This window comes from Pinus tabuliformis, chromosome 6 (genome assembly GCF_031772625.1).
Source record: "Pinus tabuliformis cultivar Carrire ecotype Pingquan chromosome 6, CPIR1, whole genome shotgun sequence".
In the NCBI taxonomy this organism is placed as follows: domain Eukaryota; kingdom Viridiplantae; phylum Streptophyta; class Pinopsida; order Pinales; family Pinaceae; genus Pinus; species Pinus tabuliformis.
Genome location: NC_142292.1, coordinates 1,651,654,935 through 1,651,799,113, shown reverse-complemented (window position 1 = coordinate 1,651,799,113; position 144,179 = coordinate 1,651,654,935). Strand labels below are relative to the sequence as shown.

At 36.3% G+C, this 144,179-nt stretch overlaps 1 pseudogene; it reads left to right on the top strand.

Moving 5' to 3' along the window:
* The first annotated feature begins 36,523 nt into the window (after positions 1-36,523).
* On the top strand, positions 36,524-125,965 carry LOC149265294 (uncharacterized; annotated as a pseudogene).
* The last annotated feature ends 18,214 nt before the right edge of the window (positions 125,966-144,179 follow it).

The following is a 144,179-nucleotide window of genomic DNA, read 5'->3' as shown; positions in this document are numbered from 1 at the left end:
AACCAAGTGAAAGCATATTATTAGCCAAGCAGATAGTGACGATGGAAGGAGAAAAACCAAGGCTCATCTACGGAAGAGGCTGATAGAATGGCAATCACGAGGGTTAAAATGGAGATGGGTTCATTTTTACAAAAACTTGAACCTTAGGGAACTATGTTTGGATTCAATTTCAGCTTTACACAAGATTGAAATGAAAAACTATGCTTGCATTCAGTTTACATGCCCCTAGCATGGTTCATTTTTACACAAGCTTTAGCCATAGGGGACTATGCTTGGATTACGTTTCATGTTTACAGAAGCTTGAAATGAAAAACTATGCTTGGATTCAGTTTACATTCCCCCGGCATGATGACTCGATTCTAGGTGCATGCCCCCCAAGCTTCATTGCATTCACCTAAGTAGACTACTACTGGCTATTAGGTGGATTGAATGAAGGTTCATTTACGGGATCAAGTGAAGGACTCGACTGGGATTTTACGAGATCTACTCAAAGACTCGAATTGGAACTTTCTTCCAGGGGACCTTGTTTAATGAGCTTGACACAAGACAAAGAACTCTACTCAGATTCCTTATTTCATTTTTTAACGAGCTTGACACATGACAAGGAACTATGCTCATATACGTGTTTCATTTTTTAGTTAGGTTGACACAGTAAAAGAAATATCCTTAGATTCCTTGTTTCATTTTCTAACGAGCTTGACACAAGACAAGGAACTATTCTCATAGCCTTTATTTCATTTTCTAACGAGGTTGACACAAGACCAGGAACTATACTCATATTTCTTGTTTTTTTTTTTAACGAGGTTGACACAAGACCAGGAACTATCTTCATGATCCTTGATCATGATCCATAAGAGGTCATGCCTTCCATTAAGTTCTCATCAGATGGGAGAACAATGCTCTAGAAGGGATTCGTAGCAAGGAATACATTAGAGAGATCTGGTTCTAATGCCCCCAGTACATAATGCAAAACATCACAGAATTAATCGTCAGTTGATGTAGGCATGGAACGGGTTGCCACATAATTGACTCGTGGCGGGGAAGATACCATTGGGACAAAAGGACTATTTAGGGAAGATGGTTGAATGGAAGCGCCATATTTGGAATGGGAAATGAAATCTGGTCAATGGTGACAATTCTGCCTTCATGTGAGAAACACATCACTCGAAAGAGTGTTGAAACAATAGCTCCCATGTTATAAACATAGTCATGCCTAAGAAGTAAATTGTAATCTAAAGGGCCTGGGAATTCCATCTCATTGAGATAAACAATTTTTCCTTCCAAAGTAATAGGCAAATGAGGAAGGATCCATAATGGTTGATTGGTTCCTCTATTAAAAGCCAACAAATTTTGGGTAAAAGGCACAAGTGGCAGTGAACCGAGCACTTGCCAAGCAGTGGAGGAAAGGATACTCACAAATACACCTTCATCTATAATAATGCCAGGTAAAATCATATTACAAACCTGTATTATGATTTGGAAAGGCACGTAATAAGGAAGACGACATCCTTCTAGTCGATTCCAATCACAGGAAGTGACCAGACTACTTGGAGGGGGTACTGTAAGAATGGAAGAATTACCCCCTTGGGTTACGAGAATGGGAGGATTTTCCTCCTGCCTTGATGGAACAGGAGGGTTGCCTCCAAGCTCATTGGAATCTGAAGAAATGAAAAGAACCTGAGTGGTATCATATTCACTCCCTTCGGGAAAGGTACGATTAACTGAAGGTGAAATCGGGTCAATTATTTCCTTGAGCTATGATTGGTCAGGTATAGACTCATGGGATTCACATTCAGATAGAATGGGTTTGAATGATGATTGATTTTGGTCAGTCACTTTATCAACTAGTGAACGATTAAGGGAGAGTCTCCTGTAACCAGATGGAATTCACTGCAGAGAAGTAAGATGGTTATCTAACACTTTTTTGGCTTCATCCAAATAGGGACAAAGATGAATGGGGTGATTCCCTTCACATAACCTACAGGGAAACTTAAACTTAGCCTTCTTTCTATGAAATTTATTACCACTAGTTGATGGTGTGTCACCAACATGATCTCTAAAAGTTGATGACACAGGATGATGTGAACGAGAAGACCATTATTCTAAGATATGAGGAATATCAAGACATTTCAAAGAAGATGGTCTCCAATACAAAGTTTGCATGGATATCGAACTTTGTGAGGCTTATCAGACAGTTTCTCATTAGAGGTTGCATTCAAATAAATGGTTTCTTAGTTGCTCCCCAAGAAAATTTTCTTATTCTTCTTCTTCTTCTTCTTCCCTTTCTTCTTCTTCTTAGCCACTTGGTTACTAGTACCAATACTTTCACCAGGCGAAGAGGAAGAAGGGGAGGAAGAAAAAACTGAGGAAGAAGGCAAAGGATCAACTTTAGGATCAATCAGAGGTTGATTTTGTCTAGTTGGAGGAATACTCGATTACGGAGACCATACTAGAAAGCCAATGGTAAGTCTCGGAAGGGACAATGTAGCCATATAAGGAGCACCAATATTTTCGAAAGGAGGAAAATGACTAGGATTCCCATCAAAAGGAATTCCTTGATTGGTGGACTTTGGATTTTTCACCATATGTCTCAACCTAAGATAAACTAAGGAGTGATTGTGGAGGATGTTATCCTTGGTCAATTAAATTTATTTTGATAAAAATAACAAAACAAAACAAAAGAGGGGTGATATAGGAAAAAGGATTACCAAGTAACTATGAACTATAGAATACCTCCCGGTGAACCGAGAAGTAAGGGAAGGCAATCTCCCTGAATGTTGTGTTTGGTGTATCACAGTGTACAAGGAAACTAACTCGGTTACCTAAGGATGGATAGAAACCTAGTGTTGTCCTCCCATATATACCCGAAAGTATGTGGAGGGCCAATCCGTATTAGTGCTATCTAATGCGAAACTGCACAGTGAGAGCATTCCCATATACTTTATGTACTGTAACACTGCCCTATATACCTGAAGGTACGTGGATGAGCTACGATATACTCATGTACGTGGAATGAGGTATCGCACTCGGAATGTATCACATACAAGTTAGTGAAAACTGCTATGTTTTACGATGCTGGAACATGTCTCTAACCTAGAACCTCTAAATGTTATGCGTTAAGTTACAATGCTCCATTAGGTTAATTAAGATGAATTTTATGTTGATATTCCTTGGAATTTGCCTTTGAAGGTTCACTACGTGATGTATGTTTGAAATTCCAAGAATGAAACTATTATGATAAACATTCTTTTCATTCAATTTGAACAATGAAAACCTTAGCTAGGAAGGGATAGAGCAATCCGATCTTTGACAAAGAGAAAAGAGAACATCTAATGCAATTTCCCTAACTATTCCTATCAAGCATTCACAAGCTACAATATTCACAATGCGAATTTTTCTTTTCAATTCCCTTAATGTTGAAATGAACAAAAGGAAACTAATGCACATAGAATCAATCAATCTTTTTTCAAGAACAAAGACTTTACGACAGTTCCTTTTCGAAAGAAATGAAGACTTTTACGACACTTTCTTTTGAACAAATATTAATTGACTATAAACTAACTTTGACAATGAATTGATAGTGATAAAGAAATCATCTAAGAAACACTAAACAATCAAGGCCAAAGTAGGGCTGGCAAAGGAAACACAAATTGATTTCAGAGACACAAGCATCACTGACCTTTCAACAAGCAGAAACAGAAGGAATTTTGGCAAAAAATCAACTCAAAGGAGGGATTTTTGTCCTAAGGAGGATCAGCACAGCCTTGAATGGGAGACAGTGCACTTCAGAGCACTGTCCTCAAGCCAAGGGTGCTCTCCAACGCTCTGTCTCTAGACCAAACCTATGTTGGTGCCAGAGAGGCCATCGTAGGGGCTTATAAGCACAATTTTCACCAAAAAACACTTCAAAAAGGGTTGAAACTAGATCAATGGAAGCAAGTAAAGTCTACTAGAGTGTACTAGGATGAAGGTAAACTACCAGAATGATGATCGCTCCCCAGTGGAGTCACCAATTTGTTATGAGGAGTTTTGCATCTACGGATAAATACTAATTCCCTAGGTAAGTAGCTATACCTAGAACAACAGATTTAAAGCGCTTATCTTTTTTCTATAGACAATAAATAAGACAAGGGAATAGAAGGACCTACTTGTTCTTTCGTTTTCCTTTTTTCTCCTTTGTATGGCTCCCGTCACTCCTCCGTGAACTTAACTCGCTTAGAAAGTACCTGCAAGCATAAACAGAAGATAGAGAATCGATCAAAGCAATAGATCTATTGACTATAAGTAAATGGAATCAGATACATTCACACATATAAACGTCATATATCAAGATAAGCATATGGAAAAAATTGTAAACACCTTTACTAAGTAGAAGGAAGAATTACAACCATGAAGTCTGATATATTGTCACTCTTCCAACTTGGGTTCCAAGCGACATCACATCAATGGCACAACACTCTAGTAGCATAACAGTACTTGCTTATAATATCGATCCTCACACCAATATTATCTCCTTAAAAATTATCAAAGTCCAGCCCCTGATCACTTAGATGAGTGCTCAATTTATAGGAAAATGTAGGAGGTTTGGTCATAAATGATGGTATTGAATGGCCTTCCAAACTTACAGTTAGTTTCCATGGAGGAAGGGATGAGAGGATAGGAGGTTACTTAACTCATTCTGTATTCATTTTCGACCTCATAGGAGATGATAAGTGTGGGAATCTTCTAGATTGCTCTAGAAGATAAGAATATTCCTAGAACCCTATGATGATTTCGCTCAAAATCGCCTAGCGTAGGTCAAAGTGGGACTAAGTGTTATGGAAAGCACCTTGACATGGGCCTACATGCACTAAAGCGCACTTACCCCTGACCAAGGCTACGCTGGTCCCTCAAGGAGGCAATTCTGGAGGGCTTCAGGCCAAGAAACTCTCAAGGAAGGAGGCATTCAAAGTGGTGACTTCTCTAGTGCATGTAGCAACTGAATTAGTGTTTGATGAGCCCCAATGGTACTATTCTGAATAATGGGAGTGATGTGCCCAAATGGATTTGTAATAGTGTGGAAGGGTAGTAGGGATTATATTCTTCATTCTATCCTCTTCATTCATCTCTCTGATAGGGAAAACTTCATTGTCCCTATTTTCAACCATATTTTGGGTAGGTGAAATGTCTTATTCTTATTCCCTAATAGGGTCTTTAAAGATTTCAGGCTTCTAACCTAGAGGGTCTTCCAACTCCCATGTAGTGAGAGAGAGAAGTTGAAACTCACCGAAGAAGAGTGAAGGTTGAGTGTTTGAGGGTGTGGGGGATTTTGGTAAGACTTTTCCTTTATTATCCCTACTCCTACGAGGCATGGATTTTTTTTATGCTACTTTTTCGAAACCTGTATGCAAAAATGAAAACAATACTTAAGAAGAAACAACATATACTTAGACATCTTCCAAGAAACGGTGCCAAAAAGTGGTGATCCATGGTATTGCACCAAGAATGTTGCAACTCCCAAGGGCTCCTCAAATCAAATTATCAACCCAGGGTTCGCACAAACTTCAAGGTGACAATGCTAAATGCACAACAAATAGGATTCCACTCATGCCACCCTTAGTTATCACATTTGATCAAACAATGCTGAAAGACCCTTCCCTATAGTGAATTAGAATGAAATATTGATAAAAAGAACAAATTGGAAATTGCTTCTAGTTATGAAAATAGAAATGCCATTGTCTGAACTTGTAAAACCATAACTACTGAATTCATGAAAAGACAAAAGCTAACCTACTTTCATAAATGAAGTTATGTTATCTTGAAGAATTCATCGAATTACCTCATCTACTTGCATAAAGGAAACTAATTTATCTTGCATAATTCATCAAAATACCAATCATAATTGCAGGTAACATCTATCTAGTTCATACTTTCTCATAAATCAATAGCCTACTTGCATGATAAAAAAATAGCTCAACTATGTTTTTGCAGTAAATACATGGAAGGTTTGGAGTGGCCTACAAGATTTTCCTGATCATATTATTAGAACTCAGGGTCATTTTGCATCTATGCTAAGTAAAAATTATAGTGTGGGTCAAAACTAATGAAGAAAAAGGCTGCTATAGGCTTTCTATAGGAAATCGCTATAGGATTCTTGTAAGGCTATAGGCATGCATGTAATGCTACAAGAGGGCATATGAGTGCTTTTTGGGGGTGAAAACATTGGCTGGAGGGCATGGATAGGGTGATAGTAGTTGAAGAAAATGAATGGAGGTTGGTTTGAGCGCCTAGCCAAGCTCAGGACCTCCCAAAGGCTTGTCTTTCACTAGGATGAGTGCCCTCGATCACCTATACAGAATAACTTATAAAACATTGTTTTCGGGACAAAGTTTGGAGGTGGAAGGATAATATGAAAGAGCTCAGGATGGAGGTGGTGAAGGTTCCCTTCCTTTGCAGATCGATCAACCCTGCAATAAATCACATGCATGCATCCATTTATCATTTACAAAATTAAATAACTTATGATGGAAAAGATGAGTTGAATTTAAATGACATCTAATTCATGCAAACCATTGATCTAATCATTGAAATAACTTCTAAACTACAAAAATAAAATTTAAAATAGGACAAACAACACTAATCTATTTACAATAAATCATAGACACAATATTTTTGGGTTGTGGTTGTGATACCTTCCATTCATTCTCTGACAAGAGAGGTGATGTAGAGGTTGCAACCATAGGAATTTATAAGTTAAATTCTACTGAAATGCAAGAAACTATGAACTTATTGTAATTAAGAAGAAACATAAGTAAAATAAGAGGGACCAAAGCCTCTAGGTTGGGCCCAAACCCAAGGGTCTCAGCCCTCTGAAACTAACTTAAATGTATCTTAAAATCCAACTTCTCATTATCAAAAAGTGTAGGTCTAATACATCACATAAAAGTTTAAAATAACAATGTCAATGCTTGGTGCTCCATAGATACACCTAGCTTAACAAAAACTTTGAATCCTAATTAGCTATTCCTCTACTTTTTTTATACGAAAGGGTCACTGAAGCATCTCCCTTGAAAGTAGGAATGGTTCCCTCCGTGATCTTGAAAATGGTGGATCTTTTCCTTCTTGATTTTCACTTGGACTAGGAGTCACTAGGCTGCCAATGAACTCAAACTGGTGAGTGAGGATATGGTGATCCCAAGCCGTGTTTAGGGAGTTAAAGAGGTGGAAAAACTCTCGTGACATATCTAATTTGTCTCCATTAAGCCCTTACATAGTAATAGCCTCAAATGCCTCATTTTCCTGCAATTAAACCAAATTAGGCCACATATTATGACAAACACCTTTTACTTCCCTTATTAGCATAATATCATGAAAAATGTTGGAGGATAGTTTTAAGGTTGGAGGATGGCATATTAATCTTCAAAATGTATCTATTGATGTGAATCATCAATAATTACCACACACTCATCTTTGTGCATTGTTCAGTTACCTGATTGTGCTTCAGCTGATATCCTTTCACCGTTGCGATATTTGACATAGGCATTAATTGAAAATGCTGGAACTTCAAGTAATAATCAATATTTCCCTTAGGGAATGGAGTATTCATACTAAATAATGTACCTCCCTATGTCTCCACCTTACCTACCATGATCCTCCATGTACCTTATCTCTAGATGATTCCAAGTACACCTTGTTGTAATGAACTTCCCTTGTGTTGATTACGAGCCGACCGTGGTTTCCAGTTCTTGTTGTTCATTTATCACTTCTTGGGGTTTGGACCCTGCTGAGGTTTGTCACCTTTGCTCTGATCCCCATTTGATTATGTTTTCTTGCCCACATATCCAACTCAACTAGGCTACCACAATCAACCTTTTTTTTCTTGCTTGAACTTCCTCACATTCATATTCACCCGTTACAATAATCCCTTTGGTGCCCTCATTGTCCAACATGTCCGCCAACTTGTTGGTTGTTTTACATACGATGTTGAAATTAATGGTATGCATGCTAGCCAAGTGTCCCTGAATTCACTGAATGATCTAGCTCAAGATCCAATACTTTGAAACCTTCCTATGTTGGTACCATGCTGAAGTTGCTTTGCCACCCTAATTACCAAAGTTGAATCTCCCTCAATTGTGCAGTGGTGGATGTTGGTTATGACTAGAATCTCTAACACTTGTTCTAGTGAATGGAACTTCACTACATTTTTTGTTGCCACACCCAAATGAGTGTAATATAGTTTGAGGACTTTACCAATGTTGTATTGAATTTCCCCTCCCGCTCTAGCTCAAATTGGGTTTCCTTTCGAGGCCCCATCAAAATTCAACTTTAGAAATTGTGTCACTAGGGGTAGCCATGTCGTTGTGGTCCCCTGAAATCGTAGTTCCTTCCTCCTATGAGTAGGTGAATGTATTCCTTTTATACCTAATTCTTCCAAAATGATGTTTTCTTGGTCTATAGGATTATTATCTCCAATATGTTCCCCACCACTAAGGATTTTTTCCTGTAATTGTTGCAGCATTTGGGAAATTGATCGAGGTCGGGGAAGCCTTGTCCTAGAAAATCCAATGGTTTCTCTCCTTCTAGTTCACCTAGATCAAAAATCCAAGTTTTAAACTCCAGAAAAGATTAACCACTTTGTTTTTTAAAATTTCTCCTCTCCATTTGGTTAATGCATCTTGAATCATATCTCTGTGTTTGTGTAATTATCAAAAAACCTGAGAGACCCAGACCCATAGAATATCCATGTAGTGACATCTATTAAGGAGGTGTTTGGTAATTTTACCCTACTTTTGGAAAAGGCTGCAGCGAGAAGGATCTGAAAATCCCCTGCAACATAGGTTTTCCCAAGTGAGAATCTTAATGTGCATAACCAACTAGCTAAAAAGTTTGATTTTTGTCAATTGAGGGGTTTACTAGAGCTTGATCGACTTTGGCACTGCTACATCTTGCTAGTCCTCGAATAGATATCTTTGGTATAACTTTAGGGTAAATTGTATCCCTTCCTGCCTTCTCCATTTTAGTTGGTCCTCATCCTATGAGTGAGGTATTATTCTTTGTTGGAGTTTCTCATCGATGCCTTGGGCTATTTGGGTCAGCGATAGTTGCTCGTAATCATTTAGGATGGTCCACTTTCTTGATTTCTGGTGGGTGCCTCCCAGGTCCCAGTACTGGTGAACCACCCATTTTCCTTCTGTTTGCAGCACCTCCTAGAGGGTTATTCTTGTTGGTATGTCTAGTCCTAGTTGTTTTTTCCATACGTCCTACCAAAATAACATTGTTATGTCATTCCTTATCTCCAAAAAATAATGAGCCTGTATTAATCCTCGATTTCACTAAGCCATGTTCCATGAGGTAGATCCTTTCATAATATCTTTAAATATGATCAAGGCTTGGGAGTGCCAACGTGGAGCATATTTTTATTTCCAAAATATTAGCCAGGGGAGTTGACATCTTTAATCCATATCCTCCATAATATTTCTCCAGAGAGAACATTCATTCTTTTCGTTTCTTGGAGGCCTAACCCTCCCCTGGACTTCGATTTGCAAGTTTTTTTCCCAACCCATAAGAGCACATTTTTTTTTCCTTTGCCCCTCCATTAAAACTTTCGTTGGATTTCTTTGATTTTTTTCAGAATTCCTTTGGGAGCTAGTAGCACTGATAGTAAAAACATAGGGATTTCTTGTAGGACTGCTTTGGTTAGCGCCAATTCTCCTGCTAGATTTAGGGCTAGGTAAGTCCACCTCCTAAACCTATGTTGTAATTTTGATATTAGGGCATACTAGGTTGAATTCTTACCTTCTTTATCTGTTATGGGAACTCCTAAGTACTTTGATGGCATGGTTTTCTTTTGAAAACCTAAAATGAGGGTGAGGTTTCTTTGCACAACAATGTGAGTATTGAAGAATAAAACCATTGACTTAGATATATTGACCCATACCTTATGGCTGCTAAAAAGTCCTCTAGGATCTGATTATAGGCTCTTTCCTCCTTGAAAATGGGAACTCCATGAAGCCTTGTGTCATCCACAAATTGTTGGTGGGTGTTTGGTTTGCATTTAGAGTAAGGTTGTAATCCTTTGATATCCCCTACAACAGTTGCTACTTTTATAGCTATGCTGAGACCCTCCATTTCCAAGACAAAGAGAAAGGGTGTTAACAGATCTCCATGCCTCAGGAATCTTAAGGGAGAGAAAGGTTGCGATGAATCCCCATTGACCATGATTGAGAAGCTAGTAGAGGTGACTAGAGACATTATCCACTGGATCTAGTTATGTCGAAATTTTAAACATTTTAATAAGTTATCGAAATAATCCTAGGTTAGCTTATCATACACTTTAGTGATATCCAGTTGCATTATCATTCCTGCCTTTTTTTGTGCTTTAAGGGAATGAATGGTTTCCTGGGCCTGGATTATATTATCAAGGATCTGCGTCCCTTCCATAAAACCAACCTGTACTTCCGAGACCATAATTGGAGGAAAAAGTTTTAACCATTTGATAATAACTTTTGTGATAATTTTATAGATTACGTTCCAGAGAGAAATAGGTTGGAACCTATCAGAAGATTTGGCTTCTTTTTCTTTTGGGACCAAAGTTATGAGAGTAGCATTAAGGCATTTTATAACTGTGGCTGATTCGCGTGAGTCTTCTATTGCTTCAACAATTTCTTGACCTACAATTTCTCAACATGCTTTGAAAAAATCAACTATAAAGCCACCAGGGCAAAGCAATTTTCCACTGGGAATATTCTGCACTTCCTATTCCACTTCCTCAATTGAAATTGGCTTGTTGAGATTCTCATTCTTCTCCTCTATGATTATTTTCAGAATGTTCTTTAGGATTTTTCTTATGGCCTCTTATTTGTCTCTTGGAAGTTATGTTGTGATGTCCTAGAGATGGTGGACCAAATTTTTTTCGATCTCCTAATGGGAGTGGAGCATCTTCCCTTCCTTGTCTTTTAATTTCGAGATATTGTTGTGATTTATGTGACATATCATGGTAGGGTGAAAGAATTTAGTGTTCTCACCATCTCGAAGCCACCACACCCTTGATTTTTGTCTCCATATTTTCTCTTCTTGTCTACATCGTTGTTCCCATTCCCGCTAAAGAAAGAGTTCCTGAATTTTATTTTCCTTTGTGAAGCCTTCCTCCACTACATATCTTTGAAGTACCTCTATTTTTACTTCTATACCTTTTTTTGCTTGGAAAATATTACCAAACTTGTGTTTGTTTCACATTTTAATTTGTTCTTTGATTTGTTTCAGTTTATGTTGTATCATCAACATCTTGGAGCCTCTTGCAACTCCTTCCTCCTGCCACCATTACTTCACTTTCTCTACAAAATTGGGGTGGTCTAGCGAAAAGCCTTCAAACCAGAAGGGTCGGTTTTTTGGAGTGCCCATGAATTGGGCAACTAGAGTTACTGGCCAATGATCTAATCCACTACTATAAAGGATGTTGGTCTTTAGGGAAATACCTTGCAGGATCAACTCCTCTGAAACTAAAAAATTGTCTAGCCTCGAAGTAACCATGTGTTCCCCCCTTTTGTTTGTCTAGGTATACATACCATTTGTAGTCTCTAAGTCCACCAACTTCATACCATCAATAATATTATGAAATCCTTTGGAGTCCCTGTCTGGTCTCCTGGATCCTACTTTCTTTTATTCCAGAGAAAGAATCATATTGAAATCTCCATTCAGGATCCATTTTTTGGTTACATACCTCCTATGAAGGGCCTCTAAAAACTAGATAAAATTATGTTTTGCATCAATTCATTGAGGCTATATACATTGGTGCATAGAATAGGATCTGGGGAGCCTATGTATTGTAAACCAGAGACAATGCATATTAGGTAGCTTCAGAGGAAACAACGTGAATGTTTTCAGGGTTTCAGAGTGTTAAACTTTCTCGTATTTCATTTCTAGCTTCTATGTCTACAAAGTCATACTTAGACCAAAATTTCCCTCTGCTTATTTCCCAACACCTCCAGTGTTGTGTTGTCTATTTTCATTCCTCTTTTCTAATGGATCTTCGTAGGGGTTTGGTTTCTTTGGGCCTTAATTTTGACTCCCACTCCTTTCACTTCTCCATGCGCTCGTTTGGTGCCCCTCATTTAGGTGTTTTCCATATTAAGGAATAGATATTGCACATGATCAATTTGGTTTGTAGGTATCATATCCATCCTTTTCATTTTCCATTGTTATAGTATTTGAGAGAGATCCAATCCTTCATGCTACATTATTTCATTCAGATGTGGGTATTTTATCCCTTCCTCACTAGGTGTCATGTCCAGATATTCATCCTATTGCTGGGGTGGGATTGAATATCATTCCTTCACTAGGGGTTGAAAAGGTTCTTTCAAGATTTCTTCATTTGCAGGGGGATCACTCTTTGTAGGTTCCTTCTCCAGAAACTCCTACTCAGGGTAAAGCTTTGTTTCCTCCTTATCTATTTCCTCAACCATAACTCCATATTGGTTCTTTGAATCCTTATTTCCACTATAGTTTCGCAGTTGTTTTTTTCCTCTCTGCTTTCCCCCTGGTTCAAACTTTAGTGAAGCCTTCAAAATCCTTTTTTGGTCAGGGTTTTGTTTGCTCTGTCTTGAAGTTTAAAGAGAATTCTCTGAAAAGGTTCCCATGTTCATGGCATCACCAAAATTAGAACAAGATCTGCTCATAGTTAATGTTCTAATTCCATCTCTCATCATGTAATTCAAGTGTTATAACCTCTAGCAGGGCTCCATAGATTTCCATTTCCACACAAATCCTTGCATACAATGTGTATTTCCCTATTGGGTTGCCTCTGAGAGTTTAAGAAAGCACCCCAACAAATTTATTATAGCTTTAAGGGTTTTTGGGAGCTAATAATCTAGGGGTAGTGAATATAGCCTGATCCACACTGGAAATGAAGTAAACGTTTCTTGTTATGGAGTGAAAATATCCTTCTGGGGGTGCATATATAACCTTGTAGATGATAGAAAATAGAGTCCTCCCTCAAATATACAATATTTGTCTTCAAGGTTAGTAACTATAGTCGTAAATAAGTCTTTAGACCCTAAGTGAAGGTCTACCTCCCCTTTCAGCTTCCACACATAAGTAATCCAGGTCCATAGAAGTTTCACATTGGCCCAAATCCCCATAAATATGCATATTAATGCATACGTCTTAATGTGGTCCCTGTGAGCTTGGGTTTGTGGGTTCGTTAGGACCACCTTTGGCCTTAGTGTTGACTTGGGTTTGCAATCCCCACTTTGGTTGACTGTGCAAACCATCGTTCCTCCTCTACTTCTACACCTTTCCTCACATTGAGATTTGTGTGGGCTAACTCCATATTTTTCGCTTTTCCCTGACTGATACCAATACTAATCCCACTTGACTCGTTGGAATACTTTCCAGTCACCCCTTGGATGCATTTCCCCCTATCAATCAGAATGTTGCGGTAGGAGGGGGAAAAGCTTCCCATCGAGGAGCTTCCATGTGGCTTCAGAACCTTACAGTGAATGGGTTTCCCACCTTTAACCTACCAGAATGCTTCATGTAGAGTTAATCATTTAAATTTAAGTAATTTTTTATAACATGAATAAATCCAACATAAATTTACCTCATTTTAGTTGACCACTTATTACTGCCCTAATTCAAGCTATATTAGTTTTGCAGGACTTTTATTCAACACTTGGAGCATTAATTGTATGAATTAGGTATTTGGTTCCCATTACTTCTTAGTGTGGATTGACCTACAATTATGTTTATGCCGAGAAATTTTTGTATGTTATTGTTAGTTGATCTGTTGCAAAAGTTTGGACATATTTCTAAATATATGGAAAAGAATTTTAGGCTCTTAGTCTCACCACTTTGATATTATTGACAAAACCTCAATGTCTATCATCTCTTTGGTTAAAATATGAGTGTATATGAACTTTTATAAACGCATATCGCACGAATAATTTCACCCGTATATGTATAGCAGTAACATGTTTAATATATTTACTCAATTATTCTAAACATTCCTAGCAATCAAAATTATTCTCGAATATATTTTTATTAATTTTTACACCCCCGATTTCATACTTGATCATGTATTAAACTAATATCTTATGTATTTATACGTGATGTTTAATAGAGTAAAATATAATATTGTGTGTAATTAGTTTTCTAAATTTTACCCTTTAAATTTATCTAAAGAATCTTCAACAAAGAATATTCTATATTAACTATATTCCCAAATGTTAGAGCCAAACAAGATTGAGAAAAATTATTTATAAAATATGACATTTAATATTTTCCAATTTTTTTGAAGCATCTATAGTAGATGGGATATCAATGGAAAATTTGAGATACATCCAAGAACCAATTTTTCATATGGTTTGGGGAGTAAGTAGATCTATTCAAAGCCCATATCGTTTTAGTTATCATCCATATGAATACAACCATAAAACACATCTTCTATGACAGTCTTTGTTTCCTCCCTTGTGGCACAAGGTTTCTCTTTTGAGAAAAAAAATATTCCTTTTGAGAGATAACTTCATCCATTTTCTAAGGAACCCAAGCTGAGTGAATTAGTCTCCAAGACCCATTTAGCGTTAATCAAAGAAATCTCTGAAACATTTTCCTCAATTTTTTCTTGAACAATTTCAAAGAATAGTCGATAACCACATAGTCGAATGTATGACACCTCATGCACCACCAAAATGAATCCTAAAATTTATCCAAAAATTGACTATATTATTTACCCTTACCTATTGAGCGAGCCCAACTAACCATATTCGATTTTGTAGAATCACAATATGAGATGAGGTTTTCTTGTTTGTTTGGTCTCATCATAATTAATGATGCTTCATATAATTTGTAAAGTATATTAGCCTATTAAATAAAATAAAATAGGCATAGGAATGTATGAAATAGGGGATGGAATTCCACTTGATGTGAGATTTAATGAGTGATTTCTACATTAATTTTTATTTATTTATTCGAATCTAGTAAATTGTAAATGTTTAGACATATTAATTCATGAGTTATTCCACCAAAAGACTATAGGTTTTTATTTCCCTATTAACCATTGTTAATTTAGAATTGACCAATGCAGGTTATAATGTTTTATGCAATTTTTTCTAGAGCATAATTTCTAATGTGAGTGGTAGGCACTAAGTTACCCCACAACACTTTTTTTAAGTGAATTTTTAATTTTTCATTCAATTAATTTACATATAATCAAGATTTAACCTCTTTCTCTTCAGTGTTACCTTCCCTTAATTCAGTCGTATGATAGCTAATAATAATTTGTATGTTTTCTTGTTACCATTAGTCATTAGGAAAACTGAAATAGGGCATATTAAAATAGAATATTGGTTGATATTTGCATTGAACATGTTGGATTCATGAATTTGAATTTTTTCATCTATGGAGATGTCTCGAGGGTTTTATTTTGTAAGCCAATGTTTTGGAAAAGTTGTGGAGTAGGATATGACTCACAAATAAAGCATGTGGAGGTTATTGAGGCTTTCAAAAAATTTGTTGATGGAAAATCATTGCATTCCAGAAAGTGGGATGTATATGTTATGATGGGTTGAATATTAAAATAATAAAATGTATAACAATTATGCCTGTATATTAAAATATGAAAAAAGTTGGAAATAATTATAAATTTGTTATAAATTAATAAGATAATTTTGTGTAAAGTGGGATAAACATTGACAGTTACTCTCATTCTATAAAAAAAATCAGGATTATTTTTAGTTTAATCATATAATGCCATCACATACTAGTAACTGACCCATTCTTATTCAGTCCTTTGTGAGTAGTAGTAGCATGTATGGTTGATAGTTGACCCATTAATATTAAGTTCTTTGAGGTTAACAGTAGTCCATATAGTTTCATATTTATGTATTTCCATGAGGTCCTTTGGTGTCACATGTGGAATTTACTACTAGTGGTTGATATACTCTCATGAAGTTCTTTGAGGTCACTAGTGGCCTTTACAGTTGAGGATTGATCCATTCCCATTAAGTCCTTTTTGGGTAATGAGTGACCTCTTCCTTTGGGGTTATGAGAGGTCTTTATTATTGGAATTTGGTCCATCACCATTGAGTATTTAAGGGTTAGTAGTTGTGTCTATTACTAACATTGATTCATTCCAATTGGGTTCATTGGGGTTATGAGTCACCTTTTGTTTCACATGCTAATTCATTCACACTGAGTCCTTAGGGGCTAGAAATGGCCTTTGTGGGTGGTAGTTCATTTATTTCCATTGAGTCCATTCAAGTTACAATTGAGCTATATTTCCAATGGATAATTCATTCCCACGAAGTCCTTAGGAGTTAATAATGGCCTCCATTGTTAGTAGTTGATCCATTCCCATCAAATATTAAAGACTATTAAAGGCCTCTATAGTTGGTAATTGATTTATTATTGTCATGTGATTTAGGGTTACAACTGGTCTTTATGGATGGTAGTTTATCCATTCACATGTGTCCTTAGGGTTTAGCAATGATCTATGTGATTAGTGAATGATCCATTATCATTAGTTATTTCTAGTTAGGACAATTCTCTACAGTTGGTGATTTATATATTCCCATCAAGTTGCAAGGGTTAGTAGTGACCTATATGTTGGAAATACTGAGAGGGGGGGTCAATCAGTATTTCCCCTTCTTTTTTTTAATTGTTCTAGCGATTTCCAAAAGCATATATAGATATGTATATGTATACATAGAACATAGAAATAAACAACTGTAATTAATGCTTTCATTAAAACTCAAGACAATGCAATGAAATAAATACAATATAAGTATATATATGATTGTGAATAGTTGCCAAGCTCCAACTTGGACTTCAGTGAGGCTCCAACCTCTAGAGCACCAACATTGTTTTGCAATGGTTTTGCACTTAGGAGCACCTACCCCCAATGACTTCAGTCCTGTTCAGTTTTGAGACTCCAACCCAACCTTGGTATAACTTGGTATGCTACTACACTCTATTCAGCTGAGTTTCTCTCACTCCTACTCTCGTGCCTCTGCTACTTCTACTACCTCTACATCCTCCACTGCTTCTGCTACCTCTTCTGCCTCTGCGGCTTCTGCTACCTCACACTCTGGTTCTTCACCAAAATAACTACTACGACAGTTCTCTGTTTTTACTATTTTTTTCATTCCCCATGCCTCTGTCTCTTCATTTCCACTTACCATTGCCTCTTTTTCTTCCTCCTCAATCGCCGTGGCTTCCTCTATGCTATGAAAGTTTACCGACTCTCTGAGGACACGTAGATTCATTTGAGAGGTCCAAAACTCCACGGAGAACACATATTATTACTTACGACTGTAACAACGCTGCTTTGACAATGGTTGTGGGCATGCACGGAATTTTGTCTTCGGTTTAAATGGAGGCGTTATGCCCCAATCGCACTCTCCATCACTCTGATGCACCCTCCTGAATCATCAGACCAATTACAGACCAGTTATCATAGTGCGTAGGCCAAAAACACGATTACACAGGAAAACACAGGCAAAACAGTGGAAATGAGTGAAGGGCAGACTTCAAGGTGTGTTACACCCATGTTTATTTCTGCATCATCTTCGCGATTAAATCACAATTGGTGATTCGTGACTCCTGGGGATCCTTTATATTTTGGACCCATGACTCCACCGATGGCCGATGGCCGATCCTCCACTGCTCTGATGAACTAGATGCGATGTGGTATTAAACCATGGTTTATATGCCCGTCAGGTCCACAACCTTATCACAATCGGCGCTTTCATGTAGCAAGGCTTCTCAGCGTGTGATTGACGATGGATGCGATGAAGGTTAATTCATATTTAATCTAGCGACGGGTCCATATGCGTTCATCACAATCGGGGGTTTCCCTTGGTGGAGGTCTGATGCGATATCGCTACTCGCGGTCGCACATCGCAAAGGTCTAGGTCTAGACCTTAACGTAGACCACTCCTTTATAGTGATGCAATATGAGGTACCGGACTTGATATGTCTCAGCGCTCCCGTGTATAAGGTTTTAAGTCCGCAATCTGCCTCCGATAGTGTATTTGCCTGTATATGCATAGTTTTGCCCATCGATAGTGTTAAAGCATATATACCAAAGTCTTTCTGCCTCCATTTGCATTAGATGCATATACATGTAGTTTTTCCAACGGGTAAATACATATATATACATGTCTTGCATCCATTTGTTGCCTCCATTTCACCTCCATTGCTCCTCCGATGGCTCCCGATGACCCTGTTAATTGCATGCATATAAGCTCTCCGATGACCCTGTTTCTCTGCTTCCTCCGTTTGCTCTGTGTGCTCCTCTTCTTTGGCATATATATATGACATATACATATATGGCTCCTCTGTAGCTCCGATAGCTCTATTTTGGCATATATTTGAGTTCTGCTCCTCTTGGCTCCATTTGCTCCTCCAATATTGCCATATTGACATCAATGACAATCTGTGTCCAATAATCTCCCCTTTTGTTATTGATGGCAATATTCTTCTACTCTCCCCCTTTGACATCAATGGAAAAGGAATGCATATGGACTCCCCCTGTCAAACTGCTCCCCCTGTCCTACTACATCTTTATGAATGAACTTGAGGGATGATAAAGAGATAACCCCCATCTTTTGACGCAGATGTTCGAATGCTTCTCGAGGAAGAGGTTTTGTGAAAATATCAGCTATTTGTTCCTTAGTACTGATATATTCCAGGACAATGTTTTGTTCAACTCCTTGCTCACAGAGGAAATGATACTTGATTGGTATGTGTTTGGTTCTTGAGTGCATCACTAGATTTTTGCTGAGACTGATAACACTTGTGTTGTCACAATAGATGGTAATCGGTTGATCGGTGCATATGTCGACATCTTTTAGAGCTTTCTTCATCCATAGTATCTGAGTACAATAATCTGCTGCAGCAATATACTCGGCTTCGGCTATGGAAAATGATATTGATGATTGTTTTTTGTTGAGCCAGGATACTAAACAGTCTCCTAGGAAGAACGCATTTCCACTAGTACTTTTCTGATCATCTATACTTCTAGCCCAATCAGCATCGATGTATGCAGTTACAATCAGCGTTGAGCTCTTTGGGTACCAAATACCGAAATCAGAAGTTCCTTTCAAATATCTAAGAATTCTTTTTACAGCTAATAAATGGGATTGTTTGGGAGCAGATTCAAATCTTCCCACCATTCCTATTGCCTGCATTATGTTTGGTCTTGTAGCTGTTAAATATAGAAGGGCTCCAATCATTGACCTGTAATGAGTTGCATCTACTAGAGGGGAGTCATCATCTTTGCTCAATCTACAGTTTTTGGTTATAAGTGTGCTCATGGGTGCATAGTCCTCCATTCCATTTCTTTTGAGCATGTCTTTTAGATATTTGGTTTGAGATATATACAGTCCTACTCTGGTTTGAGATACTTCAAGTCCAAGGAAGTGAGATAGCTCTCCTATCATTGACATCTCAAACTCTTTTGACATGTTTTGAGAAAATTCATGGCTCATTTCATCATTATTTCTAGAAAAGATCAGATCATCGACATAAACAAGAGTAACTAATAACTTACCTTCATCTGTCTTTATGTATAGATTACTTCCAGCCACTACCTTTTTGAAGCCTTGTTGTTGTAGATAGTGATCCAATCTTGCATACCAAGCTCTAGGAGCTTGTTTCAACCCATATAAAGCCTTTTTCAACTTACAGACTAAGTTCTTTCCTTCTGTTAGATCAAAACCTTCTGGATGCTCCATGTAGACTTCTTCCTTGAGTTCTCCATTTAGAAATGCTGATTTCACGTCCATTTGAAAGATTTTGAATCCTTTTGAGCAAGCAAATGCCAAGAAAATCTTGATAGCTTCCATATGGGCTACTGGTGCAAATGTCTCTTCAAAATCAATTCCTTCAATTTGTGAATAGCCTTTGTAGACAAGCCTTGCCTTGTTTTTGATAACTTGTCCTTCCTCATTCATTTTATTTTTAAACACCCATTTGGTTCCTATTAGGTTTTTGTCCTTTGGGCGAGGTACCAGCTCCCATGTCTTGTTATTCTCAATTTGGGACATTTTTTCTTCCATGGGTTTTACCTAATGAGGATCCTTACTTGCTTCTGCAAATGATTCTGGTTCTTTCATAGATAGAAGGGCAATGACTTTTCTCTTGGGTGTAATTGTTATCCTTCTTCGGGCCTGCACACCTTCATCTCTGTCACTAATAATCTTCTCTTCTGGATGGACAAACTTCATCTTTGAAGGGGTATGCGGTGGTTCTTTCTCCTCTTCTTCTTCCTCATCTATTTCTTCTTCTTCAGGTTCTTCTTCTTTAGGTCCTTCTTCTTCAATGAAAAAATCATCTTCATATTCTTCAATTTATTTTTCTAGAAGTCCTTCATCAACCTTTACATCAATGCTTTCCACTATTTTCTTCAGTCGAAAATTGTAGCACTTGTAAGCCTTGCTCCTTGTAGAGTATCCAAGAAATATCCCTTCATCAACCCGAGAATCAAACTTTCCTGGTGAGCCATCATTGATTTTTATGAAGCACTTTCTTCCAAAGATCTTGAAGTACTTTACTAAAGTTGGTCTTCCTTTCCATAACTCATAAGGTGTTTTTTCACAGTTTGGTCTCAATTGAGTTCGATTTAATGTATAGACAACCATCCCTACTGCTTCTCTCCAGAATTTCGACTGCAAGTCTGCTGCTAGTAACATTGTTCTTTCCATTTCTTGCACTGTTCGGTTTCTTCTTTCAACTACCCCATTTTTCTGAGGTGTTCTAGTATCAGAGAATTCCATTTTAATTCCATGAATATTACAGAACTTACTAAACTCATTTGATGTGAATTCTCCCCCTCTGTCTATTCTAAGGCACTTAGTTTTTGAATCTTTTTCATTTTCTACAAGGGATTTTAGATTGTTAAAAAATTCAAAAGTTTCAGATTTATACTTTATAAAATATATCCACATCATTCTAGTATAGTCATCAACAAATAACACAAAGTACCTTTCTCCTTGGAGTGCCTGATTTCTAGTTGGTCCACATAGATTAGCATGGATGATCTCCAAGGGTTTTGATGTAGAGAGCTCCTTTGTCTTGTAGCTGGTTCTTTTTTGCTTTCCATGTTGACATGGACCACATACTCCTTGATTTGGTTTGAACAGCCTTGGGATGTCTCATACAACTCTAATATTGCTGATATTAGCTAGATTTTTTAAGCTTGTATGTCCAAGTCACTTGTGGCATAGCCAACATTCATCTGTCTGACTCAGATAGCATTTATTTTCCTGAATATTTTTTAGAATGTAAATGTTGTCTGGTGTTCTAACCCCTTTCGCCACAAGTTCCCCTGAGGAAGAGTTCCTTATTTCACAGTCTTTGGTGTTGAAGACAACCTTATGTCCTTCATCACAGATTTGGCTGACACTCAGGATATTGTGTTTGAGCCCATCTACTAGGAGAGCATCTTGAGATTTTCCTTTTCCATTGATTAGAGCAACAGTTCCTTTTCCCACAATTCTGGCAGATCCACTTCCAAAGGACACATTTCCTTCCTTTTTGCTCAATGAGACAAACTTCCTTTTGTCTCCTGTCATGTGTCTGGAACACTCGCTATCCACAAACCAATGATTTCCATTATTTTGAGCATATAGAGCTAGGCCACATTTATCCATGTTGGAATTCTTACTGCTTGTATTTCATCCTTTGAGTGGTTAGTTTTGTTCATAGTGTCAATTGTTGTAGCAGAATGAGCAAATCAGATCGAATTTGGTCAAGGGATTAAATGAATTGAAGGTTTTGATTTGTCCCTGCCTTTTGGGGGCATGTGAATTGATTATTCGGTCCTTTAGCTTAGGTGTTTCACTTCTGCGGGCCATGAAATTTCTGGCTTGATGACCGAAGTTTTTACAGTGAAAACAGTGTCCAAGAAAGATGGTTTTGTACTTGTTGAAGTAGCCATGGTTTGAGTCGATTTTCTTCCTGGGAATTACTCCTGCCTCATTCTTTGGATTTGAGATGGGTCCGTGGTGGTGTACAGGTTTGTATTTGCTGTGGTATCCATGATTTGACTCCACATTCTTCTTTGGAGTAATTCTCTCTTCATTATTTAGATCTGGGATGGGCTTTTGATAACATACATTTTCTTCTTTTGGATTGCAGGAAAGTGCATTAGCATAGATTTTTGCACTATTCTTAGTGCTTGAGGATTCTCCTTTGAAACCTATTCTAGACTTGTCATGTTGGGGTTTCTGACTTTTAAGAATAGTCTCGAGTATTTGAGAGCTTTTACAACCCTTTTTAATTTGCTCCAACTCCTTTCTTAGAGACACTATTTCGGCCTCATGTTCTTCAAAAGTCTCTTCTTTTTCTTTTAGCTTTGCTTCCAGGAGATCTTCTCTCCATTTTGTTTCCTCATTTTCCACCTTGAGAGAGATGATTTTATTCCGTATTTTTTTGTTTTCTTCAATGGCACTAATTAACAGTTCATCTATATTTCCTTCCAACCCTGAGTCATCATCATTTGTGAATGCCATGAATAATGTTTCTTGGCTTTCATCATGGTCACTTTCCACATCTGATTTCTTTTTGATGACCATAAACTCATCCTCATCGAGCTCATCTTGCTTAGAGAAGAAGTTCTTCTTATTGAACCCTTTCTTTTTGTGTGCCATTCTTTTAGAATTTCCTTCATCATCACTATCATGTTTATGAGGACATTTTGCTGCATAATGACCTATCTTTCCACACTTAAAAAAGATAAGAGGGTGCTTGCCTTTAAGCTTAGATCCTTTCTTAAGCTTTCGTACAAATTGATCCAATTCGGTTTCCAGATTGGACTCACCACTATAGTCATTCCTTTCTTTCCCCTTCTTTAAATTTGAAGCCTTGAATGCTGCATATTTGGGGCTAGGGCCACCTTTCCTCATCTCATAGGCAGTGAGGATTCCATGGAGTTCATCCAACTTGAGGGCATCTAGATCCTTTGCTTCTTCTATGGCATTTATTTTGGAGTCAAATCTGTCTGGAAGAGATCTTAATACTTTTTGAACAATGGTACTTTCTTCAATTTTTTTGTCCAATCCTTTAAGAGAGTTGACCACTTTAGCTACTCGGAGAAGGTATGATGCAATATCTTCTTCATCTTCCATCCTCAGGCTTTCAAATTGTCTTTTGTGAGTTTGAAGCTTTGCCTTCTTGACTTTTGAGTTTCCATCATATAAGCCAACTAGCTTGTCCCACATTTCTTTGGCAGAGTCACAGTTCATGACTTTTGTGAACTCGGAATTAGTGATTCCACTAGTGATGGAGTTTAAGGCCTTTGCATTTGCAATGTAGGCTTTCCTCTCATCTTGATCTGTTGGAAAAGTGGTAGGCATATGATACTCATTTTGAACAAAACGCCAGACTTCAAGTCCAAGGGACATTATGTAGTAGGTCATTGTCTTTTTCCAGAAACCAAATTTAGTGCCATTGAACAGAGGAGGTCTGCGTGATGCTTCATGATTTCTCATCATGGCTGTGGATCCTTCTTCAAGCTGTTAGGCTAGTATGAAGAAGCCTGCTCTGATACCAATTGTTGGAAATACTAGGGGGGGGGGGGTGAATCAGTATTTCCCCTTTCTTTTTTAATTGTTCTAGTGATTTCCAAAAGCATATATAGATATGTATATGTATACACAGAACCCAAAAATCAACAACTGGAATTAATGCTTTCATTAAAACTCAAGATAGTGCAATGAAATAAATAGAATATAAGTATATATCTGATTGTGAATAGTTGCCAAGCTCTAACTTGGACTTCAGTGAGGCTCCAACCTCTAGAGCACCAACTCCGTTTTGCAGTGGTTCTGCACTTAGGAGCACATACCCCCAATGACTTCAATCATGTTCAGTTTTGAGGCTCCAACCACTTGGGGTCCAACCCAACCTTGGTATAAATTGGTATGCTGCTACACTCTATTTAGCTACGGTTCTCTCACTCCTACTCTCCTGCCTCTGCTGCTTTTGCTGCCTCTACAACATCCCCTTCTTTTGCTACCTCTTCTACCTCTACTGCTTCTACTACCTCACACTCTGGTTCTTCACCACAACAACTACTACAATAGTTCTCTATTTTTACTATTTTTTTTCATTCCCCATGCCTCTGTCTCTTCATTTCTACTTACCATTGCCTCTTTGTCTTCCTCCTCGGTCACCGTGGCTTCCTTTGTGCTGTGCAAGTTTACCGACTCTCTGAGGACACGTAGATTCATTTGATAGGTCCAAAACTCCACGGAGAACACATCTTACTACTTACGACTGTAACAGCGCTCCTTTGACAATGATTGTTGGCATGCACAAAGTTTTGTCTTCTGTTTAAACAGAGGCGTTATGCCCCAATCACACTCTCCATCGCTCTGATACACCCTCCTAAATCATCGGACCAGTTACGGACCAGTTATCATAGGCCTTTCGGCCTAAGAACCCTGTGCAGGCCAAAAACACAATTACACAGGAAAACACAGGAAAAATAGTGGAAATGACTGAAGGGCAGACTTTAGGGTGTGTTACACCTGTGCTTATTTCTGCATCTGGTCCGTGATTAAATTGCAATCGATGATTCATGACTCCCGTGGATCCTTGATCTTTTGGACCCATGACTCTGCCGATGGCCGATGATCGATCCTCCACTGCTTCGATTAACCAGATGCGATGTGGTATTAAACCATGGTTTATATGCCTGTTGGGTCCACAGCCTTATCGCAATCGGCGCTTTCATGCAACAAGGCTTCTCGGCGTGTGATCTGTGATGGATGCGATGACCGTTAAGTCATATTGTAATGTAGCGGCGTGTCCACATGTGTTCATCACAATCAGGGGTTGCCCTTGGTGGAGGTCCGATCTGATATCGCTATTGGCAATCGCACATCGCAAAGGTCCAGGTCTAGACCTTAACGTAGACCACTCCTTTATAGCGATGCGATATGAGGTACCGGACCTGATATGTCTCAGCGCTCTCGTGTATAAGGTTTCAAGTTCGCAATCCGCCTCCAATAGTGTATTTGCCTGTATATGCATAGTTTTTCCCGCTAATAGTGTTAAAGCATATATACCCAAGTATTTCTGCCTCCATTTGTGTTAGATGCATATACATATGGTTTTTCCGATGGGTAAATACATATATATACACGTCTTGCATCCATCTGCTTCCTTCATTTCTCCTCCATTGCTCCTCTGATGGCTCCCGATGACCCTGTTAATTGCATGCATATAAGCTCTCCGATGACCCTGTTTCTCTGCTTCCTCCATTTGCTCTGTGTTCTCCTCTTCATTGGCATATATATATGACATATACATATATGGCTCCTATGTAGCTCTGATAGCTCTATTTTGGCATATATTTGAGTTCTACTCCTCTTGGCTCCTCTTGGCGCCATTTTCTCCTCGAATATTTCCATATTGACATCAATGACAATCTGTGTCCAATACTATCTACCTAGTAGTTGGATGAATTCCTATTTCATATTTTGGTGTTAGCAATCATTCTTGTTTCAACGAGGGAAAATGTATTCTTCAAAATAAAATTTATAAACTAAGATAGAATCATCTTAACTACTAATCAATTTTTGGATGAGAATTTTGAATTTTGATTCTTCTTTTTCTTTTTGTAATCCTTTCGAGTTATGTTGACTTCTTTTTTTAATAATTTTAATTTTGAATTTATCTTTTCTAATCCTTCCAAGTTACATTGGTTTTGTTTTTTAATAATTTTTGTTCAAATGATATCTATTTTTAGTGGAAATATAAAGCCTAAATTTTATAGATTTATATTTTTTTTGTAGTATATTTCCTTTTACATGATAATATTTCAATTGAAAAATCACCTCCTAAGTAGTGACTGATTGTGATGTTAGGACACTCATTTTGCATTTTATCACCAATCAATGTCATTGAGAGAAGGATGACCATTTCCACAATTATATTCAACAATTAATAGTCTTGATGGTTCTCCATTTAATTTAAATTAGTTCATTTTTTGAATTTGTCTTATCTCCACCACATATACATTCCTAACAATTAATTTCATTAAGCCTATAGGTGTGTCTATTTACTTAATTTAATTATGAATCATTTTTAGGTGGATGGCAAAGATTTAGCCTCTCAAGAGTATTCTAGAATATTGGAAGTAATAATATGGACGAACCCTTGATATTTATCTCACAATTACCTATACATTTTTTTTTCATTTTAAATAAATTGATTGATTAAAAAAGTGTGATATGAACATGAGTGATTATTTTTTGAGCATGTGGTATTAGTAATCCATGATATCCACTCATAGCCTTGTAACAAAATATATTTACAGGTTAAGAACCTCCATGATAACGTGGGGGTGAATCTTGTTACATATCTTTTGAAATGTATATATGTTTAGTTCATATATTAATTATTTTTATAATTAGTAATAATAATAATGTTCTAACTTAGTTAAATTTTATTTTTATTTATAATTTTTGGGGATGTGAGATGTATCATGAGGTAAGTGTTTTGTATGGATTCAAATGTTTCCATATCTAAAATCCAAATTTTGCACTTTGTAAACCTTAATTATGCATTTATTTATCAATTTCATTTAATACATGTTATTTAGTAATGTACACATAGGATGACAAAATGAAATAAAAAACTTGTGAATTAAATCAACCATAGAAGGAAATGATTTTTGGATCTGCATCCTCTGCTTCTTGATTTTTTTTTTGTTAGTATTCAATGCAGCTTCTTCCAATGGTGCCCCCATGGGGGTCTGGAGGAGGCCCCTCCTACAAAAATACAATTTCTTCCAATGCCAGTTGGGATACCTCGGGAAAATTTAGCAATTCCTTAGCTCACAAACCACAACCGAAGGAAAACCCATGTAATACGACCTATAATGAAGCTACAATTTCTACCTCTTCTACTCCACCAAAGAACAATCCAAAATATGATTCTTCCTACCTTCCTCAGAAAATCAAATCTCCTCCCTTGGAAATCACATTAGAAAAAATAGTGGAAAAAATCGAATATATGAGAAAGCACATGGTAATATGGAAATTTGTAGGTTTCTAACCATAAAAAAAATCCTACTCAACTAGATCTGAAAGAAGTGGACACTCAAAGGGGATCTTGACCTCGAGTTGGGTTCTAAGGGTTTCTTCATGGTCTACAAAGTCTGCAAAAGTATTCCAGCAACTAGGACAAAACAAGACAACTACTGAAGGAGAAAATCGCAAAATAGGAGATATTGGGAAACCAATCAATAAAAAACCTATCCAATAAAATATATGCATGCACAAACGATTGATAAATATTGATTGGAGGATCTAGAATTAGATGATAACACTCAATTTTTCCCTATGTAGAATATTTTGAGGCAATAGACCTACAAAAATTGATCTGCAATCTCTTATAGAGGAATGGAGAAACAAAGACCCAACATTTATTCCCAAGGAGCAAGTTCAAATCATCACAAGAGAATCAAGTCAAAATCAAGACCTAGTTCTTTGTCAAGCTCATGAACCAGGTAATACCCCTAGCCACATCTTTTTTTTCACGGAATTAAAATAAATGCTCCCACATATCAATTGAATATTTTGAAAGAACCAAAGAAAAAAGGGAAAAAAAGCAATAGTCACTTACTACATGAAATAGGGGATTACTTGGTGAATACTGATAGAGTGTTACCAATGAATGTCATCTTTCAACCCTCCTCAAAAAATCATCAATGAAATTCATCTCTTGTAATGCTAAGGGTCTTAATGAGAAATCCAAGGAAAGATTCCTAAAAAACAAAATCCGCCAAAATCACCCAGACATTTTGAATATTTAGGAAACAAAATGATCTTTCGAATTTGTAATATCCTAGTTATGTGACTCAAGAATCTATTGGTTAAAGTTTTAACTATAGTTAAAATTGAAAATTTGATTGATGAAATTAGCATGTTTGTTATTAAAAAGAAATGTGTATTTATCTATATATAAAATAGGCAATGAAATTGTATTGTTCTAATAGTCTTGAGAATATGTTAAGGACTATCATGTAGAACTAAATCCCTAATAATCATAGAAATGGTTGGAGAATTAGTTATGGTACCCCAAGATGGGGGAAGAAAAAAAGGGAAAAATTCCTCATTTTTTCCCATTCTGAAAAAAAGAGGAAAAGAGAAAGGAGGCAACTAAAAAATTACATATACCAGAGAAAAATGGTTAGATATAATTGCCACGAGTATGGAAAAATAGCCAGAACAAATAAAAATGACTGGAGCTAAATGCCATGAGTCTTGATCTAATTGGAATTATTGTGGGAGAGAAATATGGTAATTTCCAAATAACAATAATGGTAGAGAGAGAATGGTGGAACCCTAAAATAAAATTACGGTGTTTCTTGTGGTTGAAGAAGAGATACACTCTAGAATTGTTCATAAAACTTACAGTGTTATGCAACCAGCTCACAAAATAGAAGAAAATATAGATCAATGACTTCAAAATCAACCTCTTTGAGTGAGAAACCTCCTTTACATTACACAAATGAACAATTCTTGGATGATACTAAGTACAATACCTCCTTTGTATATATATGAGTCTAAGGGGTCACAATATAATCAGAGCCGACATAACAATAATAATGTAAGGGCAAAACAATAACAATAGTGGGCTTCTATGGGACAAAATAATAACAATATGGGTACAACATGGGCACAACAATAACAATACGGGCTACAACAACAATACTAATAAGGGAATACACTAGCATTATAGGTACCTAACATGCCCCTCTCCTTTAGAAAAGTGTCATCCTCAATGCTTGAGTAGTTTTAGATGCTTTTGTATAAAATTCTCATCCTCCCATGTGGAATCTTCAATGGATAAGTTCTTCCACTTGATGAGATACTCTGAAATTGATCAATTTTGTAGCTGTCAATTTCTTTCTTCTGTGACTTCTTCATGTTCCAATATGATTTTTCCTTCCTCATCAAGTTTTTGCAATATTGTTTGAACTGGGAGCTTGTCACCTATAACCTTATTTAGACCATAGTACCAATATTTTGCAACACTCGGTGCACTTGGGAAGCTGCAGGAAGCTCCAATTTTTAGGCCATAGTACCAATGTTTTGCAACACCTTATATGGACCATAATACTTTGGTGATAATTTATTATCCTTCTTAGCTTGCTTGAGGGACATTTGTTCGTATGGTTGTAGCCGTAGAAATACCCAGTCACCTACATCAAAAATTCTTTCGTTCCAATGTTGATATGCCTGTTGTTTCATTCTATTCTGCGCCAAAATGAGGTTATCCTTTAAGATTTGGAGAACTTGTTGTTTATGATCAATGTGATCTTCCATTGCTTGAAACTTAGAATTTTCTCTTAAATATGATGTGATGGATAGTGGGTGATAACCATAAAGTGCCATAAATGGGGTCATTTTTGCTATAGTCTGGAAGGAAGTGTTATACCACCATTTAGCTAGAGGAAACCATTTGAACCATTGTGTCTGTTTATTAGATACAAAGCAATAAATATATCCTTCCAAACATTTTTTTACTATCTCAGTTTTCTAATTAGATTGAGAATGATAAGATGACTATGAGCTAACTGAGTACCCAAACAAGAAAATAATTTTGTCCAAAAATTTACAGTGAAAATGGGATCTCTGACGCTTACAATAATCTACTGGTTTCCATGTAGATTTTTAATTGTTTCCACAAATGCAGTAGCAACTGTACTGCATTTAAATGGATGAGATAATGCACAAAAGTGTGCATACTTGGTAAGTCTATCAATTACCACCATGATGACACTCTTTCCTTCAGACTTGGGTTCTCCCAAGGTTGACTTCGAATGGGTAAAGGTTGTAATAGACCCAAGGTCTTAATTGTTTCAATTTTATTTTGTTGGAAAACCAAACATTCCGCCACAAACTTTTGAATATCAGATTTAAGGCCATCTCAAAAAAATTCCTTGTTAACCCTGTGGTAATTTTTTTAAACCCTGAGTGCCCTCCTAACGGAGAGATGTACAATTCCATAAGAATCTTTTGTTTGAGTTGGGAATTCTTATAGAGGTATAAGCGATATTTGCACCATAACGAATCATTTTTCCAGCTAAATATATCAAATGTACTGGGGTCTTGTTGTAACTTTTGAATGAGTTCCCACACTTCTTCGCCATTCTTCCATTCATCCCTTTCTTTGTTTATCCAATTTGGTTGGATAATAGAAATGGCGCAAAGAAATTCTTCCATATCGTCATCCTTTCTTGAGAGTGCATATGCATCAACATTTTTCTTCCCCTTTTTGTAGATGATTTCAAAGTCATAACCCAACATCTTTGTGACCCATATTTGTTGCTCTTCTAAAGATAATCTTTGTTCTACAAAGTATTTAAGACTATCATGATCTGTTTTTACCTTGAAGTCTCTTACCATTAAGTAAGGTTCCCATTTCTTAAGTACATGTAGTATTACCAACATTTCTTTCTCATAAGTAGTTTTGTGTAAGAACTTTCATTTAATTGGATGACTTTTGAAAGAAATGGGTCTTTATTCTTGCATTAAAACAATACCAAATTCTGAAGAATGGAAATTCAGGGTAAATCTGAATTGGAAAATGCGCGCTCTGAGATGATGGACAGCGGCCCCCTCTGGTTTTGCCCTTAACCGCCTGTGCTTGCCGCGCCTGGCAGCTCCGCTGCTGGGCCGCAGCCCCCTCTGGTTTGCCCTTAACCGCCTGTGCTTGCCGCGCCTGGCAGCTCCGCTGCTGGGCCGGAGCCCTGCCCTGGTCTCGTGGCCGGAGCCTCCTGCTCTCCCGAGCTCGGGTTTCTCTCCTCGGGCCTCCTGGCCCTGCAGCTGCTCTGTGGCAGTTGCGCCCTCCGCCCTTGTTTCTTAAGGCTCCTGCCTTCTCCTCCTTCGATCTCCTTGCTCCCCGCTGCCCTCTTCTCCTCTTTTCGGAACCATGCCTCAGTCTCAGGAGCATTCTGAAATGGAGAAAGCATTTGCCTCACTTGTCCCAGAGACCAATAAGGAACGAATCCGTCCCACAGCCTCAAAGTTTATTAAGAAACTGGATGAAATACCGGAGATCCCTCTGCCCTCAGCGCTACCTAGAAGAGCTGCTGTAGCTCTAGCAGACCGTGGATTAGTTGGACAATTCACAGGATTATGGCCTTCCCCTCGCACGGTACAAAAATGGGTGGAAAGGAACTGGAATGCGATGGTCCAAGGGAAAATCGCCATAAGATTTTGTGGAAGGGGATTCTACACCTTCCTCTTTGAATCAGTGGAAGATCGCAACCTCATATTCAGAAACGGACCTTACTTCATGGATACCAGAGGACTTTATCTCAACCGATGGACTCCTGATTTTGATCCAGAAATGGATGTCCCTAATGCGGTCCCGGTTTGGGTTCGTCTGCCACATCTTCCGCTCCACTGCTGGGGAGATGAATCTGTTCGTGCTATCGGAAATGCTGTGGGGAAATATGTGGACAGATCGGAACCAAAGGAGAATATGTATGCTTGTGCGAGGATATGCGTAGAAGTGGACCTAGGTAAAGGCTTACCAGAAGCAGTCAAACTCAAAGTCGACCATTGGACGCACATTCAGCAAGTGGATTACGAGCAGCTTCCCTTCAAATGTAAGGTATGCCATGAATATGGTCATTTTGCTAACAGATGCACCAAATTTAGATCAGAGGATAATAGTAGCAAAGAAGCTCCCGAGGAAGCATGGGAAATAGTCCGGAAAAAAAAAAAATCAAACCCTCTGCAAGATACAGCTGAGCCCTCATTGAAAAATCCCCCCTCCTCCATGCATCCATCCAGCTCAGGGCCTCCACCCCCCTCCTCCATGCATCCGTCCAGCTCAGGGCCTCCACCCCCCTCCTCTCAGCAAGTAACTTCCCCCTCTCCATCTTCCCCTCCACGGCCATCTGATCCTCCCATTCCCCCGTCTTCAAACCCCTTTGCATCCCTCTCAGTGGATGAACCCTCTCAAGAACCTGAGCATCAATTTTCTTCACCCCCCCATATCCCTCAGCCTTCACCGGATAATACCTCAACTAGAATCACAAGAAGCCTTTCAAAGGATCTAGTTGTTTCCAATGAGATTCAGAAAAAACATGGACCAGGAAGGAAATCGGCAAAACAGCATAGAGAGGAAAGTGCACAAAAGGATATTGCAATGGGATCACAGACGCCAATCGAAACCTTCATACTAGGAATCTCGGATAAGGAAAACAACCTCAAAGGTAAAGAGAGGCGAGCACCTCTGCACAATACAGGTAAATAATGATGAAAGTGTTGTCCTGGAACAGCAGGGGACTAGGGCACCCCTCCAAAAAAGCTGCCCTCATGGAGTTAATCCGCAGTGAAAAGCCAGATATCCTACTTGTTCAAGAAACGAAACTAAGTCAGATCGAAATCAGCAAACTCATCGACCAGCAAAAGCAGTATGAAGGCTGTACCAGCGAAGCTAGGGGAGCTTCAGGGGGTATTTTAACAATGTGGAATGTAAACAAATGGAGCTGTAATATGACCAAAACACAACAGCATTGGGTAAGCACTAAGCTGGAAGACAAGGACAATGGCAAAGAGGTAAAAATCTACAACATCTATTCTCCCAATCATTTTAGGGAAAAAGAGATCTGCTGGACCACCTTAGAAGAAGAATTAGATGGAGAAAATGATAACAATCTCATCCTAGCAGGGGACCTAAATCTGATCTTACACTCAAATGAAAAACGAGGGGGGAACTTTACTGCTGACCAATGTCGAAACAGGCTGGAACGCATCATGCATGATAAAGATCTAGTGGATCTAAAGCCCAAAAACCGCAAGTATACATGGAGTAATAGGCGATTGGGAGCAGGTAATATAATGGAACGGCTTGACCGTTTTCTTGTCAATATTACCTTCCTTTCCTCCTTCTCTATCGGTCAATCTGAAATCCTCAACTCCTCCGCTTCAGATCATTTCCCCATCACCCTTACTCTACAAAGTCAAAGCCATCTTGGCGCCATTCCTTTCAGATATTCCTCTCTTTGGAATCAAATCCCAACAGCCCGAGACATAATTAAGCAAGCTTGGTTGCAACATGTGGAAGGCTCCCCTATTTTCATCTGGGAATCGAAAATCAAGCAAACAAGACAGGCGTTAAAGGCATGGGCAAAAATCAACTACAAGGAACCCGAGGCAGCAAAAAAAGAAATCAAACAGGAGCTTGAAAAAATACAGCAAAATATTGAAGTGGAAGGACTCACCCAGCAAGCCAGGCAAAATGAAATCAGATTGTATGCAGCATTAACTCAAACTGTTAGAGAAGAAGAGAGCAAATGGAGATTAAAATCTCGGCAAACTTGGTTACGTGAAGGTGATAAAAACACCTCTTATTTTCACAAACAAGCCACGATAAGGAAAACAAGTAACACAGTGAACACAATCCGAGATGGAGAAGGGAATATACATGAATCTCAAGGCGCTATCAAGGAAGCAGCAACAGCCCACTTTAAAATTCTTTTAACCAAGGACCACAATGAGGTGGACTATGCAAACTTTCTCCAGCACATGAGCAGAGAAGTCACTCCAGAAATGAATAACAACCTCACAAAAGAAGTCGATGAGGAGGAAATCAAAAAGGCGATATGGAGCCTCCATCCGGACAAAGCCCCAGGTCCAGACGGATTTCCAATTAGTTTCTATAGAGAATTTTGGTCTTTGATTAAAAAGGACATCCTCAAAATGATACGCTGGGTTTTAAGAAAAGGAAAAATAGGAGGCTATACAAATTCAACCTATTTAGCCCTCATTCCTAAAGAGAACCGGCCAACCTCCTTTTCCAGATTCCGTCCAATATCCCTATGCAACTCTGCCTATAAAATAATAACTAAAATCTTATCCTCAAGACTTAAGCCTCTCCTTCCTTCATTGATCTCTGAAAACCAGGGTGGGTTCTTATCCAACAGACATATTTCTGACTCTATCCTTCTGGTTCAAGAAGCTATTCACTCAAGCCTCAGTCGAAATGAAAAAGGTTTTATTCTTAAACTTGATCTAGCAAACGCTTTCGATAGAGTCAATCATTCTTTTCTTTATGCTGTCCTAAGCAAGCTAGGATTCAATGACACTTTCATTTGCATGATCAAAGCATGCATCTCCAACCCCTGGATCTCACCTCTTGTGAATGGACGACCCTGCACAGCCTTTCAATCCTCCCGAGGCCTAAGGCAAGGCTGCCCCCTTTCCCCCTATCTTTTTATTCTAATGGCTGAATCTCTAAGCAAAGCGCTGGACTACAATAGAAGGGCAGGACTAATAACAGGGATCAAATTCGAGCAGGGCACAAAAAACATCAATCACTCTCAATTTGCTGATGACACCCTTCTAATGGGAGGTGCTTCGACTATCATTGCTAGGCGCTTCAAAAGAATCCTGGACCAGTTTATGGAATGCTCAGGAGGAAAAATAAGCCAAGACAAAAGCTGCATATATGGATGGAATACTTCGGCTCACAACATTCAAAGTATCGCAAATATCTTAGAGGTCTCTTACAAGGTCGAATGGAACCACTTCACCTACCTAGGTATGCCAGTGAGCAAAGGCCCTCTGAAGATAGAAACTTGGAACACAATTCTTGACAAAATCAAAAGAAAAATCCAGCAATGGGGAACCATGTGGTTGAACCCAGCAGGCCGTCTTGTTCTTCTCAAATCAGGTTTGATCTCTCTCCCTCTCTATCGTTTTACTTTGCTACAAGCACCAATGAGTTTTCATCACAAATTGGAAAAGGCCCTTCGCTTTTTTCTCTGGCAAGGAGGGAAATCAGAGAAAAAAAAATTCAATTTAGTAGGCTGGAGAAGTGTCATCCAGCCCCAAGAAAAAGGAGGTCTCGGAATAAGGTCTCCTTATCTTTTGAATCTAGCTCTCGGGGCTAAAATAGTTTGGAGATTAATCACAGGGAACCCTGCATGGTGGAAATCAGTTTTAGAAGCCAAGTATCTCAGCGCTTCTAGGCATAAGCTCCTAGAGGTAAACATACCCAACAGAAACAGCTCCAACATCTGGAAATTATGCAAGAAAATTATCCCTATCATGGCCCAGCATGTTTCCAAAGTCCCAGGAGAGGGAAGCAGCATAAGCATATCTAAAGATAGAATCCTTGGCCAAAATCCAATAAAATCCAAAGAAGATGTTCTTCCAGCTCTAAATTGGTTACATAGCAAAGGAATTTGGAACCTAGCCCAAATCTCCAAGTGGGGAGATTCCTTCCAAGAATGGATTGGCTGGGATCTGCCAAACTACCCAAGGGATCTGCAACCAAATTTCATCGCTCTCCAAGATCAGTTACACAGCAAAGCCCCGATTCAGAAGGGCGCCAGAGACAGCTTTCGATGGGACCCATCAGGCACGGAGTACACGACCAAAGCAGGATATCACCACCTCTGCGCCACAACCTTTCCTCAGGACATATGGAACCATTGGAAGCTAGTTTGGAAAGCAGAGGCCCCCCCTAAAGTCAAATTCTTTTGCTGGCTCCTACTGAAGGGGAAAATTTTAACAGCTGAAAACCTCAAAAAAAGAGGCATCATAGGCCCCTCCAGATGTCCAATATGTCTACAAGCAGAAGAGACAATCCAGCATCTGTTTATCAACTGTCAAGTGATTGCTAACTGCTGGAAAGATCTAGCTACTGTAGGAAGAACAGAGTGGAATCCCAATCCAAGTATAGTAGAGGCAATCAAAAATTGGAAGAAGCTTTGCCCATGGAAGAGCAAGAAAATCAAATTATCTCAAAGAATCTGGAATACTTTACCCTTAACAATGCTATGGAGCATCTGGATAGCAAGAAACAAGAAAGTGTTCCAAGACAAAAACCACAATACAAGGAAAATATGCCACAAAGCTATAAGCTTAGCTGTAGAGACTGTGACCATTCGATCTTGCAGCAAAATCAACCTCAGCAGCCTCAGTGTTGAAGAAAGGGACTTGATCAACTATGGCAACGTAATCAGTAGCTATGAATCAGAAAAGGATAAGTTAAAAACAAAAGAGACAGCCACAGCATGGAAACTGAGACCCAAGGAGGAGGAATTCGCCCTCTGGTTGAGTAACTGCAACAAATATTGTCTATTTTTTGATGGAGCTTCAAAATCTAACCCGGGTCAAGCAGGCGCTGGAGGTGTTATATGCAACGCAAATGGCACAACAATCTTGTATTTTGAATGGGGACTGGGAGACTTGACCAACAATCGGGCTGAAGGGCTCGCTCTATATCAAGGACTAACCCAGGTCATCAATCTGGGCATCAAGAAAGTTAATGTCCTCGGCGACTCAGCAATTATCATTCGACTTATGGAGCAAAAACAAAATACTCCTAATACTCTACTGCAGCAAATCAATACAAGAAATCAAAATCTACATAAACTGATAGAGGAAGCCAACTACTTTCACATTCTAAGGGGTCTAAATAAAAAGGCGGACTATCATGCTAACCAAGCATGTCACCAACCAAAAGGGCAGCTACGCTGCAATGATCATGTCTCCACTCAATCGCTTCCATGAGTTACGATTATCCATTTGAAACATGTGGTCTCACACCCTACAGAATCTACCGCAGCAGTCAATCCAAAGGAACTCAGGCCAGAAAGGATAAGTATGACAGCCCAGGAATGTGCAAACAGCAAGGGAGCTCAAATCAAATTGAAGGAGTCAAGATTTACAGCGCAGAAAATCGTCCTTGCTTCAGAGATGGCGATCCCAACCAAGATATGCGTAGTAGAAGACATCCTCTGTGCGGTCTTGGAAGGGATCCCACTGAAGTAGTGAGTTTCAGCAGAAGCCATATCAGCAATCAAAGGAGTTGGCACAGCCAACAGACAAAGCCAGAGAACGCAGCAAACATTCAGTCAAAAGATCATGCTTTGTAAGTGCAAATTTTGGGGACAGCAGTATATTAATATCTACAGCAGCTTAAGTAGCACTAGCAGTAATCTAGTTAAGATAAGGACCAAGGAAAAATTCCTTTTTGTAACTCCTTGGATCATCTTTGCTCCAGAAGCAACCTATGTAAGGCTTTAGCCTCATCTTTTTCAGTTAATGAATAGCAACCGAACTTTGTATAAAAAAAAAAAAACAATACCAATTCCATTTCCCAAGACATAACATTCCACAATAAAGGTTTTTTTGAAGTCTAGCGTAACTAAGGCCAGTGCTTGGCACATTGCCTCTTTAAGATGTTCAAAGGCCTTCGTTGCTTCTGGAGTCCATGAAAATGCACCTTTCTTCAATAATGTTGTTAGAGGATCTGCTATTCTCCCATAATTTTTATCAAACTTGCGATAATACCCTGTCAAGCCAAGAAATCCTCGCAGATGCTTTATGGATGTGGGGATTTTCCATTCCTTAATGGGTTTAATTTTTCTAGGGCCTACCTTAGCACCTCCACCAGATACAATATTACCCAGATATTCCACCTCTTGTACTCCACAAAAATATTTGGAGGTTTTTTCATATAATTGTTTCTCCTGCAATAGTTTGAGCACCTTGTCAACATGTTGACCATGATCCTTCCAAGACTTGTTGTAGATTAGTATATCATTAGAAAATACTAACACAAACTTTCTAAGGAAGGGTTTCAAAATGGAATTCATCAAACCTTGAAATGTAGAGGGTGCATTAGTAATGCCAAAAGGCATGACCAGAAACTCATAATGACCCTCATGAGTTCTAAATGTTGTTTCTAGAATTTCTTCAATCTTCATTCTGATTTGATGATATCCTAAACGGAGATCCAACTTGGTGAAGTAAATTGATCCATGCAGTTCATACAATAATTCATCAATGATAAGAATGGGAAATTTATCTTTAATAGTGAGCTTTTTGAACTCCCTATTATCTAGACACATGCACCATGATCCATCCTTCTTGTGCACCAATACTACTGGAGCAGAGGAAGAACTCTGACTAGGTTCTAGCATTTCTGCAACCATATGTTCAATTTCACTCTTTTGGGCACAGGGATATTCGTAAGGCCTGATGTTTGGAAGAACACTTCCCAGAATCAAATGAATAGCATGATCATGATCACGAATAGGTGGGAAGCCTTTGGGAGTCTCAAATACCTTGGAATGACTGTTCAAGAATTTTTGGAGATCTAGAGAAATAGATGATTTCGATGTGGGAACCTCTAGAAAACATAATTGTGTGATTATGCCTCATTGTTATTTTTTTACAATCTTTGTTGTGCCATTAGAGCTGATTATCTTTCCTGGTTTCCATGTGATACCCCTTAATTCAAATTCCTTTCCTTTCGAAAAAAATTCAAGAAATGTGCTTGAAAATTAAAATCTATCGTACCGAGAGATTGTAGCCATTGGTCTCCTATTACAACATCAACACCACCCATTTGAATGGAAAGCATTGGAATGTTCAATACATATTCTCCCATGGATACCTTGATATTATGGCACTTTCCAGAGAAATTTATGGTTCCTCCATTTGCAGCCATCACTTGACACTTTGGTGTTGGATATAGGAAGCAATTAAATTCCTTGGCTATATTACAATGAATAAAATTATGGGTACTGGCAGAATCAATCAACACTATTACCTTTTTCTTCTTGATATGTCCTTCTATCTTGAGAGTATGAGGAGTGGTAATTCTAGCCAATGCATTACAAGATATGTTTGGATTCATTTCTTCTTTCACCAGTGTTTGTTCTTGGTGTATATCCTCTTCTTTTTTACGTTTCTTGTTCCTTTTCTTCCTCCTCTTCACAATCTATGTAAAAATAATTTCTTCTCAGCACACTTTTTGCCTTTAGTGTATTTTCTATCACAATTGTAACACAACCCTTTTTCTCTTTTTTTCTTGAAATTGTTGTGGTGTCAACCTTGTAGGTTGTGGAAGGCTAGGGGTAACAACAATTCCATCTTTCTATTTGTGAGTGGTAGGCTTTCTTGTCGCCATAATTTTTCTTTCAATTTTTCTTGCCAACTTGAATGCCTTCTCCAATGAATCAGGTTCCCAAAGGCAAACCTCATGTTGGATTTTATCCTTTAAATTCCATATGAACACATCAATCCTATGATCCTCTGGAATATATTCCAACCTTATATTCAATTTTTGGAAGTCCTCAATGTGTTCCACATTGTGCCCTTTTGTTTGAGATTTATCAATTAGCTAAAAAATGTGTTTCTTTTTGTATCCTCATAATCTGCTATCATTTCTTCCATAAAAATTTCCCAAGTGACAATTTGTTTACTATAGCAAAGCCATCGATACCATACAAGTTGATTGGGTTCTAAATATAAATTTGCAATGTGTACCTTTTCTATGTTTTGCACATTATGGAGATCGAAATATTGCTCCATCTGTAGTATCCATGTTACAGGATCCTTGCCATCAAACTTCCTCATATTGATCTTTGGAACATGGTGGGTCTTCAATCCAATGTTAGAGTCTATGAAATAATTATTAACATTTCTTTTGTTCTCATCATTAGTTTCCTTTACTACCCTTTCACCATTAGTAAGCATTTCTTGTAGCAACTTTGTGAAATTTATCTTCAAATATTCGATGTTGCCTTTAAGTTTGGCTTCTATACCACCCATCTTAGCTTCCATGCCATCCATTTTAGCTTCCACATGATCCATCTTAGCTTCCACGCCTTTCTTTAAACCATCCATCTTAGCTTCTGTTACTTTTTGTGAGAGTGAAAATTGTTGCACTTGGTCTCGTAATTTTGATATATCATGTTGCATTTCTTCCTCTTCTTCATGAGTCATGGTAGTGCTTTCAGGTTACTTACTAGGTGTTTCCATTTCCTTTATTTGAGGCATCAATTAATGATAATTATACCTCACTATACCCTTTGAATTACTTCAAAATAATTTTTCAAACCAAACTTATGCAACTTTAAAAAAAATATTGCACACCTTTTTTTGTTTTTCCGCTTTGTATGAGCTCTATCTTCAAACAATTGTAACTCTCCAATTTTGGATCTCCAAGTTTTTCAATTTTGGCCTGTGATAGCCCTCTTCTTCCTCTTTCCAACCCCACATGTCTAATAGAGATTGGAGTCTCCAAGAAATCATTATGTCCCATCTCCCACAATGACCTAATTATATACTGCTTCAGTAGAGTGAACTTGTATGACGTGCCAAGTGTCCCTGTTTTGACCTCCGTCTCTAAAAATGATACCCAACAAACTAAAGTATGTCCGATTTTTGTGACCTTTTACGAAATTTGAATTTGAGGCTTAGAGAGAAAGTTATGGTGATTTTCCCAAGGTGATGTGTTTGAGATCGAATTTCAGAGGCTGTAAAACCCTAAATTCATCAATTCATATCTTCGACAATATACTGAGATAGGATCTGAAATTCGGTCACACGGTTCATGAGGATTGTGGCTAAAATGGGTTTTAATTTCAGCTTTTGAGGCTTCGTAGCAAACAAGTGATATAGAAAATTCCACGATGACCGGTTTGAGGCAGCGAAACCCTAGAATCCAAAGCTCTGATACCAAATGTTATGCAACCAGCTCACAAAATAGAAGAAAAGATAAATCAACGACTTCAAAATTAGCCTCTTCGAGGGGGAAACCTCTTTTACATTACACAAATGAACAATTATTGGATGATACAAATGACAAGACCTCCTTTCTATATATAGGAGTCTAACGGGTCACAATATAATCAGAGCTGGCATAACAATAATAATGTAATGGCACAACAATAACAATAGTGGGCTTCTATGGGGCACATTAATAAAAATATGGGGACAAAATGGGCACATCAATAAAAATAATGGCTACAACGACAATACTAATAAGGGAATACATTAGTATTATAGGGACCTAACATACTGTCTCACTCGAAGGGGTAAAGTTCGGGAGTAGCTAAGTGAGAAACTAGCTTATGGTTGGGTCGACCATGAGAGCCCTTTGGATATTCCTCAGAATAACTTGGATAAGTTTTATAATTCAATATTTCTCTTTCTTGAAGAATTAGTAAGTCTGTGAATGTGTTTGACCTTGTAAAGTGCTAACCTAGACAAAAAGTTCGGTATGTGAGCTTATTTAAAGAAAATGTGTCAAGTTAGAAGTGTTAAGGTGAAAAAAAATAGTGGTGGAAGACTGTCACAAGGACTGACGTGAATAATGATGGAAAAATCATTCTAAGAAAACATAAATAAAGAAGGTTGGTATGTTTAGACCAATAAAAAATTACAGGATAAATTATGCTTTAGGCTCATGCAAGTTTGAGTGAATTGGTATGAAATTGATGTGAAAGTTACCAAAAAGGAACAAAGGAAATATATTTCTCTGTATATAAAAGTACCTATAATTTTAATTCATATGTGTAATAGGGAACCAATTTTAACACTCTCAGAAAGGCCAATATGTAAATACCTTCCTTACCTAGGTATAGTCCCTAGTTATAAAAACGTTAGGACAAAAAAAACCCTAACAAGTCCCATGACAAGACCCATGAGGGCTCTTGACTGATTCTAGAGTAGTTGGAGAGTATATAATAAAAAGAAAAGAAAATTACAAATTTATGCCTATGCATGTTGACGGAATCAATTAAATATTCAATATAGTCGTATATGAATTAATAAAATAAATATATAGACTTTTGTTTGTCTCAATGCCTTAGTTGTGGTGCTTACTAATTATATAGCAACAATGAACAACTATTAATCTTGAAATAGACAAATAGCAAAGAAATCAAAGATCAATCTTAATATTATGATATAATGAGTTGTAAACGTAAAAATATATTTCACAGAAGCAATTAATAAGCTAGATGATGATCACATTCAATTTAACCCTTTCAAAATATATAGAAAAAATATAACATGCATGTATTCTAAAAATAATACCATGAACACAATTAGGATGTTGACAACCTCAAAGAGCATAAATATATTTTCATACAATTACATGAGGGATATGATGCATCTAGGAATAACTATCACATTCACATTAAGGAAATACATAGTATGTATAATGGTCAACCGACCATACATATACTATTATGAGTAAAAAGATTCATAAATACATAATTGTTACAATAAAATTATGGGGGTGGCCATAATTGATTTAAATTCCCCTTTTTCAAAAAAAGTGAAAACCCTTAAGGAAACTTTGTGTGACAGAGATACATTCCAAACCATACGACTACATTTAAACCCCTATTGTCTCAGCTTGCAGTCTAGGAAACCCTGGAGTAAATTAAGAACATGTAAAATTAGAACCTCATAGGTCACGATGAGGTCTCTCTAAAGAACTAAAAGTTCTTGTCTTGGAAGTGAACATTGTACCAAATTGGAGAGTGGCAGTGCAAACAAAAAACCCAAAAAATTCAAATTGTTAAGAGAAACTTTGTTGGGATAAAATCTAAATGAACGCACTTGAATAATGGAAGGTGATTATTATATAATAGAGGATTAAGCAATTAAGTTACCTGTAGAAAGCAATTACTGTGGCTCCTCTGCATATCAGTAGTCTAGATAAAACCCTAACCAATTTATCCAAATATTAAGTGTTGGAAATAATACTGAGAGGGGGGGTGAATCAGTATTATCTAATTCTTTTAATAAATCTTCCTTATTTGTTCTTTGAATTAGTTTTTCATGTCAGTACCATAAAATAATGAGCATGAACAAAGAAAACAGATAGTCACACCAAAGAACACAAGATGTAAGGTGGAAACCCAATGTGGGTGAAAACCACCTGCTGCAATATGTCTCTATCTTCTTTCAAATTAGAAACTCCTTTTACAATGGTTTTGTACTGGTGCAGTCCTTTACCAGTACGCAGGCTGCAATCTGCAGAGAGCTACAACTCTCTCTCGTTTTCCAGTCTCTCCTGGAAGGGAGCTACAACCCCCTACTTCTTTTCTCACAAGGACCAGTTTTCATAAATTTTCAAACTGGATCCATAAGCATCAAATGATCATCAAGTATAAGAGAATCACTCAATCAACTGTAGTAACCAGATCAAAAATAATAGGACCAAACCCAGAACACAACAATGATAAACAAAGATTTTAAGAGAAGTAAGCACCCTGCTCAACTGCTCGCCTGCTTACTTAAGCACCCTGCTCAACTGTTGGCCTGCTTACAGTACTCACCCTGCTCAACTGCTTGCCTGCTTATAGTACGCACCCTGCTCAACTGCTAGCCTGCTTATGTACGCACCCTGCTCAACTGCTAGCTTGCGTACCTCGCTCTGAGTCCATTGAACTGCCTGCGGACCTCTGCACATGCAACCCTTCTGTGCCTGCGTATGTATGCACCTGAACCCTTCTGTGCCTGCGTATGTACACACTTGCGACTCTTCTATGCCTACGTACCTCTGCACCTTAAACCCTTCTGTGCCTGCGTACCTCCGCACCTGCAACCCTTCTGTGCCTGCGTACCTCCGCACCTGCAACCCTTCGTGCCTGCGTACCGGCGCACCTGAAACGCTTCGTTCCTACGTACGTACGCACTTTTATTTCACTGTACCTGCGTACCTTCGGGCATAGATGATTTCAAGACTTCAGAAATAACCCAGACAGTCAGATCTATAGATCTGAACATGCGCCGAAGAGATCTCGGTCCATCAGTAGATTCGCTTTATTTAGATCTAGACCAGATCTAGCCCTCATAAGATATTCAACCCAAAACATGCTCAAGCCAAATGACCTCCTTTGCTTTATATAGGAAAGCTCTTCCTTAAAACATGGATCAATACCACGAGCCGACACCATAATAACCCAATACCGTCGGCTAAATACCAAGAGTAAAACATAAGAAAACCCCACATGTGAATTTCTTTGCCTTGAAATGTGTGCACTGGGGGTACGCACCTCCTGAACGGGATAACTGCGAGTATGTACGCACTTTATGTAACACTAACCTGCGTGTACGCACCTTATGTAAGGTGTACCTGCGTACCCCTTATTTTCTTCAATATTTGATAGTTGATCATCAATCTCTGTTGCTGACTTGAAGTACTGTGATATATCACCTGAATGGGTTGCCATCAAGGACAACACTTTAGCCATAATGCCAACAATCTCCCCCTTTGGACTTGATGGCAACCTCAAAACTTCAGCTTCATTCTCCCCCTTCGACATCAAGGGCAAAGGGTTATGCTCCCCCTAAGAACATGCTCCCCCTGAATATGAACCAGATCTGCAATGAAGAACCATAATCCACCATGAAAGAGATAGAGACATATTGCAGCTACTTCCAAGATCTCCTTCTGCACAGATTCCTCCATAATGCCAACAATGCATTATATGCTCCCCCTGAACCTGTACCATCAATGAGAACAGGTTCAACAATAAGATGATGCATCAACAACCCCCAGCTTTTGCCTGAGGTATTCAAAAGTGTCCCTGGGCAATGGTTTGGTGAGAATATCAGCAACTTGTTCCTTAGAAGGAACATACTCCAACTTGACCTTCTGTTCAAGCACTTGTTCCCGGAGAAAATGATACTTGATTGGTATGTGCTTGGTTTTTGAATGCATAACCGGATTCTTTGAGATGCTGATTGCACTTGTGTTATCACATAAGATGGGGATAGGTGGTGTACAAGTGATTTGAAAATCCTGCAAAGTCTGCATCATCCAAAGGAGTTGGGTGCAACAAGATGCAGCAGCAACATATTCCGCTTCAGCTGTAGACAAGGCAATCGAACTCTGTTTCTTGCTGAACTAAGATACCAGTCTGGAACCCATAAAGAACGCACCACCACTTGTGCTTTTCCTGTCATCCACGCTTCCGGCCCAATCTGCATCTGTATAAGCATGAAGTGTAAGATCTGTATCTCTAGGATACCATAAGCCATAATTTTGAGTCCCTTGAAGATATTTGAAAATTCTCTTCACTGCCTGAAGATGAGTCTCCTTCGGATTTGCCTGAAATCTTCCAACTATTCCAACTGCATGCATGATGTCCGGTCGGGTACCTGTCAAATAAAGTAAACTTCCAATCATAGATCTGTAGGTTGGCTGATGTACTGCTTCAGATTCATCATTTGCACTGAGGCTACATCCTGTGACCATGGGTGTACATACTGGTTTTGCATCTTCCATACCATATTTCTTCAAAATCTGTTTGAGATACTTGGTTTGAGATAAAAAAGATTCCTCCTTCTTTTTGTTGGATTTGCAAACCAAGGAAATATTTCAGTTCTCCCAGCAAGGACATTTCAAATTCTTTCTGCATGACCAAGGCAAAGCTTTGACTCATAGCTTCTTCATTGCTCCCAAAAATAATGTCATCTACATACACAACAAGTATTAGAAATTTGTCATTTTCAACTTTTATATAAAGATTGCTATCTGCTGATCCTTTTGAAAAACCTTGTTGATGAAGATATTTGTCCAAACGGTAGTACCAAGCCCTTGGAGCTTGTTTGAGACCATAGAGAGCCTTTTTCAATCTGCATACAAGATTTGGATCATTTCCAAGAATGAACCCATCTGGCTGTTCAATGTATACTTCTTCTTCCAAGTCTCCATTCAGAAAGGCTGATTTCACGTCCATTTGAAATACTTTGAAGTTTTGAAAACTTGAGAGAGAAAGGAACATTCGGATGGCCTCAAGTCTTGCAACAGGAGCAAAGGTTTCTTCAAAGTCTATTCCTTCTTGCTGCGCATACCCTTTACAAACAAGTCTGGCTTTGTTTCTAATTACTTCTCTATTTTCATTCAATTTATTTTTGAAGACCCATTTTGTTCCGATAACATTCTTATCCTTTGGTCTAGGAACCAGCTCCCAAGTGTTGTTCTTTTCGATCTGCTCAAGTTCTTCATCCATTGCTTTCACCCAACATTCATCTTTGCATGCCTCTTTCACATTTTGTGGTTCAGTAGAGGAGAGTAATGCCAAATAGCTTGAAGCTTCTGCAACTGTTCTTCTTGTTTGTACACCTGCTTCTTTCTGCCCCATAATCTGAGATTCTGGATGATTCTTCTGAACATATCTGGATGGAGTCTTTTCTTCTATTCTTGTTTGCTCCTTTGGTTCTTCTTGAGGTTCTTCTTCTTCATCATTCTGTCGTTGGGGGTAGCCTTCATCTTCTTCGATGTCTTCATGATGTACTTGCCTAGGAATGTATCCCTTCTCATCAACCACTACATCAATGCTGTCAACAATTCTGCCAAGTCTTTTATTGTAGCATTTGTATGCTTTGCTATGTGGAGAGTAACCAAGGAGAATGCCTTCATCTTCTCTAGGTTCAAGTTTGCCAAGCTGCTCATCAGTATTCTTGATATAGCATTTTCTCCCAAAGATTTTGAAGTGCTTTACCGAAGGAGTCCTACCACTCCAGAGCTCATGAGGAGTTTGAGTGCTGTTCACCCGGACATTTGTTTTGTTGAGAATAACAACTGCAGCATGTACAGCTTCACCCCAGAAAGTTGCGGGAGTTCCTGACTCATCAAGCATAGCACGAGCCATTTGTTGGACTGTTCTGTTCATTCTTTCCACAACTCCATTTTGCTGAGGCGTTCTTGCTGTAGAGAATTCTCTTCTTATCCCATGTTCTTCACAGAAATCAAAAAATTCATTTGAAGTAAATTCCCCACCTCTGTCGGATCTGAGCCACTTAATTTTGTGACCTGATTCATTTTCAACCAAGGCTTTGAAGGATTTAAATTTTTCGAATGCTTCATCTTTGTGCTTCATAAGTCCTAACCAGACAAACCTAGAGAAATCGTCAATGAATAATATCAAGTATTCTTCTCCTCAAGGTGCTCTTTTCCTGAAAGGACCGCATGTATCTGTATGTACTAGCTCAAGAGGCATGCTAGCTGATCCTTCTTTCTCTGGAAAGTTAGTTCTGGTTTGTTTTCCAAACTGACATGATTTGCATATGGTGTTGTCAGGAATTTTGATATCTGGAAGATCACGAACTGCCTGATATTTGCATGCTTTCCTTATTTGCGAAAAGCTTAGATGTCCCAACCTCCGATGCCATAACCAGTGCTCATCATCCTTGCTCAGATAGCATTGTTGTTGTCCTTCTTCAAATATGTACAGATTATTTGGAGTTCTTTTGCCTTTGATCACTGTTTTACCTGTATCAAGATCACGAACAAGACATCCATTTGATCTGAAAATAACCTCGATTCTTTGATCACACATCTGGCTGACACTTAGAAGATTATGCTTCAATCCATCAACATACAAAACATTTCCAGCCTTGACCTTTTCTTTTAACTGAGCAATGCCTTTTCCTTTTATAGTTGTAGGAGTATCATTTCCAAACGAGACTTTCTTTCCTTTTTCTAGAGCAGAATATGACTCAAGGTTTTCTTTATCACCTGTCATATGCTTCGAACATCCACTGTCAATGTACCATAGATTTTCCTGTCCCTCTGCATAAAAAGCTATCCCACATCTTTCTGTTTGTGGTTCCTTTATTCTCCATGTTTTGGTGCTTGAGGCTTGTTCCTTTTTCTGCTGAAACCTTCTCCTGCATTCAGAGTCTTCATGACCAAAGCTATTGCAAATAGAACATTCAACTTCATTTTCAAGAACCGAAAAGTTGTTATAGGTCCTTTTTGTAATCCCGGTCATACTTCTTTGTTTTTGAGCTTCCCTAGTCATGATCGTTTTATATGCAACACATTGAGCTGCTTTGTGACCAAAGTTATGGCAAGAAAAGCATTGTCCATTGAAGAAACTTCTGCGGTTATCGAATATACCAGCCAATTGATTGTAATTTCTATTGTCATCTATTCTTGAACCAAATTGAGAAGATTTTACCTGTGGCTGGTTGTAGCTTTTGTTCACTCTTAAGATGGATTGCCCCTGATAGTTTCTGTTTGTAATTCGTCCCTGCTTTACCTGATGATCTTCATTGTGCTTTTGCTCATTTCTTCTTGTTGCATCAAGATAACTTTTTGAGGTGGATGCTTGAGAAGTTTCTCCATTATAGCCCAGACCTGTCTTGTTTAGTGGAGACCGCTGCACATTGATAATCTCATCCAAAGTTTCAAATCCTTTGACAAACTTGAGATTAATAGCTTTTGTTTTCTCAATCTCTTTTCTAAGACCAACAATTTCAGCTTCTAATTTTTCAAGATGTTTTTCCTTTTCATGAATTTGAAATTGTAAAGTATCAATGATCATGTTCTTTTCTTCTATACATCTCTTGAGTCTAGTAATTTCATCATAAAGGTTATCCACATCTATAGCATCCATATAATCATCATCTTCAAATGCCATTAACAACTTATATTCATTACCTTGTTCATCTTCATCACTGTTTGATAGACCATCACTATCTTCATGAGTGTAGTAGCTTTTCTTATTTGCATTCTGTTTCTTGTTCCATCTAGCAGGTTCCTTTCCTTTATCCTATAAGGACATTTTGCAGCATAATGACCTACTCTTCCACAAGCAAATCATTTAAAAGGTAACTTACCTCTGAACCTTCCAGAACCCCTTTGAAGATTTCTGACAAAATTTGATTCTTCTTCCTCTTCTTCTGGGATGTGGCTTGCTTCATAGTAATCTCCTTTGCCTGATGCCTTGAAAGCAGCTTCTCTTCTGTCTGATGGACCTCCCTTTCTCATTTCATAAGCAGTTAGAATTCCATGTAGCTGAGACATAGTAAGAATTCGTAGATTTTCTTTTTCTTCTATTGCAGATACTTTAGATTCAAACTTGGGGGACAATGATCTTCGAACCTTTTCAACCACAATAGGCTCTTTTATTTCTTCACCCAAATTTTTCATACAGTTAACAACCTCATCTACCCGAAGAAAATAGTTAGCCACACTTTCATCATTATACATTTTGAGAGTCTCATACTGAATTCTGAGAGTTTGAAGTTTAGCACGCTTTACCTGTTCATCTCCTTCATAGCTCGTGACAATTTTGTCCCATATCTCTTTTGCGGATTTATAGTGCATTACCTTCATGAATTCTGATTGAGATATACATCCTAATAGAGTACTGACTGCTTTTGCATTTGTTTCATACTTCTTTTTCTCGGCTGCATCTGTAGGAGTAGCTGAAGGAAAAGCGTAGCCTGTCTCTACAATGTCCCAAACTTCTGTACCAAGAGATTGAAGATAGGCACTAACTCTTACCTTCCAATAATTGAAGTTTGTCCCATCAAAAACCGGTGGCCTGATTGATGCTTCTCTCTCGTAGTTTCTCATGATGAACGATCTACCTTTAAGCGATCAAGCTTCTCTGAAGGACCTGCTCTGATACCAATTGTTGGAAATAATACTGAGAGGCGGGGTGAATCAATATTATCTAATTCTTTTAATAAATCTTCCTTATTTGTTCTTTGAATTAGTTTTGCATGTCAGTACCATAAAATAATGAGCATGAACAAAGAAAACAGATAGTCACACCAAAGAACACAAGATGTAAGGCGGAAACCCAATGTGGGTGAAAACCACCTGCTGCAATATGTCTCTATCTTCTTTCAAATTAGAAACTCCTTTTACAATGGTTTTGTACTGGTGCAATCCTTTACCAGTACGCAGGCTGCAACCTGCAGAGAGCTACAACTCTCTCTCGTTTTCCAGTCTCTCCTGGAAGGGAGCTACAACCCCCTACTTCTTTTCTCACAGGGACCACTTTTCATAAATTTTCAAACTGGATCCATAAGCATCAAATGATCATCAAGTATAAGAGAATCACCCAATCAACTGTAGTAACCAGATCAAAAATAATAGGACCAAACCCAGAACACAACAATGATAAACAAAGATTTTAAGAGAAGTAAGCACCCTGCTCAACTGCTCGCCTGCTTACGTAAGCACCCTGCTCAACTACTGGCCTGCTTACAGTACTCACCCTGCTCAACTGCTTGCCTGCTTACAGTACGCACCCTGCTCAACTGCTAGCCTGCTTATGTACGCACCCTGCTCAACTGCTAGCCTGTGTACCTCGCTCTGAGTCCATTGAACTGCCTGCGGACCTCCGCACCTGCAACCCTTCTGTGCCTGCGTATGTACGCACCTGAACCCTTATGTGTCTGCGTATGTACGCACCTGCAACTCTTCTGTGCCTGCGTACCTCCGCACCTTCAACCCTTCTGTGCCTGCGTACCTCCACACCTGCAACCCTTTTGTGCCTGTGTACCTCCGCACCTGCAACCCTTCGAACCTGCGTACCGGCGCACCTGAAACGCTTCGTTCCTGTGTACATACGCACTTTTCTTTCACTGTACCTGCGTACCTTCAGGCATAGATTATTTCAAGACTTCAGAAATAACCCAGACAGTCAAATCTATAGATCTGAACATGCGCCGAAGAGATCTCGGTCCATCAGTAGATTCGCCTTATTTAGATCTAGACCAGATCTAGCCCTCATAAGATATTCAACCCAAAACATGCTCAAGCCAAATGATCTCCTTTACTTTATATAGGAAAGCTCTTCCTTAAAACATGGATCAATACCACGAGCCGACACCATAATAACCCAATACCGTCAGCTAAATACCAAGAGTAAAACATAAGAAAACCCCACATGTGAATTTCTTTGCCTTGAAATGTGTGCACTGGGGGTACGCACCTCCTGAATGGGATAACTACGGGTATGTACGCACTTTATGTAACACTAACCTGCGTGTACGCACCTTATGTAAGGTGTACCTACGTACCCCTTATTTTCTTCAATATTTGATAGCTGATCATCAATCTCTGCTGCTGACTTGAAGTACTGTGATCTATCACCTGAATGGGTTGCCATCAAGGACAACACTTTAGCCATAATGCCAACATTAAGGTTACAATACCCTCAAATGGAAAATGGGATGGATAAATCCGCTTTAAAAAAAAATGGCTAAACACCAATTACCTAGTAAGAATCTTGAAAATAAATTCCATGCATAGCTTAAATGTAGTTGAGACAATATCCTGAATGCGGTTACCTTCACAATCACCATGGCTACACCAGACAAGAATCACAGTCAATAAAAATGCTAGGAATAAGAACGAAAACTTGAGAAGTGACCACTATTGGTAAATTTAACTAGAGTTACTCATCAAATGAATTTTGTTGTTGAAAACCAAAATTAAAATGAAAATTTAGGAGAAACTGGGTTGAAATGAGTGAATATCCAAATGGAATGCAAAAAAATTGACAAAACGAAGAACCCTAGAAACCCTAAGATAAATAGTCTTTTCTCCATCAAAAGAGAGTGCAAATGAGAAAGGACAATGGAAATGTTGACGGTGGTTACCTCCAAGAAAAGACACAGTGAGTATGAGATATCATATTTACCAAACGACAATTTTATAGTAGAGATGAGGCCTACACATACAATGTTTAATACAAAAAAATTATTGTGAGATATTCTCTTCCTAGAGTGCATCACAATGGGTTACAGATGAGGCTTTGAGAGAGCTCGAATTGTAACAAAAGTGTAACCCTATGTACATAATAATAACAATCAAAGTTACATTTCAATACTTATATCATGACCATAGTGTTGATAATCTCCCACATTATACATAATACGAAAGTTCCAACATGATAATTTTATGAAGGTAGGGTAACACAAACCACAAGCGATGGGTGGTGTAGAGTGCACCCAAACAAATTAACGGTACAAATATTAATGAATCGAGAACACATAATAATGTTACCTTGTGTATGACATTTATACAATTATATTGAATCTGAATAGTGGCCATAATAAGTGAGCTTACATTATTTTTATAATCAACTTCAAACATAAATGTATAAATAAAATAAGTATAACTACTAGGATTAGTTACACATATGCCAAAAAGAAATAAAATCAAAAACCTTGAGTTGGAAATATTGGAAAACATTGATCTACATGGTGGTACTGGAATAACTTGGGAATTCTATGACGAGAAAAGAGATTAATGTCAAGGATAAACTATGTTTTCAAAATTATTATCTTATAGAGGATGGCAATCTAAAGTTTCTTCATCAAGCATAAACTATGTTATCAAAATTATTCTCTTATAGAGGATGTCAATCTAAAGTTTCCTCAAGTTTATTATTAGAAGTAGGAAATTTATATGAAAAAGGCATGTTAATTATTGGTAGTTAACTAAAAAAAAATACATTTCTCACTTTGACTTAGTATTAGAATTAATACTTTGATGATCATGATGGGGATGTTACAAAATATTTGAGAAATATTTTAAAAATGTATGGAGAAACTATGATTATCGAGCATGGGATGCATAAGGAGCATCAAGAGGTATTTCTATCACATGGAATCATCTCTCAATTACCACTCAATATTCCATTTCTCTACCCATAATCACAAGTTCTAACTTTCAACTTGTTGGTTTAACCAATTCGAGTTTCATAACTAATGTTTATGGCCCTAGTATTCCTTTTGACAAAAAAACATTCCTTTAAAACCTCTAAAGGGCCTTGAATCTTAAAGGGGGGAATTTATGGATTACAGGTGGGGATTTTAAGGTGTTAAAATATGTCAATGAAATAAAGGTGGGATTTATGGACTTGATGAGGAAATCCCCCTCTTTGTGGGATTTATCAATAACTTCATACTTATAGATCTGAACATACACAATGGCTTACAAACCTAGAACAATAAGTGAGGAGTAACATCTCAAATAACTTGAAGACTCGATAGATTCCTCATAGCATATTCTCTCTATATTTCATGCACCAATTTTTAGGCTCCTATTCTCCCTTGCCATGGTTTGAATCACTGGTCCATAAAAATCTTTATCGAATGGATTGGTCATCCTAGGAACAACCCCTTCAAATATAAGTATTTTTGGTTATGGAATCCTTATTTTCTCTCTAATGTAGAAAAATGGTGGAAAGAATTAGATAATTTTACTAGGACACTTATGCAGCACTTTTATTATCTATTAAAATATCTCAAAACAAAAATCAATAACTATAATATTGAATATTTTGGTAGCATACACAAAGTAAAACTAAATTTAGGACAAGAGATGGCCAACCTCCAACAAGCAATAATATCAAATGACAGATCTGAAGAATTGGAACATCAAGAAGCAATCACTCACTCCTAGCTAGAAGAAATATTGAAGCAAGAGGAAATCCTATGGAGACAAAAATTCCTGAGTACAATGCCTTAAGGAGGGAGAAAAAAGCATTAAATTCTTCCACAAATCCATGTTCAACCACAGGAAAAATAATAAAATATCAAACATCAAAACACACTATCACCAAAAAGTGGAATCCATGATACAATAGCCTAGAAATTCATGAATCATTTCCAAGCCACACTCATAGAAACAATTATGGACAAAAGTCTTGACATCAAGAAAATAACATAGCACATTCCCAAATTGTAACAAGGGAACATAATTATATCCTTTTGAAAGAAGTCACTTTGTAGGAAGTGGAAGAAACTATTATAGAAATTCCTAAATGCAAATCCCTATAATTTGATATATTTACCACTGATTTCTACTAGGATTGCTAGAAAATTCCAAGGTATGATTTTTGGTAATAGTAGAACACTCTCCACACCCCTCCTCTATCTTAAAAACCTTTGATGCTACCTTTATATATATTATTCCTAAAAATCCCATGATGATTATCCTTCAAATTTTAAGCCTCTTTCCCTATGTAATGTTTTTTATAAAATCATCTCCAAATTTATCACAAACCGACTAAAACCCATCCTACCCTCACCTATCTCTCATGAGAAAACCATTTATGTATAAGGAAGAAAAATTATGGACACCATATTAATATCTCATGAACACATTCACTCACTTATTTCTAATAAGTCTCTCGATATGCTCATCAAGCTTTGTATGTCAAAAACAATTAACAAATTGAGCTACAATTTATTTTCACATGCTCACTACTTTTTGGTTTACAAAAAGATGGATTTAGTGGGTTCTTGCCCTCATTTCCAAAAAATTATTCTCCATCTTAGTTAATGGGTCTCCCTCTCCCAATTTCTACCCCTCAAGGTGTATTAGGAAGGGAGACACCATTTCCCATTACATATTTATCCTCATGGCTGAAGGGATGGGCAGATCTCTCCACTCAGCCCTATAACTTTGCTAGATAAAATGTCTTCCTCTTGGTTCACATGATCTCTCTTTTCACCAACAGTTTTTGGATGATACTCTTTCCTTGGGCATACCCACCATTAAATAATACACTACCCTTAAAAAAATCCTTCAAGGCTTCTCTGATTCTTTGACAAACTCCATTAAAATGGAAAATTTCTAATTTTCTTTTTTAATACCCCACTAACTATCCAAATTCACATATATAATTTTCTTGGTTTTCAAAGGATCTCTCTTGCATCCAGATACCTAACAACCCCTTTAACTAGAAAACCTTTATGAAAAAAGGTATAGGAAAATCTTCTTCTTAAATTTGAAGCCAAGATTTCTTGTTGGAATTTAAGATCACTCAATCTATGAACCACACTAGTTGGTTCGAAATGCGTTGACAAATTATTCTCTATGTGATTTTGCTGAAATTATTCTCACAACCACTCAATCTAGCTGATCGCTTGATCTTGCTCAAACATGTCCTTTAGTACCTCCCCACCTATCTTCTCTCAGTAATGGCATCTCCCAAATCCATCCTTGACAAGATCATAAATATTCAACACAACTTCCTCTTGGGGGGGGGGGCACTAAAAGAGACCAAAAATGGGCTTTAGTTGCATCAGACAAGATATGTAGTCTAAAGAAAAAAAAAGAGGCCTTGGTCTCCATGATCCAAATATAATCAACATAGCCTTAAGTGCTAAAAATTGGTGGAGATGGATAAAAAGGTTGGAGGCTTTAGGAGAATAATATGGAAATGTAAGTATTCCCTCAATACCCATAAATGTTAACTCATCAGAATGATAGGAAACATCAGGGGTTTTCATATCTAAAATGTTGCTTGTATCAATAAACATCTTCTCTAGGAGCATATTTTTTAGGAAATCAGAAACAGGAACAATGCATTATTTTGGGATGACTCATGGAATCAATGGCCAAAATTAGCTTAGATTTAATAACTACACCCAATGAGGGAGTCCCTCATCTCTAGGTGCTAAATATTAGTTACACATTGCTAGGACTCATCCCCCTACAATTCATAATGGTACAATTGGAATTCATGCGAGGAATAGATTGAGACTCCCTTCCAAAATGAAGGCATATTTATCAAGAAAGAATTAACAAATAGAAGAGTTATGGTTTAAGGGGGAAGGATATTCTATTTTGGGGTTATTGTCCTTTAGGAAATTTCAACCTCTCTAAAGCTTGCAATCTTCTCACAAGTAACAATAATAAGGATGATCAAGAAAAATGGCATAAAATATGGAATCTTAATGACTAGCTGAAATCACTCTTTTTTTGTGGCTTCTATTAGTGAACAAAATTGACATGGGATGATATTTGAATTTGTGGTTTTCAGGGCCCCTCAATATGTCTTTCGTGTTTCTCCAATTTAGAAAGTGTCAATCATATTCTCAACAGTTGCAACTTCTTTGCTTCCATCTAGTACCACATTATTATGCTCTTTCGACATACTGACATAATACAAAATATCGTCCTCTCTAGTCTAAAATTCTAGCGTGACTCCCCTTGTACTAATCCCATTCCCATCATAGCATGGAAAATCATCCCAGGATTCATCCTATGGGAGATTTGGAAGGAGTGTAACATATAAATATTTAAGAATATTGGGGCCTCCACAAACTTTATTTGGAAATCTATCCTAAATAAAAGAAGGAAAACTATTTCTTCTCTTCCTTGGTCCTCCAAAGATTGGGTATGAAATCAACCTGAAAAAGTCATTCTAACCAAAATGGGTCTCTCTCCCCATTCCTTATGGAAGATGCCCTCTATCCCCAATTTCGTCCCTTCAAACCCTTCCTTTTGGTGCCCCCCTCTAGAGGAATTCATCAAAATTAACTTTGATAAGGCCTCGAAAGGAAATCCAGACAAAACCAATTATGGTGGAGTATTTAACAACTCTAATGGGTAGATGAAATACATTTTTATGCAGGTTCCATAGGCCTCAATACTAATAATTTTGTTTAAATCTAAGAACAGGAGTAGGGTCTCTCAATCATTATCTACAAACAATTTCACAATCTCATTGTCGAAGGATATTCCAAAACCATTATCAATATATTCTACAAAATCTAATGTGGATCAGATCCTTCTAAATTCTATAACAAGTGGAGGTTGGAAGCTGAAATAGGTGATATTACAAAAATAGTAGAAAAAATCACATCTTACCTCCTCTCCCATGTCTATATAGAATGAAACAAATTAGCTTATAAGCTAGCAAATTTTGGTCTTAGCATAACAAATCATCCCCTTGACTTAGAATGGAGTTAAGACATTCCATAATCCTTTCGAACTCTCTGTCAAGACTTGGATACGAAGGACCTTATCCCACAAGGTGGTTTCCCTGGAGCAAGTGTTCCCCCCTCCTCCCCCTTGCCTCTATGTGATTCCAATTCACAAAAAAAGGGGGTTGTGGCTCCAACTATACTTGACGCATTGCATGCCCTCCCATCACTCCATTGATCATAACACGAAGCTAGAACAAGGTTAAACATCATTTTATTGGTGTGGGCCATATAGGGAGGTATAACAGAACTTAGCAAGAGAATTCTGTCAGATTGGAGGAGATGGAGGAAAAAATTAACAGTATAGATCACAAGTTGACCATTCTACACATGAGATTAGCCAACATCTCATTTTCCTTAGATGAGGGTAGTGACTAGCTAGCGCAAATACCTAATGATTCTCCCTAATAATTGTTATGACTCACAATTTGTTTTTTTGTAGCACTAATAACTTTTTTTGTCTCCTTGTGTTGATGTATGTCATGGCTTGGCATAGACAACCTATTTTTATAAGTTTCTATTTACAATATGTTACAAGTTAAACAAGGTCTTAACAACCTATGGGCTCTGAATGTGTATTGTTGGTTTGGTTAACCTTTGAGCAGATCAATAGTAGAAAACGTTTGCTCTATGTTATCCTCATTTGAAATAATGCAAAGTTGTTAATTTAGAAAAAAATAGTACACATGATTTACAAGCGCTGGTCATTCATGTCTTCATAATGATGTCTTTGTAATTATATGTATATTTTATTGTCCCATATAATTTTTTCATACAAGCATTCACAAGAATTGTGTTTTCACATAGTCACACATCTTTGTAATTAAACATATTTTCTCATTCTCATATAATAATTAGACATTTTTGTAATTATATAGACTTTTTATTGTTTTTTATAAGTTTTCATAGATTCCGATAAAAGAATTATGTTTTTACATAACTAATTTTTTTTTATAATTATTGGTAGCATGAAAATATGATTTTTCCTGTAAATTTCACTCCCACAACATATTATCTAATAAACATATGGTTAAAACCTAGCTGACTATAAATTCCTTTACAATCATATTACGCACGTGACTAATTATTAATGAACTAGTGCTTCATATTAATTTACTTCCGCCAATAAAACTCATTCTATACAAAGATTTCAAGCCACTCCATGTACATTATAGTTTCAATGTTGAGATCAAATATATTCTCATTCCTATAAGTCACAACGGAGAATTATTCATGAATAAATTTGTGAAGCCTCATATAATTTACTATATTATGGACTTATTCATATGCTTATTCTGATAAGGCATCTTCTCCTCTTCCTATAGGGTTCTTTTACACATAAGAGCCTTCCTCAAATTATTTGACTTGAATTCGTTCCCACTGTACTTATACAAAGATTTATCTTATATATCTTGCAAAGAAAATACACATGCACATTTTTTTTTTCCTCTTCCTTAATTCTAAATTACACATAGATGATGGAATTATTCATTCATTCATACACAGAAACAATCATGAGCATAAGGATGTTTTCAATATATTTTATTCAATAAATATTGCAGATACAAATATTCAAAAATACGCTTGTTCCTCACACTTACTCTCTTTTTTTATTTCCCATAGGCTTACAATAAATAGAATTTAGGAACATCATAGATTTTTCTATATCTTAAAATCACTCCATAAATCATATTTTCCTAAATCCTAAAATCGCTCCATTAATCACCCATAAATAACTCCATAGATCATATTTTTCTAAATTCTAAAATCACTCAATCTATCCAGAGAATTCTTCATGCTTTATAAGAAAGATTTATTTTTTCTTGATGGATAAAATCTTTCCTATCCACTGTTTTTATCCAGCTATGACTCATTATCTCTAAAAATCATAAAATATACCAACTTGGAAAATAAAATTTATTCACATAGAAGAATATAAATTCTTCTGAAAAATCAAGACTCATTTTTTAATATTTTTACATCGAAAACTCAATGTCTTAGAAGCTTTAATGCTCCTACATTTGACCCCCAAGGTAGAAAAAAATGATGGACTCTTGGTCATGTGTCATTAATTCTCGAATCCTCTAGGATTCCAAACCCTATATTGTAGTTATCCATTCTTCCTTGCGTGTTGTTGTCCTGTTGCTGATGTTGCTTTCAATTTTCCAGGTTTCCAAACTCTATGATCCTCTTGTCCACTTGCCTTTATAATGAAAATCTTTTCAGTCAATTGTACTTTTCTATTCGATATCCTTTTCCTATATTTGTACCTTCTCCTACTGCTTCAGCTCCAAACTACGTGCAAGAACCTTTTGCGCTCTGATATCACTTAATAACAAGAAAATATGGCTTTTCCTGTAAACTTTACTCTCACAACATATTATCTAATAAGCATATGGTTGAAAGCCAACTAACCATAAAGTCATTTACAATAATATTAGAAACATGACGAATCATTAATGAACTGGTGCTACACATTAATTTACTTCCATCAATAAAACTCCATGTTAATTATATACCAGGATTTCAAGCCGCTCCATGTACATTATAGCTTCAATGTTGAGATCAAGTATATTCTCATTCAGATAAGTCACAACGGAGAATACTTCATTAATAAATTTGTGAAGCCTCATAACATTTACTATCTTATGGACTTATTCATATGCCTATTTTTATAAGGCATCTTCTCCTCATCCTACAAAGTTATTTTACTCATAAGAGCCTTCCTTGAATTTTTTGACTTGAATTCGTTCCCACTCTGCTTCTATCCTATAAAAAAATACACATGCACAAAACATTTTCCTCTCAGTTAATTACAAGTTACACAAAGATGGTGGAATTCTTAGTTCATCCATACATAGAGACAATCATGAGCATAGAATTCTTTCAATAACTTTCATTCAACAAATCTTGCACATACAAATACTCAGGAACACTCTTGTTCCTCTCTTGCCTTGGTTCTACATTCATTTGGATATTCTCTCATTTCCTCAGACATACTCTCTTTTTTATTGCCCATATGCTTACCATAGATAGAATTTAGACACATCACATATTTTTCTAGATCCTAAAATCACTCCATAAAACACACATAAATCACTTCATAAATCATATTTTCCTAAACCCTAAAATCACTCCATTAATCACCCATAAATCACTCTATAAATCATATTTTTTTTATATTCTAAAATTATGTAATCTATCCTTATAATACCTCATGCTTTATAAGGATGTTTTTCTTTTTCCTTATGGATAAAATCTCTCCAATCCACTATTTTTCTTAAGCTCTCACTTATTAGTTCTAAAACTCATAAAATATACCAACTTGGAAAATACAATTTATTCACATAGAAGAATATAAGTTCTTCTTAAAAATCCAGACCTTTTTTTGAAGTTTTTTCATGTCGAAGACTTAATGGCTTGGAATCTGAATCTCTAATGCTCCTACATGAATTACTCAAGTAAGTGTGTCTATTTTGAAATATGGTTTCTAGAATTTTAATCACATATCAAAGTTGACATTTATCTTTAAAGTAGTTATCCCCATTTTTTATATTAATTAAATAGATTAATTAAAAATGTCATATGAACGTGAGTACTGATTTTTTAGACATTTCGTATTAATAATTCATGGTATTACAACAAAACCTATTTATAGATTAATAATTTCCATGATAAAATCAAGTTAATCTCCACAATTAAAATTCTTGTTATATATTTTCTTAAATATAATAATAATAATAATTTAAAATAAAACTATAATTTAATTAACTATATATCTTTTGTTATTCCATAAAATACTTCTCATAAAGCTATTCAAAAACTGTGTTTTAAAATCACAAATGTCAAACTAAATATAAAAAACTGTGTTTTAAAATCACAAATGTCAAACTAAATATAATATTTCAAAACGTTTACCTTTTGAAATTGAATTTCAAAAATTGTGTGTTTTTTATTAACATACTTTAATCCTACCACAAAAATATTTCAATATAATAAAAACTAACCAATGGAAATAAATGCGACTCAATCCTAGGAATAGAATTGGGTATTAGTTTCTAAAAGACAATCAATTTGTGCAAGTCCTAATTTGGTATTCAAAATTGATATGATCGTTTATCAAGCTCTTTTTTAACTAAAACCATAAGGTATAATGAATGGCTAACTAAATTAACATCTATAATGCTTCGTTGATTTCTAGCTAATCTTAAAGGGGTAATGTTTGGAATTTTAATGAAAAACACTCACTTTTTAGTAAGTGTTTTGAAAATTTGGTTTATTTATTTAAAAGAGATTTTATATTTGGAAATGAGTTTTAAATAATCTCATTAATGAAACAAATGTTTGATTCCATATTATGGGTAGAATAATAAAAAATATAAAAACTCAAACGTATCATAACACACATCCTACATATAAATATCACATAATAAAAACTAACAATATTCCAAACATCTTTCACCATGTCGTAATTATTTGGAAATCACATAATGCATTATAAAACTCCACTGAATGTAAAATGATCATATGTCCAAATCGACTTTTCAGTTAAATAATAAAAAATATCATATTCTAATTATTTTGAAATCACAATTAATTTTATACTAATTAATTGTAGTAAAGAAACTCTATACTAATTGCATGAAAGAGAAATTGCCATAAAAATTATCTAATTCGTACTTGCAAAAAATGAAATGAGAATCTTTAGGACTTGAATATGATTACTTGTGTGCGTATTTAACCTCTAAAGAGTGTTTCATCAACAATTAAGAAAGTGATTTAAGCTATGAAATGATTAAGTGTTGGAAAGAAAACTCATTCAATAATTGAAAACTTTTTATTGTTTTTCTATTTATGAGTACTCTGCAATCAAAATGACAATTGCCACAAATGTAACTACAATGTAAATAAATTTTGAAAGAAACTATAAAACTAAAAATAATTAATGCAAAACAAAACTGTAAATAAAACCTCACAGCTTGATAGGGAGCACTCTCGTGATTGCATGTTAGCTAGTAGTCAAAATATCTTCACGCACGCATTGAGAAAAAAAGTAACTTATATGAACTGGAACAAAGTATCATCGGTCTTTATAGTAAAACAACTATAAATTTAATTATTCAAAAACTTGTGTCTCAAGTCTTGGCTTACATCCTTTATACAAATTTCATAAAACGTTTTTGACAGTTTTATGCCAACCTGACATTGTATGTTTTGACATATACGAGACAGATTTGATTCAAAACTCAATATCTTTATGACTTGCTACTGAAAGAGAAAGCCACAAAAGATTCATCTTGATCCAAAATATAACAGCTTGGACAGGTCTTCAATCTCGCTCACTTGATTTTTTTCTATTCCTCCGCTGCTTTTACTTGATCGCTACATGTTTAAGAGTTTGACTTCTAGATTTCTCAATCCTCATAGCTTTCTAACTTGTGCTGATAGGTTGTTATCCATATGGTGGAAATTGTCATCTGTAGGTAGTCTTCATCCTTTATTTGAAGTGTTGCAACCTCACTAGCAATGAATATTGTCGCAGAAACCAATATGAGCTACAGAATGTTTGTGATTCTATCATTGTAAGAGTATTTTCATTATAATTCAATAAGAATCAAATATTATACTTATGGATGATGAATACCATTTTAAGAGTTGAACTTGACCTTGAAGATGTTGAGATTTCTACAAAATGGTGATAATAAGGTGAAATAAGAGGGTAAAAAGGATAGTAAAAAAGAAACAATTATGGACTTCAACAATAGCCTAAATGATTATATTTGTCCCTAGAATGTGATCCTCGCTAATGTTCCTTCCACTTTTCATATTAACCATAAAATTATTCCCTAGTTCTAATTAAAAGGATACTAACTATTTTTTATAGCTTCTTGTAAAGTGTAAACATACATAATATAAAAATAAAGAGAGAGTCACATTTGTTATCCTTTCAAATAAACACATAAATCATAGGGTAATAAGTATTAACTTTGGTTGACCTAGTAGAAGGTGTTCACAATTTTATTTTTTATAAAATACATGATGACACCCCCTCAAAATGCATCCTTAGTAAATAACCTTAACAATGGGGGTTTGGTAAATCTCATTAAATAATGTATGTCGAACTCTTTTGAAACTAAGTAATAGTGATGAGTATGAAAACATTTTCTAATCTATTTTCCAGGTGTAACATTGTTATACTTAACACTTTTCCTTAACTGACTCCAAGATAAATTGACAACGGAAATATTTTCGTCAACATATCATGAGTTAAAGTCATTAATTTTATGTAATGTATGATTCTTTTGCTAGGTTTTTGGTTGTTTTTCCAAAGGACCTATATCATTGTTACAGATCCATTTGGGCACATCAAATCCCAACATTCAAATCAGTGTTTTAGGGTTCATCAAACCCTAAAATCAGTTATTTCATGCCTTAAAGAAGTCAACCCTTTGAATGCCTCCTTCCCACACTGTTTCATGACTTGAAGACATCCAGAAATCGCCTCTAGAGGGAACAACGCAAGTAAGCCCTTATGAAGGTACGCTGCAGAGCAGCTAAGTCCACTACCAAGGTGCTCTGCAGAACACTTAGGCTTCCTTTCACCTACGCTGGGCGAGAATGAGTGAAATTCACATAGGGTTTGGGAATATTCTTATCTTGTGGAGTCATCTAGAAGTTTCCCTGTCTTATCAACTCCTATGAGCTCAAAAATGGATGAGGAATGAGTCAATGAGCATCCTATCCTCTCATCCCTTCCTCCATGGAACAAATTCTAAGTATGGAAGGCCATTCAATGTCACCATTAGTGACAAAACCTCCTTCATCTTCCTATAAATTGATCACTCATCTAAATGATCAGGAGCTGGCTGGACTATGTTGAATTGTAACGAGATAATGTTGCTATGAGACTTGACTTTGGAGCAAATGATGTGATGCCACAAGCTTGCCTTGCTTTTGATGTGATGTGGATGGGATCCAAGCTGGAGGAATGACTTTGAATCAGGCACTGATGGTTGTAATTCCTGCTTCTATCTAATAAAGTGTTTGAACCTTTTTCCATATTTGTGTTCTTTCATAATGCTTATATATATGAATTTCTTCTAATTCCTTTCATTTATATTCAATGGATCATATGCTTTGAGATCGGTTTTCATCTTTTGTTGTGTTGACATGGTATTTTTCAAGCGGTTTAAGTACAGGAAGGAGCAACGGAATCGATACAAGGGAGATGAGAGGAAAGTGGAACTACAGGTAGGCCTTCTATCCTCTCTTCTTATCTACTTCTTATAGGGAAAGTCTAAAACACTTTAAGCTATTGTTCTAGGCACAACTACTTGTCTAGTGAATTAGTGTTTATCCGTAGATGTTAACTTCTCAAAAAAACAACTACTTGATAGTCATTCCGAGGATAGTTCATTGTCTTGTGTCAACCTCATTAAAAAATGAAAGAAATGGTATGAGGGTAGTTCTTTTACTATGTCAACCTCATTGAAAAATGAAACAACTTCTATGAGGATAGTTCCTTGTCTTGTATCAACCTCGTTAAAAAATGAAACAAGGAATATGAGGATAGCTCCTTGTCTTGTGTCAACCTCGTTAAAAAATGAAGCAAGGAATATGAGGATTATTTCTGGTCTTGTGTCAACCTCATTAAAAAATGAAACAAGGATATGAGGATAGTTCTTTTACTGTGTAAACCTCGTTAAAAAATGAAACAAATCTCATGAGGATAGTTCTTTTACTGTGTCAACCTCGTTAAAAAAATGAAACAGGCCAATGAGGATAGTTCTTTTACTATGTAAACCTTGTTAAAAAATGAAATAAGTCTATGAGGATAGTTCCTGGTCTTATGTCAACCTCGTTAAAAAATGAAACAAAGGAATTTAATCAGATTTCCTTGTCTTGTGTCAAGCTCATTAAAAAATGAAATGAGGTCCCAAGTTCCAAGTCAAGTCTTTGATTAGATCTCGTAAAATCCTAGACGAGTAGTTCACTCGATCTCATAAATGAACCTTCATTCCATCCACCTGATAGCCAAGAGTAGTCTACCAAGGTGAATGTAATGAAGCTTAGGGGGCATGCACCTAGTGGTAAAGTTAAGTTTCCCTATAGGTTATGGAAGGGAATCACCCCATTCACCTTGGTCCCTATCTAGACAAAGCCAAAAAGGTGTTGGATAATCGTCCTGCTTCACTGCAGCGACTTCCATCTAGTTTCAAAGACTCTCCCTTTCATCATGCTAGGGGCATGAAAATCAATTTCAAGCATAGTTTTTTCATTTTAAGCTTATGTAAAAATGAAACTGAATCCAAGCATAGTTTTTCATTTCAAGCTTGTGTAAACATGAAACTGAATCCAAGCATAGTTCCCTATGGTTCAAGCTTGTGTAAAAATGAACCCATTTCCATTTTAACCCTCGTGATTGCCATTCTATCAGCCTCTTTCATCAGATGAGCCTTGGTTTTTTTCATCCCATCGCCACCAACCCTTTGGGTGATCATATGCTTTCACTTGGTTGTTTTACCCTTTGTTGAGGAACAATTGTAATGAGTGGTCTTATTAGCTAGCCTCTTCACATCAATCAACATGTTTTGAGAAGTTCCAACATCACCAGAACCAGTTGCTATCCTAGAAACCACTCGTTCGTCAAAACAGAGTCCTCTTTAATCTCTTTTCAGACTCTCTAAACATGAAAAGATTGTCGAGCGCTTGTCCTTTCCAGCTCGTTAACGGATTCGAAATGATATCTCTCTTGTATTATTTTGTGATTTTTCAAACTTGAGAGATTAATTTACAAAAAATAACTTGTGGATTTTTCTTTTTGTCCCTTTTTACACTCTCTAAACATGAAAAGGACCAAGTTATCTTTGTCATTAAACTCGTTAAAAACATCAAATAGTGACAAACTCGTCCATCTAGACAAGACTGTGTTTCACCTTCGCTAGAATCGTTAAAACATCAAATAGTGATGGATTCACTTGAAGGGTGAAATTATACAACAATCATATGTTATCCTCCTCAAGCTTTATAAAAATAAAGAGGTAATAGTTAGCAATGACTAGGGAAAATGGAAAAAGGGGAAAACCAATTTATGGTAGCAGGTCGCTCTTGAACATGACACTTTTACTCCATCACTGTGACTATCTGTTTTGGGTTATTAGCTTGATGGTTATCACACCATTGGTCTATCATACCATCCATCGCTTTGTTTTGGGTCAATGCTACCAATTCACTTTAGTGTTGCCGACATGTTCAAGAGAAGTCGTCAAGTCAAAATCCATCTTTTGCAATACCATAAACCTTCATTTTTATGACTGCCATTCCTGAACTTTGTGTCATCAGTAAAATTCCATCTCTAAAATTAGTACACTCGTTTTCTGTCATTGATGTGGGATACATCAAGGCCCTCCTACAATGAGTCACTTCTTGTTGACATCAACTCATTATCCAAGAAGTTGACTTAGAAACATGCATTCAATACCTTGAGGCTTGCATGCATCAATGGCAGGTTTCTCACTTTCAGCGATAGGCATACATCAATGGCATTCGACAAAAAGATTTTGTATGGTGTTCAACATCAAATCATCCATTCAAACTATGAAAAATGTATTGCGGTACCTTGAGGATAATTATCATTATCGGTGATTTCTCTCACATCTATTAACAACTTACATCATCGGTTGGTAATCAGATGGTGTCTTCCCATGTTCAACTTTAGATCACATATTCACATGGTTAGAATCGTACTTGAGTGAATGGTTGAACAAGATTGAAGACCCCAGATCTAGTTTCATCCATCCAGGCTACAATCTCAGGAGTACTAAATCATATGTACAATGGCTTTACATTGATAGTCATTCTGATCATGGGTCTATATCTATAGACAACCATTTATGTACATGTAATGAAAGTTTATAAGCTGAGCATGGGTATGCCTTCCTCAAAAATTCATGTAAAATCAAATATCATGATATATGTATTGTAATCGATGCAGGTCACCTTCCACTTTGATACCTCTTCATCACATCGTAAAGTATTTCATTCGACATTGGAATTTTTCCAACTTCATGCTTTAGGGGACAACTGTTACAGATCGATTTGGGCACATCAAATCCAAACATTTAGATCAGTGTTTTAGGGCTCATCAGACCCTAAAATCAGTTGTTTCATGCCCTAAACAATTCAACCCTTTGAATGCCTCATTCCCACACTGTTTGATGACTTGAAGACATCTATAAATTGCCTCTAAAGGGACTAGCACAGGTAAGCCCTTATGAAGGTGTGCTGCAGAGCAGCTAAGTCCACTGCCAGGGTGCTTTGTAGAGCATATAAGCTTCCTTTCACTTGCACTGGGTGAGAATGAGTGAAATTCACATAGGGTTTTGGAATATTCTTATCTTGTGGAGTCATCTAGAAGTTTCCATGTCTTATCAGCTCCTATGAGCTCGAAAATGGATGAGGAATGATTTAAGGATCATCGTATCCTCTCATCCCTTCCTCCATGGAACTAATTCTAGGTGTGGAAGGCCATTCAATGTCACCATTAATGACAAAACCTCCTTCATCTTCCTATAAATTGACCACTCATCTAAGTGATCAGGAGCTGGCTGGACTATGTTGAATTGTAACAAGATAATGCAGCTATGAGACTTGACTTTGGAGCAAATGATGTGATGCCACAAGCTTGTCTTGCTTTTGATGTGATGTGGATGGGATCCAAGCTGGAGGAATGACTTTGAATCAGACACTGATGGTTGTATTCCTTCTTCTATCTAATAAAGTGTTTTAACTTTTTTCCATATTTTTGTTCTTTCATAATGCTTATATGTATGAATTTCTTCTGATTCCTTTCATTTATATTCAATGGATCATATGCTTTGATCGGTTTTCATCTTCTATTGTTTTGATAGGGTACTTTTCAAGCGGTTTAAGTACAGGAAGGAGCGACAAAATTGATACAAGGGAGACGAGAGGAAAGCAGAACTACAGGTAGGCCTTCTATCCTCTCTTCTTATCTATTGCTTATAGGGAAAGACTAAAACACTTTAAACTATTGTTCTAGGCACAATTACTTCTCTAGTGAATTAGTGTTTATCCGTAGATGCTAAATTCTCCAAAACAATGATAGCCCTTCAATTCTTTTACTTAGTAATATCTTGTACTTCCATTAACATTTTCAAAGGGTCTCTTGTCCATTAGAGTTTCATTATGGTCTTATTTTTTTTACTTATTTCAATATCTTTTGTGTCAACGAGTCTTTTACTGAGTGTCAACACTACATGAAAGTTTTAATGGTTATTTGACACTTAACATTAACTCTCTTTCCGACTTACAAATTCCTTCAACAATTCTCTAAGTGGTTGTGGGTGGCCATTAGTGAAACTTGACTTGGCTAGTTTACTACTCTAGCTCATTTTTATGAGTTCAAGATTCACATTGGAGCATGAGTTTACCCAAGGTTTCTTCATCAGAATGTAGTTTGACTCATAGTTTCTTCACCATTGTTTGGTGTGTGTTATATTCGTTCCACGACTAGCCCTAGGCTTTGTTGATGCAGAATGGGATGGAGATTTGGATTAGATAAGATCAACAAGTGGGTATGTGTTTAAACTATTTGGAGGTGTAGTCAATTGGATGCCTAAGAGATAGTCTATAGTGGAACTTTCAACTACAGAGGTAGAATACATGGCAGCCACTCATGCAAGAAACGAAGTCGTTTGGTTGCAAAGATTGTGTTCCAGTATGAGGTTAGTACATAGAGCTATAAGGATAGATTGTGACAACCAAAGTGCAATTTCCTTGGAAAAGAACCCTACTTATCATTCAAAGACAAAGCACATTGATGTACAGTATCACTTTTTAAGGGATATGGTTGAGGACAAAAAGGTGTTACTGGTAAAGGTGGACACTTTGAAGAATTCGACAAATGCCTTTTATAGGGTTGGATCAATGACTAAGCTCTCCTATGGCCCCCTGTGGAAAGAAAACAACAATTGGGATGATTTTGGGCGTGTGTTATATTCTTTCCACAACTAGCCCCATGTGTGAGGGGGCAATAGCCCGCCCTGTTCTTTGTGTCGGGCGTAGCAAGGGGGTCACAGGGGGTTTAAGGGGGCTAGTATTCCCACTCTATGGGGTCTAGGGCAACACCCTGGGGAAAAATTTTTTGGACCCTATATTAGGTGGGCGGACCTTTGTATGGTTTTATGCATGGTTTTCAAACATGGTTTTGGGCATGATAGTTTTCTGCCCATGGTATTTTGTAGATCCAGTTAAGGGAAATACAATTATGTTCTTATCTAGGGTTAATGGATTGGGGTCATGGATGGTTTAGCATGTATATATGTGTATTGTAACATTGAAAGAAATATAGTGAAAAATCAATCAGGTAGTCTCGATTTTGGGATCCAGGGGGAAATCTATGTGTATATTTGCTTTATTTTTTATGCTCTCGCCATTGTTTATTTTCTATTTTTAGAATTCATATGTAGGTAATTTCTGTACGGGGTTAAAACCGACAACCAGTGTGTAATTAAACTCAGGTTTTTTCATTGCAGGTATTCATATGCCCATATCCATCTATTAGAAGAAAGTTTAAACCTTCCATTTATGATACAGGAAGATGAAATTGAAACCCTCCCGCTCACCATTAATCTAATTTTTACTATTATAGACTTCATTAATGTACTAAACTAGAGTGGGTTTTCAATGTTCATTCCCTTTAAATTTCCAATTTCTTTTATGTAAGTTTTGTTTCAATTGATGGGTGAGGGTTTATCCTATGAAAACCCAAATTTAATATTTCATAAATTTTGGGCACATAATATTTCAAACTATGTAATTTTTTTTTATAAGCTATATAACAAATGATTTGTTTTATTATTTCAGTTTATAATGTGTCGTTCATCTGTCGAACTGAGTTACATGTATTTCGATTTTGCATTTGACATATCTTTTCATTACTGTAATGTGTGTGTGTACATCCTTCTCGGTTTTCTCTATTTTCTTTCAACTCATTTATTACGTGTTGTTTTGGTTGATGGTTTATTATGTGTTGTTTTGGTTGACCAAGGATGGAATTTCCCCAAAGATGATGAGGGAATTTTTATTTTATTAGAAATTATTAGTCCTTCTCTCAAATTTTCACAGTTATTATGTTTTTCAAGGGTTTGAGAACAGATGATCTGCCTCTATATCTCAACTCAAAAGGGTTGATTACCCAATCTAAGAATAATATTGCACAAAACATATGTTGATTGCTCATTTATAATTAACATATGTTTTACATGATGGCTTAGTATAGTTATTTTAAAGAAAAAGGGTGAGGGTTCGACTCTGTGACACTGATATTTTTTTAGAGTTTTATTTCAACGGTGTATACAATTTCTAGCATGCTTTATGGGATATTTATAGACCAATTGTGCTTAAATGTTTTCCCTGTAATCTCATATTAGCTAAATTTTATTAATTAGTGTTAAATTTCGTAAATCCTGCATTCTTCAACTATATTTACATTTGATTTTTTGTATATTATAAAGTTCTAACATCACATTTCTATTAAGAAAAATACTCTTCAAACCCATAGACCCTGATGTTATTAATACAAAGGGGTCTTTCCTATAGAATACCAAACATTGTTAGTTGAGGATTCAAAAAATCCCGAAGCCCTCTTTCTTAGCTTCCTTAGTGAAAAGTTATTTTGTTTAATTATTTATCTCTTTCTACATTTAGATAGTTTTAGATGTTGTTTGAAACATGCACAACTTGTACATTTATATGATATAATATTTATTTACAACTACTATCTATTTTCCTAATTACAATAATTATCTACCATAAATAAATAACTTTGAAACATAAACATAATGCTACACTATTTACCATGCATACATAAAGTAAATACTACAAATTCTTTTGGAATTTCTAATACTGATTCTCATTGTTATTTAAAAGTATGAAACCAATTCTATTCGCAAGTAATGTAATTTATTGATAAATGAATTTTCATAAATAATATCCATCATATTTCTGCATCTCTTGACCTAATAAATTCACAGCATTTATTCTCATTAATCCTAATCTTTTTTAACTATAATAACAATATTGTAACAAACGCAACTACCCTATTTTGTTTCTTAATAATAAAGGATTTATATACTAAATGAACTCTAACCATGCTTTAAAACAAATAAAATTTATTTTAATTATTGTAAAATAACCTGGATATATGTGATGTTTGACTAAAGGGGATTGTTGTGGATAAGCCCCATTACACCTAGTTGTTGTCAAAAAATTGAGCCAAACCATTTTAATTTTGAGACCCCCATGCTTGGTACTATGACATTATGAGGGAAAAACATTGTAATGTTTTTTTTTCCAAGTCTGATCTTTCTAATACCAGTAGCTCACACCATTTCAGTGTTTATAATCATGCTTTTTTGGACAGTTTTATAAAACAATTCCGCCACCTTACGCTTTTTCTCATTGCTCATAATTTGTGCTTTCACATACAATGCTAATGGGCACTTAACTGCCCCACACAACCTCCTAACATACCCAGAAACACCACCACCTCCATCATAAATGCCTAGGAATTAACTTGCACTATTCATCAACCACAAAATTGGTTAGTTGAGCCTATATTTTAGGCCTTTTGGCCCAACTCAAACTTCCTCAAGGAAGTCGTGAAACTAAACTTGCCAATTGTCTAATTTTGTTTTTCCAATATTCAACTAATTTTCCCCTTCATAATGTCATAATCCATTCATTTTGACCATGGATTAATTAGTCACATATTAATTTTATTAATTAAAGATATAATTGTCTCAATAGTTACATAATTTTTCAATACATGTTGAAAAAGTATTTTAGAATAAGATAAGTCCTACATAAGTGTAACAACCCTCATTAAGAATCCTTGTAATAAAATTACTAAAGACAAAATAATAACCAAGGTCATGGGAAACATATTCCAAGCTAAATGTTGGCAAAAACATAGTGATGGGGATCACTGTTGATTAAATAATGGCTATGGAAGTTGGAAAATATAATGGGAAAAATAAAGTGGCATTAGTTGCCATTTATTTATGAAAATAATGGAAATTAGGAGAAAAGGAAGGCGAAAGGTCACATAATTTCATGTGAGGAAAATGGAAGGAAAAATGAAGTAAAATGAAGAAAATAGAGGCCTCAATGATAAAAAGGATTTTGAGAATTAGTTCACAAATTTTGTCAGTTTATTTTTTGAGCTCTCTTCTATTCTCTCACTCTCTCATATTCTCGCATGCTTAGAGTTTTCTTGGAGCACATTGGCATACCTTGGATTTGGAGAAAGAAGCCAAAGGAAAATCAAGGAAGCATAAAGAGACAACGAGATCAATAGCTACAACTTGATTGCTTTGTAGGTACTGAGTTGCATGTATGATTTCCTTGCTAGTTTTGGCATTCGTGAAATATGCATGTGGTTATTTGGTTATGATGTGTCATTGACATGGAAGATTGTGTAGATTGACAGTGGTTTTTCCTAGCCTTGTCATTTCCTGGTTAGACATGGTGTTGTGGTTTTTTTCCTTCTTCTTCTTCTTCTTCTTCTTTTTCTTTCTTTCTTTCTGATTGGTGCTCAGGTTCCTTATGTTATGGGTTGAGTTACTAGCTCTTGAAGCCTTCATTGAAAAAATGCTCTGGAAGCCCTAGAACAACTTGGGTTGATTTATTAGTTGTGGAAGCCTTTGTTGGACAAACACTTTAGAGCCCTTGGTGGGTTGAGTTACTAGTGCTAGATCCTTGGTTAGACAAATGCTCTGGAGCCTATCGACAACTGTGGGTTGAGTTACTAGTCCTAAATTCGTGTTGGAACAGGTAGTAAGGAGCCCTACGACAATTATGCGTTGAATTACTAGTCCTGTAGTCAGGTTGGAAGAAACAATCTAGAGCCCTGGATAACCTAGGTAGAGAAAAATAAGGTGATGGTTAGTGATGTACGACCACGAGGTGGAATGACTGGTTGAGGGTTGAGGTAGTTTGGCCTTTCGAAGCCTTGGTTTGGTTTTGGTTGGTTTATTCCATGAGATCCAACATTCATGCTTGGAATATGGCAGGGGGGTGGTTGGCTGAAAGAGAGATCTGGTTTAGCTTAATCTATGGTTTGGTGTTATGTGGAAGTCCCTGACTTGGTTGGATTTTCATATGTTAATAAGAGCTCCTTTCCTCTTGTATTTTCATAAGTTATTCTACTTTATGTTATGATACTTTTATGGTTGTTCTATCATTGGTGTTATTCTAGTTATATGTTGGTTATAAGCATGGTTTTATGACATATTCTAGTGATGGCTTTGACATGTTTTGATTGGTAAATGAATAATTATTGAATGCATGACCTAATAGATGTTGTTGCAACTATTATGCAAGTGAATTAGATCTTCTTGATGATTCTCAGATAAGTGTCAGACACTTATGTTCAGATATTCTTTCATGACCTGTAGATTACACACTAGTACAAAATGAGAGATTAGTGAGTACATGAATAAAAGTGTTAGTCACCATAATTATTAAATTTGAGCAATTTTGAGTGATTGAACTAAAAATGAATAACTTAAATGACTAATTTGGTCCATGGAGAACGTATATGACTAGATAATAAGTGACCCAACTAAAAGAAACTAACTCAAATGACTAATTTAGTCCAGGACTAAAATATATGACTAGATAATAAGCGACAAAATTAAAAATGATTAATGTAAATGACTAATATATCCCAAGAATAAAAATAGGACCAACTAACAAGTACTACAAGTATATGAATTAGTCATTTATGCTAGTCATTTTCAATTGTGTTACTCTAGAAATAGAAAAGTGTGATTTTGATACCGAAGCACAGTCCAATCCAGAGGAGTTTCATTTTGGATTTTAGGCCATTGTTTTCACCCCTTTGCAATGGTACAAGCCTAAGACCCATTCTTATTATGTAAAACATAATAATGACACTAAATATCCCCCATAGAGGTCTAAGATCCCCTATAGACGTCATGTGTGGTTCTTTGAGAACTACTTCACAAAGCTTAATCATCAAAGATTCAAATGAGGCCTAAAACCCTTATGTTCCTATTTTGACCAAGCCTACATTTGTAAGCATCATATGTGATTTTAAAAACTTGTAATTTAATTAAGGTGCAATGATGAGGCTCCAAGACCTAATCATTGTGTGCAAAACTTTTGAATAGTAGACAAATCCCTCCTACAGGCCAAAGAATACCCCTTGGAGAATATAATTAAACTAGTCGTTTGAAGCCTTTTTAATGATCTATAATTATGTAGAACTTAAGTCATATTTTTTAATTTCCTTCCTTGGCCACAGTAAAGGCCATGAGACCCATTTTTATTATGCAAAACATACTAAATGCCCACATTCTTCATCGAAATTGACGATAAGAAACACTAATTTAGGGACTAAGGTGCTTGTTTTCCTTTCCTAACCATAACATAGATACTAACTCCCATATGTGGTGATAAATACCCCTATGTTTCCTATATCTTGATATAATACCAAATATCCATTAGAAAATATTGAATTATGTGGAATGACCCCATCTTTACTTGCATGCATGAATTGTAGTCAAAATAAAATCTAGGAGATCGAGTTCTTTGCACTTGAAGAATAATTCAAACCTAATGTCACTTTCGTTTTGGTTTTATTTGTAGGTTTTAACCCCATACAAAAATTACCTACATATGAATTCTAAAACACATAAAATAAACTATGCGAGAGCATAACACATAAAACACATATACACAGAGATTTCCCCTGGATCCCAAAACCGGGACTATCAGCTTGATTTTTCATTATGATCCTTTCAATGTTATAATACATATTTATACATGTTGAAGCATCCAATACCATGGACTGAAAAACATCGCATCCAAAACCATGGACCGAAAACTATCATGTCCAAAAAACATGTGCAAAAATCATGTGCAAAACCATAGGCGGGTCCGCCTAACCTAATATAAGGTCCAAAACCAAAAATTTTTGGGGCACTGCCTTGGACCCCATAAAGTGGGGTTATGGGTACACCTCAAACCCCCTATGACACCCCCCCTCCCCCACCCCCTCGCCCCCGCTACACAATTAGCACAACGAAGGGGGACTCCGCCCCCCCTCTAACCCCCCGATTAACTATGTACGCTAGTCGTGGAAAGAATATAACACAACCCAACATTCTCCCACTTGTTGTTTTCTTTCCACAGGGGGCCACAAGAGATCTTAGTCATTTTTCCAGCCCTGAAATGCCCATTTTCTCTCTACACCAAGAGAACTTCTCAGAGCTCACAGATTTTGTCAATGGATCTGCAGTATTCTTCAAAATGTCCACCTTTGCCTGCAACACCTTTTTGTCTTCTATCATATCGCTCACAAAGTGATACTAAACATCAATGTGCTTTGTCTCTGCATGAGAGGGGTTCTTTGACAAGAAAATTGCACTTTGGCTTTCACAATCTATCCTTATAGCTCCCTGTACTAACCCCATACTTGAACACAATCTCTGCAACCAAACTGCTTCCTTACTTGCATGAGTGGCTACCATATATTCTGCCTCTGTAGTTGATAATGCCACTACAAATTGTTTCTTACTCATCCAACTGACTACCCCTCCAAAGAGGTTAAAACATACCCACTTGTAGATCTTCTCTGATCCAAATATCCAACCCAGTCTGCATCAACAAAGCCATGGATATCAAAAACTCTGTCCAATCCTGGTCTTCCTTGGTAACAGAAACCATAATCACTAGTGGCACGCAAATACCTGAAAACCTGCTTCACTGCTGTCCAATGCTCCTTCCCTAGTTTTGACATAAACATGCTCAATACTCCCACTACATGTGCAATGTCTGGTCTAGTACAGACCATTGCATACATCAGGCTACTGACTGCACTTGCATATGGAACACATGACATGTCCTCTTCCTCTTCTTGTGTCTCGGGACACTATTCAGTAGATAGCCTTACACCTACAGGAATAGGAACCTTCACCGGTTTACTATCCTGCATATTAAACATCTGCAGTATTGTCTCAACATACTTCCTCTGGTTTAACCAGAACTTCCTCTTTGCCCGATCCCTTTTAATTTCCATGCCCAAAATATAGTTTGCGGCACCAATATTTTTCATGTCGAATTTGGAGGAAAATTGGGTCTTCAAATCTTGGATAATTTCTTTGTCATTTCCAACCAGCAACATATCATCCACATACAAGACCAAATAAATAACACGGTCACCAGTTAATTTAAAATACACATAGTAATGTACTTTGCTTCTCGTGAAACCAAGTGCCCGTATAAATGTATCAAATTTCTAATACCACATTCTTGGTGATTGTTTTAACCCATACAGAGACTTCTTTAACTTGCATACCAATTCTTTCTTATCCTTCTCCGCAAATCCTTCAGGTTTCTTCATGTATATTTCCTCTTCCCTATCCCCATGAAGAAATGTTGTCTTCACATCCATCTGTTCTACCTCAAAATCAAAAGTAGTAACGACATATAAAAGTAATATAATAGAACTTACCTTGGTAACAAGAGAAAAAATATCACCAAAATCAATTCCTAGCACTTGGGAATAACCTTTTGCTACCAACCGAGCTTTGTATTTCTCCACCTTTCCTTCTGCATTTGTTATCTTCTTGAACACCCATTTGCTGCTAATGAGTTTCCTTCTAGCCGGAAACTCCACCAGATCCCAAGCCTCATTTTCGTGCAATGATGCCATTTCATCAACCATCTTCTCTTTCCAGAGTTTTCCATCCTCTGAATCTAATGCTTCCTTCAGAGCTTTGGGATCATCGTCAGTAATAGATAAAGAAAAATTTGAACAGAAAGAAGATGGACTATACCTTTATGGCTGCCTTCTTTCTCGAACTGATCTTCTCACACCCAGAGTTTGTGGATCTTCATCTTCTGATTCCTCCTCTACTGTAGAGTCTAATTCTTCCTCCTTAAGCTCAAAATCTGTCTTCTCAGGTTCCTTTGGTTGGAATTCATGTTTAATAACATCTTTTACCTCTCTAAACACCACATCTCAATTGTACAAAAACTTCCATGTGACTGGGTTCCAAAGCTTATAACCCTTTAAACCATCCTTATACCCAATAAAGATACACTTTTCAGATTTAATATCCAACATGGTTCGTTTCTCCTTTGGAACATATAGGTATGCATCACATCCAAATACCCTCAGATGTGAAAGAGAGGGTTCTTACCAGTCCATACCTCTTGTGGAGTCTTATCCTCCAACGTTGATGAAGGTGACCTGTTGATCAGGTAACATGCAGTATCCACCGCCTCTGCCCAGAATTCCTATCCTAACCCGACACCACTGAGCATGCTTCTTGCCCTTTCCATCAACGTCTTATTCATTCTTTCTGCAACTCCATTTTGTTGAGGTGTATATGGAGTAGTCTTTTGTCATGCTATACCACACTTCTTACAGAATTCTTCAAATTCCTTGCTGCAAAACTCTCCACCATTATCTATCCTCAGCACCTTTATCTTCTTCTCTATCTAATTTTCCATGAGAGCCTTAAATTCTTTAAACCTGTCAAAGGCTTCAGATTTCTTCTTAAGGAAATATATCCATGTATTCCTTGAGAAGTCATCTATAAATGATACATAGTACACAGACTTACCCAGTGATGGAACCTTCACAGGTCCAAACACATCACTATGCACAAATTCTAATATTTGTTTCGCCCTCTTACTACTAGAGGGGAAACTCACCCGATTCTGCTTCCCCTATACACAATTTTCACAGAAATTAAATTCTAGAAAGCTATTACTCATACCTTCTACCATACCTTTACCATGAGGTATTCAAAGGCCCTTCTCTCCAATATGTCCAAGCCTTTGATGCCACAACATGGTCTTCTCTCCAGAGACCACTAGATTTTTTGCTCCACTTTTAGGAACCAAAGAACTGTTGCACCCATCAATAATAGTGCTACCTTTCAGCTTGTAAAAAGTTCCAATTCAAACTCCCCGCATCAATACCAGTGCTCCCTGAACAATCTTGTAGGTATCCTTCTCGAACACTGTTTTTACACCTACATCATCTAACTTGCTTACAGAAATCAGATTTCTGGCCAATGCAGGAATATGCAGAACACTCAGAAGTGTTCTAACCCTTCCACCTTGCAACTTATACTTTACTTTTCCACAACCAATGATTCTATCCTTCCCATCATCCCCTAAGAAGACATCACCACCATCGTATTTCTCATACTCGCAGAACCACTCTCTATGGGGAGTGAAGTGAAAGGATGCACCTGAGTCAATCAACCATGCCTCATGGTCTACATGTGTACTTCAAGAAGCCAAGTACACATACCCACCTTCATCTGAGGTGGTTTTCGCCTCTGCAGAAGGAGCATCATCAGATCCCTTTCCTTTATCAGGAGCTTTAGATTTATAGTCCCTTTTGTAGTGCCCTTCCTTTCCGCATTTCTAGCACACCACCTTTACAGGTTTTCCTGGAGATTTAGATCTCCCTCTAGATTCAGATCTCCCACTCGATGACTTATTTTTGTTTCTGTTCTGGGACTATCCTCGTACAGACTAGGCATCACCATTCTGGCTCTCCATATTTTTCCATCTCATCTCCTCCGTCAGTAAGGATGAGACTATTTCATCAAACTACAAGGCAGTTGCATTGCTACCTATTGCAATAGCTAGACTAGCCCACAAATTTGGTAGAGAACACAACAAACTGATGCACTTATCTTCATCTGAACTTTTAATATCAACAGATGCTAATTGACTTACCACAGTATTAAATGCGTTCAGATGCTCTATCACCGAGTCTCCATCTTTCATCCTCAAGTTATATAGCTTTTTCCATTGGAACAGTTTATTCACCAGAGACTTAGATTGGTACAAAGTCCCTAACTTGTCCCACAAAGCCTTCGTCGTAGCTTCCCCTGATAAATTCAGCAATACTGAATCTGAGACACACAATCATATTGTGCTCTTTGCCTTTCGATCCAATTTCTTTGATTCTTCATCGGACACTCCCATTTGACCCGGATCTACCATGATCCACTGATATTTATCCACCAACAAATCCTCCATCTTGAGTTTCCACAACTCAAAACTCTAACCATTAAATTTCTCGATCTCTATCTTTCCACTGCTGGCCATCTTCTTTCACCACCAGAATCGATTTCACAGATCCCCCACTGAAGAGAGTCTACCATAGGCCCGAGCGAAACCCCTCAGCAACAAATGCATCCCCTTGAAGCCAAATTAGCTTTGATACCAAATGTAGGTTTTAACCCCATACAGAAATCACCTACACACGAATTCTAAAACACATAAAATAAACTATGTGAGATCATAGCACATAGAACACATATACACAGAGATTTCCCCTGGATCCCAAAACTGGGACTACCAGTTTGATTTTTCGTTATGTTCCTTTCAATATTACAATACATATTTATACATGTCGAAGCATCCAATACCATGGAGCGAAAGCCATTGCATCCAAAACCTTGGACCGAAAACTATTGCGTCCAGAAAACATGTGTGAAAATCATGCACAAAACCATAGGCAAGTCTGCCCAACCTAACATAGGGTCCAGAACCAAAAATTTTCGGGGCGCTACCCTGGACCCCATAAAGTGGGGTTATGGGTACACCTCAAATCCCCTGTAACCCCCCCCCCCCCCGACTACACAATCGGCACAATCAAGGGGGGCGGAGTCCCCCCCCGTCTAACCCCCTCGTTAACTACATGGGCTAGTCGTGGAAAGAATATAACACAAACAACATTATTTCCTTGAATTTCATTGTCTTTGTCATGAGAATATTGTAGGAGACACATCGTTGATAACATAAGCATGAATTTCAATTTCTTTTTCATGGGATTCTTGTAGCAGACATATTGCTGATAACATAAGTGTGTTGTTTGAAGTTTCTTCACTATTTTCTGAGAGAAAAGCAGAAAGAATATTTGCTGGAGTGAAGGTGAGTAGAACAAAGCTTGCAATTTCTACATAGAGCAGATGGATCAGGTAATGCTCTCGAGGTGTTCTTCACCCCCACCAATGCTTGCAGGCAGTTACATCTCTTGATTCAACTTTCTCTCATACCCATCCATGTCCTATTTTCACTTCAATTTCTCTACGAAAATGCACTCCAACCCTAAGTTTCTTGCACAAAAATTTTCCATTCTAATTTTTTTCTTTTTATCAATTTGAGAAAAGCAAAGTTTGTTGGGAGAAATTTCTATCAAAAAAAGAGTTATGGTTGGAATACTCTTTGTATACTTGGCTTGGATTGCTAGTTTTCGTGTCACCTGGAAAATGCATCCATTACTTAATGGTGTAGAGTAATTAGGGTTAATTTATGTCCAACAAATGGGATTGAATTTTATTGAGGGAAGCTCTAGCATAAAATAATTTCCATTCATTAATGTATCTCAAATTTATATGATTTTTCTACTTCAGTTTCTTTTAACTACTAAAGATTTTGGTCTTGCACATCCTGAACATTTCTCGTAATGCTAATCCTCCACTTTAGAATATTGAAAATATTTCTACTAAAAACCATAAATAATACATTACCATTTTTTAACATTACTTATGATTTACTACTTCAACTGAGATGTCGCGATAGGGGTGTCTATTCTGCCATATTTGTATAGGAGATGCATACAATTCCATCAACATGGAAATTGGAGAAACTTGCTTATGCAAGTGAAACAACTGGCTTGTATGAGAAATATGGTACATAATGGGTGACTATTTTTCTTAGACCCAGGCCATGTGACTGGGGTATTTATTTTTCCCTATTTTCCTAGGAGTTGTATCTAGCTCCATCCACATGGAACAACTTTCTTATGAAGGTGGGATAGCTCACTTGTGTGAACAAGATGGTTTACAAGGGGTGAACATGTTGTTGGGGGATTGAATCTTTTATGGGATAATGAAACACTCTCACTCTACCTATTGAGGAAATCAAGTGTATCGTACAATGGTACTATTCCAAGTTTGAACTTGAGTTTGTCTCTAGTTTTGCTATAAAAGTACAAAAAAAGTGACTCTGATGAAGATATGCTAACAAATTCTCTATGATTGTCATGTAATCCCCATCTAGATGGGTTTCCAAATGATCAAATTAAGAATGTATCCACTATTTTGTGAGGAAATTTAATTCTAATTTTCATTCTGAGATTGATAAACTTGTATGATTAGAAAAAACTTAATGAAATGACATATACTTATTATTTAATTTTTTGTTATAATACTCAACTATGCATATATTTTCTAACCAATTGTACACAATGTCAGGGGTCTACGATATATCCACTACATCCATTAGGGATGGGATTACTAAGATATAAAGTAAAGTTTCTTGGCCATCCCTTATTTTCTGGGGATACCTTGAGAAATTCCCAGGACATGTCTTACTAAAAGTGGATGCCCATAACATGGGCATCCCCTATACTTGGATGGATGATTTGTCTTTACTTGACCACTATTGATTCCTATAGGGAGACATGGACACTTCTAACAATCTCCTACTACTCCTTGGCCATGTGTGTCTTCTAACTTTAAATTCTATTAACTTTTTATCTTTATCAAACTCAAATCTCCTTTATTAACCTAATGTAACTTACTAACAAATATACACCTCAAACAAAACCATAAAACTAAAAGTCACTTAAGAATAAAAATTCTACAACTGAATATAGGGGCTACTTGCAGTATTGATGAGCATTGGTAAAGGGACAGTGAAAATACTGGGGGCATTATTAGATTGCATGAATCTAGAAGATCAATATGTTCTATCTGAGTTAGGTTAATGATACACTGGTACACCTTTTTTCCTTCTTAATATTTTTGTTTACATTATGGTGATAATGTACTGTTGTATGCTTAATTTTCCTTTGAATGGGAAGATCATTGATTTACCAATTTTAAAAATGTTTAATTTGGTTCTTGCAATGTGCATATTTATTTCATTGTATCTAACATTACAATATTCTCTTATTGCCACATCATGTATATCGCATGATGCCTCCATTTCTCCTACCCCCTTGACACATTTTATTGAAATTTGGATCTCTTTTCTAACTATTATCGAGATGCATTCCCTTACCTCCCAACTTGGATGTGTTGTGCATTATAATATTTAAATGTAATACTATGCCATGATAATAAATTATACATAGAAGTATTAGTCTCTAGAGCTTTAAATTACAAATTATTTTCTTGGTTCTTCAATTATTGATCACACCTATTACTTGGATTAACTTTGTAGCATAGGAGCACTATTATGAGCCTAATTGGAAATATGGTATTTGATTTGAAATTTGATGTGAATTATGTTGTTATTTGGGGCTTGGGCACTATTATTAATAGCTACAAACTGTTACGGGCTACAAAGACTGCACTAAATACATATGACTGAGTGGTTAGGATAATGGTTTTTTATCCCATCCACTCGGTTTAAATTCATGTGAAGAACATGTTGGTCCATTATGATAAGGCTTGAAGATTAGAACCCTTGGGATAAAGCTCCTTGGTGTGGTTCAAGACGTCTTAGCTCTTGCTAAGTCATAAGTTATTGGTATATTGGGCTTGCAGACTATTTGATATACTCTTGATGCTATAGAGGCTTGATTTTGGGCCTTGCCAAAATTAATCCAATGAGTCACCAATTCACCATGGTTAAGAAAATATATGTCTTTAACACTAGATTTAGTGCAACATTCTAAATAAAACAATAAAAATGTTAGCAAAATAAAGTACAACAGTATAATAAACAATAATACAAATTATAACATCATTTAACACAGTAAATTTCATATATAAACATCTAGATGACACTAGTTATGATACTATAGCAAGAAGAAAAGCATCACATAATCTTTTATCACTCTACAATAGGATAAGGAAAACTTCCCTCGAAATTTTATGAAAGCTAGATGTTAGACATCCTAATTGTTTTTCTTCCTTGAATTATTTTTCCTCAAAGCATTTGGAGTGTTGGATGTTGCAGTAGTACTTCACGCCCTACCCCCTTAGCATCTTTTGAGGGAAGATCCTTCTAGTGAATGAACTATAAAATATTTAGACAAACTCTATTCCTCAATTTTAACACTAGATTGTTAATTCCTATCATGTGCCAAATTTCTAATACATGGGGATATGCACCAAATATATCTAGAGAACCTCCAAAAAAACAAGTTTTAGGAAACAAGAGGGCATGTGGGCATAACAAAATAATCATTAATGTTTGTCGCTTTTTTATGTTTATAGAGTATAGGAGAGTTGTTGGGAATGAGTAGAAAAGGGTGGAAAACTAGTTATTAGGCTTTTAAGGATTTTTTGTTAGATTATTCTAAAAAGTGGGTGTCATTTGTGAGTACTTATGTGTGTCCCTTGAGCACATAGGGTGCCTCTGTAGGTACCCCCATGTAGTGGATGTGAATATTGGATAGTTTTTGTGTGCACCAAAGTACCCTAAATACTAGGTATGTATAGGCTTCCTATGGGATCCTTAGTAGGGTATCCTATTTTCAAATGTGCTACCTTGTGTTACGCTGGTTTTTTCCTTAAATAAGTTAAAATAATATTTGTAGTTTTATTGATGATATGCCCAATTTTAAATAATAAATTTGTTTTTCCATTGGGAACAGAAAATTACAGTGCATATCAAGATTCAAGGATCACTTAGGTCTCAGAAATGAGTGTATTAACATTAAAGTCTAGCTAGGTTAACGCCAAATCTTTTGACAATTTTCTTCAACAATCCATATGTCACCCATTTTCATCTAAAGGATATTGAATTATGTTTGCATTCATGAAGGAACATTAAGATATGTATGAGATATTTAACAACTTTATCAGTATATCTACCTAATACTTTTGTCGACACACAAATATTGTAGTCTCCTATAATAGAGTTGCCTTGTAATAAGAATTTAAACTATATGGACTGAGGACAGTAGTTCCTCCAAATGCCAAAATTTGTTATATTACATTTGAGGAAAATATATATTGGGTCATTTTTATTGTCTTCCCTGCTAGACAGTGTCTGGCCTAATAATTTCTTTCATATGCAACCCTAAGAGAAGACAAAATTTAATGTTCTTTGTTTAGGAATGGAATCCATCTCTGCTTAGATGCCATTGTCATTAAAACAATATGGAATATTTTTTCTGTTTAGGAGTCGTCACCACTTATTCTTAGATGCCATTTCATTTACCCTTTTTGGTCTAGCTTTTTCACTATTTCTCCCAGCAACCAATGCTAGTGTCATTAACCTTTCATGATGCTTGATCACTTAGGTAAGTGTGCATGCTATTCCCCAAGTTGTTTATTGACCAATTTGTTTATTGGTGTAAGAATAAAATGTGCAAGCCTTAATTCCTATTTTCATCACTAGTTTCCTCTAAATAGTCCATCAAGTGCTATCCTTCCCATTTTGGTTGCATGATTGTGCTAAGAAGCACATTCTACAACCCAGTGTAGTGACATGTGTGATGCATATCAATTAAAATCAAATAAAAATTGGCCACCAATATCTATTGTCAAAGAGAAATTGAAAAAATTAATAAAAAATAAAACCTAAATGAAAACCAACATGTATTTAACTTAACCCTACATCTATCAATTGGATAAAGGGATTTGAATTACTGTTTTTTGGGTGGAAGTCTCAAATATTTTCACTCTTAAAAAGATTCACACTTTGATGGATTTGATCCTTCATAGTGATAGATAATTCTAGGGTTAATATCGATATATTATAGTGTAGAAAGTCTAAATCACCTATTAAAACAAAATAGTGCGTGTCATACTCAATGTTGATTTAATAAGCTACATGACTATCCTCAACACACCTTTCCTCATCCAATGTGTCAAAATTTAAAAACACTACATAAAAGGTTCTCATAGAATCAAAACTCAAATGGTGACCATTTACCCAACAACAATCTTCACCTATTTGGGCATTTCTGCAAGGGAAAAGTCAATTCTTATCATATCTCTTAAAATTCTCCACGCCAAGTTAAATCTATTGAGAAAGAAGACCATCAACTTCGATAATTTTTATTTTCAATTTTCTCAAATGTATTAATCTGATTAAAAAGGTGATTAGGGAGTTCTCCTATATTTAGCTACCACCGTTTCCACCATACAATTGATATTTGATATGTACAAATTGATGATTCTGAATGATCTCTATAGAGTCAATCCCTTACTCTAACAATAAGCAATTATTCTCTAGCAATAAGCAGAAAGAGACAAAAACCTTCAGATACATTACAGAAACATGAAGACCAACTTCTGCCTCTCAAAAGGATACTCTTTCTTAACTTGATTTACAAAGCCATTGATTCCTTCAATTCCCATAGTACATACTATGGCATATTTTGGTGCTTCCCATAATGCTTTTGCAAAATCTGTGTAAATTTGCTAGCCAACAAATCATCTAGTGATATTTGTAGCTCAAACCAATACATTGTAGGTTGTTCATGAACTTCAAGAAACTGTTTAGAAAGTTTGGATATATGATAACAACATATTGAGATAATGAAAATTTTGATGATAAATATCCTCCTAGGTGTTACACTAAAAAATGTCACCATGGCTATTTATAGTTAGTATGGCTCTATCAACAGTCACGCTATCCTCCTGGGCAAGTCTTATGCCTCAGCTCTCCATGTCAAACTCCAAAAAGAGAGAAAGTCTTAGTAAATGTGTTTATCACTGGGTACGCAGATTCTCTCGGCCTTACCTGCGTATACGCACCTAATATTCACAAAAACTGCGTACTTGTACGCTCTGTATGTAAAGGGGCAGGTGCGTACCCCTGTAAAGGTCAAAAGGCGCAAGTTTCACTCCAAAAAAGTTACTTGTGGTCATTTCTAGAGGCTTCTAGAAGTATGTTTGACGTGTATGAAGCGCCTCCAGATGGTTCATGTATCCCTACCAAAGAGGAACTTATCCCATCAATAAGGGAGCTATCCCATCCCAAGAGGGACTTATCCCATTGATGGTGGACCTGAATAACTTCCTCTAGAGCACTATAAATACAGGCATTGGGCCAGAAGGAGGGGAGGTTGAAAGCTAAACATTTCTAAGGGTAGATGCTGCTGGAATTAGGACTCCCATTTAGAAGCTTGTGAGGAGAAATTACCATCTTTGCTTGTTCTATTTGGAAGTGGGTGAGCTTTGTTAAAGTAAAGGAGAACTCTTGATGGACCCTGGGAGGGACTTGCACAACACTAGGCTCTAGTAACCATAAAAGGCTTCTTCTATATTGTCAAGTGATCCTTACTGCAAAGCTTGTAGATAAATCTAAGCATTATCTATGAACAAATAATCATTTACCAAGGCACTATTAGGATCATTATTAAAAATTGGGAATGGAAAAAATTGGCAAGATTTTGGAATACAACTTCTCAGCAACATTGTTGAAAAAATTAGCAAAATTCAGCAATCTATGGAAAACAAAAATACAAAATATTTTTTTTTCTTTTCAATTTTTGTAACATATAAACCAACAATCTAAAATACGCATACCATCACATGAATATGGAAAACAAAATCTATACATATGATGTAGGGGATGACAAATAAAAAATGATACATTAAATTTGATACTCAACCTTGAACCTTGATAGCTTTCCAATCAAATATGCAAAAGAGGACAACCAAAAATAAATGTAATTTAATAGATAAATTCATATCATCATCACCAATCGTCTACAATTGCAAATCTAGCAACTAGCTATCTAGCATCAAATCTCGCTCTCCCTATTCTTGTAAAAGGTCATGGTTTTCCTCTTTTCCACTAGAAGGTCCTATATAATTTGTTTGATGTCAACTGGTTTGTGTGGGTTTATCAATCTATGTAGAAAGTGGTGTTGTGTTTCCATATCTCCCTTTTTTATGTCAAAATCATTCTTTACCCCCTACTCTTGTTTTGCCTCCCCTGGCAACTATACTCATTGCTATTTCTCCTCTTTTAAACACATATGTAGCTTCTCCATAATAGGAAATTTATACTTCACCCTCCACTTCTTCATGTTAATATTGTCCAAGGAAATGGTGTATGTATTAGGTATATTTACTAGTTGTCTCACCCATGATCAAATATTGTACTGGGCATATATCAAATCATTAAGATGTGGGCAATCCAACCTATAAAAAAATCATAATAAATTTAGTGAGTTTTGAGGGTCATAAATTATAATTATCATAATTTCTTAGTTGAAGTTCTAACCTATTGTGCTTATTTGAGTGTATTTTTTTCAAACACACTTCAATTGTGTTTACATCTTGAAGTGCTATAACTTTGGTTGAGTACTAGAATATAAAATTTCTATAAATTTGATGATTTTGCATTATAATCTAGCCACTAAACATATAGAACAAGTGACAAATACGATTAAACTACATTTCATTGCAATCGAAAATACAAAATAAAGAAACATAATTCACATTTCAAAGAGAACACATTATTTAAATTTTAAACTATAGTGGATTATGTAGCATAAAAACACTTCTTCCTTTGATAACATTGACAAAGCGAAATAGTCTGCGAACATCTCAATACATTGATTTAATTCACTGGAAATGTGACCCTTATTTTTCCAACCATCATGATTTATTCAATGAGTGGCTAGGATATGGGGATGATAGTTTGACACCTTGTTAAGAGTACCTTGCAGATTTGACTAATCTATTGGTGTATTGGACCAGGGTGATTGACAATGTTGTTTTGTGTTGAATAGTGAAATCTCTTCTTTCTGGTTAAATTAATGTTTTGTGCTTAGTAGTATGGATTCTAGAATTCCATGTGGTGTGCATGATATATTTGATAGAGATCTGTATTCTAATCACAATTCTTGTTTTGTATTGGAGACTAGGTTTATTTCCCAAACAATTTTAATGTACTATTTCTTATATTTACGCTTATTGTTTTGGAAAGTAGCCTTGACATGTTTGCCAAATGCTCACCTTCTGTGTGCAACTTATTGCATAATGTTGAAATCTGGAAGATATGGGACTATCTCCCTTAGAATAGGAAATGATTTATGATGTGGTACACTGTTATGAAACCAGCTCAAGAGAAGATAGAAAAGAAAGATCAACGCCTTAGAATTCAGCCTCTTCGAGGGGGCAACCTCCTTTACATTACATAAATGAACAATTCTTGGATGATACAAATGAAAATACCTCCTTTCTATATATAGGAGTCTAAGTGGTCCCAATACAATCAAAGCCTACATAACAATAATATTGTAGGGCACAATAGTAACAATGGTGGGCTTCTATGTGGCATAATAGTAACAATATGGGCACTACATGGGTACATCAATATAATAAGTGGGTTATACTAATAACAATAAGGGGTTACACTAGTAGTATAGGGGCCTAACATGCCCCTCTCCTTCAAAAAGTGTTGTCCTCAATGCTTGAGTAGTTCTTGATGCTTCTATATAAAATTCTTGTCCTCCCATGTGGAATATTCAGCGGGTAAGTTCTTCCACTTGATGAGATACTCTGAAATTGATCGATTTCGTAGCTGTCGGGTTCTTGTTTCTATGACTGCTCCAGGTTCCAATATGATTTTTCCTTCCTCTTCAATTTCTGGCAATATTGCTTGAATTGGGATCTTTTGCAACTTTTGAATAAGTGGCCATACTTCTTCGTTCTTCTTCCATTCATCCGTTGCTTCGTTTATCCAATTTGTTTGGATAATATAAATAGCACAAAACAATGCTTCCACATCCTCATCCTTGAAGCGTTTTCCCATTCGGTAAGGTCGCCATTTTTTAAGTGCATGTAGTATTGCCAACATTTCCTTCTCATAAATAGCTTGCTTGAGATGTAGCAGTAAAAATGCCCAATCACTCACATCAAAACATTTTTCACTACGATGTTGATCTACCTGTTGTTTCATTTGATTTTGCACCGAAGTGGTGTTATCCTTTAAAAGTTGGAGAACTTGCTGTTGATGCTCGATATGATCTTTCTCTACTTGAACCTTTTTCTTCTTGATATGTCCTTCTATCGTTTTAGGAGTGGTAATTTCTTCCAGTCCTTTACAAGATATGGTCGGATTCATTTCTTGATGCTCGATGTGATCTTTCACTTCTTGAACATTTTTCTTCTTGATGTGTCCTTCTATCTTGATAGTTTGAAGTGTGGTAATTTCATCCATTGAATTACAAGATATGGTTGGATTCATTTCTTCTTTCTCGATGTGATCTTTCACTTCTTGCACCTTTTTCTTCTTGATATGTCCTTCTATCTTGAGAGTTTTAGGAGTGGTAATTCTTGCCAATGCTTTACAGGATATGGTCTGATTCATTTCTTCTTTCTCTGGGGTGGTGTCCTGATGTATATCCTCTTCTTTTGATGTTTCTTGATCCTTTTCTTCCTCCTATTCATATTCTATGTAAAATAATTTCTTTTCAGCACACCTATGACCTTTAGTGCATTTGCTATCACAATTGTAACAACGCCCTTTTTCTCTTTTTTCTTCCAATTGTTGTCATGTAACCCTTGTAGGTTGTGGAAGGCTGGGAGAAACAACACTTCCATATTTATAGTTGTGAGGGGTATGCTTCCTGGTTTCCATAATTTTTCTTTCCATTATGTCACAAAGCCCTTTTACTCTTTCCAATTGTTGTGGTGTTGCTCTAAAGAAGGTGTTGCTCTTTATATCCTCATAATGTGCTATCATTTCCTCCGTGAAAATTGACCACGTAACAATTTTTTTACGAGAACAAAGCCCTTTGTACCATAAAAATTGATCTGGTTCTAAATATGAAGATGCAATACATACCTTTTGTAACAGTTGTACACCATGTATATCAAAATATTGCTCCATCTGAAGTATCCAATTTACCAGATCCTTGCCATCAAACTTCCTCATCTTGCTTTTTCTTGATTTTAGGAGCTCTACCTTGAAACGACTGTAACTATGTACTTTCGGATCTTTAAGTTCTGAACTTGTGAGCTTTAGTAGCCCTCTATGGCCTCTTTCCAATTCCACAAGTCTGATCCAAATTGGATTCTCCAATAAAAAGTTATGCACAATCTCCTGCAGTGACCTGATTATAGACTAGTTCAGTAGAGCGAACTTGTATGAAGTTCCACGTGTCACTGTTTCAACCTTTGACTCTGAAACATATATAAACAGAAACTACATTCCGTCCTCTTTCTGTACCTTCTGACGAAATTTCAATCCGATGCTCAGAAAGAAAGTTATGACGATTTTCCCCAGGTCACCTGTTTTGAGTGTAATTCAGGAGTCTGTTTGGAGCAGCGAAACCCTAGAATCCAAAGCTCGGATACCAAATGTTATGAAACTAGCTCAAGAGAAGATAGAAAAGAAAGATCAACGCCTTAGAATTCAGCCTCTTCGAGGGGGCAACCTCCTTTACATTACATAAATGAACAATTCTTGGATGATACAAATGAAAATACCTCCTTTCTATATATAGGAGTCTAAGTGGTCCCAATACAATCAAAGCCTACATAACAATAATATTGTAGGGCACAATAGTAACAATGGTGGGCTTCTATGTGGCATAATAGTAACAATATGGGCACTACATGGGTACATCAATATAATAAGTGGGTTATACTAATAACAATAAGGGGTTACACTAGTAGTATAGGGGCCTAACATACACTATCTTCTTGTACCACACCTCGCACAAGTTTTCATTGTTATGAACTATGTTTCGAGAGGGGAAACCTTTATAGATTGAATTTATTTATGCCTATCACTTGGGATACCTAATGGGTTAAACTCCATGAGCCTAATGAGGAACTATTGGTTCACTACTATATAGCCCTTATACTCCATTATTGAACACTGAAAGTAGGTTCTTCTTGAGAATTGGAAAAAATAAAACATCATCAAATGATAAAGAGTAACTTGACTAGAGTTAGAAGGGAATAGTACCAACCCATGGTACTTGGTACATGGCATCATCACGAAGATCAACCTAAGCCCTTGATTTGTGTTGTTTTATAGTAGAAACAATCACTAGGCTAATGCCATATACCAAGATGACCCATTGTTCACATACTAAGCACCCATTGGAATCATGCTTGGATCCATATTAATCTTGGATAAATCAAGTGTCAAGAAGGGTCAACTCTCTCTAGGTGTAAACAAAATGAACAGTTGTCAATTTCACTTAAAAATGATTTAGATATATATTCCATGAAGAAATATATATATTATTGTTGAGGGTTTAGTTGAAATTTTTTTAAAGCCATATTGTTAATTGGCCATTAATAGGATTGATATATGTGTATATATACAAAAGTGAAACCTAGACACTTGCCTACATTTAACTGATGATACATAGTGTAAATACTTAAATTGATTATACATCAAACTTAGATGAAATATCCCAATTGCGAGGAGGAATCAATTAAATCATCCTAGTTGCAATGAGCAATCCAAGGTCCCACGGAAAGAGTCTCTATTTGGTAGAGCCTAACTAGGGTGTGGAACATCCTTCAACTAATTTCTTCATCGTTATGTGAGGAATCAAATGATCCTTTATTATATCCATAACCCTCTACCTGGCCTTCACATCCTTCTTTTAAGTTGTGAATTATTGGGGATCTTTAGGCATAATGTCTTTGATGATGCCTAAGATAGCGTTGACGATGTTGGACCAACCAACATTCAAGGGATCTACCTGGTATAAAGTCCAAACTAGACTTCACACATTTTGGTGTAGGAGTCCCATTCGGTATAAAGGCTCGATTTCCATATACTTAGAGATATGCATTGGCTCTAACTATCATCACATGGGAGCATTGCACTAGTATCTTCAAACAACAAGGTAAGTGTGCTTGGTGAGCGTGTAATGTAACTTTTGTCTCAATTCTCTTACTGCAAAAGGGGAACGTAAAGTGAGCCTCTAAGTGAGAGGTAATAGTACCACCCAGGAAGAGAGACACATGAACTGGAAAGGTATGTTCGAAATCCAGTGGAATAGTCCACAACGGATCTGGTAGTCATTAAAACCAAAGTTCAGGGGACAATGCATACAACACCAAGTGGAATAGTCCAAAAATATGTGACGATCATTAAAAAAAAAGTGAAGGGGACAACATGTACACCACCCAGTGGAGTAGTGCACACAGATGTGATGGTCATTATAACCAAGAAACAAAGATGGTCTATCGAGTATCCCATGGAGTAGCCCACAAGGATGTGACATCGGTAATAACCAATATACAAAGGTTGTCTATCTATAATCCCATGGAGTAGTCCACAGGGATGAGACAACGGTGATAACCAGTACAACATATTCCCAACAATGTAAGTGCTAAAACAAATGAAGCAGTCTAACTATCTTAGTACATGTGAAACAAACATTCATTACAAATTTCGAAAGAATACTCTTACAAACATCTACAAAACATGCATGAAAACATCTTGGCCTTAACATAATTCTAAATTAATAAAAAGTTCTAAGACACATCTATACACCATACATCACTAGTCCCAGTAGTGGGACATTGGAGCCACTCCTTTCTTCTCAAAGAACTGATTGTCTACTCTAAAGGCTATGTGGCAGGAGCCAAGGTGAAAATTACTTACTCATATAATGGGAGAGGTATATATATCCACGGGTGATGCTTGATCCTTGAGACTCTTGGACTGCCCTTATGATCGTTGAACTTCCTATGACTTTTCAACTGACATGGCTCTTCAAATTATTATGTGCATCAATTGGAATTTCGTTTTACATTACATTCAGTTATAATAGATATGGCCCATAGTGATGATGTGGCCTTCGCAACTCATGACACAACTTGACATGACACTGTTGACATGTACTGGTTAAATGTGGTGTCCCTGTCCAGCTATTACATTGCTAAGTGATGGATCTTCTCTCGGGTGTGCTTTGTCTTCTCCTCCGCATGGCTTGATGTTGTGGGGTATTCAATGGTATTGGTCTTGAAAGATGGTTCAATGCATGTGTTACTTTCACTTGCTTCTTGATGTGATTTGTTCATCTCTCGAGCTACAAGCAAGTCTTTTGGATTGTGCACTCCATCTCATTTGTTTTCTCACCATGATCCATCTGTGTACATTTTCCTACAATTCACTCATGATGGGATGACGTCAAATCCAAAACCTCCTAGTCTATCATGATGCATTGTTTTTGTGTTCCGAGTCTAGGATAGATGATAGGTTGGGAAGAGGGCCTAGAAACTACATGTAGTTCCAAGTGATAGGGACAGAGGACAAGTTAATGAGACAATGCAAAGCATAGCTCAGGCCAGGATGAGGAACTCTAGGTCACAGTCTTCACTATCGAGGAAAATTGAGCAATGACTAATGGAAGGCAGAATTACGTAGTGAAGGACACTAGTGGCAACTGTAAGGTGGGATGATGAGCACCACTTTTGCATATTTCCTAGAAGGAAGACAAGACAGGGTTGCAGAGGGCCATCTGGGTAGTACTGCATAGTTTTCAGGTGGAGGATAGGGCAAGGCAACAAAGGACTAGCTAGGCATTTTTATGCAAATTTTTAGAGCATTGCAAGCCTAGGTCTCTATGCATTGTCAGGTTTCTAGCAAGAAGGAAGGAGGCTTAATGGTTGTGCTTGGGAAATGTGTAGTTTAGTTAGGTGGTGAGGTATTTTTTGTGCAATTCTAGGAAGGAAGACAAATGCTCATTTCTGCGATTACACAATGCAACTGGCCTGGAGGAAAACCTTAAGCACTGTGCAATTACAGGAGATAGAGAATCACCACTAAGGGTTGGGACTGTGCAGCACATCTCAGTCAGGGTCTCATGAATTGGAGTTTTTCCATCGAGATATTTTCAGGAAAATGGCTAAGTGTGAAAGGCAAGTGAACTCATGAAGACTCGACATTGTGATCACACACTTAGCATACTTTGACACCATGACGACATTAACCACCAACAAAACATAACAAAGCATGACCATCTATGGGAATGTATAAAGGTGAAAGCAATCAGTGTGACACTTGGTATAGACCTTTAGATTCCCATAATGATACTTGCGTGATAGTGCTTACAAATTTATGTGTGAGTATGACGGATGTTCCCATAGCTAGGAAAACACAAAAACACTAAGACAAACCTTTGAAATCACCAGAACAAGATCGCAAGCACGACAAAGAAATCAACATGCCAAAAGATGACAGTTGGTTGAGTAAGCAAAAGGGAGCAAGACATGTAGAGGAATCACAGGGAATGTATTTCAGTGCATGAAACTATGCACGTTATTGAAGACATACTGATATGACAATGATAAGAAGATCTTCAAGATACACTAAGAGGTGTATTTCAAAAGTTGTTATTTTTTTTCATACCTATCCTCCAAGGGTTGTGCACCAGATGGAGTCTTCATGTAGTCTTGATCTTCTATTATACCTTGGGTTCCTTAGTTCTCTTCTCTTCTTCTTCATGTCCTTGAGAGCCCTCTAGTATGTAATCCTTCTTATGATCACTAAGAGACACATCTATGCAATTTCAGTGGGCAGTGACTTGCTACGGGGTGAGTTCCTATGAGGACACATCTCTGCAGTTTCAGGATGTAAGGTAGACTAAGAATCTTATGGAAAAAACTGCATATTTTTAGGATGCAATGCATTGTTGTGGGATGAGGCCCTGTGAGGACACATCTACACAATTTAAGGATAATCCCCATATCCAAAGATGACACATATTGTAGGAAGATAAAAGAATTAACAACTCTTAAGATCGAAAGGGGGGCTTGAAATAATGAGCTTACCAATAAGCGAATAAGGAATGATTAATCATAGGATCCACAGTAGACTCTGAAATTTGAGTATAGGAAAAATTTTGGAGAGTGTTTTAGTCACTACAACACTTGGTGACACACTGGTTGAATTCCATATTCTCTGTCTTGGTTTGTTTTATTGGAGGGTCTTGGTCCATCAGGGATTATTGATTCATCATGCAGATTACTTTGGGTTTCCAACTTATCCCATTGGAAGACATGATCCCCTGTGTGCCTTCTCAATTGAACACAACATAAGATTAATCTAGATCACGCTGTTTCGAATTGGGAAGGGTAGTTTAGCTCACGAGCTTAATATTTTTGGAGTGTAGTTTTTTATCTCTAGTGTTGCTCCATTGCTAGCAGGCCTAGATGATACCCCGACAGAAGCACATAGGAACACAATAATTTCTCCACTGCCCACAAGCCTAGATAGTACCCCGGTGGAGTTTCCTCCTTCACCTCTCTGCACAGGAAACCTTTCTCTTCTTTCACCTCTGTTAATTTTAAAAGGTAATTATACACAGGCACTTATTTATTTTTGGGGCGAAAGAGGTATCTCGACTTATTGAGAGAATGAGAGGTTGTTCCTTCATAGAATAATGTAAATACCTCTAATTCATGTTTGCTCATTTAGACTTTCCCCTTCTCTGTTACTACTAGTTGGATAAGCTTGAACACACTAGAGCAGAAGATAGTGTACAGGCATGAGGTTTCCCAAGCTAGACACCAGTTCATGGTTTGACCAAAAATATTCTTACAAACAAATTGTATTTTCCATCAATAATTCATAGGCCAAAAATTACAACCAAACACGAAGAAGATGGACATAGGACTAGCCAAATGTTGCAGTGTCATCAAGCTCTTTGAACTCTAGCTACATGCACATTCATAAGCCAGGACATAGGTCCAAGCACAACACTTATTCGCGTAGCAAAAATGAAAGGAAAACTCAAAACAAAATGGAAAAAGAAGATGAGAGGAAAGGAGTAAACAAAAAGAAAACAAAACTAGAAGACAAGAAAGTAAAATGGCCAAAGAAAACAGGATGTAAAAGCAGGATAAGAAAACCATGACGGACTATGAGTGCAATATGAGTGCAAGGAAGGGAAAATTGAGATGCATCTAATCCTACTCCCATCCTAACAGCTAAACAGTTAAAGTTACCTGAAATGAAACTTCAAGTAAAGCCACCATAGTTTCTCGTGACTTGTGTCGACAAAGATACAAATGATTAGAATAGATAAAAAGTAGTGTGCAACATAAAATACAAAAACTTGAAAAATTTGCACAGGGGAAGGAATGTCTTGCCTGTGGGCAGAAAGACGTGTCACAACCACTACTTTTACCCAATGCACGTGCTTACCTCTTTGATGGATATCATTTTTTAACAAACCTATAAAATCCCTTATGATTGAGTCCTCATCTTCACTGACCCTCTTGGAAAGCACAAGGACTAATTGTAACTTGTTTTCTGCAACAAATCTTGCCAAATAATATTGTTCCAACCATTCAATGATTGGATCATAATATTCATAATGGCTGTCTTGAAAGCCTCGTGATCTTTGAGAGGATGAATTTTCATTTTGACAGACGGTATCACAATGGGAATCTTGTAAGGAAAAATAAATATGATCATTTTCAATAGTCATGCTAAGACAACGAGGACCTGCCATAACCATCAGCACATGCTAAAGTGTTGGAATTATGATGCATGTGTTGTACTTGATGGAAACCCACTCATAGAAGAACAACTCATTTATATATAACTTATATGAATGTAAAAAAGTGAGATCAGATGTGACAAAATACATGAGATGCAGGACAACTAAAAGGAATCAGTTCAAATATAAGTAGACAAGTTAGCTTTGCCATCAAGTCCAAAGGGGGAGATTGTTGCCATTATGAACAAGTATTTTCCTTGATCGAAACTCACACAGATGATAGATCATAGTGCAGCAGGGCAGTAGCAAAAAGTTGATTTTCAGACTACAAAGAATGTAGAAAATGAAAGACCGCAGGTTCCTATTCACAAAGATGCAGCCTTAGGCTGGGTCCGCAGGTGTGTCATTCAAAAGGTGCGGACATGCTCGCAGGTGTTCCAAAAAAAAGGTTCGGACCTAAAGTTCACAAAATTTCATGCAGAGAAAATCACATGCACATGGGAAAAATTACGGGTGATCCATGGTATTTAGTCCGACATTTTTGATCCTATGGTTTTGGTCGATGGTTTGAGTAAGGGTTTGTCTATAAAATGGAAAGGAGATCTTTTGGCTAGGCACTCAGATGTTGTATATCTTAAGAAGAGATAAATCTGAAATTCTGGTCGGTTGGTGAATGATAGCCTGATCTATATCAAGGAGAAACCTGAGTATTATAGAGAAATCTACCGATGGGTCGAGATCTCCTTGGCGCATGATCAGATCTATAGATCTGATAGTCTAGCTTATGCTTGAAGTCTAAAAAATTGTCTATACCCGTAGGACCGCAAGTGCAGAAAAGGTGGAGTGTGGAGACCTGCAGGCCAGACACGGCCGCAGGTGCGGATACCCGCAGATCAGAAGAGTCAGAAGTTGCAGATTTTCGCAGATCAGCAGTGTGTGCAGGTGTAGATACCCGCAAATCAGAAGAAAGCGCAAGTACGGATACCCGCAAATCAGAAGAAAGAGCAGGCATGGATACCCGTAGTTTTCTATTGGTGAAGTTGTGTACCTGTTATTGAAATATGTTTTTTACAGTGTTCTGGGTTTTGAAGTGATGTCTAGTTACTGGTATTATGTTTTGATAACAACATTCTGAAGTGATTGATTGAATGATTATGTTTAGCTTCAGTAGTGATGGATCAGGTTCATAATGATTTATCTTTATGTGATCTGATGGACTAGATCTGGTTGGTAACACACATATTTATCCTTGTATATGTAATGATCTGGTGATTGGGTGATTCATAAGATTGATTGATTATGTGCTTCAATGATATTGATGGGTCCAATATGAAAATTGGATGAAATGTGGCCTTTAGATTATGTGTTGTGCTTTAGGAGTATCCAGTTTGAAAATGTATGAAATGTGGTACCCGAAGGAGAGAAGATTGTAGGTCGGCACCTATGTACTAGTATCTCAGCTAGTACAAGAGCAAACGGGGTGGTACCTCCCTTCCAGTAGTAGTTGGAAAACGAGTAAAGGTTGGAGAATTTCTGCAGGTAGCAGCATGCGTACTAGTAAATGGATTGGATAGTACAAGAGCTAAGGGGGTTGTAGCTCCCTTCTAGGAGAGTCTGGAGAACGAGAGAAGGTTGTAGCCTTCAGTAGGTAGAAGCTTGTGTACTAGTATAAGACTACACTAGTACAAAACCATTGTAAAAGAAGTTTCTTATTAAAAAGAATATTGAGACGACTTGAAGCAGGTGGTTTTCACCCACATTGGGTTTCCACCTTACATCATGGTGTTCATGTGTGCTTCTTGTGTGTGATGATCTGTTCTGTTTTACTGCTCCTATTTATTGGTCATATGGTTAATAATGTTCTGGTGCACTCATAACAGATCAACTAACTGAATCATAGGACTACTTGATATACACTTGTTGCATTACACACAGTTGTGGGTTGCCTTAGCTGAAGTAGCGTATATGAATCTTAATTTGGAAATGAAAAATTTATATTGATTTGATAATACTGATTCACCCCCCCCCCCCCCCCCTAGTATTATTTCCAACATAAAGTGCCTCATCTGCTTGATGGAAATATGAAGGGAGATATGTTAAACAATGAAGATCAGAGAGTGAAAAGAAACTATCTTTGGATGTGCTAATGGGAAAAAGATAAACCGAATGACAGTCACCCAAGATAGAGCAATGATGAGATGAGCTAGTTGAGATGTCATATTCCCTATTTGCAATGAACAAAGAAAAATTCATTTTAACAATCTTGTGAATAATCCGAATAATGGAATGAAGTTCGTTGTCATCTAGATATGATGGACAAATTTGCAGTGCAAGGTTCACAAGAAGGTTGAGGAGCTGATCATGAAGAGGGAGATTCAATAAGTAAGATCATGGGAAAAAAGAGTATTTGAGATGATCAAATTCACAATTCCATGATTTCATGAGAGATGGAAACTCCCAACCTAAGTTTGATGTAAAATATCTATGTGAAGACAGATGTGCTATAACAGATTCATGAATTCGGTAAAAGTAAAATTTTGAAAATTTGAGCAATTACATCTGGAATACCAAACATTTTTTACACATGAATCCACATCGAGTGAAACCATGCAGATAAACGGATTGTGCATGAGAAATAAGATCTGATTTCGTTCGAGGGGCTTACCAGAGTTGTGAGGTCCTGACATAACCATCAACGGATGTTGAAGTGCCATCTCTATCACAGGTTTCAACAACAATCAAATTTCTCAATTGAAGAGGCTCTTCTAATGGTACATCCAATGGTAAATGAATTGGTGAGCTCGCATGAGTAAGTTGATTTGACAAGTTGTCTTCATGCAACATAAAATATGATGATGGGTGGGAAGAGTCATGTTGGATTAGACTGTTTTCATCATGGAAAACCTCACCTCCTTGTGTCAACTGAGGATATAGGTCATCGGATAAAGAAGCAAGAGAACATGGAGTATCTCCGCCACATGTGAATGCATTGTGAATGGTAGGACATAAGGGAAAATGAGGTCAAGAGGAAGTTTCAATATGGAAGTCTTCTTTGACGTGCTTGGTCATTCATCACATCATACGGAAGCATGGGAGGGATGACTTCCCAAGACTGAGGGTTGATTGAAAGAATTAATTGTACAAGATGTTCCACCAAGATTAGCATATTGAGAATCGCTCAAGAATGACAACTTATTGTTTTTATGTAGACAATTTCGAAATAGAGAGGAAATATTGATAGTTGAAGGTATTGCATGTCCTCATGCAACCAAAACTATGACCATCCTCCCTTGAGTTAATTTTCTCTGAGACCTTTGCTAATACATCCAACCTTCTTTTCTTCTTCCTTGGTACCACTGTGATCCTAGGCTTCCTCATTAGGCACCTGTACTTGAGGTTGATAAGGGCTTTGCTCAAACTCTTGCTATTTTTCTTCAATTTCCTATTTTTCTTCTGCCACAGCCCAAGATACAGCATGGTGTTGTCATGGATAATTCTATCCAACCTGCTATATTCTTTCAATGTTTCATTTTCCCTCTTGATGTTTCTATTTAGGACTTCCTGTTTTAGTGATTGGATTATAACTTTTTGGGATGTATTAGGCTGAGTAGATGAAGTGCCTTGATCTGTTGCAGTCTTCTCCAACGATTCAATAAAATCATATATTTCTTGCTGGGTTGGATCTATTTCAGGTGTAGCCTTTCTTGGACTGACCCCAAAATTTGGTTGAGAAGGACTGATCTCAAAATCTGGTTGAGAAAAAGGAGAATATTGTAGGCTATGGTCAGGAGGGATTGCTGGAGACTGTTCTGGTGTTTCCCCTCCTAATTCTATGAAGTGGGACCCTTTATTTTGTAATTTCTTCATTTTACCTTTAATTCTGGAGCTCCTCCTTAGATTCTATGAGCTAGTGTCTCCTTTCTCTACCCTCTGTTTTTCTTTCCCTTTTCCCTTTGCTGTAGATGATTGTTCCTTAAGGTATATTAGTCTTTCAGAAAGTATTTGATACTCTTCTGAGGAAGGTTCTTGGGTTTGATAGGCAGCTTCAATATTTCTTTTCCCCTTTAGTTTCACTTTCTTCCTAACCTCGGTTCCTTCTTTCCTACTTTCAGACAGCTTTTCTTCCTTACTAGTTTCTTTGGCTATGTTTGTAGGAGTATCTTGAATGTTCACACTTTTTTTCCTTCTCCTACATTTCCTTGTTGAGCTACCTTCAAGTGTTTCAGGTGGGTCCTGAAAGAAGTTTCTAATCAAGAACTATTCCCAAGTGTCCTTTCTTTTCTTCAATTGTTTTTCAATCAGAATTTTAATAAGGCTGTGATGGTAAAGGTGAGGCTCTACGTCATCCAGATTCTTTTGTATAGTTGTGGACATATTTTTCAGGCTACTCAATAGGAAATAAGGTAAATTGATGGTTTGATTTTCCAGAAAATTCATTAGTAACCTGATGTGGTACATGTACATGGACCCAAACCGTCCTTCACAAGTAATAAACTTCTGAATTATCAATAATAAACTAGTCCACTTTTCATCTAGAGTAGAGACAGGGATTCCACATTTGAAAATAGCTATATCCATACCTGGGTTATGCAAAATAATCCTCTAGGCCCACTCATCAAAGTCTTTGTTTTTTAACCATTGTTCCCCCTCCTATGGGAGCTCTGTTGCTGCTGCAATGGATGCCTCTTTGACTGAAAATTTAAGATCTCCAACCTCAACTTCCACGCCATTAAAAGACCTTGCAAATGTCTTTGTGACTTCTTTATTGTGACCTCTAAATTTCTGGATAAATTGTAGCCACCGTGCCTTCCTTAATATGCTTTTTAACTGTGGATAACCCTCCATGAATTTAGACCCGTCCAGCTCTGTTCTTACTAGAAGGCCCATTCCTTCCTCCTGCCCTAAAAATACCTCTATGAGTGATGGACTGTAAGTGATGGATTGACGGAGGTGGAATGGTTGTGTGAGCGAAAGATGGAGAAGGACTATGGAAAAACTAGTAGTTGTAAAACAAAGGAACACAGAACATGTATTGAGAATGAGTTTATAGAGTGGAGGCTTGTATAAACAGGCCAAAACTAACAAACGCAACTTCAATGGAAGAATATGGAACTAGAGTGAGTCTGGCAGAATTTTGAATTAAAAGGCTGCAAAGTGGACGTTAGCACGTCCATAAAATGACTGCGAATTTGTGCGGCAGAGAAGAGCCGTGGTCAAATAGATTACGTCTTCATAATTACCCGCTTCAACAGGTGGAATGCCAATGTACAATTAAATACGAGTTAGATTCAAAGGCCGATCATGAGGCCGTTAGAAATTGATGCGGAGTTCGTGGTGGAATTATGCAAAGGTCATGGAGGAGTTATGAAAGCTATCAATGTGAATCATTACACATAATGGAGCTGGTGGTTTCACAACTATATAGATTATGTGCTTTAAAATGCTATTTGAAATACATTTTTCTCATACCTTGGAATCTTACCACTTCCGTCCACTAATCTTTGATTGGAGGCTTCTTGTTGGTGCTTTAGGTGCTAACATCTTCAAAATATTTTCCTTTTCCATACCTGCATTTGGTTTTCATCATTATTTGGCTGACATCTAACTGTGAGTGCTAAGTAACAGAGTATTAGTTGCAGAATCAACAATCAACTACGGAATCAGTATTCAGCTGCGGAATCAGAATTCAGTTGCGGAAACTGACACAATGAACATATGACTGAATGGAGATGGATGGAAATTAATGATGATTGAATGAATGATATATGAAAACTGGACATGAAAGGACTTTTATTGGCGAAATGTGATGATGAAATGGAATAAAATGAAGTGAAGTGAAATGACATGAAATGGAACAACTATGAATGAAATGAGAGGGTTTTTTTTTGGAAAATATAGGGTGTCAGAAGCTTCTAATTTTTTCCCTGTATTTTTTGTATAAGACTGCCAATCAATGATTGGTTTTCAGGCTTATACAATTTATTATTTATTTATTTTAAAAGAAATGAAAAGAACAAAGACTAGGCTGGTGGAGAAGAAGGATTCTTCTTCACCAACCTTATTGCAGAATTATCTTGAAAGATTTTGACAAATTCCTCCTTTGAGAGTGGCTTATGACATATCTTCAATCCGTGACCATTCACAATGAGAGGAGTTTGATACTCATCAATGGTTTTGATTCTTACCGCTCCATTGCTAAATACTTTGTCAATCTCATATGGCCTAAGCCAATGAGTTTGAAATTTACCTTTGAAATCTTTGAACTTGGAATCAAATAGCAATGCCCAATCTCCTTCTTGAAACTTTTTCTCCTTGATGTATTTTTCATGCCACTTAGCTCTTTGATATTGAACTAGATCAGTTCTTAGAATTGCTTCTTGTCTGATCTCATCTATTTCATTCAACTGCTCCATTCTATGCTTTTGAGCTTCTGATAGATCCATTCCCAATTGAACTGCCATCTTGAAGGTTCTAACTTGGAACTCAATGGGTAGCAGAACTTATTTCCCATGAACAAGTTCATAGGGAGAATGTCTTGTTGTATTCCTCCATGTAGTTCTGTAGGCCCATAAGTTTTCAGGAAGCCTTTCTACCCAATATCTTCCATGTAGATGAACAGTCTTGGTAATGATGCCTTCAATAACTTTGTTTGTGGACTCTACTTGACCATTTTCTTGCGGATGGTAAGGAGTATATTTTTTGTGCTTAACCTTGTATTCTTCCATCAGCTTCTCAACCAGTTTGGATGTGAATTGACCTCCCTGATCTGTCACAATTTCTCTTGGAACACCAAAGCGAGTAAAAATATCCTCAAAAAGAAAACTAGCAACTGAGTGCTCAGTAGCAGAAAATAATGCTTTGGCTTCTACCCATTTAGTGACATAATCAGTACATACCAATATATACTTTCTTTGTTTAGATGGTGGATTAATAGGTCCAATAAAGTCTAAAGCCCATTTTTCAAAGGTTTTGATGAGTACCTATGGTTTTAATGGCATCTCATTTGAGAGGGTAGGTTTCCCTACTCTTTGGCAACTGTCGCATCTTTTGACATATTGTTTTGCATCTTTGAAGAGGGACGACCAATAATATCTTTAAGAAAGGATTTTACAGGTTGTCCTTTTGTCAGCAAAGTGTCTACCACATGGTTCATCATGACATGCTTTGAGAATATCAGGCATTTAATCTTCCCTAACACATCTTCTGATCACAAGATCTGGCCCTGTTTTAAACAATTCGTTAGAAATCCATGAATATTTTGAACTCTCCTGAATAATCTTTCTTCTTTCACTAGGAAATAAATGTGGAGGTAGTTTCCTTGTAACCAAATAGTTAGCTATATCTGCATACCAAGGAGTCTTAGTAGTTACTACAAATAAATATTCATCAGGAAACTTGTCCTCTACAGGAGAATCTTCTTTAGTATTCTGAATCGTAGATAAGAAATCATCTACTATGTTTTGTTTCCCTGGTCTCTCTAACACAATAATATTGAATTCCTGTAAAAGTAGGAGCCACCTTGTAACTCTACCATTAGTAATGGGTTTGTTCATTAGATATCTAATTGCAGAATGATCAGTATGAATAAAAGTTTGATAGCGTGTTATATAATGTCTGAACTTATTGATTGCATGAACAACAACTAAAAACTCTTTTTCAGTCACAGTATAATTCAACACAATGGGAGTTAAATTTTTACTAGTATAGTAAATGGCATAAGGAACTAAATCATTTTGTCCCAACATAGCCCCTAAAGCTGTATCTAAAGTATCTGTAGAAATATGGAAAGCAAGTTTCCAATTTGGACCTCTCAAGATAGGCGCTTCAGATATTCTTGTTTTCAAAGCTTCAAATGTTGATTGGCAATCAGGACCCCATTTGAATTCACAGTCTTTTGTAAGTAGTTTAAAGATTAGAGATGCTATTTTGGTGAATTTTTCTATAAATCTTCTATAATATCCAGTAAATCCCAGAAAACTTCTAAAATCTTTTTGACAATTTGGAATAGGTAACTTGGAGATGACTTCAACTTTTCATCTATCAACTTTAATCCCATCCCCTGAAATATGATGTCCTAAAACAATACCTTCAGTAAACATCATAAAGAATCTTTCATGGCTTAATGAAAGGTTTGTTTCTTTACATCTTATAAGGACTTTTCCAAATTTTCTAATGCCTCTTCACCATAAACTGTAAAATCATCCATATATACCTCTACACAATCATGGATTAGATCAGAAAAAATTCCTAGTACTGCTCTTTGGAATGTTGTGAGTGCATTACATAATCCAAAAGGAAACACTCGATAAGCAAAAGTTCCCGATGGACAAGTAAATGTGGTATTATCCTGATCCTCAAGTGCTACTTGAATTTGATTATAACCACTAAAACCATTTAGAAATGAAAAGTACTTTATTCCTGCTAATGTATCTAATACTTGATCGATAAAGGGTAAAGGAAAGTGATCCTTCAAAGTTTCTTTATTCAATTCCCTATAATCAATGCACACTCTCCATTTATAATTATTTTTTGGTACTATAACCAAGGGAGAAACCCATCGGCTATCTGAAACTGGGTAAATGAAGTTTACATTGAGTAGCTTTTGGAGCTCTTCTTTCACAATCTCCCTAAGATTTGGATTCATCCTTCTCTGAGGTTGTTTGATTGGTCTACTATTTTCCTCGATATAGATATGATGGATGCAAGTCTTAGGGTCAATACCTTTCATATCAGTATACTCCCATGCAAATTCAGCAGGGTTTTTTTGCAAGATTCGGGTTAGCTCTTCCTGTTGTGACTTTTCCAAATTTTTGTTGATATTCAATGTTTTACCAGGAAAAATTTCAATGGTAGAACTACCAAACTCTTCCATAGAGTAAAGAGACATTTTCCTTGATGACAAATATTCAATATCACAATCTATCTGAAATTATGTGTGGTCATATTTTGAAGATGTTTCAAAATTTTCTAATGTGTTCAAAATTTGAATATCTTCACTAATTTCAGAGATAATAAAGACAGGTTGTATACTATCTTCATCATTGACCCATTCATTGTCTCCTACTTCTATAATTGCTTTTGCTGGAGGATACAAATTGAATTTCTTTGTCAAACTACCATTAGAAATGTACATATCCCCAGATCTACAGCTAATGAAAGCATCAGCTGTGGCTAGCCAAGGTCTTCCTAAGATGAGTGGGTGCCCTCCTAGATTACTCTTGGGAGTCAAAATCATGAAGTCTACTGGATATTCCCAAGAATCTAAGGAGACTGAAATATATTCTAATACACCATATGGTTTGATTATTGATCTATCTGCAAGTTGCAGTAAAGTGGGTGTAAAAAGAAGATTAGGAAGTTTAAGTTGTTCCATAGTCTATCTACAAATAATGTTTATAGTAGCCCCTAAGTCAATCAAAGTATTTGGAATTTTTATCCCATTTATGTGTGTCTTGACAATTAGACTACTTGGATCCACATATTTCTGCATGGTAATTTTTCCCATCATGATATCTATAATTTTTCCTACGAGGTGGATTCTTTTTGTATCTCTTGGTTTCCTACCTGGTCTTTTGAAACTCAACTCCTTTATTGTTTTTGCTAGAATATGAATCTCTCTAATGCCTTGTAGCAAGGGAATATTGATACAAACATTCTTTAATTCATCTAGAAAATCATAGTTAGGCAACAAGATTTTTTTTCCACCCCCTTGTCAATTTGTAATCTTTCAGAGAAAGGAGGCATGGATGAAGATGCAGGTTGCTCAACTATAGGAGTTGTGGGGGTTGACTCTTTTTCTTCTTCTTTTTGAATGATTTGGTTTTGAGGAGATGCTTCCTCAGAACCTTTATTGACTCTAAGAGAATCCACCTCAGAGGCATCTTGCTCTTGAACATCTATAGAATATTTTTCTAAAACTCTACCAGATCTGAGTTGAACATCATTAAGAGGAACAATCATATAGGTAGGAAATTGTTGTCCTTCTACCATGTAAGCATTCTGAGGATTTTTGTTGTTCGGTTTGGTAATGGATGGGCTGGTAGTTGATTCGTCTTTTGTTGAAATGGAAGCAAGAGTTGAGAATTTAGATTTTTTTGAGAAGGTTGTTGTTGTGGAAATGGCAATGAAAGTTGTGGGTTTTGAATTGGAAGTTGTGGATTTTGTTAATGATTTTGAAAGGATGGAGGATATTGATAAAATTGAGCAAATCTCCCATAGGGATTTTTTACCCCTTGTGCCCATGATTGGTACAGATTTTGAGGTTGGGGCCAAGGTTGTTGCGAAGAATTCCAATTTGGTGGGAGCTGAAAATTCATAGGATTGTTAAATCCTTGATTTTGTTGCCCTTTCCAAGGTCTTCTTGAAATAAAACAAAGGGATTCTACTGAACTTGGATCTTCCTGAAAGACAGCATTGAACCCAGGAATTGAAGGACAATCCTTTGTCTCATGAATTTTTGAGCAAATCATACATGTTTCTACAACTTTTGCATCCAAGGGACATTCCCTTATAGCATGTTTCTTTCTACATTTTGGGAAAAAGATGGCCAAGGCATCAGCTTCTGCTTTCTGCTTGTTTTGAATTTTAAGGGTGTGCAGTTGTTCATTATGGCTCCCTAGAATATTAGTTTTTAACTCATCAATCATATTTCCAATCTCTTCCCTACTTACTGATCTAGTTGCAGATTTGTTTACTCTAATAAGAGAAGGATATCTAGGCCCTTTTCCAGTTTTAGATTTTCCCCTTGAGAGATGGACACATAGTTCTGCTATGTCACGAAGTGGAAGTTGAGAAATGTCTCCCTTGCCCATAATGTTTAAAATATCTATCCATTCATCTCTAATGGATTTCAATAGAAGGCCTTTCAAGGTTCCCTCATCTAAATTACTCATGTTCGCTCTCTTTAAGTTGTATTGAAATATTTCAAGTAAATCCGCCAAGTTCTCATCTTCTTTTTGCGTCATTTCAAATACCTCATCCTTATGATTAGTGGGCATACAATAATCCAGATATCTATCCAAAAATGTTTGTTTCATTTCATTCCAAGTTCTAATAGATTGAGTGACTAATCCCATGAACCATTTCAAAGCAGCTCCTTTCAGTGTTGAAGGAAACAGTTTGAGTTTTTGAGAGTCTTCCATATAGTCATACGTTGTCATACGTTCAGCACAAGACTTCAAACTCAAATAGAAATGTTTCAGGATCCTCACTTCGCAACCCATAGAAGTTTGGGAGGACAGATGGTGAAATGTTTTTCATTGTTGTATTGGTTTCCTCATCATCTATAGGGAATCCAAATGAGTTATCTCCTTCCCTATTTCCCCCATTATTACCTCTACCTCCTCCATTGTTACCTCCATTATTTCCCCTTCCTCTACCTCTACCCCCTCCTCCAAATCCATCTACTACTTCTTCTATCATGATAGTTTCCTCAGGGTCTTCTGGTTCTTCTATTAATGGCTGACGAGAGAGAGTTTCTCCCTTTCCTTCTTCTTCAGGTGATTCTACTTCTTCGATTACAATGTGTTCCCCTGTAGAAGTGAAGAAAGGTTCTTCTCCTAGATCAGATTTAGTAGATAGTGTGGTAGAATCTTCTAATTAAGCTGCTACCCCTTGAATTCCAGGAATCCTAAGGCTGGGAGTGTGAGCATGGGATGGAGGTGTATCTTGTCTATGCCTTGAAGTAACCGGAGTTGTGAAAATCGAACTTTTTATATTTTTTCCATCGGGCTAATAATTCTCTTTCTGATCTTCCAGATCACACTAGGTGCAAGAAGAGAGCATAATCAAGAAATCATTGAACTAATAACTCTCTTTTCTGATCCTCCAGATAACACTAGGTGCAAGAGTAGAGCATAGTTCAAGAAGTTATCAATTTTTCCCTTTTTTCTATGTAAGAGATCGACTACCTAGTTACACTTCCCCAGCAATGGCACCAAAAATGTTTAGTCAATTTCATATGTCCTAAATTGCTACACTAATTATCAATCCAGGAGTTGTAAACTGATGAAGTTTGGTGCACTATATGTGCAAGAAAACCTCTTTCTTACTTTTTATTGTTTTCAATTTTATTTTTTTTTGGGGTTTCGTCTTTGTTTGTTTCCTAATGCAAATGGAAATCCTATTCCTAAGTTTTAAGAATACTTTAGAAGGCAAGTATGGATATATATTTAAGACAAGGTTTTATGTCCCTTATGATAACTTCCAGAGCTTAACACTTCAAGGGATCTCAAAACATACTAGTGATAAAATCAATGCTTGAAAAGGAATGAAAATGTGCATATATTCAAATCAAACAAATGATGAAATACTGATCATGAAATCACTATCTCTATTGCTCATCTAAATACAAAAATAAAAGTTAAACTATTGCACTCAAACAAATCAAAAATTGCAGACTAATGAAAGTAAGACCAATTGACTTCACTTATAATCTGATAGCTCGCCAAGTAGCTTTTCAGGGTTAAGCCATGGCTCCGGAGGTAACTTCCAATAACATGAAGAATTGATATATAAATTACCTACTTGCAAATGAAAGTAAAATCAAGTCACTTCACTTATAATCCGATAGCTCGCCAAGTAGCTTTTCGGGTTAAGCCATGGCTCTGGAGATAACGTCAAATAACATGAAGAACCTGATATCTAATTTCAGAAACATAAGTAAAATCAAATCACTTCACTCATAATATGATAGCTCACCAAGTATCTTTTCGGGGTTAAGCCATGGCTCTGGAGATAACGTCAAATGACATGAAGAATTTGATATCTAAACTAGCTAACAACAACAAAGAAATAAGACTGAAATCAAAGCATAACTGAAATTGAAAAGCTAAGAAAACAAAGTCAGCAGAGAGGCCAATCTCATGTAACTATTTGATGCAAAAATTATATCAAAATGCTCGAGCTTAACCTATCTTGAAACACACTGATCAGTGTTAGCAAAAATATACAATGCTGGAAAATCATGTACATGAATGAAACATTAACACCATAAATGAATTATGAAATATATACAGGTGAACAAGCTATGAAATATTTACAATGGAAATAAGAAAATGATGACTTTACAGAAATAAAGAAACAAAACCTCAGCCAGCAGGGGCCCTCTGCACAGCCTTGGTTAATACGTTGACAATCCGAAATTATGCTCAAACAGTCATAAGAAACAGAGTTTTTATATTCCAAAACAAAGGACATGTCTTCTCGTTACAACAACAGGACTAATGATATGGAAACATTATATAAGTTAATAGCAAGGCTATATCAAGACTAGCTACATGCGTTTGTAAACACACTATTTATAGAGGAAATTACATAGTTGTTTTTTCTGTGAGAAACCTTCAGCAGAGGACACGTAAAAAGATAAGACCCGTGAGCTTAGCATCTTGGTTGCCATGATCATTCAATCTACAAAAGGTGGATGTTGGATTTCCATCATGGACATGGTATATAGCTGTCAAAAGGGATACACAGATCTAGGAACGGTCTCAGACCTTTCACGTGCTGAAAACAGAGACCTTTTCGCTTAGGACTCCTTGTTTGACTGTCGTTTGACCAAGGCTTCCCTTTAAGAATTTGACTGAACAGATAGGACCTGGTCCATGTCCAGATCATTCCTGAACCACCCGCGTGCCTTGTTTTACTTTCTGACACCTGTAACCTATAGATCAATAAAAACAACTGTGGAAATTGGCTGCATTTCGCAACTGATGAGCAAAATCTAAGTCAAATAGAAAACACAAAAATATAGCTAGAAAACCACTTAAATGCACTCTTAGAATCAATATGTAATGATATTTGATATCTTATGAGGCATTGGTGAGGGGAAAAAGGTCTAGGAAAGTATGTAGAAGAGAGGTAGTTTTAGGGCTCAACAATAGTGTCCTCACTTTTCTGCTCCTCTTCCTGTATGATGTGACATTCTTGCACCTCTTCGCAATTTGAGCTAGTAGCTTGAGAATCAAGAGAACGCAAACAACTAGCTCATGAAATAAATTGTTCAAGCGAGACATGGTACAAGGAGTCATGGCTTGTAGATGATAGAGGATGGAAGATATGCAGATTAGATTCGAGACTTGAGTTATGAACAGTGATGTTCTCTTAAGAAATGGAGGAGTGAGTCTTCGTGGTTGGCTTCTTGAGCCATTCTAGAATTTACTCTATTGAAAGAGGAGATAGACAAGAAGATGGGTTGATGACATGCTACACAGAGTTGTCAACTTCATAATCACTGCCAAGGGGCACCCACATCAAGACCGGAAAAGGAGGAGGACAAGGAACAAATGGGGTGGTGGGCTCCTCCTCTACAATTTGAGGTGCCTCACGATCCGTAAGAGTCGGGGAGGAAGGGAAATCATGGACTTCATCATATTGGGAAACATGAACCACTTGTCTAAACTCTTGTTCCAGGAAACCCGAGTTCAAAATTTATTAAGGAATTTTGAAATAGAGGTGAAGGAAGCGATTAGAAAAGTCTTGAACTAATTCATCAAGCTCCATTCTTAAACTACATATTTTTTCACAGAGATTCAAGTGGCTATACTCATCGAACATTTTAACCATCATCGCGACAAGCTGACCAAATGAATCGATTGAGGAAAAGAGTAATGTATGACACCAATGTTTAACATGACCTTCGAAAGTGAGGGTGAGTAGTACAGTGCATACACCTTCAGAATTTATTTGGTGATGACAACAAAGAGTCATAACTTGAAACAAATGTACATGAAAAGATGGTTCACCCTCACCATTGAACTTCAATTTGGACAGGTCATGAATAACTTCTACAGGGATGGTACATTTAGCATTTTTAGGAAAAAATCATGTCATGATGATTTTGGGAAGAGCCATTTTAAAATAAGAGATTCAAATGGACTCTATGGGTGTAGCTTGTCATCTAGACCTCCTTCTAGCACCAACAATGTTGATGGTGTTGGACCCTCCAACATTCAAGTGATCTCCCTGGTATGAAGTCCCAACTAGACCTCACACCATTTGGTGTAGGAGTCCCATATATTATAAAGGCTCGGTTGTCATATACTTAGATATACGCCTTGTCTCTACCTGTCATCATATGAGAGCATTTATCTGGTATCTTCAAGCAATAAGTTAAGTTTTCCTGGTGAGTGCGTAATGTAACTTGTGTCTCGGTTATCTTACTGCAAAAGGGGAAAGTAAAGTGAGACTCTAAGTGAGAGGTAATAGTACCACCCAGGAAGAGACACACGTGAACCGAAAAGGTATGTCCGACATCCAGTGGAATATTCCACATGGATGTGATGGTTGTTAAAACCGAAGTCAAGGGGACAACACATACAACACCCAATGGAGTATTCCACATGAATGTGACGGTCGTTATAACTAGGAAACAAAGATGGCCTGTCGAGTATCCCATGGATTAGTCCATAAGGATGTGACAATGGTAATAACCAATATACAAAGGTGGTATGTCTAATATTCCATGGAATAGTCCACAGGGATGAGACAACAGTGATAACTGGTACAACACATTCCCAACAATATAAGTACTAAAACAACCAAAGTAGTTCAAATATCTTAGTATAGGTGAAACAAACATGCATTACAAATGCTGAAAAATAGTCTTACAAACATCTACAAAAAGTGCATGAAAACATGTTGGCCTTAACAGGCTTCTAAATTAATAAAAAGTCCCAAGACACATCTTTACACCATACATCACTAGTCCCAGTAGTGCGATAGTGGAGCCACTCCTTGATCCTCAAGGAACTAATTGTCTAATCTCAAGGCTATGTGGGAGGAGCTGAGGTGAAAATTCCTCGCTCATACAATGGGAGGGTATATATAGCCAAGGATAATACTTGACGCTTGTGACTCTTGGACTACCGTCATGATACTTGAACTTCATATGATTTTTCAACTAACATGACCGTTCAACTTCTTGTGTGCATCCATTGGACTTCCACTTTACATTACATTCAGTTACAACAAATATGGCCCATAGTGGTGATGTGACCTTGGAAACTCATGACACAACTTGACTCGACACTGTTGACATGTACTAGCTAGCTATGGTGTCCGTGTCAAGTTACTGCACTGCTAAGTGATGAACGTACTCTCTGGTGTGCTTTGTCTTCTCCTCAACATGGCTTGATGCTATGGGGTCTTCAATGGTCTTGGTATTCCAAGATGTTTGAATGCACGTGTTCCTTTCTCTTGTTGCTTGATGTGCTTTGTTCGTCTGTCCAGATGGAAGTAAGTCTTCTGGAAGGTATGTTCTTTCTTCATCTTGTTCATCATCTAACCATGATCTATCTGTGTACCTGTTTTTGCAATTTTCTCATGACAAGATGACATCAAATCCAAAACCTCCTAGTCAAGCATGATGCATTGTTTTCTTTTTCCAGGCCTGGGATAGGTAATAAGATGGGAAGAGGGCCCAACAACTACACAATTCACATCTCCATGTGATAGGGATGAAGGGCAAGTCACTGAGACAGTGCAGACCGCAGCTCAGGTTGGGATGAGGAACTCAGGGGAACAATCTTCACTGTTAGGGAAAACTATGCAGAGACCACTAGGAGGAAAAATTGTGCGGTGAAGGACACCAATGGTAGCTGCAAGGTGGGAACCTAAGGGGAACCTCTTTGCAATTCCTAGAGGGAATACAAGGTAGGGTTGTAGAGGGCCAGCTGGATAGTTCTATGTAGCTTTCAGAGGGGAGATAGGACAAGGCAGCAAAGCACCAACTTGACATTTCTTCGTAATTTTTAAGAGCCGGGTAGGCCCAGGTCTCTGTGAAATGTGGTGTTATAGCAGGCAGAAAGGAGCCTTGACGACTGTTCTTAGGAAATGTGTAGTTTAGTTAGGATGTGAGGTAGTTGCTACCTAGTTCTAGCAAGGAAGACAACTGCTCATTTCTAGGATTGTGTAGTGTAGTTGGCCTAGAGGACAGCCTCAACCACTGTGCAGTTCCAAGAGACAGAGTAGCACCACTAAGTGTTGAGATTATGTAGTGCATCTCAGTCGGGGTTCAGTGAAGTGGACTTGTTTCGTCGAAAGATTTTCCTAAAAATGGCCAGGTGTGAAAGGTAAGTGAACTCGTGAAGACTCATTATTGTCATCACACACTTAGCATACTTTGACAACATGACGACACTCACCACTAGGAAAACATAACAGAGCATGACCCTCTGTGGGACTATCTAGAGGTGAAAGAGACAAGTGCGACACTTGGGATAGACGTTCATACGCTTGTGATGATATTTTCATGAAAGTGCTTACAACTTTGTGTGTTACTACGACAGATGTTCACATATCTAGTAAAACCCAAACACATCAAGACAAACCTTCAAAATCACCAGAACAAGATTGCAAGCATGACAAAGAAATCAACATGCCAAAAGAAGGAAGTTGGTTGAGCAAGAAAAAGGGAGCAAGACACATAGAGGAAACACAATGAATGAATTTTAATGCTTGCAACTATGCATGTTATTGAAGACATAATGATACGATAATGATAAGCATACCTTCAAGATACACTAAGAAGTGTATTTCAAAATATGTGCTTTCTTTTCATACCTACCCTCCAAGGGTTGTGTATTAGATGGAGTCTTCATGTGGTCCTGATCTTCTATCATACCTTGGGTTCCTTGGTCTACTTATCTTCTTCATTAGATCCTTGAGAGTCCTCTAGAATGTCCTCCTTCTTGTGATCACTGGGAGACACATATGCATAGTTTCAGTGGGCAGTGACTTGCTGCACGATGAGGCCTTAGGAGGACACATCTGTGCAGTTTTAGGATGCAAATAAGATTGAGTATTTGATGGAAAAACAACGCAGTTTTAGGACGAAATTTACTGTTGTGGGATGAGGCCCTGGGAGGACACATATGCATAGTTTGGAGTTGGAAGGCAGACTGGGTAGATAAGGGACAAAACTACATAGTTTCTGCAGATAGTGGGTTCTGACTGAGGGAAGGACATTGGATGAAACATTGCACAATTTTGAATGTTAAGGGAGGCTGGGAAGATTTCCCCTTGAAGAAAAACAAACTTTCTTTTGCATAACAAATGATAATCCCCATAGAAAAATATGACACATACTCTAGAAAGATAAAAGCATGAACAACTCTTAAGATCGAAAGGGGATCTTGAAATCATCAGCTTACCAATAAGTGACTAATGAATAATTTATCACAAGATCCACAGTAGGCTCCCAAATTTGAGTACAAGCCAACATTTTGGAGGGTGTTGCAGCTGCTACAACATATAGTAAATTTGAGGCACCTTCCAATCTGTTCTCAAATAGGAGGTTAGTTGATGCCATTCTTAATATGTATTGCACAAAATGCTAGATCCTATAAATAGGTAATCACAACCCTTGAAATCCTTGAGAAGCTAAATCAGAAAAAAGCTCTGATACCTTGTGGATTTGCCTATTCCCAGGTGATCACTGTCCAAATATTATGTTAATCAAATAATTCTTGCGACAATCACCCAATCATTGAAAATAGTAAATAGTAGAAGCATAAAATAATTCAAACGTATGTACATAATTTTCTTTTTCAAAATTTCTTATCTTTCATCTAATTATTGCTAACAAGTTATTCTCCATAGCTACTAAGTCCAAACAGTTGCAGGGTAAACAAATCCACCCCAACGTGAGTTGTATGACATGTTAAAGAGGTATAACATGTAGGGAACTGAGAAAACAACAATTTCTATTATATGCCTTGTTGTATCATTGTATCACTTGTGATTCAATACAATATGATGTTTTACAAATTTGTGTGGTTGTGCATATTTGTTGTATAGACTTTGTGGTATGCTAATGCTTCTCCTTGCTAATTTGCTTTACCTTCTAGTTGTCTTTCAATTGTTGTCCCTGTCTAATAAGAATTGTGTTTTAACCCTATCTTGATTTTTCTTTTTACTTTTTGTTGATACCATGATTTACCAAAACCCTAATCTCTTGCTAAGATTTCTAATTGAGATCAATCTTATAATATAAGTCATTAATGACTAAATATTCTTTAGACTCAACATCTAAATATAAGACTTCTGAAACATTCACCCTGAACATATGTGGAAGTTCTTGTCCAAGCTATATTTCTCAACATAGATAGATCCATTATAAACTTCCCTTGTTGAGTGCCCCACCCCTTAGGGTTTCTCGACCAAATTAGTTTCTATCAAGAATCTCTTTCCCACAACCTTGAATATTAGGGAAGTTAGGCTTCCATTTTCTTGTGCTTGTGCTTTGATCATATGGTAAGGTCCTTTAAGTATCGTTTCCTCTTCAAAGGATATCATTTCCTATGCATTACCCCCTTTACAAGTACTGCTAAATATATTGGGGTGTTTTTATTGTTTCCTCCTCACACATCCTTGGTAGCTAGCAATAGCTTTAGCTTTAGATTGAACTCTACTGTAAGCTGTAACTCTAACAACCAGTGCTAGTGATACCCTCTACAAAACATGATATTCTCTCTTTTTTCTTGCAATTATACTTTCTAGGACTTGCACCTTCTTTTATTTGTTCTCTTATCTATATATTTGGGTTTTTAAATAGACACTTGATTATACAATTCTTTCTCTTTATCTACTTTGAGTATTGTTATAGGAATTACTTTAATGCTATCACAATGTATTTACACTCAATGTGTAGTATCCTTTAGGGAAAAATTTCTCTTATGGTTGACAAGAGCACATGAGAATATTTTTATTCTAACTAGTATCATAATGTTCTTTCAATTTTTTCAAATAGAGACAATATTGAATACAATAAACAGTTTAACCAACATTAAATTCCACCAACCTTTCATATGCATGAAACCAATATAAAAATACATAATTGGTTATAAACTCATAGTCCTTCCAAATTACACACAACATTTTTAGATACATGAAAATTGCTAGTACATCAACAAACCCTATTATCTTAATACTTTTATTTTGATGTTAAGCCTTAGGAATCAGCCAAATTTCATTTCCTTTTTGCTACCACAGTCCAATGCCTTCCATAGACCTACCTTGTAGCCTAGATCAAGTCCTAGTCGTTAGGTTTCCTTACAAAATGTCAGTTTTGGCTCCAACAATCCTTGAACTAACCTATGCTTCCAAAAATAGTCCTTCACTGCCCCAAACCAAATCTTAAGAGGGTTATTTTCCATAGTTTCCATCTTAAATAGACCCACTAACCTCAACATCACTTCAAGAATGATGAATTGATGTTATGTATCGTCTATTATCATAAATAACCATTCCTAGTAAGGTTTAAGAAAGTCGTTATTGTCACAAAGGGTTCCTTTGGATATTTGCTATCCAAGTTGTGTCTTCCTGCACTAGCATTTGAAAATGGGCTAGTGCCTTAGATTTGGCCTCAAGGCTATTTTGTTGCCCAAAATATTTACCCTTTAAACAATTTTTCTTTCCATAGAAGGACACTTCAAGGTGGGCCACATGCCTTAGATAAGGTTTAAAGGTTGTTTGTTGCCCAGACCTCACTTGCAGACCCTCACTATCCCAGGAAATTCCTTGAATAGGTGTTTTCTATCATAGATTAGCCCTCTACATCCCAAACAAGGCCAAAAAAATTTCTTATGTCTAGCACCTTCAGAACTTGTGCCTTCACATCTTCTACTACACTAAGTTGTTTTTTTAACTCAAGGTCACTCTTTTTACAGTCTATGAAGCTTATCCATAACAAAACAAAATTTCTCCATGTTCAAATTTCTTTGTGCTTTCCAATCAACTATTCCTCTAAACATGGGAACTACCTCGTTAACTTCTTCAAACAACGTTGCAGTGCCTATTTCATCACTATTTATGATCAGAGTCTCTTCTTCATGATCATGTCGTGGAGGACCATTTTTTTCACAGGCACAATTACTCCCTCTTTTTGAGAAACATTGGGTTGAGCAATAACAAGCTCAATGTTATTCTACTCTTCCATTCTTTGTTTCATTCATGGATGTGAATGGCTTAGCACTACCCATCTAACAATTTTTCACCACAGTAACAATCTCTTCAATGTTAAGTTGTCTAGTGGCACCTATAGCTATAATATTATATTTGATAATTCCAAATCCACTATATGAATTGGGGATAGAGCCAAGATCAGTATCCATATTATGATATCCACTGATCATTACCTCCTTCAAATATACATTTTCAATCTCTTTGCTTACATCTGATAGCAATACAATTTTTTTCTTATACTTCCAAAGTATTCCCTTGTGATGATGAAGAAGTATTGGGCAATAATGGAAACCTAATATCTATTTCATTTATGCTTCTTTGCTGAGAAGGTAAATAAGAAGAATGTATAGTGGTCGTGTCCCCTTCCATATCATTTTCTATCAAAAATATTTCATGTTCAGTTGAAGGGACAAGGCTCATTTCTTGAATGAAAGATCTTCCAGACATATGATGTAACCCATTATCAAGATGGATTGAGTCTTTCACCAAAGCACCCTTTGGAATGTTTTGCAAATATTTTGGCTAATATTGGATTAGGCTACAATATTCAACAAAAGGCCCCTATGATAGGAAAAAACTCTTTTCTATTGGGATTTGTTGGGATTAGACTAGAAGACAAGCACATGATTGCTTGTACAGAGGTTTTGGCACCTATATGTTCAATTTTGGCCTCCCTTGCTTGATTTATGCAGGAATTCTACGTACTCCTTTACCAATAGGGAAACTAATTCATGCTACAATTTTTCTCAAATAAACCCTCCAAGTTGGCAAGAGAGCCAACTCTGACACCACTATAGTATCCCCTAGGGAAAGATTTCCCTTAGGGCTGGAAAGAGCACATAAGATTTGTATTCTAGATAGTTTCACTGTTATTTAATTTTTTGAAAATAAAGACAATATTGAATACAATAAACAATGTAACTAACATTTAATTCCACAAACAACTCATACGCGTGAAACCAATCCAACAATACATAATGGGTTATAAACCCATATTCCTTCCAAATTGAAAACTACAGTTTTAGATACATGATATTTGTTAATTCCTTAATAAACCATAATATCATAGTAATTTTAGTTTTACCTTACAATGAGTCTCATGAATCAACCAGATTTCACTGCATATTTGCTACTACAGGCTTCCCTTGTGGTCCAAATGAGGTCCTAGTCCAAAGTTTTCCTTAGAAAATGTGAGGTGTTGCTCCAACAACCCTTAAATGAGCATATGCTTCCCTAAATAGTCCTTTGTTTCCCCAAACCATATCTCAGGAGGGTTTATTTCCACAATTTCCACCTCAAATAGGCCATCTGACCTCAACAAAAGTTCAAGAATGATTTCATGTCCTTAGAATTGATGTTATGGACCATCTTGTAGGAAACTATACTTGTTGCTAGTCAAATGGTGTTCCTTCCGCCTTGCAAGTAGTTCATCCTTGTTGCAAAAGATTGAAGCAATGTGGCCCATAAGTACTCCTAATGCAACTAGCTTATTTCACTTTACATTGGTCTAGATGTATGCATGAACTGCATAACTCTCTCAGAATGGAAAACGATAACCCTTTTCAGTGCCTTCTCAAACATAATTGGCAGCAGTTCATACCTAAACGTGAAACTCAGGAGATTCTTACTACTCAAACATTGTTTCTCACTGAGAACATCACTAGATGCCATATTTCTTCACTAAAAATGTTTACTAAAATAAGGAAAATATATCTCTTTTGGATAAGTTTCCTTTAGAGTTTGTAACATTGAATGTAGGAACATGTTCTTGCTTGATTGCAAGTTTCCAATCTTGCATCCAATTGACTGTTGACAAATTCCTCTTTTTCATCAATCAAGGAATCCTAAAGAATACCATACTAAATGAAAATGAAAAGGTGGTTTGGCAGCTGGCCTGCATGGATATTTCAGTGGAAAGTAATTTGTTTTCCATGTGTTTTCACTTCCAATCAAATCCCTTCTTTCCATAGATCTCAATGCAGTGATAACTATTTTCCTTAAAAAACTTTGATGATGCTTCATGAGCATCATTAAAATTATTGGTTCATCATTGAAACTCATGGACAAGTTATCTTATTAGTGCTGATATGATAGGGAATTTAGTTTATCTTAAAGAACAAAGAGAGTAGAATATAATTTCATAATGTTACAAGATTTCAAAAAGAAAATACCTATGTTGCATGAGTTTATGAAAAAATGGAACGGGGAACATGGATACAAGTGTCTGGAACAGTTAAAAATTTTCCCCAAATTTACAGGAACCTTCACATTGATAGTGGTAATATTATATATTAAAAAATAAAAAATATTCTACACTACAATGTATCCAAACAATGATACATACAGGTTACAATACAACAGTGGATAGTGTGTTGATATATATTATATTTCAATTTATATGTTGCTTGAAGGTACTACTTACCAATGTACATATTACATTCATGGTACACAAACATACCACACACATATTTGGCTAAACTAACTAAGAATTGTAACATAATGCTGATACTGGAATGTTCTACCTCCTAGCATTGCCTAGACTCTAGTATTTATTTCAATCAAAATGTAGGCCATTCCTGAACTGCTTTGCATCCTAGCAATGCCTCAGATTTTAGTATTTAAATTTTATGTCAATCAAATTGGAGTCCAATCCATGACAAATATTCCTTCTACTATCTACTGGAATTTCTATATAGTATATGCAATAGTATATTAGGCTTTACTACTTTAGTATATTCAGCTGCTCAACAAGTTACAAGTAACAAAACTCACTCACTGGTCTCTAGAACTGAAGCCTGGGAAAAAAATTCAAACATGTCATGTCATAAGCTATTACCATTAGCCTTTAGTAAACCTCATAAGCAATTAAAATAGTAAAACCAAACAACAGAACTTGAGAATCCATATAACATAACTTACAACACTAAGAAAATCACACAATGAAATTTGGTGGACAAGCATACCTGGAAAATGTTGGTGTGAGAAAATGACAGATGCTGACATTTGTTCACAAATCCTCACACTACTGCTCACAATGTTGAGATGACCAGATGCTGATGAGACATCTCACACTGTTCCTCACAATGCATTGCTTATAATTCTCTTGAATGGGCTTCACTCACCTGTGACTCTTCAATGTGCCTCAACCCTCATTGAAAACACTCATCAAACCTCTGTAAAACACAATTTACATCTTTGTAACAGCATACTAGGCACAAATTAAACCTCTGTAACAACTGCTGAGAAGAAAATGGAACTTAGAATCCGTTAAATGGAGAAGATGCTTCTATATCAATTGGTTGAGCATGAGAACACCAGAGCAGACCTCGAGGATGAATTTTTCAGGACAAGAAAAGGGAAAATAATATTTTTGAATCATATTTCTAGGCATGTAAAAAGTACATCAAATATGAATGTCATATAGCTGGGTATAAATGATACAATTTAGAGCTTACAACTAATCACTAGCATGAAAAACACATTTTATACCATTATGATGATTGCTAGGGATAGAAAATATCAATCAAGTTAGAACACCAAAGGTTTAAAATAAAATTTCTCAACATAGGAGACTCAGTAGATTCAACATAGGAAACCTTATATACCTTTCTACTTGAAGTGTAAGGTGATGCTTTTCCTAGGAAAACTAAGTACATATTATGAAGCCTTTCATTTTTTTATGTTTAGGTGTTTTTTCTTCTTTTATTTAATTATTTCTTCTAAATTTACCTTCTGCATGGGATAGAGTGTGAAATCTATCTTGGGCAGATCCTAGCGAGATCAAGATAAAAATACTTATCTTGGTTGGATTTGGATGCGTAATGGGGACCTGAAGGCAAGATTTACAGTATGGTAACATAGATTTTAGGTGATAAAAAGGAAAATATAATAGAGGATTATAGAACAGAGGATTTCACGTTATATAAATTTATCACACTGGAGGAATTCCATAGTGAGGATTACATAATGGAGAATTTCACATTAAATAATGTTCATCACACGAGAGATTGAAACTGGTGGTTTAGGTTCTGCCACAACCATTTGATAATGAGAAAATACATAGGGTGGAGTTATAAGAGGCATGGTCCTAGTTTTGCATGGAAACATAAAGTGAGGAAGATATGACCGTCAACTAAATTCCATTATACTGGAACTTTAACAGAGGAATGAATGCACAAAAACCTAATGTCTGGCATTCTAGTAAGCTACCAGACTCATATCTTGCTTGCGTAGTAAAAGAAATCCTTGGCAGTATAAAGCAGTTCAATAAAGCACTAGTTATAACACTCAGTTTAGTGGGAACAAGAGTTGAGGTTTATCTCCCGACCAATTAATAGTTGGAAAAGGGTAATTTGATATAGAGGAAGGAGTTTGAAATGCTGATCAAAGCAAGGTTAAGATGCAGTTGGTAGTGGCCACCAGTTCTAAACCTAAAGAGGATACTACTTTGATGAAAAATAAATCTTCAGCCAACTTGAGATTGTTGAAACTAATGTATGAGATAGGATCTTCAAGATACACATCGAAATTCATTAGATGATTCCATTGTTACAAGACTATTGTTGGTCACCAACTTCATTTTGACTTGGGAGTACTCTTCAGAAGAGGATATAAGGTTCATTGTATATACCCTTCCACCTTTGTTTCACTGTTTGTAAATATTTTCTGTAAATATAAGACATATTTTTCACCAAAAAATATTCCTCTTCATGATGATGTTAGAGGCACACTGTGTTGTAGCTACTTTCAATAACTCTAACTTGGATTATTATAGGAAATCACTTAATACATATGTCCTGTGAGGAACTTGATTAACCTTCTTGCACTACCCTATGAGATCCTCTATCCATTTTGTGTCATTATTCATCTTCTCCAATGCCAAGTTCAACAAATAGATTTTGCATGGAGTCAAAAAGAAGTGACTATATCTTGTTTCCACAACCAAATTCATGGCTATTCAAACCAGTGCATTGTCATTGATGACTTGAATAGTGATTAGAGTCTTGACTTTATCTATTACATTAGTGAGATCATAGGGAGTAAAATTTATGTTTTCCTCCTCCATATGACATTCTTCAGCTGAAATAAACATGAAAATTCTAGGTGAAGTGATGTTGTTCACCAATGGCTCGTGTGGTCTCTGTTCACCCATAAAACAATGGTAAGTCCTAAATTCTTTCTCCCAAGAGCATTGAATAGGTGCTAAAAAACTCTTCACCAAGGCCATGTTTTTAGAAGTAATGTGATTTTGGGCTTCTTCAGACCAGGCTTCTTGTAACCTTGTAGTCTATAATTTCCATTAATTACCCTTATGGTGTCATGCCAATAAAAAGATTAAATCACACTAAAGAGATGCCACAGGAAATGTCCAATTTTCTATCCACTTCATCTCACCCCCTCCCATATCAAGCATTTTTCTATTGACTAATGTTTTTCCTTTTCCTTACCTATCCTATAATATTTGTCTTTGATGAACGGGGTAATGGAGCTCCACCTATTCTTCTAGCCCTTTCCTTGGCCATATGTGCCTATTATTTCTCCCTTCTATATGCAGTAACATTTTCTTTCTTTGCACTAATTCTATAGCCCTCGATGATGTGTCCAACTTGTAAAACTAGAGTGTAGGAGCCTTTCTAAACATTTCTATACAAACTGCGCTACATTCACGAACCTTCCAAGTTATTATTGGTAATTTTTGGAACTTTGTAAGGCCTATTTCATGGAAGCAACTCCAGATGAATAATAAGAATCTGTTAAGAGAATGTAAGACTAAATACAGGGAAGATACAAAAGTGGTGAAATATGCATAGACAATTTCCACTTGTGCATCACAAATTCTTCTCACAACCTATTTCCATAGAAAAACTCTGTTTCAAAATTCTGCTCAGAAAATCCTCAACCCTTACTAGTCAGAAAATATGATAATATAATGGATAAATGGCACCTTCGTTCTTCACCCTTCTCTTTAAATAATTTTACAACTTTGCTACACATCTCTAAGGATGATAATGGTTGCATTACTCTCCCATAGTTTTGAGTTTCATGGAAGTAATAACATGTGATAGTAAGAGGCCAAGGGAAAATTTTAAGGATGTAAAATTATCTTGAAGTTTAAAAAAACATTGGCAAATCTCACTAGTCCCTAATATGCAAACTATAAAATGTTTATTGATATATTTGTAAAGTATTCAAATTTATAATGATTTTATATATAGTCTATATATAATGTTTGCGATTTTTAAGGTAAAATAATTTTATATTGTAAAATTTGGGCGAACCTTTTTTAGAAAAAATGCAAATTGGCGAATCGTTTTTTTGGAAAAATCATAGAAAATTAGCTCACCTACGAATATTAGCCCCTAAAATTTTCCATGGAGGCCATTACGAAATGGAAGGTTGAATAAGAGGAAGATAAAAAAAATAAGTGAAATCTTCATACACCATTTTTCCTCATCTCTACATATTATTCTTACAACTAATTTCCTCAATCACAAATTAAATTTTCACTTTGAAATTCTTCTCACATAGTCTCCATCCCTCTCGCCTTATAAAATATACCTTTATAGTTCTCACAGGTTGTGAATGGTGAATAATAGATTGGGATAGGGTTTATTCTTAGATAAAAGTGCTTTATGAAACTTTTGTTACACTTTAGTGTTTAGAAGGTCTTTTTGTTTTAAATATTTACTTAGTGTCAGATTCCTATTGCTTGAAAAAAATAAAAAATGGGGAATTCCAGCCCATCATCCTCAAACATTCAGCATTGATGTAACCATGACTAACACTACCACTGCTCTACTCCGTCTTCCAATGTATCTAATCCAAGTCATTTTTGTTCATGTGGCAGATGACCCCTCCCGTAGATCACCATCATCATAAATGATTGACTCTAGAATCACTGCATTCAGATCATAAGTGGGACATATATTTTTGTACATTGATTGTGCAAATATATTTAATCTTGCATGTATATAGCAATTACCTGTATTTCATTTCATATAACTTTGGCATATTTCCTTTGGTTCGATTTTTGAGTTTTTTGGCTACAGAATAGTTAGAGTTTCTTGAGTAGTACCAGTTGATATTTTGCACCAATTTTTATATCAATAACATATTGATAATATTCTTTTGGTTCCCTCACGCCTTTCGATAAATATTCAATTCCTTACTCTTTCACAAGTATGGTTGCCCTTGATGCAAATTTGGTTTAATTTAGCAAGAACATTTGTTGATTGTGTTCTTTATCAATTTAAATGTGATCTTTGTAAAAACTTTTCCTAAAGCATTAATTTCTTGGTTTTCATCTGTATATGTTCTATCTGCAATGCCTTTTCTAGTTCAAGTATCCCAAGTTTTCTAACCATCTTTAATGCATTGTTTTATCTAGATGTGGATTTCTCTATGTTTCTGTGAATTTTTTTGAGAAATTGTTCCATTGTGCTTTCTATTCTTTGTTTCCAATTGTTTGGTGTTTCTTAACTTGATGTAAGGTGTGAATTTTGTATCATTTCTCATTGTTATTTTTTATTAGTTAAATTCAAACATGCGTAGGTCAGTTTTTGACATATGTTCAATGGATTATTTTGAAAGATGCATTGTGTTTGCTAATGTTTGTTTCTCATTTGTTTTGATTGATTGTAAGAAGTGATGATGGCAGTTTCAGGAGGCCATTCATGTCATAGAGGGGGATAATGGGGAGCAAGGACTTCAAACCTTGAATTTGCAAACAATAAGTATGGATCGATGGATGCAGATGAAACAAAAATTTGAACCTTCTTTATCAGGGATCCAATCCACTACATACCATGGAATGCCTACAACTATCTTTCAGCTGATAAGGAATCTTAATAAATCTAAGCAGCTGAAATTTCAGTAGTAGCAACGTCCTGTATAGTCTAAACTACTTCAATGTGGGCCTCATAAATAATTACAGAGGAAGATTATTGAGCAACAACAACAACATCAGCTTCAACAACAAGTTGTTAAGCGACATCAACCACAAAATCATATTTTGCAACATAAATTATAGAAACATATATTGCAGCAATAAGCAGTGCATCATTAGCTATCGAATGCAATTAATGAACAACATCAATCATCATTTCAGAATCAACAAAACAAGCACAAGCATTTCAAGTTCCAAATGTCGTCAGTTCATTCACACAAATCTCATCATCTCAATCTCAGTCTCCATTAAATGATATTTATTCTATGACCTCACAACTAGTCTTTACAAATACCGATGCTACCATTGCCTCATCTAAGACTTCATCTAGTGCATATCCTTTACAAATAATATTAGACTCATTGACTTTAGAGGGAGCTTCTACCTATTTAAGTGTGCCCTGACCAAGTCAATATATTGTGCAACAACTAGCTAAAAGTTTGTCTTGTGTTACTAAGGACCGCCAATTTGTTGCACCATGGTTTTCCTCCAAAAGAATGTCAACTAATCATATTTATTGTCTTCCATCTTGTTAGGCTGAAGCCTCTCTTCCTACTGGTAGCCATCGTATCTTGTCCCAAACTGAACCTAAAAGTTAAATTAGTGTTACAGCCCAATCAATGCCACTGCCTCAATTTCCTTTAAGATATTACCCTCCAAAACAGGGAGTTCAGTATAATTCCCAGAGAAATCTTCTTTTCTGCGTTAATATAGATAACCCAACTTTGGTTGTTCTTGAGACAGTTTCTAGTGCAAGGAATGGGGCGAATTGTGCTTATTTAGGTAGTTCATTTTCTATTACAGACTTACTGAATATGCCTCCTTGTTCTCATGTTTCTGGGTTGTCTATGAATTCAAACATGGGTGTGTTTGGAGGTATAGATGAAAGTGGGTTTTCACAGACTTCTCAAAATTTTGTGAAGATGAATTCACTTATGAGAACATTCACTAAGGTTAACTATCCATTCTCCCACTTTTCACTTTACCTAAAAATTTTCATTTTTTTAGTTGAATAATAAACATGGTTTGGTTTGTTGTCAGGTATACATGCTAGGTTATGTTTGGAGGTCAGTGGATGTAACATGTTTCAGGGGCTATCTAGATCTGTAAGCCAATATTGACCATATGTTTGGTTTAGAAGTCCATCTATAGGACCCAAGATCAGGATGGCATCTTATATTTTTTGACAAGGAGAAGGATGTTCTTCTCCTTACGGATTATCCTTGGGAGTATGTGTCATTTTTCTTTGTGTGGATGAATTTTTAATGTTTCTAGTATTCTTGATATTCCCTTATCATTGCCCTGTGCTTTTTGTAAAAAAAATTGATATATCATCCTTGGAATTCCCTCTTCTAGAAAGTAGGGAACCTGCTAAGAATAGAAACTCTCTTCAAATTGTGCTAAAATGTGTCTCAATCATGACTGAATCAAGCTTGAGGCTACTCATCCTGGGAACCAATCTTCCACCTGTATCAATATTTTTTTTTGGACTTATGATATGTGCTAGTATTTAACCCTCTAAATTTGCAAGGGGTAAACTTTAGGGGTTAACACACTTTGAATTTAGCTATTCTGCATGATTATTGACTACTGATAATTTTGTATGTTCTACATATGAATTTGTTTATAATCTAGGATAGGTTAATTGTCGTAGGCCAACACTTTTCTTTTCTATGTAGGGTTTCATAGTATCTATTTTCATGAAAATCATATATTGTCCTTACTATTTGGTTAGTTCCATGCTCTAGGAAAATGTGCAAAAAATTAAGAATTTAACAATTGGACCATTGATGCTCTAATAAGCCAATGCATGGTGCTCTAATTGATGCCTATGGAAATTATAGGGGCCAAATATCTTCGCATGGACTACTTTCACATGTACAACCACTTCAGGAAATTGATATAATAAGCAGTAGAATGGTGTATAGAAACTAGTGAAATTCAGAGGAAGAAGAATAATTATGGGAGGATATGAGCCCAAGATTGAAGAATAGGGTTAGAGGAAGTGATAACTCGAGGAAAGATGATTATTTTCCTGGTGACCTAAAAATGTGGTCAAGGTTAGAGAGAGAGAAAATAATGTGTCTGGAACATGCTCTTCCTGGGAGTGATTGGAAAATGCATGGACCCTTGGCTCATATGGATGGAGTCTAGACTTATGATGAGTTAGATAGTGAGACTACCTTCTAGAAGGGTATCTTTCTTTTCTCCCTGCTGTCTTTTTTTATCTAATTAGTTTGATGACAAATTATTCCCCATTTCCATTTTTCCTTCTTTCTTTTTTAGTGACTTCCTTAGAATGTAAAGATGAAGGATGTCTAACATAATGATATTTTTCTTAATGTAGGAGTTTGAAGAGCACTAGCCATATTCTCTTCTGCAATAAGGTATTGTGTCTTGAAATATTAGAGATACTTCCATCGAGACAACGAATTAATCAGGTATTTTGTCTTGAAATATCATAGATACTTCCAGTGATACATCGTCTTTATTGTAAATTAGGTAAGGTACATTAGGAAATCAACCAGTAATGGGTTGGCCTCCCCACTTGGCACATCTAAATCATAGCCCAAATTCATAGTCAAGGATGAAAACACTTCAAGTTTCTATTCCTGGCTACAACAATTCATGTTTTGGCTTGGAATATTCATTCAATTTAACTCATTCTACTGGCCACCCAATGGCTTCAATGATTGAATCTAGGACAATAGGTAGAAAAATTCCATTATAAATGGTACCAACATCTTGAGAACATTATGTATCTTTCCTTGGCTCTAATCCCCCAAGATTTGAATTCCTATCGCTTGTGAGACCATCATCGAGCAGCATTACTTTCTCACAAAGGAAACAATCATAGAGACTTGCTTCTATGTCTCCTATCACACAATCAGTATGACCTTCTATGCAAATGCCACCACCTCTACCTCCATCTACACCACCCCTTCAACATCAACAATTTCAATCACTAAACCATGAACATCAGACTAATTTCATGAAGGTTGGTCAATCACAAGTTCAATTTCCTTCTCTCTATTCCCAAGGTCATTCTTCACAGTCCTTTCAACAATCTCCACTTCAATCACAACTTGTTCAAAAAATTCCTCAATAGCTACCACAACTACAACAAGTGTGACAATCCTATGTTGCTCCAGAGTTTTTGAATCAGTTACCACACATCCTTTCATAAGGTAACTAAATTCCATATTAGTTACCAATGCCTCGGGAAGTAAAACCAATTCTCCTTACTCCATTTCAACATATTACTTCATCTCAGGGATTAACACAATCCTAACCTCCACAATAATCACAGTTAAGTTATGGAGCATTCCAAACAATGGGATATTTTGTGAGTAGTAGCATGATGAGTACTAATTCAGGTTTTAGCATCAAGGCTTGCATTACTTCTTGTATCGCTCAATAACTTGTCTTCCCCGGTTTTAGGAGTAAGAACTCCTCTATCTCTTGTCCCACCACCAAATTCATTATTGGTAGCATCAACATCACATACATCACAATTGACAACTTCAAAGACTATCTTCGATAGGCAACGTGTCATCTCTTTTATGGTCATTGATGGCACAGGGTGTATTATGTGGAGAAAATTTAGCCACCTCTTCTTCTAATCCATTTATACCTATCTCTTTGGATACAATAAAAAATCAATCCTCAGATAAAAATGCAACCATACATGTTGTTTCTATTACGATATCCTTGTTTCCAGTCCCATATTTGAATGCAACACCTCCAAAGTTTGTTCTAGCTGAAGCACTGACCACTGCTCAAGATATTACTGGAACTCAATTCAATTCAAATATACTTAATGTTCACCATGAATGTGTTCTTAAAAAATTGTATGAACATTTTCCAAGATAGTGCACACATGTGGTTTGCACTTCAAGTTTTAAGAAGATCACAACAATCACATGGATTGGCATGTGTCTCGAAATCGAACTGTATCTAAGAGCCGTAATAAAAGTCACCACAACCAGTGTCTCAAAATGGTTTGTGAGTGACAAGGAATGAATCAGTGGAACAAAGGTGTTAACATCTGATGTCGTTTCTACTTTTTTCCCTGTGGAAAAAATTTGGGATAAAAAATATAGTGAGGAAGTGTAAAGCCTGCTGATGAAAAACATAGTGTATTTGTTCTATGTGGAGAACTCTTTGATTATTTGTATAGAAATGAAACAAATGGATGGGTATATAAAGGAGACGTGTATATATAGGCTTCCATTGGGAGAACTGAAGGCATATATGGGTCTAAGTTGGGTCCTATCATCCATGCTAAGTGCAAGTCAGAATATGTGGGAGCTTCTTTTGTAGATTTTGAAGAGGATGAACATATAAGAAGTTTTAAAGGACATCTAATTTTTCTTTTCATTTCCTTTTTTCTATTTATTGTTTGTGATTTTTATTATAACATGTATTTAGATTATACAAGTAGTAGCATGCAATGTTGTTATAAATATATTATGGGGAATGGGATCACTTAAATTCTGCCCATTGAAAGTATAATTATGTGCTTGAACTTCCTACTCTCCTTAGTCTCCTCTATCCAGAATTCTTTAGGATGTTGTTCTATGTCTTCTTGTGCATTATCTTGGATCGACAAGGCTTGGTTTTGGTCTTATGCTATGAGATGGTATTTTACCTATTCTAGCCTTGTACATTCTAGTCACTTGTTGCATTTTCACATAGCGTATTAATGTTTCTTTTATCATTTATTGATTTTTTGGCTTGGATCATGAAGTCTTGACACTAATGGGTATTCTATGATATTTTTCTTGTAAATTTTGACAAAGCCTAGCAATACCATATTTATGCTTTTATTTTTCTCATTTTCTTGTAAAGTGTGTTTGGATCATGAAGAAACTGGTTGTTCATGGGAATGAATATGTTTATGGGGATGAAGATTCCTTGTCTGGAATCTTGTCTTTCATGAACTATTTTGAATTTTACAAATATATTTATGCTTATGTCATTACTTTCTTTCAATATATTATGCCTTCAAATGTACTTGGCATTACATAAGATGTCTAACAACATATAATGTTATTGGTAAGAGTCATCATTAACATGGAGGATTCAAGTTGGGATTTATTTTTCTTGGGAATTATTCGATAGTAGATCCTTGTACACAATCTCATATCTCTTTAAGCTCCATTCTTCTTGAATCTTATGTGGAATTTCATTCCATGTATTACCTTGGGGCTTTGCACCCTTCATACCCAACCCGAATTATACCACTCAAAATGAATGTGTGGACATAGAGAGAATTACATTGCTTTTAGTGATATAATCCTATTTAGCTCAAAACATGTTCTTCCATGGAAATGATTTTGAGCTGCTGAGTATCAACTTCTAATAGTAGTAAAATGATAAAAAAAATCGTCTCAAAGAACTGGAAAAATAATAAAAATTAAAATTAAAAAATAGTACATGTTAGTGAAAATATTGCTAATATTAGCACTGGAAAGAGATGGCCAACACAGGAAATCCACTTTCAACAAAACAATTGGAAAACTGGCAGTTGGGACAATCCATTCAGACAAAGAAGTCCAATTTTGGTAATCCTTTACAATGAATTTTGTGGAGGAGCCAATATATGGAACATGTGTGGGTAACCATAGAAGAAGAATTTTTTTATCTATGATGCAATTTTCCAGCCAGGTGTCATACATTATTTATTATATATTGTATTTTTCTTTCCATTTGTTTTCACAAATTATCTAACACCTTATTTTTTTAGCATGTAACTTATTTGGCATGATTGAGCTTAAATATTTTCTTGAAGGTTGGATACTAAGTTCATATGGTGTTATTTTCTATGGTGATGTTTTATTTTCTTTTTTTATACAGGTCACATGACCACTATCACCCAACTGAAGAAAACTTCAATTTTCTTGCTTTGATGGGGGAAAATAAAATTAACATTTTTATGTTGAGGTATATGTTGTATAAATCCTTCATAGTCTACTTTAGCTTATATTCTAGTGTTTATTTTCTTTCATGTCTTATACCTTGCATTGTATCATTTTTTATTTTTAGAGGAGGAATTCAATATGGATGGTGAGAAACAAAAATTGAAGAAAGAGGAGAATAATAACACTGGAGTGCCAAATGTTGAAAGAGAGAAAGAAGGTAACCGACCTAGTGATACCCGGAAAGTCAATATCTCACATGAGACAAACACATACAAAATGATGGTCAAGTATTTAGAGTTGGTTAATTCACCTACAATGTTTAGGCAACACAATGATAATGTTTAAAGTGATGAAACAACATTTCATGTGTAAATTGTAGTCCAACCAATATTAAGTTGGAAAATCATATTGTAATACTTGATATTTCATATAATATAAATGATGTAGTTGAAATTATCTATATGTGTACTTGATATTATTTAGTATTGTAATTAACATATGTAACTTTATGCTTTCATATTAGATGAACATGCACATTGCATGACATTTTTAAATTTTGTCACAAAATCGTACCAATTAATTTATGTAGATTAATAATGAACACATAAAATCAATTTAAAAATATTAAATTAGTAGTTTTTATTGATTAATGATGAATACAAATAAAATGAATATACAATGACTAAATTAGTCGTTTATAATGATTATTAATGAAAGTAAGTGAAATGAATATAAACTATTAAATCAGTCATTTATATAATGAAAATATGAAATTACCAAAAAAAGGTAAATGACTACTGTAAATGATAAATTTGTGATTACAAATGGCAACTAAATTTCACATATATATGACTATTAGTAGCTAATTTACAGTATCTTATAACATGAATGAAATTTAAGCATATTTCTCTGGTCATTAATTGGTTTCAAACGATGACTAAAAATTGCATATATTGACTGTTAGTAGCTAATTTATAGTATCTTATAATGTGATCAACATTTTGGTCATATTTATTTGGTCATTAATTGTGGTAATTAATGACTAAATCAATGACTAAACTAACAACCAAATTTATGCTAAATATATTACTAGATGATAAAATTAAGATAGGCAATTAATGACTAGGCTAAATATGACTAAAATTTGTTCGTGTTATAAGATATTGTAAATTACCCACTATTGGTCACCGACTGAAAAATGGTCATTTATATGAAAATTTAAGTCATTTTTTAGTAACTAATTAGCCATTTTGTACTAGTAACATGTTTTCAAATTGTTTGATGAAATGCGTGTCATGGTTAAGCTAGGTTGGCTTAAGTTCTTGATCAAGTCTTGAATTAAAGGACTTGTCTTTTCCATTCATCATTTATGAGAGTTTCGTTAAGTTCTCGGTAGAGGTCTGGATCGTAGCCCTAAAAAATTGGCTCATATCTAGTGGTCGTTGGCACAAAACTAAGTACATTATTCTATTGTCGTTGGGAAGTAGGCTTATGGGAGTGAGTGAAGGGTCTCAACCGCTAGCTTTCCTTGTTGTTCAAGCAACTGAAATACTAGGTCAGTGAAAAAGAAATTTAACTCAGGGGTTTAGCACCTAGAGTGGTTATTTAGCTCCTAGGGGTCTTGTAGCACTTGAGGGAGGTCAACAAAGTTTTGGTTTGTTTATTCCACTTCCTTAATTGTACTTGGAGAGTCGAGTCATATCATAGTAACTATTTGTCACATATTAACCCTATTGGATCGGTAAGCTTGGGGAAGTATGGGAGGAGTGTTAGTATAAGGATTTCGGGAAGATGTACCAAAAATACTTCACTTAAGTCACTAGTGAAAAGTGACCCTAACAACAATATGTGGCTATTTATGTTTCAGATCTGCAATAATAAAATGAGAAAATACTGCAGCAAAAAGGTTATATGTGTTCACATTATGATTCAAGTGTTGTCCTTGATGGAAACTCACTCACACGTCAGTTCAGTTTTGATGAAAGAAAACCCACAGTGTAACAAGTCCATTCAGATGTAACAGGGCATTGGTACAGAAGAACAGGAAGATGGAACTAAAGTCTATGAATAAGAATGAAGAATTTCAAGGTAAAGGATGGTGAAAAGTAGTTTGAGATGTATATGCAATTCCACTTAGTAAAAACAACTACACGCTGGTTCATAGAACAAAAGGATCATATATGTATACATGGAATTTCATAAGAAGAAAAGTGTGTATATGTTGGAAAATCAATGAAATTCAAGAGGAGACAATACCAGGGGTCAATACCATGGTATTGGCCCACAATATTGAGTGGAGTAACGACTGTTTGATCCTATCAAAGAATACTATGGGTCCTAAGTGGTTTTGGTCTAAGGTATTGAGAAAGGAATTAAACTATATAAGGAGGAGAAGATAATAAATCCAGGGTGTGAAAGTGAAAGGGTTTCTAAGGAATACTTCTATCTGAACTATATTTTATGTTGCAGGAGCTATGTTTGTGACTTGGTCTGAAATATTTTGTGCACCTTGAATTCAATGTTGGATCAGGATCATAAGACCTGAAATGACTTATCATTGAATGATCTAAGATTGGTTGGGTTAGATCTCATTATGTACACCTGTTTTGTTCTTTAAATGTCATGATATGGGTTTTTCTAAAGTCTGAAATAGCAACGAAGTTATGAGTTAATATTTGCATATCTATACGCTGGTTCGTCTTGGTAAAAGCGCGTGTACACACAAGCTCTACTCTTCCAAGTAGCGTATACAAAAGAAAAGCCTATTATTCAAATCTAATTAATCTATCTAATCAGTTATGTTGTTTTACTATTGTCTGTCAACAAAGTCTTCTTAGATCTAAAATTGAATGCATAAGGAGTTTGATATCTGATTGATTATATAAGTGTGAAGGGTGATCTCTACTACTACCTGTGTAAAGCTCTGTAAATTGATAGTAGATGTTCATTATATTTTTGGTTGGTATAGAATTGATTCAGAAGTTTCATGTTTCAGTAGTTTTGAAGGTATACATAGGTTTGATTAAAGGAAGTGGTGTATACATGCAGTTTGGGTTCAAGAAAGTAGTGTATATGTTCTGATGCATGATTTTTAAGGTTGCAGTTGGTTCTGAATGATAATGTAGGTTTCTAGGTTTAGCACAGTGTTTTGGTGACAGTGATCTCATTATTCAGATTAACTGATTATTGGTTGATGCAGTTTGAAAGTTTTGATGGGTCCAGTATGAAAATTTGATGAAACGAGGCCTTCATGTGTATTGTTGTGTACTAGGAGCATCTAGTCTGAAAATTTATGAAACGTGGTCCCTGGAAGAAGAGAGAAGGTTGTAGCCTTCTATAGGCCAGCGCCTATGTACTAGTAAACACATTGTCTAGTACAAGAGCTAGGTTGTTGTAGCTCCCTTCCAGTAGAAGCTTCAAAATGAGAGAAGGTTGTAGCCTTCTACAAGTGGGTGCCTGCGTACTGGTATGATTCTGCACTAGTACAAGATTGTAAACATATTTTATTATTATTAAATGAAGACATAGATGACAATAGTAGGTGGTTTTCACCCACATTGGGTTTCCACCTTAAATCATGGTGTTCATGTGTGTTTCTTATGTGTGATGGTTTATTTTGGTTTTTTACTGCACCGTTTAATAAGTTACTAATGCACTGGTTAAAGATCAACACAAGATAAATTGACTAAATCACAAGTTCTTTGGGTATACGTTGGTTTCTCTATTAACAATAGTGTCTACATGCAAGTTCACTTCACAGAAGTAGTGTATATAAATATGTTTGGGAAATGAAAAATTATTTATCTGATAATACTGATCCACCCCCCCCCCCAGTATTATTTCCATCAATTGGTATCAGATTAGGTCCTTCAGAAGAAGCTTGTTCGCTTGAGGGAAGATCTTTCAAGATGAGTAATCATGAAGGCATGGGATCCATCGGACCACTAATCTTCAATGGGAGCAACTTAGTATATTGGAAAATAAGAACCAAAGCCTATCTATAATCACTTGGAGCTGATGTTTGGGTAATTGTGGAAGGAGGATATCAATTTCCAATAGAAAATCCTACCGACTTTGTAGGTAAGAAGTTATATGAAACCAATCCCAAAGCTGTCAATACATTATTGGCAAGTCTGTCAAAATCAAAATTTGTCAAAGTCATGCAGCTCAAAATAGCCAAAGAGGTATGGGACAAAATCATTTAGAGCTACGAAGGAGACTCTCAGGTAAAATGTGCTAAGCTTCAAACTCTCAGGATTTAGTATGAAACTCTTGAGATGCATAGTGATGAGAGTGTTTCTAGTTACTTTTTACGTATATATGAGATTGTTAATTGTATGAAGAATCAGGGTGAAGAGATAAACAAATCTACTTTAGTTGAGAAAATTTTGAGATATTTGTCTTCTAAATTTGAGTCAAAAGTGTCTCCCATAGAAGAAAAATAGGATCTTCAAACTATTAGTATGACTCAACTCCATGTAATCCTAACCACCTTTGAAATGAGAAAAGGAGGTCTATCAGATATGAGAGAAGCCGTTTTTAAAGTGTCATCAAAGGGAAAAGAAAAGGAAGAGCACAATCAATCAGAACACATTTCAGAAGAAGATGATGAGGTAAATTTTGTCAAGCTTCAAAGGGGTTTCGAAAGATTCAGAGGTAAGCTACCTTTCAAATGCTCTTCATGTGGTAGAGTCAGCCATTATGCTGCCAAATGTGCTCATAAAGAAAAATATGAAAAAGGAAAGGAATATGCAAAAGGAAATAGAAATTAGGTTGTGAATAGAAGGAGTTACTATATGCATGAAGGTAGTCATGGCTTATCCAATAATGATGAAGATGAAATTGATCAAGATTATAGACTACTCATGGCTTATGACAATGATGATTTTTTAGATGCCTTAGAAGAGGAATGCTTCCTTGAAGAAATCACTAAACTCAAAATCTTTTTAGAAGAAAATAATACGATCATAGATACCTTGACACACCAACTCACTGAAAGTGAAAAACACAATGAAAATCTAGAATGTGAAATCGTGGGTCTAAGAAAAGAACTTGAGAAGACAAAATCTCTTAATCCTAGATTTGTTAAAGGATCTGAAACTTTAAATGAAATCATCAAAGTTCAACGTTCTCCTCTGATAAAGAAGGGTCTTGGATATACTAAAGAATCATCTCAATCACAGAAGTTGTCAGCCTCCACCATAATCTATCTTGATGCAATAAAGACGAGTGAACAATATGTCAATCATCAACAAAGGCCTAAAATTACTCATCATGTAGATCGTACTCAATTTAATTCAATGATGAATATCAGTAGAAGCTTCAACCAATAGGTAAACAATGCCAAAAGATTCTATGATCGAAGAATATTAATGGGAAATATTTTTCATGTCATAACTTCAGACATAAGGCTGCTCAATGTGTTGCTTACAAAAACATCATGGCTAGAGAAGCATGAAATCAAAGGGGTGTAATAGGAATCAAGAAAAGTTCCTATAATAACTTTTATCCTCTTGAAAATGAAGTAGAATGTTTGATTTGTAACAAATTTTGTCATGAAGAATCTGAATGCAGGAGAAAATTTCGGCCATCACTTCAAAAGGAGTAAACATTGTTAAATCTAAAGATATGGAGAAAGAAGGAATCTCGATCGGAAAGATGTGGCATAGCTCTGTATGTAAAAGGACAAGAAAATCATTGGTACATCGACAACAGATGCTCTAAACGCATGACAGGTGATAAAGAGAAACTTCATTCGTATAATGCTTTAGAAAAAGAAAAGAATGTCTCATTTGGAAATGAATCTCCAGTTTCCATTAAAGGTAGAGGTTTTGTCTTCTTCAAATAAAAGGTTAACGCTAGAAATGTCATGTATTTAGATGGTTTAAAGCATAACCTATTGAGTGTTAGTAAAATGTGTGATCAAGGAAATGAAGTTTCATTTCGATCAAATGGATGTGTGGTTCGTGAGCTTGATACAAGAAATATTGTGATCAAAAGAAGAAGAAATCCAAACAACCTATACATACTCAAAAGATGATAAAAACAATGCTATATAAGAAAAACAGATGAAAACTAGCTATGACATAGAAGATTGGGACATCTAAGCTTTTCTCAAATAAGAAAAGCATGCAGAATCAATGCAGTTCATGATCTTCCATATATCAGCAGCCGAGAAGATACCATATGCAAACCATGTCAAGTTGGTAAGAAAACCAGAGTTCAATTCAATGAAAAAGAAGGATCACCAAATAAGCCTCTTGAACTCATCCATACTGATTTATTTGGTCCAACAAGGAAAAAGTCACCTCGTGGAGAAGAATAATTTATTTTATTTATTGATGATTTTTCCAGGATGTGTTGGATAGGACTACTAAAGAATAAAGATGAGTCATTTGAAAAATTTAAAGCCTTCAAAGCTTTAGTAGAAAATGAATTAGATCGAAAAATCAAATATCTAAAATTTGATCGAGGAGGAGAATTCATATCATATGAATTCTTTGACTTTTGTGAACGACGTGGAATAAAAATGAAATTCTTTGTCGCAATAAAGCCTCAGAAAAATGGCGTGGTGGAAAGAATGAACGAAATAGTTCAACAAATGGCTCAAGTGATGCTTGATGAATCTGGAACTCCTGCAACCTTCTGGGATGAAGCTACATTTTCTACCGTGACTATTCCCAACAAAGCAAATGTTCGGGTAAATAGAAATCAAACTCCATATGAACTTTGGTATGGTAAGCCTCCTAATGTGAAACACTTTAGAGTTTTTGGAAGAAAATGTTTCATCAAAAGGACTAATGCAAAACTTGGTAAGTTTGAACCCAGAGCAGACGAAGGAATTCTTCTTGGTTATTCATCTAGAAGTAAAGGATATAAATGCTAGAACAAAAGACTTCAGAAAATTGTTAAAAGCATTGATGTTGTAATTGATGAAGCAGGCAGAAATCTGAAACAAATAAAATTAATAGAGGAATATGACAATGAGGAGAATGGGGAATGCTTTACCACATCAAATCAAAATGATATAGAAGAAGAAATCAATGAAGCACCAAAAGAAGATACAATAGACAGGGAAAAGACTCCATCCAGAATCTCAAATTCTAGGAGAAAAAGGGTCTGGAGTATAGATAAGAAGAAATCTTACAGGAACCTCAAGTTATCTAGCATTTCTATCCTCCACGGAACCTCAGAATGTAAATGAAGCCTACAAAGATGAATGTTGGTTCAAGGCCATGGATGAAGAACTTGACCAAAATGAAAATAATGATACTTGGGAATTAGTTCCTAGACCTAATGATAAAAATGTTAATAGGAACAAAATGGATATTTAAGAATAAGCTAAATGAAAATGGAGAAGTTATTATAAATAAGGCAAGACTTATTTGTAAAGGGTATGCTCAACAAGAAGGTATAGGTTTTGAAGAAAATTTTGCACATGTTGCTAGACTTGAAGCCATAAGGATGTTTCTTGCTCTTTCTAATTTTAAAAAATTCAAAGTATATCAAATGGATGTAAAATAAACTTTTGTTAATGGATATTTAGAAGAAAAAGATTTTATTGAACAACCATAAGGATTCATTCTTGGAAATGATGCAAAACTCGTATGCAAGCTCAAAAAGGATCTCTATGGTCTAAAACAGGCTCCAAGGGCTTGGTATTACCACCTTGACAAATATCTACAACAACAAGGTTTCAAAAAAGGTTCTACAGATAACAATTTATACATAAAGGTTGAAAATGATAAACTACTAATTATTGTTGTTTATGTTGATGATATCATCTTTGGTAGCAATGAAGAATCCATGAGTCAGAATTTTTCTTTAGTAATGCAGCAAGAATTTGAAATGTCCTTACTTGGTGAACTTACTTATTTTCTTGGTCGACAAGTACAACAAACAAAAGATAATATCTCTCTTTCACAAACCAAATATCTCAAGCAGATCTTGAAGAAGTATGGAATGGAAGATTCTAAATCAGTATGTACTTCAATGGTAATGGGATGTAGTCTCAATTCTATCGATGAATCACCAACATTAAACCAACCAACCTACAAATTATGCTTGGAAGTTTTCTTTATCTAATAGGTGTGAGACCTGATATCATGCATGCAGTAGGAATTGCTGGAAGGTGCCAATGAGATCCAAAGGAATCACATCTCCAGGCAATCAAAATAATTTTCAAATATCTTCAAGGAACTCAGGACTTTGGACTATGGTATCCTAAAGATACAAACCTTACTCTTCATGCATATATAGATGCATATTGGGAAGGAAATGTTGATGATCGAAATAGCACTAGTGGAGGTGAATTATATATGGGTTCTTGGTTAGTGTCATGGTTCAGCAAGAAACAAAGTTTGATTGCCTTATCTATAGCTGAAGCAGAACATGTGGTTGTTGCATCTTGCTGCAAACAACTACTTTGGATGATGCACATTGAAAACTTTGGAAGAAATTTAGATCACATGTACTCCACCCATATCCATTCTATGTGATAATACAAGTTCCATCAGTATTTCGGAGAATCCTGTCATGCGCTCCAAGACCAAGCACATACCCATTAAGTACCATTTTCTATGAGAACAAGTGCTTGAACAAAAGGTTAAATTGGAGTATGCTCCCTCCAAAGAATAGGTGGTTGATATATTCACTAAAATGCTTCCCAAAGAAACATTTGAATATCTCAGACAAAATCTGGGAGTAGTTGATGCATCATATTGTTGTTAAATCCAGTTTTCAGAGGAAGGTTATTATACACGGGTTTCATGAAGTATAGTCGCGTATACATGAGGGTTTCTGTGGCTGAAGGAATGTATACACTTTTCTAACAGAAAACAAATGGTTCAGACTTTGATATGGGTGATTTAACTGATATTGATGATTACAGTATGATGATATTCTTTTGTCATTGATTTTTATTTGACTGACAAAGATGCCTTCATGAATGACTTGTTGACAATGCACAAGTAGCACAGGTTTAGAGGGAGCATTAGCCTTCACACGCATTTAGCATTGTTGGCATCATGGTTGCTGAGTTCAGCTAAGGCTTCAGATACTGATATCATTTGTTTCATAAGTCATGTAAAGATCTAGGGTGTGATATGAAATCTTCTATCATGATCTATATTTCAATGAGTCCTATTAGACATATGGTGTAATTTGTATCCCCAATTTGCATAGGATGTATGATGTAATAATTTTTGTATTTATCTCATGTATAAACAATTGGTATATCTCCACTTGGTTGGGTGGATGAGTAAAATATGGCTATCCCCACTTGGTTGGGTGATTGATGTATGTATGAGTCATTGGTCATAGGGAGGTCATACTCACTTAGTTGAGTTATAGATTCATGTTATTCTTTTGAAACATATCTCTGTAGACTCAACATATACTTGGGGGAGCATGGAAAACATAATGTATATCAAAGGGGGAGAATATCTTGGTCCACCCTTTGCCCTTGATGTCAAAGGGGGAGAGTATTTGTGTGTTGGTCATTATCTATAATAGTTTCTACAACTTGCAGTAGTCAACACGAGCATGGTTTCCAGCAAGTCCAAATTGGGAGATTGTTGGAATTATGATTGAAGTGTTGTCCTTGATGGAAACTCAGTCATAGGTTAGTTCATTTTTTATGAAAGGAAACCCACAGTGTAACAGGCCCATTCAGATGTAATAGGGCATTGGTACAGAATAACAGGAAGATGGAACTAAATTCTACTAATCAGAATGGAGTTAAAGGTAAAGGATGGTGAAAACCAATTTAATATGTATACGCAGGTCCACTTAGTCAAAACATCATATACACATTGGTTCATAGAACAAAAAGAGCATATAAGTATACACATTGGTTCACAGAACACAAAAAGAGTATATGTATACATGCACTTTCACAAGAATCAATGCGCATATATGTTGGAAAATCAAGGAAATTCAAAAGGAGACAATACCAGGGGTCAATACCATGGTATTAGCCCACAATATTGAGCACATTAATGACTATTTGATCCCGTCCAAGAATACCACAAGTCCTAAGTGGTTTTGGTTTAAGGTATTGAGAAATGCCTAAAACTATGTAAGGAGGAGAAAATCATAATGCCAAGGTGTGGAAGTGAAAGGGTTTCTAAGGAATACTTCTATCTTAAGTACACTTTATGATGCAGGGACTATGTTTGTGATTTGATTTGAAATATTTTGTGCACCTTGAATTCAATGTTGGATCAAGATCATGACACCTGAAATTACTTTTCATTGAATGATCTGATATTGGTTGGGCTAGATTTGATTATGTACACCTGTCTTATTCTTTAAATGTCATGATATGGGTCTGTCTAATGTCTGAAATAGTAGTGAAGTTATGAGTTAATATTTGCAGATCTATATGGTGGTTTGTCTCGATAAAAGTGCGTGTAAACATAGTTTCTGCTCTTCCAAGTAGCTATACAAAAGAAAAGCCTATTATTTAGATCTGACTGATCTATTTGATCAGTTTTGTTGTTTTACTACTTTCTGTCAATGAAGTCTTCTGAGATCTATAACTAAATGCACAAGGAGTTTGATATTTGATTGACTAGTTGTATAAGGGAGAAGGGTGATCTCTACTACTACCTATGTAAAGATCTGTAAATTGATAGTAGATGTTCAATATATTGCTGGTTGGTATAGAATTGATTCAGAAGTTTTATGTTTCAGTAGTTTTGAAGGTATACGTAGGTTTGATTAAAGGAAGTGTCATATACATGAAGTTTGGGTTCAGGAAAGTAGCATATATGTTTTGATGCATGATTTTTAAGGTTTCATCTAGTTATGAATGATAATGTTGGTTTCTGGGTTCAGCACAGTGTTCTGGTGACAATGATCTAACTATTCAGATTAAATGATTATTGGTTGATGCAATTTGAAAGTTCTGGTGGGTCCAGTATGAAAATTTGATGAAACGAGGCCTTAAGGTGTATTGTTGTGTACCAAAAGCATACAATCTGAAAATTTATGAAATGTGGTCCTTGGAAGAAGAGAGAAGGTCGTAGCCTTCGTTAGGTCGGCGCCTACGTACTAGTAAACTCATTGGCTAGTACAAGAGCTAGGGGGTTCTAGTTCCCTTCCAGTAGAAGCTAGAAAATGAGAGAAGGTTGTAGCCTTCTGCAGGTGGGTGCCTGCGTACCAGTATGAGTCTGCACCAATACAAGATTGTAAACATATTTTCTTATTATTAAAAGGTAGAGATGACAGCAGCACGCAGTTTTCACCCACATTGGGTTTCCACCTTAAATCTTGGTGTTCATGTGTGTTTCTTATGTGTGATGGTTTATTCTATTTTTTTACTGCATTGTTTAATATGTAATTGATGCACTCATTAAATATCAACACATGATAAATTGACTAAATCACAAGTTCTCTGGGTATACGCTAGTTTCTCTATTAGCAGTAGTATGTACACGCAAGTTCACTTCACAGAAGTAGCATATATAAATTTGTTTGGGAAATGAAAAATTATTGATCTGATAATACTGATTCACCCCCCCTCTCAGTATTATTTCCAATAGTATGTGATCTAAACTAGAAAACAACAATAAATATTTGATGTAATAACCTAAGAGAATAATAATTATATATGAATAATATTTTATTAAAACACTTGGTGAAGGAGATCTACAACATGGGCCTTGAAATCCCCATCCATGGCATGGGTCCTTTGATGTCCTTCTACTTCAACGATTTATTCTCTCTCACAATGTGTGTAAAACCAAAAACAAACAATGGAACTCAAGTGGGAGCTCAAATGTGGAAAGACAATAATGGTGACAATGATAATGATCATGGTGAATAATGAATGGAAAACCCTCTTATTTATAACAAAGTATTGAGTTGATCTTAGAAATTAAAAATAATATTGACCAAATCAAGATCTAACCAGTAGGAATACTTTATTATATCTTTTCGAGAAGGAAAAGATATTCAAAATGGTCAAATATCTTTATTTAGAACTAATTAACAAATAAAATGATTTATTAATTATTTTGTGAGGATTAAAAATAGTGTGAAAATGAAATAATTATAAAATAGTGATTTAACATTTATTCCAAAAATAGAATTAAAGAATAATAAATAAATAGAGATTTATTTAATTATTCCTAGATGATTTAGTGAAATGTGACAATGAATAATTATCGAACAATCATTTAATAATTATTCCTAGAGAAAATTAAATAAATAATGATTTATTCAATGATTCTAATGTGGGTTTTTTTTTTTTATTATTGTAAATACTTTTTAAAAAAATGGTTTACTAAATTATTTCCCATAGTGAAAGTGATTTTACTATGGTAAAATTAATCCTACATGGTGTATTTCGATCGACCTAGTAAAAAATGGCTCGGTGATCATTGTTTAGTGATAACATATTCCCCCCCAACATATGAGTGTTAGGAGAAAATCGTATGATCAAAATACATTGTAGGTTACACTTCCATGAGACACCAAAGGGGATTCAAAGAGAGAGAGAGAGAGAGAGAGAGATATAAAGAAATACAAGGAAGTATGAAGGAATGGAGGGGGTGAGGCCTATTAAACTTATATAAGTCACCTTTTATTTTGGAGTACATGATCTCAAATGAGGCGGGCGAGGCATACCCATACCGACTGAGATAACTGAGTAAAAATAATAATGGTGTGCCTAGAAATGTGGGTCTGAGCAACAAAGTACATGATACATGATATGATGGAATTAATGGTCCATAAAGCAATACAATGAATCCCATATACATAATGTGCCTAGAAAAACAGAGGCCTTGAATGAATATAATAGCATCTAAGCACATGATACATAATTCCCCTCAAACTTACATGGTGAGGGGGAAGCACAACCAAAGAAGCCCTGTTGAACAGGAAAGGGTTCTAAATATCTGAATTGATCATATGAAGGAGACATGCATGTTGTAGGTGCAGCAAGTAGCTAAAACTGGACACATCAAATTTGTGAAACTGCATCTGAGGTTGGATCATAATCTGCTGACATTGGGGCATGTGGGGGGTGTATCTGAAGGGTCTCCCCCTCATGAGGTCTAGAACATATAACACACACCCGTGGAAGGCTGGTACAATCTACTAGATCACCGTATCATCAAGTTTATGATCCTTGATCGTGTGATAATGAGCTGGAGTTGTGAACATGAGAATCAACTAAGTCAAATGGAAATGATGATTCCCTTTTCCTGGTCCGAGGCACTGAACGAAGATGAAGTCTAGAACTTAGGTACACCACCCTCTAGGCCACACTTATGGAATAAATGTGTTGAAGTCGACAGAAGAGGGTCTGCCAGAGTTAAGGCAAAGAGGAATCCTCAACAAAGGCATGAGGGATCATAGTAAAGTTATTGATGGAATGACACCAGGTGTAATGACAAAAATAAACAATATGAGAGGTGGATCGATGACTTCCCTTGTCAGATCATGACATGGATGGTTTACCTGGAAGTGACTAACTCGATTCCATAAGGGATGGTCAATTACTCACACGGGGTAGTTTTCAAAGATGAAGCAGTGTAGTTGGAGGA